A 144,179-nucleotide genomic window follows, 5' to 3' on the forward strand; every position below is an offset into this window, starting at 1 on the left:
GGTGAACCAGGCGAGGCAGTCATTTGAGAAACCAAGGCTATTGAGTCTGCCGATAAGAATGCGGTGATTGACAGAGTCGAAAGCCTTGGCCAGGTCGATGAAGACGGCTGCACAGTATTGTCTTTTATCGATGGCGGTTATGATATCGTTTAGGACTTTGAGCGTGGCTGAGGTGCACCCATGACCAGCTCGGAAACCAGATTGCATAGTGGAGAAGGTATGGTGGGATTCGAAATGGTCGGTGATATGTTTAACTTGTGTTTTCCTTCCAAACAACCCAACTGTAGTTTCATCTGTCCACAGAATATTTTGCCATCCKGAACATCCAGGTGCTCTTTTGCAGCAATGTTTTTTTTGGACAGCGGTGGCTTCTTCCGTGGTGTCCTCCCATGAACACTATTCTTGTTTAGTGTTTTACGTATCGTAGACTCGGCAACAGAGATGTTAGCATGTTCCCGAGATTTGTTAGTCTTTAGCTGACACTCTAGGATTCTTCTTAACCTCATTGAGCAWTCTGCTCTGTGCTCTTGCAGTCACCTTTGCAGGACAGCCACTCCCAGGGAGAGTAGCAACAGCGCTGAACTTTCACCATTTATGGAATGATGAACATCAAGGCTTTTAGATACTTTTGTAACCCTTTCCAGCTTTATGCAAGTCAACAATTCGTAACATTAGGTCTTCAGATCTCTTTTGTTCGAGGCATGGTTCACATCAGGCAATGCTTCTTGTGAATAGCAAACTCAAATTTTGTGCGTGTTTTTTATAGAGCAAGGCAGCTCTAACCAACATCTCCAATCTTGTCTCATTGATTGGACAATTTGCTTTTGGAGAAGTCATTAGCCTACGGGTTCCCATACTTTTTACAACCTACTCTGTGAATGTTTAAATATATTCAATATAGACAATAAAAATAKAATTTGTGTTAAACACTTTTCCTATTGTTGTGATGAAGAACAGATCAAATATTATGACCAATTTTATACCGAAATCCAGGTAATTCCAGAAGGTTCACATACTTTTTCTTGCCACTGTATATATTTAAAGACTATGTCCTTCTACTTTTCCCCTCCGTTAAGGTTATTTTGGAGAGCACCACCCTGACAGTCACCAATGGCAGTCGCAGTGCCCAAACTCTCCAGCGGTGCTGTTGTCAAAATCCGCTACAACAGCATAGATGTGGGCACCACTCGATGGAAAGAGGGGACTTTTGAGGTTCTTGAGAAGGATAACAAAGTCAACCTGTGGTTGAAGTTTAGTGCCGGGGGTGGAGCCAAAAGTTTCCAGGTATTGTATAATAGTGTTTTCCCCCATACGTGCTCATTTCACGTAACAAAATTGCATGCTTACATTGGACTTGAATAGCTGAGAAATTGTGTCTGTTAAGGCAGTCTGAATGTATATGTTCATTATATATGTCTATGCTTTCAGCTCAACCATAATGTGAATAATGTCGTGATGCAGCCCATACACACTATGAGACGAATTGTGGTGACTCTGAAGGATGACAGCATAGTCACCCTTGAGAGAGTTCCCCCGGTTGTGGCTGAGAAAATGAAAGAATACCTTGAAAAGCTGAAACATGGAAAATCAACCGGTAACATTCTATTGGAAATTGTAGATCATTAAGTCTTTAAAACATTTTTTTTGTTTAAGTTGCAGCATGATTTACTGTGGACCAGTCCCTCTGCTGGAAAGTAAGTGTTGTTTTCTGGTAGTTCTAAAGACCTCCCAGGGAAGTGCCAGCTTTGGTGTGCTCGGGAATCGATCCGTGAAGAATGAGACTAGTCCGCCTGGAGAACGACAGGTAAATAATTGCGTTTAGTATACACCTGTCATTTAAAACCACACTAAGTACCTCTGACAAGCTCATCTACTTAAACTCTGCCTCTGTATCAAGACAACACCCAGGCGACCCATTGTGGACAACCGGGAGGAGACGACGACCCGCAAGCACCTGGGTAGCCCCAGCAGAGTAACCTCCACACCTGCCCGCAGTGGGCTGTCTGAGAACAGGTAGTCATTCCCTCCTACAGACACACGCCCCCCCACCACCCAGGTAGATAAAGCACTCGGGCTCCGTCCTGATTCTCCAGACTTCTCCCGACGTGTGCTCTCGCGTTCTCCCCCCTCACAGATTTAAAATGGAGGGACTGGTCTAATGAATATGGTATATACACACACAGAGGGAGGACCAAAAGTATTTGGACAGCGACACCTTTTTTGTTGTTTTGGTTTTGTACTCCAGAACTGAAATMATACAATGACCGAGGTTAAAGTGCAGACTGTCAGCTTTAATTTGAGGGTATGTTCATCCATATCGGGTGAGCCGTTTAGAAAATACAGCAGTTTTTGTACATAATACTCTACAAATATGTCGGATGCATTTACAGTTTGTTCTGGTTGTTCCGAACCGGTTTGAACCAAAAAAAGTACTGGTTTATATAGTTCTTTCTGTTCCTTTTCAAACCTATTAAATCATATCATTTTTTTAGCTCCACATTAAATTACTTCACCAATCATGCGGTGTGGACAGAGCAGCGTGCTATGGAGTGGGCAAGCTATAGCTCAGTGAGTTGTTTACATACGTGATGGAAAGTGTAGGGCAACGAACATTTTGCAGGTGGGAGAGAGGGTGGAGGAGGTTTGGCTTGAAGCACTGGGCATCTTGTGATGACATATACATTATTTAAATTAGGCCCACAGAATTATTCCTACGGAGGAGTGGCTTCTATGGAGGCACTTTGAATGTTTTTGAACTTCAGAGTTGGCTTAGCGTTGGACCAGAGAAGCTAGCTAGCTGACAAGCTTGTGTGTGCAGAGTGGCACCAGAATTAAAAACGCATTTTACTTTTTTGTAGTTTAATGAATCCAACGTGAAAGGTGATAACTATAGTATCCCTAACTAGCATTAAAAAAAAGTTTATCCATTCTTCTCATGAAAGGGAGAGAGATTTATCTTCTGAATCACGCTTGTAATATCGGTAGGCTACAGATTGTCAGCTGGCTGGCAGACAATGGAAGAAGTTTCTGATTAACAGAGGGAGGGCTTTGTTGTGTTTTTTTGTGGGACTGGGGGAAAAATGATGTAACAGAATGTTATTAACTGGTTCCCATGCTTTTAAAATAACGTATAGATAAGTATAGATCACTTTCGTTCTTATTCTGTTCCTTAACAAATGTTATTTTCCGGTTGTCTGTTCAGCTCACTGAACCGGGTCCAACCCTTGATGAAAATACCCTCAAATTAAAGCTGACAGTCTAAACTTMAACCTCCATAGTCATTGCAACATTTCAAATCCAAAGTGCTGGAGTACAGAGCTAAAACAAGCCCCCCAGAAAATCACTGTTGGACCTCACTGCATGTCATTTAGCAGACGCTTTTATCCAATGCGACTTAGTAATGCGTGCATARATTTTACATGTGTGGCCCCAACGGGAATCGAACCCACAACTCTTGGCGTTGTAATCGCAATGCTCTACCAAATGAGTCACAGGACCACTTTGCAACACAACCTCTGTCCCAAATCTCCTCCCCTCTCACTAGCCTTTCCCCTGAGAGAACATTTCTTCACTTGACAGTGGCATTAGTCTTTTTGTATTTATTGGTCTCGTAACCACTCTTAATGCTGTGTTTTCCCCCTCAGGAATGAGAAGAGGAAGAGACTCCACATCTTTGACTGTGACCTGACTGAGGACTACCCCAAGGAGAATGACTCATCCAGGTATGACAAAGGCAATATGTTACTCTACCAAGCAAAGTTTTGGGTTGATTTTACATCCCTTCCTGTCAATTTAGGAATTGACATGCTGTCCTAAATGTCATGTCTGTAGTCCACTGACCGTTATTGACCAGGAATGCACRGAACACTGCTACCTTTACTGGGATATGAACACTATTATACCATGGGAAATAAATTAGGGGCAATGGTAGTGAAACCATTGTGCTCCACTTAATTTAAACTGTTTCTTTAATCTTTCTTTATATCAGCAACAACAAGGCCACGTCGGACCCCTCCAGGAAATTTCTGCTGAGCTGCAAAGACAAGCTGAAACAGGCGGAGGAGAACCGTAGCTCAGGTGAAGACCCTCAGTCAGTCTGGTACACATACAAAGTGGGATGTCCTTCTCCAGACTAGAACAGTGGCGTCTCTAGACGCCCTGTCTTTACTTGACTTTACTGACTTTATTGTCCCCGTATGAACATTTTGTTGCAGTGTCATGTACACGTCTGATAACTGTCTGGCTTTGCCAACAGTTTCACTGGTCCAGTCGCCATTTCAGCCCACGTCATTCTACGGCAGCCGATCGGCGACCAAAGACTACACGAGTCACTCCTTTCTAGACAGGTAAGTTTTTAAACGTTTTTAAAAAAAAAAAAACCTTTTATTTAACCAGGTTGTTCCATTGGTGTTCATGATTCATTAGAATGTATTCTTAAGATGCTGCCACACCTTCAGTTCCTCAACATTTGTTGTCCCCCCCACAGGCCATCCACTACATCCCAGACCCCCTCGGCTAAGAGAAGTCTCATGTTACCCAATCACTCAACCCCCTTAAAGAAAGTGCGCCCCACTCTGGACTACGGTGGCTGGAACAAGCCGAGACCGTCCACTCTGGCCCAGCCCCAGCCTCCACTGCAAGGGTAAGGAGATATCCCAGGGTTATAGTGGTGATTCTGAAGTTAACCTCCATAGTCAATGAGGGGCTGTTTTAGTGCTGCCTAACTACCAGAAGTTAGTAGTTTATAGTAACTGTTCATGCTTGTTATGAGTATGCCAGTACAGACACTTTCATGTCACAACATGTATTCTTACCACCAGTGGTTGTAGTGGTGGTACAGATATAGAGTAGAACTCAAATGTCCTCTTAACATCTTTGCTGCAGATTCTCCAACCTGGGCAACACGTGTTACATGAACGCCATCCTCCAGTCTCTTTTCAGCCTGCCATCATTCTCCAATGATTTGCTGAAGCAGGGAATCCCATGGAAGAAGATCCCAGCCAACGCCCTGCTCAGGTAGGCTGCTGTTAGTGCTTCAGCAGTCAGCCTCTTCAGCTAACCCCATAACTGAATACAGGAAACTGTCATTAGTTTGATCAGTTCTTCAAATGTCCTCACCTTGTTTCTTCTTAAACACAAAGTATTTCTACTTTTCCAAGGGATGCACCTTTTTAAAATCTGCTTTGGTGGCTTAGTCTTGTCATTTACCAAATGAACTGCTTAGCTGACTTGTGCAACTGCCCTGCGCCCTTATGGACCCCTAACCCCCCTCCCCCCCCCCCTCCCTTCCTCCCTGTGCATACAGACGCTTTGCCCACTTGCTGGCCAAGAAGGACATCTCGTGCCCCGAGGTGAAAAAAGACCTGCTGAGGAGAGTGAAGAGTGCCATCTCCTCCACCGCCGAGCGCTTCTCCGGATACATGCAGAACGTAAGACCTACAATATTAACACAACCACCACCATTTAGACTCTTAAGCGGCTCTGTATACTTGCTCACATGGTGGCTTCCTCATTCTCTCGCTCTCTCTTATCTATAGGATGCCCATGAGTTTCTGAGCCAGTGCCTGGACCAGCTGAAGGAGGACGTGGAGAAAGTGAACAAGAGCTGGAAAAGCGAGTCGCCAGCGGCCGCGTGGGATGAGCCTCCCCAGCAGGCGGCCGCAGCCCGGCCCGGGGAGGAAGTGGACACCTCGCGCATCTACACCTGCCCTGTGGTGGTTAACATGGAGTTCGAGGTGCAGCACACCATCACCTGCAAAGAGTAAGTGAGTTGCCCCCTTTTCAGACTGTGGATTCCTGGGTGGTAAGTCTCTTCCCTGATAGTAAATAAAATTATGGATCTCCGTTACACAAAAATACGTCAAAAGATTTTCTTGAGTCCATTCCTTTTAGTTTTTGTGATATTACCTCTACAAAGCATATGAAATTGTCCTAAAGACTCACTGGATGTCATGTTATTAATGACAAATCATAACAAAGGTTGTGCTGTTATGTGTGGTTTCAGCTGTGGCGAGGTGGTGAACAAGCGGGAGCAGTTCAACGACCTGTCCATTGACCTGCCTCGCAGGAAGAAGACCATCCCTCTCCGGTCCATCCAGGACTCTCTGGACCTCTTCTTCAGGGTGTGTGCCCACTGTCCCCACAAACCACCACCTGTCCAAATATATATATCTATATATCCACTAAAGGCAATGAAACAGTCCACATAGTATTCAAATCCTAATATGAAGTAGATGAGTTAAATTGTCTGTCTGTGTATTCCAGATCGAGGAAATCGAGTATTCCTGTGAGAAGTGCAGCGGGAAAGTGGCGACAGTGACTCATAAATTCAGCCGACTCCCCAGGTACTCTGTTACGGATACAGGTATCCTGTGTGTGTGTGTATCCTGTATGTGTGTGTATCCTGTGTGTGTATTTCTTTTCTCTCCTTCTCCCCTCACAGGTGGAAATAATCATTCCCCAATCAGTCACACCTACTGTTTCCATTACCCAATCACAACCCCTTTCCCTTGGTTTAAAAACCCATTCAGTTGTTCTCTCTGGAGCGCAATCTCTCTGTAGATCTCTTGTTTTTGCAACTACATGTCACTTTGTCCGTTACCCTGTGAGTATTGTTTTTGTTATGGTGTTTGACTCTTTGTTTGATGGTGGGAGAAGGGGGTACCAAGATAAGTCGCCCATGGGCATACACTACCCATAGGAATACTTTGTCTAAGAACACTAGTTAGAACTGGGCGGACCACCCCCTGTATTTTTGGTTAGTTAGTTAGTTAGTTAGCTTTATTGAAGTAGGCTAGTCTAGTTCAGGGGTGTTTTTGGATATTTGTTTCTTTCCTTGGGTCCAGCTCAGCACCTTTTCCTGCCCCCCCTTTTACCGTGTGTTTAGCAAATAAACCATGAGTGTTTGACGGTAATTTAGTTGTCTGTGGTTTTTCGTTCTCACTGTTACGTTTTCACTATTATACTTTGCATGAGTTATGTTACGGGTCTCGTTACCATCCCCCCTAGACTGCCGGGCCAAAGGGATTCGTAACATACTCCCATTTGTCGACAGCGGGGATCTTTAGCCCTGGTGTTAACACCAACTCCATACTAAGCTGATCATTCACCTGGGTTGTGTCTTAATTGACATTGCAGCCTATTCCCTATATAGTGCACGGGAATAGGGTGCCATTTGGGCCATTGCCATGACCAAAGTGAATAAGGAAGAGGTATGGGCTTCTTCAGATAACCCTACATCGCTTTCTATCCTTTCCCTCACGCAGAGTTCTGATTCTGCACCTGAAGCGCTACAGCTTCAACGCCCAGCTGTCACTGAACAGTAAGCTAGGCCAGCAGGTGATGATCCCCCGCTACCTCACGCTGCTGTCCCACTGCACGGACGCCACGCGCCCCCCCCTCAGTCTCGGCTGGAGCGCAAACGCCGCCATGTAAGAAACACCCCTCCCACAAGCACACTTGGAGACAGTGATCGTTGTCCCAACTATTTGACATTTTCTTTGGATGTCACCACACAGACGGGTCTTAAATGTCCAAATAACGTTGATCACAGCAGGTGAATATTATTATTTATTTTTTTACCTACCATGCTCTTTGGTTTTGTTTTACAGGCCACGAACACTGAAGGCCTCCCAGTCGGTGAACTCCTCCTCACTACTTCGGTAAGCCAGTCTCTAACAACATGGAATCACTAACACACACTTTTTACCTCCAACCCAGGAAGGCCAATCGTGTCCAGTGTTTCCTTGATGTGGCACAAAAGTGTGGATGTTTTGGTTCTTCTAACTACTGTTTTCATTTCCTTCCACCAGGAAAGTGTCTCTGAAGGCGGGGGGCAGCTCCAGCACTATGCTGGTGGACTCTGACAGCGAGGAGGAGCTGAGCCGGAAGGTGGTGAGCCGTAAGCGCCGCCTCAGCGACTGTCTGCCCGATGACAGAGCAGATGAGGTTAGGGCACCAGAGGGATCGGGGGGGATATACATTACTACACCCTAACCGCTGACACATGCGGGGCCAGGTTGAAAGAACACTGTGTTTAGTGTGTGACATGATGAGCTCTGGCTGTGTGTTTAGGTCCAGCGAGCTGTCCACCACCCAGATGCGTCAGACTTCAACAGCATCAGCGATGAGGAAATGCTGGCGGCGGTGCTGGAGATGAGTCGCCACGACGCTGGGTTCTCCTGCCATGCCCCTGAGGACGAGCCAACCAGCAGCCCTGACACGGGCTTCGTCGACGCCGACGCCCAGGAGATGAACTACCGCCCAGACCTGCTGGAGACGGACACTAAGCCGTCTGCAGGTAACCACCAATCTCAGAAACACAGACACACCAGCCAGGAGGGACAGGGAGGAGTAGGCTTAAACGGTTCACTAAAATTATTTTTTGAGACTACACACCAAAACAGCTCCCTGTAGTACCTTACTAGATGCCCATTCATTTCATTGAACTATGCTAGTTTAAGACGATAGACTTGAATTATACAAAACGCATGCAGAAGCCTCTGGTTTTTAAATGTGTTTTACCAACCCATGCTAAACGGAGTGTGTATCTGTGTGTGTGTGTAGACGTGCTGGACTCCCTGGACCTGACCATGGACGAAAACAAGGAGAACCAGACCCCCGAGGGGGTGCAGGGGGATCTGGACTGGGTGCAGCAGTATGGCCTGGAGCAGGAGAGGGAGGAGCAGGAGCTGCAGCTAGCCCTGGCCCAGAGCCTGCAGGAGCATGTAAGACTCCACACACACTAGGACATTAGAGAGAGACCCCCTATACAGCTCTACCATTGGACATTTTACTGTAGGGGAAACCTGATGTTGGTGGTTCACTGTTTTTGTAATGTAGGCTAATCCTCCTTCCGCTTCTGTAATGTTTTTGAGCTCCACAAGAAAACAAAAATCTGAGCTCAGACCCACCGTCACTAGCACGTGCTCCAGCAGGTATATCTCACTGGTCATCCCCAAAGCCTGTCCTTCCAGTTCTCTGCTGCCAGTGACGGGAACGAATTGCAAAAATCGCTGAAGCTGGAGACTTATATTTCCCTCACCAACTTTAAACATCAGCTATCTGAGCAGCTAACTGATTGCTGCAGCTGTACATAGTCCATCTATAAATAGCCAGCCCAATCTACCTACCTCATCCCCATGTTGTTTTTATTTACTTTTCTGCTCTTTTGCACACCAGTATCTCTATTTGCACATCATCATCTGCTCATTTATCACTCCATCTGCTCATTTATCACTCCAGTGTTAATCTGCTAAATTGAAATTACCTCGCTACTATGGCTTATTTATTGCCTTATCACCTCACGCCATTCGCACACACTGTATATAGACTTTCTTTTTTTATATTGTGATATTGACTGTACGCTTGTTTATTGCATGTGTAACTCTGTGTCGCACTGCTTTGCTTTATCTTGGGCAGGTCGCAGTTGTAAATGTGAACTTGTTCTCAACTAGCCTTCCTGGTTTAAAAAAAATAAAAATAAAAATATATATATATATATATATATATAGGGCCAATGTTACCTATGTGAACTTTTGATAGAGCCGGACAGGACAGCTGGTTATTGCATCACCACGATGAAAACCTGACCTTTGCAACATGTGGTTTCTCCTACAGGAAGCCCAAGAGATGAGGGAGGACGACGACCTGAAGAAAGCCACAGAGCTCAGCCTGCAAGGTATAGCATAGACACTGCTTCCCCTTTTTTATGCCAATACGCAGCTTCACTAAAGTAAAGAAGTGTGTGTGTGTGTCTTGTTTGCACGTTTTTACATGTCTTGATTCTCCCTCGTTTTTCTCCGCCCTCCCAGAGTTCAACAATTTGTTGCCGGAGCTGCTGTGTTCAGACGAGGACTCTGGGAACGAGGAGGTGCTGGATATGGAGTACAGCGAAGCAGAGACCGAGGATCTGAAGAGAAATGCTGAGGTACGAAGTCTCCCTCCTACTTTTCTCCCTCACACTAACCTTCACCAGGTTAGTGTCATTTATCAACTGCATAAATTGCACAAAATTTCACAATTCCAGTGGGTCATAAGTTTACATACACTAAGTTGACTGTGCCTTTAAACAGCTTGGAAAATACCAGAAACTGATGTCATGGCTTTAGAAGCTTCTGATAGGCTAATTGACATCATTTGAGTCAATTGGCGGTGTACCTGTGAATGTATTTCAAGGCCTACCTTCAAACTCAGTGCCTCTTTGCTTGACATCATGGGAAAATCGAAAGAAATCAGCCAAGACCTCAGAAAAAGAATTGACACCTTCACAAGTCTGTTTCATCCTTGGGAGCAATTTCCAAACGGCTGAAGGTACCACATTCATCTGTACAAACAATAGTACGCAAGTATAAACACCATGGGACCACGCAGCCGTCATACCGCTCAAGAACGAGACGCCTTGTGTCTCCTAGAGATGAATGTACTTTGGTGTGAAAAGTGCAAATCAATCCCAGAACAACAGCCAAGGACCTTGTGAAGATGCTGGAGGAAACGGGTACAAAAGTATCTATATCCACAGTAAAACGAGTCCTATATCGACATGACCTGAAAGGCCGCTCAGCAAGGAAGAAGCCACTGCTTCAAAATCGCCATAAAAAAGCCAGACTACGGTTTGCATGGGGACAAAGTTTGTACTTTTTGGAGAAATGTCTGATGAAACAAACATAGAACTGTTTGGCCATAATGGCCATCGTTATGTTTGGAGGAAAAAGGGGGAAGCTTGCAAGCTGAAGAACACCATCCCAACCGTGAAGCACGGGGTGGCAGCATCATGTTGGGATGCTTTGCTGCAGGGGGGACTGGTGCACTTCACAAAATAGATGCCATCATGAGGCATGAGAATTATGTGGAAGCAACATCTCAAGACATCAGTAAGGAAGTTAAAGCTTGGTTGCAAATGGGTCTTCCAAATGGACAATGACCCCAAGCATACTTCCAAAGTTGTGGCAAAATTGCTTAAGGACAACAAAGTCAAGGTATTGGAGTGGCCATCACAAACCCTGACCTCATTCCTATAGAAAATGTGTGGGCAGAACTGAAAAAGTGTGTGCGGGCAAGGAGGCCTACAAACCTGACTCATTTACACCAGCTCTGTCAGGAGGAATGGGGCAAAATTCACCCAACTTATTGTGGGAAGCTTGTGGGAGGCTACCGGAAACGTTTGACTCAAGTTAAACAATTTGAAGGCAATGCCAAATACTAATTGAGTGTATGTGTACTTCTGACCCACTGGGAATGTGATAAATAAAAGCAGAAAGAAATCATTCTCTCTACTATTATTCTGACGTTTCACATTCTTAAAATAAAGTGGTGGTCCTAACTGACGAAAGACGGGGAATTTTTACTAGGATTAAATGTCAGGGATTGTGAAACTGAGTTTAAATGTATTTGAATACGGTGTATGTAAACTTCCAACTTCAGCTGTATATGTAGAATGACACCTTTTCTGTGGATGTTCTTGTACCAGATTTTTCGTCACTGATCTTTTGAACAAATCACAATTTCGCAGGTGCACCACTTTTTTTGAATTTCGGAAGGAGAGGGGACATTTAGCCCATAGACTTGCCTGAAACTGGCTGAGAGTTTCCGTTTTAAGGGTCTGGAGAATGGGGTTGGGTCGTATCCAGATTTTCATACCTTAATACCATTCCTGTACCATACCAGGGTATGCGGTATTACGGCATGCAAGGGCCGATATTTATTTCCAAATATTTTGTACTTTTTTTTGCTAACAAAAGCATAGCAAATTCCATAGCAAATAATTGACACAAGCTAAATGCTAACAAGCACACGCGAACAAACTAAATGCAYGGACAGAGAACCCAGCTCATAAAGTTATACAACTATATCAAAAGGCTACTCACACTTGAACCAGGAGGGGATTGTGTCTGCTGTCACCAAGCAGCTTGATCTTGCAAGCTAGCCACCTATAGCTAGCGAACCAAATGTAAAGCTGGAGCCCTGAGCTGAAGAAAGTGTTTTTGAATGTATAGTTAGTTAGTAATAAGGTTATTTAGCTGGCAAAAACAACTCTTGTGATGGTCAACAGTGGATCTCACGTTTGCTCCATGTGCTCTTTGTAAATAAACATACCATGTGACTGGCTCAATTTAATTTTTGTGAATAATATCATTGTTATTAGTGTAAAACATTTTTGTGAAGGTATTTAAAATCATACCGTCGGTGTTTCAAAATACCCAGGTATACGGTATATCGCCCAAGATTAGTGGATGCTTTTCTAGTGTTGTTAGTGTCTTTTCTAGTCTTGTTAGTGTCTTTTCTAATATGTCCCCCAATAACTCAATAAAGCATCTGGCACAACTARGCACCATTTTTAGTTCTGGGTGTCTAAGATTAAGTAGGGAGAAACGGCCCAGCTGAACACCTTCCTTTCTTGTTCCCAGAGCGGAGACTTGGCCAACTCGTTTCGGCTGATCAGTGTAGTCAGTCACATCGGGAGCAGCTCCTCCTCTGGTAAGCACTGCCCTGCCTATAGACCACAGTCTGCTAAGATACAGTATATTGCCATGCTACGAGATACACCGTTATTTGTGGTTACCAGAAATGAGTGCAAGAGATGTGAATGTTATGATTTGTTTTTGGTAACGACTGATATCTGTACATCTCATAACACACTACTGTGTAGCAGGAGCCACAGATTATCAATCTGTTAAAAAAATMCAATGTAACGCATAAATGTAAAATGAGGACGATACCACGAGAAGCCAAGACACTGTATATTTGTTGTCTAATATTAACCTGTAATTCTATCTCTGGACCCTCAGGCCATTACATCAGCGACGTGTACGACATGAAGAAGCAGTCGTGGCTGACCTACAACGACCTGGATGTGTCGCGCACGCAWGAGGCCTCGGTGCAGAGAGACCGCGACTGCAGCGGATACATCTTTTTCTACATGCACAAGTTAGTCTCCCTCTAACAGCTTCAGTTGTGTGCTGGGTTATGTTCAGGGAAACAATGTGAAATTTGTCCAATAAGAAAGCAGATTTTCATTTTCAGTTGCAAAACGTTTTTCTACAGTGTCCCATACTGATCACAACCCTGTTCTCTTATGGTAAGGGAAAAACCACCCGCCTCCCGCTATATGCCCTATACCAGTCTGTGAGTGACTGAGTATAATGCAGTGGAGGCTGAGAGAGACCCAGCTCTAGTAAGCAGGGTTGTCCATACGATTGGCAACTCTGAGCAGAAGCTGGAACACAATRTCCCCTCTTTCATGCTATAAGAAAATATTATTTGTTGAAATTTCTTTCTATTTTGTCAGAAAYAAAGAAAGTAGCAAAGTGAAACTGTCTGGTAACTAGAAGTTTGCTGTGGGGTTTTAATATCAGGACATTAATAAAACTAAAGTTGTACATTCACCTATGGTGGGAGAGATTGTAGGGAACTTAATGTTATGTGTGTATCATATTATGCACTGGAACCCACTGTAAGGGGTGTGGATTTGTTTCAGTGAGCCGTGCCTTGACTGACTGCTGTGTGTGTACCCTCTCCTCAGGGATGTGTTTGAGGAGCTGTCTGAGTTGGAAAGGACAGGGGCCAGTGGAGGAGCCTCTGAGGCAGGGAGGACTGTCCTGCAGCCCCTCTGAGCCACCAGTCTGTCATCACAGTCACACACCAACCAACACGCACTGAGCTCTCCCCAACAGATGGGTCGGGGATGAAGGAGAACCTTTCTACAGTACTACTGATCACCGTCCACATTTTTGTCTTGAGGCGATTTGTCCTTTTTTAAAACAAAACAACAGGCCATGGTAGCTTCTGTCGTGAAGGCAGCCTCAGATGTCAGCACACACAGCCAACGTCCTTCTCTCCAGGTCTGTTCAGAAATGAGAGACAGCGCTCTCAAAAGAAAGAAAAGAGCTGACTGTTCTTTGTTTATTAAACCCTGAGAGATATTAGCCCTGAACTTTTCAGACTTCTTTATTTAATTTTCTATGATTTGTTGAATTTGTTGTTGTAATACAGTTTTTCTTGGCACACATGATATTAACTGTCATGCATTTAAGAAATTAAATAGTAAGTGTCAGATGCTTGATGCTGGTGCTCCTTTGATTGTATGGTTTTTACTTTTTATTTCCAATATAATTTAAAATGTATTCTAAAATATAGTTTAGGGTAAGGAGGGTGTACTTTTTTGTTCTATACAGTGCATTTGGAAAGTATTGACACCTTGACTTTTCCACATTTTGTTACAGCCTTATTCTAAAATGAATTCAATTGTCTTTTTCCCTCATCAATCTAAACACACAATAACCCATAATGACCAGCAAAATCAGGATTTTAGAAATGTAAAATCGGGTTCACGTCCGGGCTCTGGCTGGGAAGCATGGTGGCTTTTCGCAAGAGTGGCTTTGGGGAAAGTCTCTGAATGTCCTTGAGTGGTCAAGGACATTCAGAGACTTTCCCCAAAGCCACTCTTGCGTTGTCTTGGCTGTGTGCTTAGGGTCGTTTTCTTGTTGGAAGGTGAACCTTCGTCTGAGGTCCTGAGAGCTCTGGAGCAGGTTTTCATCAAGGATCTCTGTACTTTGCGCCGTTCATCTTTCCCTCGATCCTGACTAGTCTCACAGTCCCTGCAGCTGAAAAATATCCCCACAGCATGATGCCGCCACCACCATGCTTCACTGTAGGGATAGTTCCAAGTTTCCTCCAGATGTGAAGCTTGGCATTTAGGCCAAAGAGTTCAATCTTGGTTTCATCGGACCAGAGAATCTTGTTTCTCATGGTCTGAGAGTCCTTTAGATGCCCTTTGGCAAACTCCAAGCGGGCTGTCATATGCTTMTTTACTGAGGAGTGGCTTCCGTCTGGCCACTCTTKTCATAAAGGCCTGATTGGTATGCTGCAGAGATGGTTGTTCTTCTGGAAGGTTCTCCCATCCACAGAGGAACTCTAGAGCTCTGTCAGAGTGACCATCGGGTTCTTGATCACCTCTCTGACCAAGGCCCTTCTCCCGCAATTGCTCAGTTTGGCTGGGTGGCCAGCTCTAGGAAGAATCTTGGTGGTTGGTGGGGACCTTGAATGCTGCAGAAATGTTTTGGTACACTTCCCAGATCTGTGTCTCGACACAATCCTTCAACCTCATGGCTTGGTTTTTGCTCTGATATGCACTGTCAACTGTGGGACCTTATATAGACGTGTGCCTTTCCAAATCATGTCCAATCAATTGAATTTACCGTAGGTGGACTCCAACTAGTATAAACATCAAGGATGATCAGTGAAAACAGGATGTACCTGAGCTAAATTTTGGGTCTCATAGCAAAATCCCTATGGAAAATAAGGTATTTAATTTGCAAAAAATTCTAAACCTGTTTTTGCTTTGTCATTATGGGGTATTGTGTAGATTGAGGATTTGTATTTTTCATCCATTTTAGAATAAGGCTGTAACAAAATGTGGAAAAGGGGAAGAGGTCTGAATACTTTCCGAATGCACTGTAATGCCGCGAAACGTGGTGCAATATTTATTTATTTTGTGGCATGGATTTGCCAATTCTGCTTGTATTTGTTTCAAGTCTGTTCATTTGAGTTGGGTGTGATAAAGGAAGTTTCCAATTTCTTTCAATGATTTACTTATGGGCTGTTTTATTCATGTTTTATAAATCTTAACAAGCTAAACAAAGTCGCTTGTCTTTTATAAGCTTACAATCCTAGGGGTTTCCTAGTGTAGGGGTTTTCAAACTGGGGTCTGCACATTTTGTATATTTTTTGGGGGAGGAACAATATTTTGATTTTGTGGGGGGTGAATATTTTAAGAATATCGCTGGCTGCAACAGAATATCATAGTGGATACCATTTTTATGTCTGCGTCTAGTATGAAGGAAATTGGAGGTAGTTTCGTGAGCCAACGCTATCTAGCGTTAGCGAAATTACGACGTCTACAAAAATAGCTGTCGCTGTTCAGCCAACTCTGGGGAATGTAGACAAATGGCCTCATGCCAAAATCTCAAACTATCCCTGGAGGAAATTAGTAATTGGAGCTAATTACAGGGTTTTTTCTGTATAGAGCAATTCTTGGGCGGGCCATTTCAAGTGATAATTTTCGGGATGGAGAAGCACAATTTTTTTATTATTTTTTATTAAACAAACAAAACCAGATTGAAAGCGTGCAGAAAAGATATTGAACTCTATTTTTTTTAGAATGCTATCTTTTGGGAACTAACAATCAAATAAAAGTCAGAAAAAAACAACCGTTCAGGGCACATCCCTATTGCTTTTCAAAAGAATGTTTGGGCAAAGGAACACAGGATTAGCCATAGAATTACAGACAATTGGCTTTAAAACTGCAAAATTGTCTCTTCGCTCAATGCCAAACTAGCATTTCTGGAAATTTGCATCAAAACAGCAAAGCTTTCTCAGCTCAATGTAAAGATGTATAGAATTGCTGAAAATTTGCTTTACAGCAGCAACATTTTCTCAATTCCGCCAAGGTACACTACATTTTCTAGCTAATATACTAGAGTTTACACTTCCTCTTCCAATGAACTGTGTTTAGGTCAAAATAATAAATGTTTACCAAATCTCAACATTTAAAAAAAAAAGTTGATTACTTCTACTTGCCATTATCATTCAACTGATAAGATGTTACTTTTTTGGCAAACATGATGGGGTGGTCTCTGGGATGCTGGTCCCTGGGCAAGAAAAGTTTGAAATACCCGGCCCTAATGCCTCCCAATAAAGAACCAGTAGTTTATACAGTTGAAGTCGGAAGTTTACATACACCGTAGCCAAATAAATTTAAACACAGTTTTTCACAATTCCTGACATTTAATCCTAGTAAAAATTCCCTGGCTTAGGTCAGTCAGGATCACCACTTTATTTTAAGAATGTGAAATGTCAGAATAACAGTAGAGAATCTTTTATTTCTTTCATCATATTCCCAGTGGCTCAGAAGTTCACATACACGCAATTAGTATTTTTTAACATTGCCTTTCAATTGTTTAACTTGGGTCAAATGTTTCGGGTAGCCTTCCACAAGCTTCCCACAATAAGTTGGGTGAATATTGGCCCATTCCTCCTGACAGAGCTGGTGTCACTGAGTCAGGTTTGTAGGCCTCCTTGCTCACACACTGCACCTCAGATTGGAGCCCAAATAAATGCTTCACAGAATTCAAGTAACAGACACATCTCAACATCATCTGTTCAGAGACTGTATAGAGTCATAGTGTGCTGCATCAGATGACCTGGCCTCCACAATCACCTGATCTCATCCAATTGGGATGAGTTGGACCGCAGAGTGAAGGAAAAGCAGCCAACAAGTGCCTTGATGACAGCTTTGTTTTCAGGGCTGAAGTACAACACAGAGTTTATTCAAATTAAAGTACAATTTACTACATTCAAAAGTAATATGCAAATTAGGCAGTACAGAATAGATATTTAGAGTAAATTAAGCCAGTGTGGTCATATTATAAACAAATCTACATGCATTATGCAAAACAGAGTTTGTAACAATTTATGAAAATAGAATTTGAAAAAAATATATGTGAATGAGATACTTCATATGCCAATTAGTCTGTATGGAATGTAAAAAATAAACAGCATTTTAAACCCATTTATTTAAATTAATGTGGTCATATTGTTAACATATACTGATGAGTAAGGTGCCGCACATTTGTGCACACACACCAGGGGTGGTAACATAGTACATATAATTGGGATTACATAATAATGACCAAAAAGCAGTGTTACTATTTACCAATTAGTAACTTTTAGGCAGGTAACAGTGACTTCAGAAAGTATTCACACCCCTTGACTTTTTCCACATTTTGCTGTGTTACAGTCTGAATTTAAGAAGTATTAATGTGTCACTGGCCTACACATAATGTGAAAGTGGAATTATGTTATTTTATTTTTTTTACAAATTAATAGAAAATGAAAAGCTGAAATGTCTTGAGTCAATAAGTATTCAATCCCTTTGTTACGGCAAGCCTAAATAAGTTCAGGAATGACTACCTGTAACTTTGTGCATGGTGAAGTTACAGTACAGAATATATATTTAGAGTAATTTAAGCCAGTGTGGTCATATTATAAACAAATCTACATGCATTATGCAAAACAGAGTTTGTAACAATTTATGAAAATAGAATTTGAAAAATATATATGTGAATGAGCAACTGACACCCACGAAGCATCGTTACCCATCGCTCCACCAAGCTTTCCCGTGAAAAACATGTAAAACCCTRAGCAACAATGATTTATTTAATAACGACAATAATGCAAATTAATATTTACATTAATAACAATAAAACRCCACAACCAATAAGACTACTTATTTGTCTTGTTATAATTGCTTGTATCATTAATTACAGATGAATACTAAGATCTATTTTAGATGGAATACTGCCAATGACCACAGGGTGGCAACAAAGTCCATCTTGCAGAGCATGTACTGTGTGTTCAAATGAGGAAGCCTTTTGCATATTTTTCACCAGCTGGTTTCTCATGCTTTCCTAGAGCTTCTTACCTCTTTGATTTGCGTGTTGATGATGTGTGTTCTCTATGTTCTTATTGCAGGATCTTGACAGACTGGCTGGAGAGAGCTTGGCGGAGGTGAAAGTTCATAGTCACAGAAYAAGAGAAGGAGGGGACACTAAGGATTCTCTGCATCACTAATGGATTCAGGGATGCAGGAAACAAGACTCAAAGTACACGTCAGCATTAAGTTGGGAGCAAAAACGGCATTGCCAAAACATTTCCCCCAATGACTAGTGACTAGTTGAATAACTAATTTCTACACTGACGGATTATATCCTGATGCATACACCAATCCCATGTAAGCCCATTTTAGAGTGAAGATAGCCTGTCCAATATGGAGAAGACCCAGGAGCTCCAGGGCACGGGGGCCCTGCTGATGCTGCTGCTGCCTGCCCCCAGCCCAGGGAGCGAGGACCAGGATGTGCCCCTGCTCTCCGCTCTGCTCCAGCTCAAACAGCTCCAGCAGGCAAATATCTGGGACTGCCCGCTGCCCCTCGCCATATTGGTGCCCGGCTCGCACGACACACAGAAACTGGAGGAAGGTTAGGGGTACCCCAACCACACACACATGGCTGGACATCACCAGCATTCTCTTACAGGGATCGCTGACACAATGGCATATTGTGAATTAAGTCTAATTACCAAATCTGTAACTCTCTACACTCTGCCTGTCTTTTCTTCTCTTCTGGTTAGACCTGATGCTCAAGATGTTGGTTGAAGACGCTCTGATATCAGCACACACGTTCTTCCACATCACAGAGACCACCAGTGGACATAGAGTGCTCGGAGCAGGTGGGGAGAACTCTCTTGAATCAAAAGAAAACACTTTTAAATTGCTTCTGAGAGGATTAAATGAGTAGCGCTGAATTGGAAGTATTCTAATGTGCTGTTCTTTGGTGTTTGTTTACCCCCAGGTGAGAGGGGCGATGCGCTGGCTCTTTGCGCATGCCCCGGCACCCTCCCTCCTCTCCTCTCAGACCCTGGTGCACTTCGTGGAGGCCGGCCTGTGCCGCGAGATCAGCGCCTGCCTCTACAGCCACCGGCAGGACCGAGCTGGGGCAGGGCTGGCGTGCCAACACTCGGCGCCTGTCCTCACACTCTACAAAGCCGCGCTGGCCTTCCTGGCCGACCTGGTGTCCTCCCAGGAGCTCTCCAGCTTCTCRTGGACTCCGGGGGAGTTCGCCCTTCCAGAGACCCGGAACACGGTGCCTCACCTGGCCTGGTTCTGGGAGACAGTCGTCAGCCTGCAGATACCCAGCTGGGGCCCCTGCCCGCTGACACAGGTTGTTTGCTTMGGATGTGTGACTAAGGTTGTGCGCGCATGTGGTTGTGCGTGTGTGATTCTGTTGACTTGTGATTTTTATGCACTAAAACTGCTAAAATGACATCTGTTTACATCGTCCCCTCACCACCACCCCCAGCCTCCTGGCCGCTGRTCCTCCATCTTCCAGTAATCCGACCAGATCCCAACGTCGTGCCACAGCCAACCCCATCTCATGTCCCGCCAGGAGAACCTCCTAGAGAGGGTGCGCTGCTCCACAGCTGCAGCCCAGAACCACTGGGAAGAGAAAGAGGGCCCGTCCCGCCAGCAGGTCCCCTGGGATGAGGTAGTGGCCATCTGCATAAACCACAAGCTGAAGGACTGGCAGCCTCCGTATATCCCAGTTTGTGACAATGAGATGACCATTTGTTTATCTACTCTGTCTACGGTATGTCTACACTAGCTTTTTGGTTGACATTTTCCGCACCACAGACAAATTCAGCTCCTTATGCTAGACAGAATAAACTGAGCTTTCAGCTGGATTTGAGAGAAGAAACTCTTGTATGAGGAAAGCAAGGACATGAGTTAAAATGCCTTTATTGCTTTGGAATTTGTAAAGAGCTAAACCTAATCCCAAGACTCCGGTGCTGCTGTACCAGATGCCATTACGGAGGATGGAGAGGTCCTGGTCTACTTCCCCACGGAGGGACTGAAGAACWTCCAGCCCCCTGCAGAGTGGACGGAGGGGGTCAGACTCACACACCAGGAGAAGCAGCAGGAGACGCAGAGGTAAGGAGGAAACTGGTTGACTGCTCTTTCCTCTTTATCTCACATCTCTATCCCTCGCTCTCTGTCTCTCTGTATTTCTCACTCTAAAATCTACTCCTGTTTCTGTTGGATCATACACCCTTCTGTGAATTGATCAACAAAAATAGATAATTTCCTCCCCCTCCCCTGTTCCTCCCTCCCCTCTCCCCACGTCAGAGCCAGTTCAGAAAGACTTGCAGCTCTCCCTCACCCTGCCTCACCTTGGACATCACACAAGCCCCCCCCGCACCCCGCCCCGAGACCTGCTTCCKCAGAAGGTCCTCCACAGTCTCCAGGATGAGAGGGCCCACAGCCAGGGGTGTGAGGAGCAGCTGCAGCGCTGGCTAGAAGTGGCTAACTCTCCATGACTAACTGCATGGCCCCCATCGGTACTGCTGCTGCACAGGTACAATGTTAAGATGGCGCCAAAGGGGATGGCTGACGTTTTACATTCACCTAACCAACTGTGCTATTTTGTTAGTTTTTTTTGCGTTGTTTGTACATAATGTGGCTGCTACCGTCTCTTATGACCGAAAATAACTTCTGGACATCAGAACAGCGATTACTCACCACGCACTGGAAGAAGATTTTTCCTTTAACGAGTCCAACGAGAAGGATATACTGCTTTCCCGGGAACAGGCCCAAATCCCCGTCATTTGCGGGGGCGGCAGGTAGCCTAGTGGTTAGAGCGTTGGACCAGTAACTGAAAGGTTGCTAGATCGAATCGCCGAGCTGACAAGGTAAAAATCTGTCGTTCTGCCCCTGAACAAGGCAGATAAACCACTTTTCCTAGGCCGTCATTGTAAATAAGAATTTGTTCTTAACTGACTTGCCTTGTTAAATAAAAGGTTAAATAAGAAAGAAATAAAAAGATTTGCGTGAAGAAAAGACGGAGGAAAAGAGGGCGCGTATAGGGCTACCTTCTGAGAATCCGTAGGCGAATGAGTAAACTCCCACTGCCATCCGTTCATGTTGCTAACATGCAATCATTGGAAAATAAAATTGATGACCTAAGATTGGGCCATTGAGAGGCTTTGAAGCCACCGGTTGGCAATATTGGCACTCCCCAGTAGGAGCATACCTCCATAGTATTGACAATAACATTAGTAAGCTCCAAAAAATTAWACTTTAAGGAAAATGTTTTTAAATATACTTTCATTTTTTTAAATGTTTAGTTCACATAATCTAATTTAAAAGTATGCATTAAGGTGTCTGTAATAGAATAAATGTGGCAAAAACAAATGTAGACATTAATAAATGAATTCTCTACAATGGTGGGGGGAGTGCCAAGATGGAGGCACAGTGGCTTCAACACAGTGCCCCCTATTAATCATCTAGTGTATATAATCCCCTGCCCCCTTTCTGACTCTCTCTCTTGCGGCTCAGGGTGGTGTGTGGGGAGGTACAGAGGGCCTGGTGGCCCTCCAGATGAAGGACAGGGGGCTGGGGGTGAGGACTCCGAGTCCTGTGAGCAACGTCATTACGTCCAGAGCGCTAACTCCCAGATCCTCAACACCTGCTTGGCCTCATGGCTGCCAGGTAACAGCCTATGTAACTGCCTTGTAACGACCTATGTGACTGCATTGTAACCACCTTGTAACTACCCATGTGACTCCCTCTAAACCTCCTATAGCCGGGTTGGTTGTTTAGCAACAAAACTAACGCTGGCTCAACTATGGGGCAAAAGAGACAGGGCTGGCTTAGATTGTGAACAGCATGTATACTAAATGTTGTTTCCAATGTTTATTGAGAACATAAATAAATGTGTACAATGAGCACTTGTCTCTCAACTACATCGTTACATTTTGTAGGTTAGATAGCGAYCGAATTTTTGCCATATTAGCATATCAGTCAAAACACCTCAAAACAAGACATGGTATCAAGAACAAGATGCAAATAGCTGAAAAGACCCACCTATGATTCCCCAAATGGCAGCTTCTTGTCGTCAAGAATCACAACATCACACAGACTTCTTCCCCATTGAAACATGCACAAGGTTTTCGTGACGTTGTCAGCTAACTCGTCTATGTAACTATGTAAATACACCAGAACATTTAGACATGTCAGGAGTAAACCCACCACCTCTCCTGTTCTTTGGGAGATATCCAGATTCCAAGGTGATTGAGTGAGGAATACAGCTGTTGATTGACAAGCAGCTGCCCAATGGAGACTAACCACAGGTGAGTCGCGTCCTGTCACACTGTGCTCAGTGCTTTGCTCCACCCGAGCTTTAAATCAAATACAACAAGTGTAGACTTTACCTTGAAATACTTACTTTAGTATGAAGTTGTCACATTGTTCAGAATAATATATTGCCCTCTGTCTGTCTCATACATCTGTATTGAAGCAAATAGTTTCTGTGTTTGTTTTTTGAAGACCAGAACGCTGTGGGGAGAAATTCTAGTAGAGATGCATACTGCAATAAATAACCTGAAGCTTTATAGATGACCCAAAAAATATATTTTGTCCTCAGGGGAGCATCTCGGGGATGTTCAATAAGAGCTATGCCATCAGCTACACCTCCTACAGGAACGTATTCACAGTGTGGACGCTGTGCCGCCTTCTCCAACCTTTACCCCTCCAGCCCTCTGGCTGTGAAGGTCAAGCTGTGAGGTCAGGAGTCGGCAGGGGTGTGCTCAGTGTCATTTCTGAAATCTTTACATAAAGAACAGTCGTAAAAGTGGGACGCTAATGAATAGAAGGTGCTGGAACAGGAGTCCTGAAATGACCTCAACCCCGGGATTACTTGACCACGCCTGCTATTTAACATTCCTTTTGCCTTACGTTTACTGAACTCGTTGAAACAACCTTTTAGCTGAGGAATTGTGAGAAATAGTGTCATTTTGGCGCCTGTATTATGACATTAAATCGATACCCTTAAATCAGTCTGTAAATAGTGCTGAAATAGTTCCCTATTAATATTAACCTTAGTCTCTGAGAATGTATTGATCAGTGGCGGCCAGTGCCGTTTAAGATGAGGACAATTTGTTTTTCATGAGCATGGCCTTATTTCTATTACAGTATATTGGATGACTCTCATTCATATTCCATTCACCCAGTTCAATGTAACAGCGATAGGTTTAGGCTACTACATGATACTCAKATTTTCCCATTGTTCTACAATGTAGAAAATAGACAAAATAAAGAAAAACCCTTGAATGAGTAGGTGTGTCCAATCTTTTGACTGGTACTGTAGGGTGTAATCATTAGTCCAAGAGTTTCTTTTGGACAAAATCAGGTATGTTTATKCCCGTTTTGGCTAAGTGAAACTGWAATTGAACAAAAATGACTTTCTCTCTCTCTCTCGCTTCTCCTTCATTTTGGAAGAAATGAATTTGTTCAAAACTGTTCAACTATTGTCTTTCTCTCTTTGAATCAACTATTCACCACATTTTATACAATGCAGTGCTAGCTATCTATAGCTTATGCTATCAGTACTAGACTCATTCTCTGATCGTTTGATTGGGTGATTCACTGAGGAGTATGGTCCTCCCCTTCCTCCTCTGAGGAGCCTCCACTGGTATTGATGTAATTGGTTTGTAATTAGATCATATTTTCAAATGCAGAATAAAGTAACTCTGTATGCTTTCACTATTTCTTTCTTGCAACAGCTGATGTTTGAGTGGGAGAATAATGTGAGTCAAACCTACCAACCAGTAGCCCCTGACCTGTCCTGCCTGTCATAAGTACATCAATCCCACACACAATTCACCTCCCCATGTGACATGCCTTTTCCCCCTCAAGAGACTGAAAAGATTTGGCATGGGTCCTCCAAAAGTTCTACAGCTGCACCACCTGGTGTGGCAACTGTTCAGCACCCGACCGTAAGGGGCTACAAAGGGTAGTGCGTACAGCCCATTACATCACTGGGACCAAGCTTTCTGCCATCTAAGACCTACAGTGGGGAGAACAAGTATTTGATACACTGCCGATTTTGCAGGTTTTCCTACTTACAAAGCATGTAGAGGTCTGTAATTTTTATCATAGGTACACTTCAACTGTGAGAGACGGAATCTAAAACAAAAATCCTGAAAATCACATTGTATGATTTTTAAGTAATTAATTAGCATTTTATTGCATGACATAAGTATTTGATACATCAGAAAAGCAGAACTTAATATTTAGTACAGAAACTTTTGTTTGCAATTACAGAGATCATACATTTCCTGTAGTTCTTGACCAGGTTTGCACGCACTGCAGCAGGGATTTTGGCCCACTCCTCCATACAGACCTTCTTCAGATCCTTCACGTTTCGGGGCTGTCGCTGGGCAATACGGACTTTCAGCTCCCTCCAAAAATGTTCTATTTGGTTCAGGTCTGGAGACTGGCTAGGCCACTCCAGGACCTTGAGATGCTTCTTACGGAGCCACTCCTTAGTTGCCATGGCTGTGTGTTTCGGGTCGTTGTCATGCTGAAGAACGCCAGCCACGACGCCATCTTCAATGCTCTTACTGAGGGAAGGAGTTGTTGGTCAAGATCTCCGATACATGGCCCCATCCATCCTCCCTTCAATACGGTGCAGTCGTCCTGTCCCCTTTGCAGAAAAGCATCCCAAAGAATGATGTTTCCACCTCCTGCTTCACGGTTGGGATGGTGTTCTTGGGTTGTACTCATCCTTCTTTCCTCCAACACGGCGAGTGGAGTTTAGACAAAAAGCTCTATTTTTGTCTCATCAGAACACATGACCTTCTCCCATTCCTCCTCTGGATCATCCAGATGGTCATTGGCAACTTCAGACGGGCCTGGACATCGCGCTGGCTTGAGCAGGGGGACCTTGCATGCGCTGCAGGATTTTAATCCATGATGGCGTAGTGGTTACTAATGGTTTTCTTTGAGACTGTGGTCCCAGCTCTCTTCAGGTCATTGACCAGGTCCTGCCATGTAGTTCTGGGCTGATCCCTCACCTTCCTCATGATCATTGATGCCCACGAGGTGAGATCTTGCATGGAAGCCCCAGACCGAGGGTGATTGACCGTCATCTTGAACTTCTTCCATTTTCTAATAATTGCGCCAACAGTTGTTGCCTTCTCACCAAGCTGCTTGCCTATTGTCCTGTAGCCCTTCCCAGCCTTGTGCAGGTCTACAATTGTATCCTGATGTCCTTACACAGCTCTCTGGTCTTGGCATTGTGGAGAGGTTGGAGTCTGTTTGATTGAGTGTGTGGACAGGTGTCTTTTATACAGGTAACAAGTTCAAACAGGTGCAGTTAATACAGGTAATGAGTGGAGAACAGGAGGGCTTCTTAAAGAAAAACTAACAGGTCTGTGTGAGCCGGAATTCTTACTGGTTGGTAGGTGATCAAATACTTATGTCATGCAATAAAATGCTAATTAATTACTTAAAAATCATACAATGTGATATTCAGGATTTTTGTTTTAGATTCCGTCTCTCACAGTTGAAGTGTACCTATGATAAAAATTACAGACCTCTACATGCTTTGTAAGTAGGAAAACCTGCAAAATCGGCAGTGTATCAAATACTTGTTCTCCCCACTGTATATACTAGGCGGTGTCAGAGGAAGGCCCAGAAAATTGCCAAAGACTCCAGTCACCCAAGTCATAGACTGTTTTCTCTGCTACGGCACGGCAAGCAGTACCGGAGTGCCAAGTCTAGGTCCAAAAGGCTCCTTAAGGGGTGTGAATACTTTCTGAAGGCACTATGTACTGTATGTGCAATATATGTAATTCAGCAAATCTGTATATTCTCTTAGGTATTAATAATTTAGAACGCAGTATGTGAAATACAAGCAATAAGTATGATAATTAAAGACAGATGATAGGATATGAGTCATCTAACCAACCATCAAATGACTCACACTACACACCTTTCTAAAAAAAAAGTATGAGAAATTGGAAAATTAAGAGCATTGGGAAAGTTATGAGCATTGGGTAATACTGAGCACATTTTAAAGAGTTTCTTCTTATCAGTAGTCATGCTTCAGGAGCAAAATAAATATGATGTCACATGGGGAGGTAAAAACAGAACTATACCTATCAAGTACACCTTTCTTTGGAAGGACTATTGGGCAACACTTCTACTGTGTGTTATCCCCTTACTATTGCTGTGATTGACAGTGCCAGATACCTTTTCGTCCAGACACAGCTGGACCCCCACCCCATCACACACACACAATGTTGGAAGTTGCAAACATTCTCCAAAACCGCACCTTGAATTCCATTAGATACTTTGATTTGGCAACTTCTGTGAGAGAGAGCGTGTATGTCAAATAAAATGTATTTTGTTACATGCGCCGAATACAACAGGTGTAGACCTTACCATGAAATGCTTACTTACCAGCCCTAAACCAAAAATGCAGTTCAAGAAAGAGTTTACCAAATAATATTTACTAAATAAACGAAAGTAAAAAATAAAATAAAAAGTAACGAGGCTAAAAACAGGGGGTACATGTTAGTCGAGGTCATTTGTGCATGTAGGTAGGGGTAAAGTGACTATGCGTAGATAATAAACAGCGAGTAGCAGCAGTATAAAAACAATTAATTGTTCAGCAGTCTTATGGCTTGGGGGTAGAAGCTGTTAACTTAAAAAAAAAAAAAATTGAGTTACAGCCTATATTTAAAATGGATTAAATTGAGATGTGTTGTCACTGGCATACACACAATACCCCATAATGTCAAAGTGGACATTTTTACAAATGAATAAAAACTGAAATGTCTTGAGTCAATTATTATTCAAGCCCTTTGTTATGGCAAGCCTAAATAAGTTCAAGAATAAACATTTGCTTAACAAGTCACATAATAATTTGCATGGAATCACACTGTGGATACTTGGATTCAGAGCTATCTATCTAATAGAACTCAAAGGGTTTTCTTGGAAGCTTCTCTAATGTCAAACATGTAAAGTGTGGTGTATCGCAGGGCAGCTCACTAGGCCCTCTACTCTTTTCTATTTTTACCAATGACCTGCCACTGCATGTGTGTCCATGTATGCTGATGATTCAACCATATACGCATCAGCAACCACAGCTAATGAAGTCACTGAAACCCTTAACAANTGACCTGCCACTGCATGTGTGTCCATGTATGCTGATGATTCAACCATATACGCATCAGCAACCACAGCTAATGAAGTCACTGAAACCCTTAACAAAGAGTTGCTGTCTGTTTTGGAATGGGTGGCCAGTAATAAACTAGTCCTGAACATCTCTAAAACGAAGAGCATTGTATTTGCTACAAATCAATCCCTAAGCTCTAGACCTCAGCTGAATCTGGTAATGAATGGTGTGGCTGTTGAACAAGTTGAGGAGACTAAATTACTTGGGGTGACCTTAGATTGTAAACTGTCATGGTCAAAACATGTAGATTCAATGGTTGTAAAGATGGGGAGAGGTCTGTCAGTAATAAAGAGATGCTCTGCTTTTTTGACTAAACACTCCAAAAAGCAAGTTCTGCAGGCTCTAGTTTTGTCTTATCTTGATTTTTGTCCAGTCGTATGATCGAGTGCTGCAAGGAAAGACCTAGTTAAGCTGCAGCTGAGCCAGAACAGAGCAGTATGTCTTGCTCTTCATTGTAATCAGAGGGCTGATATAATTACTATGCATTCTGTACTGGTCTCTCTTGGCTATGAGTTGAGGAGAGACCGACTGCATCACTTCTTCTTTTTATAAGAAACAATATGTTGAAAATCCCAAATTGTTTGCATAATTAACTTACACACAGCTCTGACACGCACACTTACTCCACTTAACATGCCACCATGGGTCTTTCACAGTGCCCAAATCCAAAACAAATTCAAGAAAGCATACGGTATTATATAGAGCCATTATTGCATGGAACTTTGTTCCATCTCATATTTCTCAAATAAACAGGGAACCTGGTTTAAAAAAAGCAACACCTCATGGCACAACGCCTCTCCCCTATTTGACCTAGATAGTTTGTGTGTATGTATTGATATGTAGGCTACATGTGCCTAAAAAATAATGTATGTAGGTTTGTCCTTGAGGTTGTTCTTGTCTATTAATGTTCTGTATTATGTCATGTTTCATGTTTTGTGTGGACCCCAGGAAAAGTAGCTGCTGCTCTTACAACAGCTAATGGGGATCCTAATAAAATACCAAACCCCAAAATGGATCATATGAACTATTTAATTCCAAATTAATTCTTTGTCAAATGAAAGATCAATAAATATTGGCCGTTTTTTAAATTAGTTAATCAAATTGCATAAAATAGAAATGACTGCCACTCACATTCTTGTTCTGAAGCAATTTCAGCGTTGCTTTGGTTGTATGCTTGGGGTCTTTGTCCTGTTGGAACGTAAATCTTCACCCCAGTGTAATGTTGTTTGCACTATGAAGCAGGTTCTCATCAAGGCTTTGCCTGTATTTGGCTCCATTCATTGTCCCCTCTTTCCTTACCAGTCTCCCAGTCCCTGCTGCTGAAAAACATCCTCCATAGCATGATGCTGCCACCACCATTCACCTGTACTTATGTCAGTTGTCACGTCTGCTCCCGCTCCCCGTCCTGGCGCTCGAGGTCACCAGACTGCTCATCATTACGCACACCTGTACCCATCGTTACGCGCACCAGCGCTTTATCGGACCTGGACTCCATCACGTCATTGATTGCCTCCCCTATATCTGTCACTTCCTCAGTTTCATTTCCTTGTCTGCATTGATGTTGTTTTGTAGCTCTTGTCCAGATGCTGTTCTTGTTAAGTTTCATGTCAATTTACTTGCTGTACTTGCTTCCCTTCTCCCAGCGTCTGTAGTTACGAAATCGTTACATCAGTACAGGTGCATCAAAGCTGGGACCGAAAGACTGAAAAACATCTCAAGGCCATCACTAGCCGGCTACCACCCGATTACTAAACCCTGCACCTTAAAGGCTGCTGCCCCATATACATGGAATTACTGGTTACTTTAATAATGTTTACATACTGCTTTACTCATTTCATATGTATATACTGTATTATATTCTACTGTATTTTAGTCAGTGCCACTCCTAATATTTATATATTTCTTAATTCCTTTCTTTTAGATTTGTGTGAATTGTTAGATACTACTGCACTGTTGGAGATACGAACACAACTATTTCGCTAGACCTGCAATAAAGTCTGCTAAATGTGTTTGTGACCACTCAAATTTGATTTGAACATTTGATTTGATTTAGGGATGGTGTTAGACYGATGATGAGCTGTGACTGGTTTTCTCCAGACATGGTGCTTTGCATTCAAGCCAAAGTGTTATATTTTTGTCACATCAGACCACATCATTTTTTTGCTTTATGYTCTGTCTTTCACATGCCTTGTTGCAAACTCCATGTGCTGTCATGTGCCTTTTTCTCAGGAGTGGCTTCTGTCTAGCCGCTCTCCTGTAAAGCCCAGATTAGTGAAGTGCTGTAGAGACTGTTGTCCTTCTGGCAGGTTCTCCCATCTCCAAGGAACTGTGTAGTTCTGTCAGAGTGGCCATTGGTTTCTTGGTCACATCTTTGACCAAGGTCCTCCTTGCCCCGTTGCTCAGTTTGGTCGGACGGCCAGCTCTAGGCACAGTCTGGGTAGATCAATATTTTTTTTTCCATTTCCCAATYARGGAGARCACTGTGCTCTTGGAAACTTTCAACACTCTAGAAATTGTTTCATACCCTTCCCCAGATACATGCCTTTTCACTGTGTCATTATAGATTGTGTTTAGATGGGTGAGAAAAAAWTTMAATCCATTTTGAATTCAGGCTGTATCACAAGAAAATATGGGATCGGTCAAGGGGTATGAATACTTTGATGGCACAGTAAATTAGAAGGATTCCTCTGGGAAGCCAAGCAGACAACGCTTCCTGGAACTACGCTACTTCTAAATGCTATGCCTCATTTTGAAACTTCAATTTGAAAATACCATGTTTTAAAAGAGATCTGTTAAGACCTGATTTATGTAGTTTAACATGTATCACGTTGAGTACTTTTGTTTACAAAGTGTTACCGGACTTTWAAAAAGTATTATTGGCCCAAGGAAAACGCAGGCAAAAAGAGTGAATTTAAAATATTGTGTTTGTTCAAATTGTCTCATACAATGTATTCTGAAAGTATTCTGACCCCTTGACTATTTTGTTACAGTCTTAATTCTAAAATTGATTAAATTGTTTTTTTCCCTCATCTACACACAATATCCCATAAATGACAAAGCAAGAACAGGTTTTTAGAATTGTTTGCTAATATCATAAAAATATCAAATTTACATAAGTATTCAGACCTTTACTCTGTACTTTGTTGAACCACCTTTGGCAGCGAATACAGCATCAAGTCTTCTTGGGTTGGACGCTACAATCTTGGCACACCTGTATTTGGGGAGTTTCTCCCATTTTCCTCTGCAGATCCTCTCAAGCTCTGTCAGGTTGGATGTGGGAGCGATGCTGCACAGCTATTTTCAGGTCTCTCCAGAGATGTTCGATCAGGTACATGTCAGGGCTCTGTCTGCGCCACTCAAGGACATTCAGAGACTTGTCACGAAACCACCCCTGCGTTGTCTTGGCTGTGTGCTTAGGGTCGTTGTCCTGTTGGAAGGTGAACCTTCGCCCCGGTCTGAGGTCCTGAGCAGGTTTTCATAAAGGACTAGTCTCCCAGTCCCTTCTGCTGAAAAACATCCTCTGGTGCCAGGTTTCCTCCAGACGTGACGCTTGCCATTCAGGCCAAAAAGTTTAATCTTGGTTTCATCAGACCAGAGAATATTGTTTATCATGGTCTAAGAGTCTTTAAGTGCATTTTGGCAAACTCCAAACAGGCTGTCATATGSCTTTTACTGAGGAGTGGCTTCCATCTGGCCACTCAACCATAAAAGCCTAATTGGTGGAGTGCTGCAGAGATGGGAGAACCTTCCAGAAGGACAACCATCTCCACAGAGAAACTCTAGAGCACTGTCATAGTGACCATCGGGTTCTTGGTCACCTCCCTGACAATGGCCCTTTTCCCCAGATTGCTCAGTTTGGCGGGGTGGCCAGCTCTAGGAAGAGTCTTTGTGTTTCCAAACTTCTTCCATTTAAGAATGATGGAGGCCACTGTGTTCTTGGGGACCTTCAATGCTGCAGAAAGGTTCTGGTACCCTTCCCCAGATCTGTGCCTCAACACAATCCTGTCTCGGAGCTCTACGGACAATCCCTTTGACCTCATGGCTTGGTTTTTGCTCTGACATGCACTGTCAACTCTGGGACCTTATATAAACAGGTGTGTGCCTTTTCAAATCATGTCCAATCAATTGAATTGACCACAGGTGGACTCCAATCAAGTTGTAGAAACATCTCAAGGATGATCGATGGAGATTGCTGAGGATTTTTTAAATKAATTTTTTAATAWCGAAATGTAACAAAATGTGGAAAAAGTCAAGGGGTCTGAGTACTTCCCGAAGGCATTGTATGTGCTCTACAAAACCATGTCCCTCCTTGCTCATATGATTTTTTTTCTATCATAGTAATGTCAGCGAATAGTGAATATTGTCTGATTCAAATATTGTATCTGGTTTGTTTTATGTATAATAATTAAATGATTCCCATAGGAGAACATCTCATTTATTGTTGTATGCCAAAATTATTAAAATAGCTGTCCAATTATGTTTTTGATATTTCAGTTATTGTGGGCCTGGGGGAATGCTAATTTGTTTATGAGTATTTGTTTATCCAAGCCGGTTTATAATTTGAGCCCTGCCTAGTTTCCTCAAAGTCAAGCATGCCTAAACAGTGATTTGTAGTAACCTAAAATCCAATTTGGTGCCTGTATGTATATATTGTCCCAGTAGATGGCAGTGTAGTCAAACTCAACTGTTAAACGCATCGAGCGTTTATTTGATGGTGCATACGCCCCCAATGACGCTTACAAAAATAACCAATCGGGAATAGCCTGTTGCCTGCTATCCAGGAAGAACTGTTCGTAAACTTGAACCATTTCTTGAAGAAAGCTGTGTGCTTTTCAAGCTAATCAGAGAAGGAAAAACTCCACAATGTCAATAACTATTTTGAATTCTACGCACAGGTAGGCCTACGTCTGCAAAAGTTTATTTAAATGTATGCTTAGTCGACGAGGACTCCGTGCATGTAGCTAGAGATTAACGTTAGCTGGCTAGCTTTGTGAGGGGTTTTCGGAAGATACTGACAATACCGTTACGCTTGTTAACACTGAGCTGCACTGGGGTCTGAACGCAATCATGGTTACATTGAGACACCATATAACAATTATGTGTATACACCCTGGATGACTGACAGGGGGCTCTGTATTGAAGCTACCACACAGCCATCTTGGTACTCCTCCTCAATTGTAAAAAAATATTTTTGGATGTCATAGAAATGCATTTAATGTCTACATTCATTTTCTATTATATACCTTAATGCATACAATTAAATTATTATATAATTTAAAAATCTGTATATATATATTTTGTTAGGTTTACATAATTTATATTTTTATATATAATTGTTTTATATGTTTATATATACACTGCTCAAAAAAATAAAGGGAACACTAAAATAACACATCCTAGATCTGAATGAATTAAATATTCTTATTAAATACTTTTTTCTTTACATAGTTGAATGTGCTGACAACAAAATCACACAAATTATCAATGGAAATCAAATTTATCAACCCATGGAGGTCTGGATTTGGAGTCACACTCAAAATTAAAGTGGAAAACCACACTACAGGCTGATCCAACTTTGATGTAATGTCCTTAAAACAAGTCAAAATGAGGCTCAGTAGTGTGTGTGGCTCCACGTGCCTGTATTGACCTCTCCTAACGACGCTGGGCATGCTCTGATAAGGTGGTGGATGGTCTCCTGAGGGATCTCCTCCCAGACCTGGACTAAAGCATCCCCAACTCCTGGACAGTCTGTGTTGCAGACGTGGCGTTGGTGGATGGAGCGAGACATGATGTCCCAGATGTGCTCAATTGGATTCAGGTCTGGGAACGGGCGGGCCAGTCATAGCATCAATGCCTTCCTCTTGCAGGAACTGCTGACACCACTCCAGCACATGAGGTCTAGCATTGTCTTGCATTAGGAGGAACCAGGGGCCAACCGCACAGCACATATGGTCTCACAAGGGTCTGAGGATCTCATCTCGGTACCTAATGGCAGTCAGCTACCTTCTGGCGAGCACATGGAGGATGTGCGGCCCCCAAAGAAATGCCACCCACACAGCATGACTGACCCACCGCCAAACCGGTCATGCTGGAGGATGTTGCAGGCAGCAGAACGTCTCCACGGCGTCTCCAGTCTCTGTCACGTCTGTCACATGTGCTCATGTGCTCAGTGTGAACCTGCTTTCATCTGTGAGAGGCACAGGGCTCCAGTGGCAATTTGCAATCTTGGTGTTCCTGGGCAAAATGCACGTCCTGCACGGTGTTGGGCTGTAAGCACAACTCAATCAATCAAGTTTATTTTATATAGCCCTTCGTACATCAGCTTAAGTAATCTGAAGTGCTGTACAGAAACCCAGCCTAAAACCCCAAACAGCAAGCAATGCAGGTGGTAGAAGCACGGTGGCTAGGAAAAACTCCCTAGAAAGGCCAAAACCTAGGAAGAAACCTAGAGAGGAACCAGGCTATGAGGGGTGGCCAGTCCTCTTCTGGCTGTCTGCGGGGTGGAGATTATAACAGAACATGGCCAAGATGTTCAAAATGTTCATAAATGACAAGCATGGTCAAATAATAATCAGGAATAAATTGTCAGTTGGCTTTTCATAGCCGATAATTAAGAGTTGAAAACAGCAGGTCTGGGACAGGTAGGGGTTCCATAACCGCAGGCAGAACAGTTGAAACTGGGACAGCAGCAAGGCCAGGTGGACTGGGGAGCAAGGAGTCATCATGCCGCGTAGTCCTGACGTATGGTCCTAGGGCTCAGTTCCGAGAGAGAGAAAGAAAGAGAGAAGGAGAGAATTAGAAAGAGCCAAGATGTTCAAAATGTTCATAATGAACAAGCACATGGTCAAATAATAATCAGGATATAATGTCAGTGTGGCTTTTCCATAGCCGATCATTAAGAGTTGAAAACAGCAGGTCTGGGACAGGTAGGGGTTCCATAACCGCAGGCGAGAACAGTTGAAAACTGGGACAGCAGCAAGGCCAGGTGGACTGGGGACAGCAAGGAGTCATCATGCCCGGTAGTCCTGACGTATGGTCCTAGGGCTCAGGTCCTCCGAGAGAGAAAAAAGAAAGAGAGAAGGAGAGAATTAGGAGAGCATACTTAAATTCACACAGGACACTGATAAGACAGGAGAAGTACTCCAGATATATAACCAACGGCCTAGCCCCCCGACACAAACCTACTGCAGCATAAATACTGGAGGCTGAGACAGGAGGGGTCAGGAGACCTGTGGCCCATCCGATGATACCCCGGACAGGGCCAAACAGGAGGATATAACCCCACCACACTTTGCCAAAGCACAGCCCCCACACCATAGAGGGATATCTTCAACCACCAACTTACAATCCTGAGACAAGGCCGAGTATAGCCCACAAGGATTCTCCACAGCACAAACCAAGGCACAACAAACTTCCCACCTGTGGACGTCGGCCCTCATACCACCTTGGAGTCTGTTTCTGACCGTTTGAGCGACACATGCACATTTGTGACGTGCTGGAGGTCATTTTGCAGGCTCTGGCAGTGCTCTCTCCTTGCACAAAGGCGGAGGTAGCGGTCCTGCTGCTGGGTTGTTGCCCTCCTACGGCCTCCTCCAACGTCTCCTGATGTACTGGCCTGTCTCCTGGTAGCGCCTCCATTGTCTGGACACTCGCTGACAGAACACAGCGAAACCTCTCTGCCACGCTCGCATTGATGTGCCATCCTGGATGAGCTGCACTAGTGAGATACTTGTGTGGGTTGTAACTCCGTCTCATGCTACCACTAGAGTGAAAGCACCGCCAGCATCAAAAGTGACCAAAACACTCAGCCAGGAAGCATAGGAACTTGAGGAGTGTCTGTGGTCACCACTTGCAGAACCACTCCTTTTATTGGGGGTGTGTTGATAATTGCCTATAATTTCCACCTGTTGTCTATTCCATTTGCACAACAGCATGTGAAATGTATTGTCAATCAGTGTTGCTTCCTAAGTGGACAGTTTGATTTCACAGAAGTGTGATTGACTTGGAGTTACATTGTGTTGTTTAAGTGTTCCCTTTATTTTTTTGAGCAGTGTATATATAAAACATTTCCTTAAAGTATCTATTTTTTTAAGTACAAATGTTATGGCCCCACTGCAACAGAAAATACTCAAATACATGTATTTCTGTCCCTGAAACATTTAATTGCTGTAGAATTCCATTTATTCTAATGGAGGACTGTTTCTATTTGGGAGTGCCAATATGGTATGCCAGCAGCATACCACCCTGCATACCACTGCTGGCTTGCTTCTGAAGCTAAGCAGGGTTGGTCCTGGTCAGTCCCTGGATGGGAGACCAGATGCTGCTGGAAGTGGTGTTGGAGGGCCAGTAGGAGGCACTCTTTCCTCTGGTCTAAACAAAGATCCCAATGCCCCAGGGCAGTGATTGGGGACACTGCTCTGTGTAGGGTGCCGTCTTTCGGATGGGACGTTAAACGGGTGTCCTGACTCTCTGAGGTCATTAAAGATCCCATGGCACTTATCGTAAGAGTAGGGGTGTTAACCCCGGTGTCCTGGCTAAATTCCCAATCTGGCTCTCAACCATCACGGTCACCTAATAATCCCCAGTTTACAATTGGCTCATTCATCCTCCTCCTCTCCCCTGTAACTATTCCCCAGGTCGTTGCTGCAAATGAGAACGTGTTCTCAGTCAACTTACCTGGTAAAATAACGGATAAATAAAAATAAAAATGGTCGACCGGTGGCTTCAACGCCTCTCAATGGCCAATACATAGCATCCGCACTCCAGGGTTTAGATACATCATTGCCGTGGAGCCGGCGTGAGATGTAACCATGATTGCGTTCCGACCCCAGTGCAGCTCAGCTCAGTGTAAACAAACATAACATGGGGCGGTGCACAATTGGCCCAGTGTTGTCCGGGTTAGGGGAGGGTTTGGCCGACAGGGATGTCCTTGTCCCATCGCACACTAGCGACACCTGTGACGGGCCGGGCGCAGTGCAAGCTGACACGGTCACCAGGTGTACGGTGTTTCCTCCGACCCATTGGTGCGGCTGGCTTCCGGGTTAAGTGGGCATTGTGTCAAGAAGCACTGCGGTTGGGTTGTGTTTCGGAGGACGCACGGCTCTCGACCTTCGCRTCTCCCGAGTCCGTACGGGAGTTGCAGCGACGAGACAAGATTGTAATGCCAATTGGATACCATGAAATTGGGGAGAAAAAGGGGTACTTACACAAACAATTTTTTATTTTTTTATTTTTTTTGAGTAGACTGTGTTGTGTCGCTGCCCAATGGTGCTTCAACTCTCCATGCATGATTACAGTAGCTAATATCTTGACATTGCATTCGTCAACCCATTAAGCCTTGTTCACATTGGAGTGACTCAAATTAKATTTTTTGCTTATCTGATTTGAATCTGTTATTTTTCCTGCTGTGTTAACAGCCAAAAAGCACATGGAATCATATTTCAAGCCACATTTCAAACCACCTTCATAGGTTTGAAATCCGATACAAATCTGATTCCTGGCCGTGCGAAAATCTGATTTTATTTTGCCCACAAGTGGTTTTTAGACTTATTGGCATATCCTGTTACTTGCTAGCTACTCTGACAGTTTTGAAAAAACATGTGGTAGCTAACTAGCTTAATTGTTTACAGACACATTAGTGAATGGGCTAAACTGCTACCTAGCTAGCTAATTGACTGCTGTGGCTAGCCAAAAAATGACTTGTTTTGAAAGTTCAATAATCTTATCCTGTGAGGCTTTAAAAGTGTCTTACACTATGCTTTTTTATCATTCAAATGAACTGGGAAACGTTCATGGGAGGCATTGTTGTCACCTTGGCTTGCTACATAACTTGTGAGTGATAGGAAGCAAGAGCACCACCACCAATCAGCGTACACCACTGCACGCACACCCGTTTTTACTATGACAACTAGCGTAGACATGCCAGCAAATGACTGCTGTCTGAACACACACACACACACATCCTATTTGGTCAAAAGTAACTTTCTGTTTGGACCAATAATGTATATCTGCTGACTGCGGTTACTAGATGCTACACCTACTATGCTGCGCACACTACCATTGAGGCTGCTGTCGCTCTCTGGCTCATACTCCAGCAAAGTCGGTGGCGGAAATGCACCAACTTTGGATGCCAACCAGGACTCGACATTAAGGCTGGTCCGGAGCAAGTTAAAAAAAAATGTCGGACAACTAGAATCTAGATTTCAGTTGTCCGAATGGACAAGTAAAAAAAAAAAAAAAAAAAATATGAATCACAATATAAAACAATTACTCTGATCAGGCAGCTGTGCTGCCGCAGGGCAGTGCATGGTTGACATTCGGAGTAAATTGCCTATATTCCTATTTGCTATAACCTATTTCAATAAATATTTAATATTTACACAAAGCAAGAGAACAAAGACAGAGCTAAGAGTCTCACCAAAGCAGCGCAAAATATCCGGTCAGAATTGTTATTTTTTTCTTCTCCCTCTCGAATGTTGGATGATCTGGGCCAATAGCCAAAGTCTATTTTTATAGCAGACACTCCGGTGTCTTATTTTTGTAAAAGCCCAAATGTTCTATTTTCTCTCAATTTGAAATGAATATGACTTYGCCTATTAAGAAACTCTTTCAGTTTAATTGCATGCTAGATTTCTCCTGCCATGCTGTTTCATGATCAAACAATTAATTAATCAAACGGAGTCCTAGTTCTATCTCAAAGTTTTAAGTGCTTTTTTAATAACCCCAAAACATGGGAGGCCTAAGGTAATAACGAGAGATTAAAAAAAACTATAGCAAGATATAAAAATCGAATGAGAAATTTCAGAAAACCTTAAGACTAAAATTATGCATGCGTGGCATAAATCCGTCCTTGTTATTCCAAACCAAACGACCAAAAGCCTAATCCTACTAACTGAAATATCATTAAAGCATTAAGAGAAATGAAAGTTATGAAGAGGAATTTCCAAACTATACTAATAGTGTTTAATTACCTAAAGTTGAAGCTTTTGAAGGGAATAATTAGTCGAAGTATATGCTATTCTCATTCACATATTTATTTTGAATTACAAATATTTTAGGCCACAAGAAGTGAAATTGAGAAAACAATGCCAAGATGGAAAAATCAAATGAGGAGTCAAAAGAACTTAGGTTACAGCTGAGGAATGCTTATGAAAGAAATGCATAGTTAGGATAGGCCAATTTCCATATTATTTTAGCAATGTGCAACCTACCTACAACGCATATAGTAGCCTAGGCCTAATATGAGAGGAGGATGAGGGAAAGATGTGAATCAGTTTATAATTATCCAGCTCTGAGGACAGCAGAGTTGCTCTGCAGCCCATGATGATTTACAGCCCATCACAAGATGCACAGCCAGCGAGGCTCTTTTGACTATGTCACTGGCTCCATCTGCGTGCTTCTGCACACACAGGTAGCCAGATAGGCATAGCCGCGGGAAATAGGGGTGCTGTGGGTGCTGCAGCACCCTCTGAAAAATCGGAATATTATTTTTAAATTATTAATAAAAAAGTTTATTTTTTATTTTTTCTTACAAGTACTGCATTGGGGCTTTACTAGTCCTGTATTAGTGACCAATATTGCCGTCTGTAGTGTGTAAAAAAAAGAAGAAAAATAATCTTTATTTTGGATGGCTGCTAGGGGCGATAACATCTTCTATGGCTGGGTTGTCAAACTCATTCCATAGAGGGCCTAGTGTCTGCTGGGTTTTCTGTTTCCCTTTCAATTAAGACCTAGACAACCAGGTGAGGGGAGTTCCTTACTAATTAGTGACCTTAATTCATCAAGTACAAGGGAGGAGCGAAAACCCGCAAATACTTAGCCCTCTGTGGAACAAGTTTGACAAGTGGACTATGGGTCTGTAGGCCGTCATTGTAAAACCTGTTAGATAAACCCAATGTATATGTAAGGGGCTTAATACAGTTGTATTCCAGCCACTAGGGGGTACTCTGGTGAAGCCCATGGGAAATATAGTTTAWGTGAATTGGGAAGAGTAAGAATGAAAACTAAAGAAAGACTAAATGGCTGTTACCTGTGCTGACATGATTAAAAGTGAAGTAAACCGTACTTTTCGCGTTGTAGTTTATATGATAAGCTCATTGGAAGGGTAACATATAGGTTATTCCACATTTCCATGTGACCTTTGTATAATGTACGTTTAAACAGAACATACAACCAACAAATGTTGCCCTCGTTCTATTGATTTCAATATGTAAAGATATGAGTGATTAACACACAAGTGTTGCGTTACTCTTACCGCGTTGGCGACCCACCTCAATCAAAATGCAACACTTCAAAGTGTGGCTGGTTGTCTTCTACAAGTTGTCCACTGCCAGTGATATAAAATTCCCAGATTCCGTGTGGTTTTTGAGCTGTGCTAGTTTTAACAGGATGTCCATTGTGATTTTCCGCCTTCTCTCTCTATTGATATCAATGTGAAATTGATATGAGTAATTGACAAAACAGCGCTGCGTTTCCCTTTCTGTTTTGGCGACGCCGTATCAAAATCTAACACTCTGAAATATAGCTGACTGTCTTCTGCCGGTTGTCCTCTCACCTGTGAGAAGAGAAAACATCTCCTGTTTCCATGTTTTTTTGTTGTTGTTAGTTTCAACAGCGTATACAACCAGATTTCCACCTAATCAATTCGTGATTCATTGCCACTTGTCAAAACAATAGGGCTTTTGGTGCTTGTACAGTTTTATAAGATGCTTTAAAAAAAAAAAAATACAAGTAATGATGGCTGCATTCTACCTTCAACATAACTTTCCAATGGGATTGTACTTACTCAGGTAAAAACTGCTGAATGAGTCCAAAAAACGTGTTGCAATTGATTTATTTTGACGATGTACCAGAAATCACCAAATCAGGTTTGCACTGCCTAATAAGAGGTCAGTATGTCCAAGTTTAGTGTTCATAGGGTTTAATCACGTTTATTCTCTTGTCACCATTTTCACATCTTTCTTGTATTGTCTTTAGATTTAGGTCCCTCTGCAGATTGCAACGAATTCGAGGGCAAATGGTAAGCACTTAAAATTCTTCTGTAAGACAGTTAGCTAGCAATGCAGCTATATGTGTGGTAATACTCCCTCCACAGAAGTGAAGGGGAGAGAGATGGACACACACGTTAAGCTATAGCTACGGTAGGTAACAGCACCACTTTATTGTATAGAATAGAAATCCTCTTCCTTTCGTTCAGGAGTTTAAGTCAAACCTGTCATGCTCGTCCTACTGCTATACCTACATGTGTTTGCTCGTGTTACATTGCCTTTTTTCTCTGTGTGTGTGTGTGTGTGTGTGTGTGTGTGTTTGGTGGCAGATGACGAGCCAGGCGGGAGCCGAGATACTGGTGGAGAAAGTGGGAAATGCTGGGGTGATCACCCTGAACCGCCCCAAAGCCCTGAACGCCCTCAACATGAACATGATACGACTCATGTACCCCCAGCTCAAGGTGAGCGATTTAGTTAGTTAACACTGACTAGGCTACCTGTCACTGGGACAGGGGGCAAGGACAGGCAAACATATCAGTCCTGCTGCAAACAACAGCAGCGATCTGTAGGAGTAGTTCATTAAATGTGGCAAATTGTTAAATGTGGCTTACTGTTAAGGCCTCTAGCCACAGAAGGTAAATGGGAGTTAAGGTTGCATTCAGCAAATTCAAATGTTTCAAAACCCTGTTTTTAACCCTTTACACTTGTGGGAATTGGCCTATATGGATAAGGATACATTGAAGAGTTTCTTACAGAAGAAGTTTCTTACAGAAGACATATACTATTGTAAAGTGGTTGTTCCACTGGATATCATAAGGTGAATGCACCAATTTGTAAGTCGCTCTGGATAAGAGCGTCTGCTAAATGACTTAAATGTAAATGTAAATGTAAATGAAAAGCATATGCATAACCATGGTAGCAATTGAAAGGGAACAGTCTGGAGATAATGCGAAAATTATTAGGCCAACGGTGAGTACACAACAGTTCACAAGACTGAATCCAAACATTATACTGTTGATTTTATGTGCATTTTACATTTACTGTACTTTTCGCTGCATTTGTTGATAACGAAATCTGAAAATACTCTGGATACATTCAGTAACATGATAATACATTCAGTAACATGATAATACATTCAGTAACATGATAAGACTATTCCTGAAAAATGTGGGGTAGGTGCAATGGTATTTATTATAATCCTCAATGTTTCATATTTGAAAATTAAATAGTCATCTGAATTTACAGCGTTTTCCTCACTTAGGAAACAAAAAAATTGCAAAAGTTGCCCGATTCCCGGAAGGGATGGGTGCTCAAGGTCAGATCGGCTGTCAGTCAAAACCCAGAGCTTTGACGTCATGTATAGCATGTTACTGTACCGCCGCTACGTTCCAAATTTAATTTAGGTGTTTTTCAGTACCCAAATCTGCCAATTCTAACCCGTATACGGGTATGAGTGTAAAGGGCTAATGGCAATGGAAAGTGGAACTTGGAAGTGCTTCAATGTCTAAACACAAAAACATAGCTTGAATGCGATCAGGGTTACATGGGCATTGCAATGGGCAATGTAATATCTTGTAATGTACCACGTGTAAACTTGGATAGCAGTCAGAATTGACTTGATCCACCTAATGTACTCAAACTGTTTTGAATCTATTGCACGTTCCATTGTAGAAATGGGAGACGGACAAGGAGACTGATATTGTTATTGTCAAAGGAGCCGGTGGGAAAGCCTTCTGTGCTGGTGGAGACATCAGAGGTAAATAAGACTGTCGAGAGTACACACGCACACGCATACTCACACAGTATCTTGATTTGTACTGAAAATGTCGTCATCTTCGTTTTCAAAAGTGTTTCATCTCTGTGCTTTACTGAGTGCATTTTGTAATCACATTTCCTCCTAGCTGTGACTGAAGCAGGGAAGATAGGAGATGCCCTTGCTAAAAACTTCTTCCGTGAAGAATACATCCTGAACAATGCTATTGGTATGTGTCCCAATCTGGCCTCTTCCATGATTCTGCTAGAGGGGAAACATTTTTAGGACAAACAATATGCCTGTGTATTACAAAACGTTTGATTTTCATTATGAATCTACAAGGACAGACCATTCTCTGATGAGACCAGTTATGTTTAGTATCTTGGGAGCACCAGTTTCCCTCCTTTGGCTCTCTGTTCTGTTTTGACTTATATTTTATTTGATCTTTTAAGGAACATATCAGAAACCATATGTGGCCCTTATTGATGGGATAACAATGGGAGGGGTGAGTATCTTTAAAAAAGAAAATTCGTTAAAATTTGACCCAGATCACCAAGCATACAGATAGATGACATTGCATGTTATTGCTGTTGTCGTGTTTTTGGCTATGCCGGATTAAGTTATATGACATGCTATTCTATATAATCCTTTCTCTGTAATTAATATTACCTGATTGAGCTAATCATGTAAATGTAATTAACTKGAAAGTCGGGGTACCACAAAATAATATTTATAGAGCAGTTATCTTCCGAATAAACTCTTAACTTCTCTCAGCTACGGATCCCTTTTATGGGATCACTTTCCTAAACAWCCGCTAGAATTGCAGGGCGCCAAATGCAAAAAATATTACAAAAAATATTTATAATCATGCAATCACAAGTGAAATATACCAAAACACAGCTTAGCTTGTTGTTAATCCACCTATCGTGTCAGATTTTGAAAATATATTTTACAGCGAAAGAAATCCAAGCTTTTGTGAGTGTAGCTTTCAATTCTACAACAGCTAGCCCCAAATTAGCATGGTCACGAAAGTCAGAAAAGCAATGAAATTAATCGCTTAACCTTTGATAATCTTCGGATGTTTCCACTCACGAGACTCCCAGTTACACAACAAATGTTATTTCTGTTCGATAAATATTACTTTTATCACAAAAAAACGCGATTTGGGTTGTGCATTATGTTGAGAACCAAAGCCGTATTCCGTTCGACAAATTCCAAAAAGTATCCGTAATGGTCATAGAAACATGTCAAATGTTTTTTATAATCAACCCTCAGGTTGTTTTTAACAAACATAATCGATAATATTTCACCTGGACCATAACCTATTCATTAAGAGACAAAAGGAAAATGGTGAGCCCCTCTGTCGCGGGCAGGAAATATTCCTTGACTACTTTTGAAAAATGTTGCTAATTTTTCTAAATAAAACCCTGAAACGATGTCTAAAGCCTGGTCACAGCCTGAGGAAGCCATTGGAAAAGGAATCTGGTTGATACCCCTTTAAATGGAGGTTAGACGGGCCAGGAAACACAGTTTTAAAAAAACATATCCCTTCCGGGTTACATTTTCTCAGGGTTTCGCTTGCAGAATAAGTATTGTTATACTCACAGACAATATTTTGACAGTTTTGGAAACTTTGGAGTGTTTTCTATCCTAATCTGTAAATTATATGCATATTCTACGATCTGGGCCAGAGAAAATGTCAGTTTACGTTAGGCACGTTATTTAAAAAATAATWWAAAAAATCTGACCCCTAGCGCTAAGAAGTTAAAGACCTAGTAATATTTTACATCAAAAGCAGTCAATATTAATCGTCACCTTATTTCAGTCTCATATTTGTATATCAGTTGTAAATTCTTGGTTATCTTCACGAACCCTGGCTAACAAGTTGAATCAGCAATACAAAATTGGATTTAATTATTTATTTACTAAATACCTAACTAATCACACAGAATTACATTTACATTTTTACATTTAAGTCATTTAGCTGACGCTCTTATCCAGAGCGACTTACAATTTGGAAAGTTCATACATATTCATCCTGGTCCCCCCGTGGGGAATGAACCCACAACCCTGGCGTTGCAAGCGCCATGCTCTACCAACTGAGCCACACGGGACCTATACATATACACAGAATGAATCATACCTTGATTATAAATTATGTCATAAAGGAAAATGTCCCTAGCGGACGGAACAGATATGACAGCTGGTTACACAAAGAAAAGGGGGCTGGGTTTGAGTGAAAGAGCGGGAAGACTGAAGAACAAAGGGAGAAGCAATGTCTCTATCGGGCCGTAGGCAGCTACTCTATCGTAAATACAGAATCGTATGCATTCTAAATTACCGCCCATTTGGAAAAGGAAAATGCAATAAATATTTACTCTGAGCTGCGCTTCAATAGGTTGGTGGTAGATGGAAGGCCGTGTTGCCCAACAGAGTCCTTTGTCCTTTGAAGAGTGTCTCTGGTGGTGAACTGGAAACGTTGTAGTGTTGTCGTTGTGTGGTAGACGGGATACTCTGTCCGTCCTTTCCTAGCCCAGGTTTACAGCGGCCGCTGCTAACTCAACGGCTAGGAGGTATCACTTCTGTAGTGAATAAGAGTTCAAAGTTCATACCATTAGCAACCAAAGCTCACGCTGAGGTTGGCTTCGTTCTGTAGTTATTATCTGAATCCTTCTGACATCGGACCGTCGTCCTAATGTACCCGGAACAGGAGGTTACATTTTCGTCAAGGGCTTATATAGTGGAGGGAGAAGGGTGTGTTTCATAGTTTATAACCCATGTCTCTTCACAGGGGCGGGCCACTGATTGAGCAGAGCCCTAACCTTATGAAAACCCAAATCTCTCATTTGGAAGCTAAAATTACATTTATTATTTTCACAAATAATTAAATTTTTATACATTTGTATTGCACAACAATTCCATGTTAATCTGATAACTATAATGTGTAGACTTTCCCAGATACAGTTTAGGTCGTCCTGTCATCAGTCATAATGTCTCAGATGACAACCGAACTGACATCATATTCATTAAGTACCAACGCATATTTTCAACTGGTTCTATTACCGAAATATGGTTCCTTTCCCTCCACTTGTTTGATGTTCCCAGACTCTCTATGTTTAACAAAGGCTATTCAAGAGTCCCTCTGTAGAGTCAAGAGAGAGGGAAGGGAGAAAGGTATTTATGGGGGGGTCATAAACCTTACCCACAGGCCAACGTCATGACACTGTGGTGCYCGTTTTCACCACAAGATGGCGACATGAGGGCATGATTAACATGATTTCTTGGGATCAGAGGGGCAGGGATGTATTGTGGTCCTGGTGGTCATTCTGTCAAGGCAGCTTGTCTCTGTAATCTCTCTTGGAGGGAGAAAATGATGGAACAAAATAAAAACATAGGGGTAGGAGGGGAGGGCCTCTCAACCCAAACGTGGTTGGGTTGAGAACCCAACAAAATGGCAAATGGGTAACCGGTTGGTTCCCAAACTAGAATGAGTATTTGAATATGTTGTCATTTCGTGAATATCATGTCCCTTTTATCTGTGCAGAAATAAAGTGAGAATGCTAAGCCTTTGAGCCATCGCCAGTGACCCAGTTTCAGGTTTATTTGAAATGACAATGTACCACAAACAAGGACAGATTTTTCCTTTGGTGGAAAACACTTGTACTGTGCATGCGTTAGACTACCGTCCACAGCAGTATTAAATTGCTTTAATTTGCTAAGTTATGGGACWGAGGTGGAAGAAATAGGGATGGATTTTTGTTGTGTTGATTCAGCGGCCCTCAATCTGTCAAGGGACTACTCGTGTATTTCACAAGTGCTTGTATTTCATTCACTTCAAATGTACTCTCAGGTTTGATCATAGCTAAACCATATACAGCTCATTTACATGAAGCCCTCTAGAGCAGGGATCATAAACTAGATTCAGCCGCGGGACGATTTTCTTTTTAGCGCACAATTACAAATCAGACTGCAAATTGACCGCAAGAAGACCAAACCAATATAATATTTGACTAAAACATAATAATTTCAAACCTTGCTTACGTTTGTATATTATCACATACGTCTCTCTATTATGCGTGGGAATAATTTAGAACCGATTTTCACTTTGAGCTGGTTTGCTGGTGTTTGTACAGTATTTTATTTCCCCCCAAAATAATAGATTTTGTATACATTTGTATATTGTATACTGTATAACATTGTATACATTTTTTTGTATACATTTTTTTGCTCAGAAAACTTGGGAGGCCAAATGAAGTCCCTATAAATTTACATCACCCTTGTGTGTTTGCAAACATTGCTGCACGAGGGCGACGTGAGCCATATTGGTTGCAGAACGTGGGGGAGTTCTCATAGACGGGCAACAAAAAAGCCTCTCTTTACATGTAGCTTATGAGTGCATTTCACACTACTTTGGGATTATAATTGAATATTAAGGCTCGTATGAATGTTGTACTTAATATAAGCTTTGTGTCATCATCGCAAATGAACTGCATTATACTTTAAGTTCAACCAGTAAAATGGCTCTTTGGCTAGCTTTGCTACAGCCTAGGTCAATGAGCGTCAGCATTCTAGCTAACTGCTGCTGCATGCAAAATAGGTATTTTGCAATGATCACAACCAAATATAATCTTAGCGACTGTTCAAGCAGTAAGCGTATGAGAAGTAATACCTACGTAAATCTAGGCTATGTTGAATGGGCACAGATAGCGATGGGGGTCTTTCAGCATCCAAAAATTGAGAGCATCAGTGCCTGAGGTCAGTGTGTCTGGACTGAAAAGGGGCCTATGGCCGAAGATTAATCTTTCATTGCGAGTGGTAATACACCGACCACCCTGCAGGTGTCAGTCATATGCTTTACATCCTGTAGTCCTGACCAGCTCCTTTTATTGTGAATTGATACCTAGCTGGGCTCTCATTGGTTAGGATGAGAAGTGGCGTAGACCAGAGCATATTGCTGCCACTTGTTTTTTTTCTTTCATCCTCCTGTTAGACTCGCTTGGAATGGGAATGAATACCTTGTTGTCCTGCAGTTTGCTAGAGYAGGAGAGACACTAGCTAGAATTACACAGATGGTAGTCATATCCTGAGTTGATGCCGAAGGCAGTCAATACAGACATGAAAGCATACCGTTATCGGTCTTTCTGATATTAGAGTACAAGCCACCCCGTTTTTTTTTTAATATGAGTAGATCGTTTTGGAATATAGGACTGTAGAATGTCTCACTTATACGTACCTTGTTGTTAACAACACATTTCGATTCACACAGCTCCTTGTGAAGTCACGTCTGTAATTCTACAGTAGTAGTTCATTCATTTGCCCAGCCTGTCACTAGAAGTGATGTATGATGGACGAGACACTGTGACAATAGTCCCACCCGGCTGTCAGACTGTCAGCTGTGTGTCGCTTCCTTTTCCTCCCTGGTCCCTGCCCATCCTCTGWGTCCTGCATGTTCACGGCTGCCCACCAAGGTCTCTGAGCACAGACGAGATGCGTGTGTCCATCGGGTTCAATGGCGTCGTGTTTGTTCTCGGTATCCCTCTGGCAGGGTGGAGTCACAGAAAGCTGTGAGAAATCTCTCTCACACACACAGATATGTCAATGTTCTTGTGGAATATGAAAGGGTTGGACTCAGGCAGGCTACATTCAGATAACTCTCCTTGTGCAGGGACAGACATAAATCAAATCAAACTATTTGTCACATGTGCCGAATACATGTGTAGACCTTACTGTGAAATGCTTAGTCACAAGTCCTTAACCAACAGTGCAGTTCAAGAAAGAGTTTAGAAAATATTTACCAAATAAACGAAAGTAAAAAAATATATAAAAAGTAACACAATAAAATGACAATAATGAGGCTATATACAGGGGGGTACCGGTTCCCGAGTCAATCTCGTGGGTAAGGTTAGTCAAGGTCATTTGTACATGTAGGTAGTGGTGAAGTGACTATGCATAGATACACAGCGAGTAGCAGCAGTGTAAAAAACAAATGGAGGGGGGTGGTCAATGTAAATAATCCGGTGGCCATTTTGATGAATTGTTCAGCAGTCTTATGGCTTGGGAGATAGAAGCTGTTGAGCCTTTTGGTCCTAGACTTGGCGCTCCGGTACCGCTTGCCGTGCGGTAGCAGAGAGAACAGTCTGACTTACTCACCTGTAAGGGGCGCTCCTTGGAATCTCCTGTGGATTGAGAAGTCCTCTAAAGTATGTTTTACCCTCAACATCTTTATCACTATTGTTTATACTTTAGGGCTTCACTTTTGTTCTCTGCATATTTCCATGGGGGTGAAGGTGTGGATGTCTAGCGATAGACGACTAGGAAAAGGCATAAATTCAGTGGTTGGATGGTGGAAAGCAGTAGTTTAATGGAAGTTTTTAGCCCTGTCCGATCAGAACCATCTGTCCTGAATGAGGGCTTGATTTATTGCCCTTTCAGATTTTTAAGGGTGTTCCCACATCCCGGTCTAACGCAGCAAACAAGGACTACCTGTTGGCCTAATCAAACACAACAGAGCCACTGGGCTAGGCTATACTGACACAATTTATTAGCACTGTTAACCGATGACACTCCATCCTCACACCTCTTTTCACTAAACATTGCCTGCCTATCACAAAACACACTTTCAAATAGTGTTTTCACAATTTCACCCGATCCCTGCATTTGAAAGACAGTATCGGTCTTACATTGTAGAGTGATTCCTCACTTTTCCACAAAATGCAATCCATTGAATGGTCTTTTTGGAGGCAGGATTGTTGACATATATTTGTGTCTAAAAGCATAATGGAAAAATAATTAATAAAAGTTAGTATATTTGTGACATTTTGGCCTTACCCAGGCCTCCTTTAAGACGCCATAATGTTTCATCTGTAAGTGCTATGAAGTAGAAATTGGTGTCGTATGAAGCTTAACTGCTTGCTCTTCAATATGAGTAGTATTTTTTTCCGTTTGTTTTCCGTTAATTTATGAATATAGAAAAATATAAACATGAATATTGGAAAAACAGACTGTTTTGACAAATTATTCTATATATTATTGAACATAATATACTCTACGGGCGTATCAAAGTTCCAGAGTGTTAGTTTTAAAGTTATGGCCCATTGTATACATAAAAATTGGAATAGTAAGCAGCCCTCCTTTTTACTTGTATCATTGCAAATTCTTTAAATCACCAGCAGAGGGTGACCATTTTTTTAATACATTTTCACATTCACTCTGTTGGCAATGCTTACAAATTGGATCATAACTGTAAAAGTAGCAGAAATCCCACTCTAGAACTTTGATATGCCCGTACAGTATTTTATGTTCAACAATATATTGAAACATTAGCCAAATCAAAAATGTAATTTTTTTCAATGTTTATGAATCAATGTAAAAAAAATATTAAAAAAATACAAAAGAAAAGGTAATGGAATCAAAACACTACTCATATTACAGAGCAAGTGGATAAGCTTCATGTGACACCAATGTCTGCTTTGTAGCACTAACAGATGAAACATTATGGAGTCTTAAAGCTGCACTATTATTTTGGGGCTCCCGAGTGGCGCAAGGCACTGCATCTCAGTGCTATAGGCGGCACTACAGACCCTGGTTTGATTCCAGGCTGTATCACAACCGGCCATGATTGGGAGTCCGCACAATTGGGCGGCGCACAATTGGCCCAACATCGTCCTGGTTTAGGGTTTGGCCGGGGTAGGCCGTCATTGTAAATAAGAATTTGTTCTTGCCTGGTTAAATAAAAACATAAAAAATATTTAACTTTTTGGGTGAGCTGACCAAATTGACATATAAATGGACTTATAGATTTCTCATTGAAAGCAAGTTTAAGAACATGTAGATCTGTTCTATGTGCGCTATTTCTATGCTTCCGGTTCTTATGTTTGGTTTTTGCGTCTTTTACTTATTTTGTACACCAGCTGAAAATACATGTTTTTGAAAATATTTCTCAGTGGTGTAGATGGTACAATGATTCTCTCCACTATACTTGCTTGTTTTGACACTTAAACTGGAATTAGGCGAACTATTCGAATTTTTGCAACCGGGAAATGACGGAGCGATTTCTGCATATTGCACCTTTTAAAGAAGGCCTGGGTAACACCAACTTCACAGCTTGAATTTAAAAGGGGGAAATTTTGGTATTTTGTCACACACACAATACCCCATAATGTGAGTGGAATTATGTTTTTAGAATTGTTTACAAATCAATTAAAAATGCAAAGCTGAAATGTCTTGAGTCAATAAATATTCAACCCCTTTGTTATGGCAAGCCTAAATAAGTTCAGGAGTAAAAATGTGCAAGTTGCACTCTGTGTGCAATAATAGTGTTTAACATGATTTTTGAGTCACTACCTCATCTCTGTACCCCCACACAAACAATTATATGAAAGGTCCCTCAGTTGAGCAGTGAATTTCAAGCATGGATTCAACCACAAAGACCAGGAGGTTTTCCAATGCCTCACAAAGAAGGGCACCTATTGGTAGACATTTTTTTTTTAAAGCAAACATTAAGATCCCATTGAGCATGGTGAAGTTATTAAGTACACTTTGGGTGGTGTATCAATACACCCAGTCACTACAAATTTACAGGGGTCCTTCCTAACTCAGTTGCTGGAGAGGAAGAAAACCGCTCAGGGATTTCACCATGAAGCCAGAAAGTAAGTTTAATGGCTGTGATGGGGGGAAAAACTGAGGATGCATAAACAACATTGTAGGCCTACTCCACAATACTAACCTAATTGACAGAGTGAAAAGAAGGACGCCTGTACACAATAAAAGTATTCCAAAACATGTATCCTGTTTGCAACAGGGCACTAAAGTAATACTGCAAAAAATGTTGCAAAGTAATTAACCCTTTGTATTCAGGACAAAAAGTTATGTTTGGGGTAAATCCAATACAACAACCATTACAGAGTACCACTCTGCATATTTTCAAGCATATTGGTGGCTGCATCATGTTAAGGGTATGCATGCTTGCAATCGTTAAGGCCTGGGGAGCACAGGTAAAATCGCAGAGGAAAACCTGGTTTGTTCTGCTTTCCACCAGACACTGAGATGAATTCACCTTTCTGTAGGACAATAACCCGAAACACACGCCCAAATATGCACTCAAGTTGTTTACCAAGACAACATTGAATGTTCCTGAGTGGCCTAGTTATAGTTTTGACTTAAATCGGCTTGAAAATCTATAGCAAGGCTTGAAAATGGCTGTCTAGCAATGATCAACAAGCAACTTGACAGAGCTTGAAGAATTTAAAATAGAATAATGTGCAAATATTGTACAATCCAGGTGTGCAAAGCTCTTACAGACTTACCCAGAAAGACTCAGCTGACAAAGGTGATTCTAACGTATTGACTGGTGGGTTTGAATATTAATGAATATTCAGATTACTAATGTATTTTCAATACATTTGCAAGAACTTCTAAAAACATGTTTTCACAGTCATGATGGGGTATTGTATATACATGGGTGAGGGAAAAAATGATGTGAATCCATTTTGAATTCAGGCTGTTACAATTTTGAGGGGAATAAGTCAAGGGGTATGAATACTTTAATACTTTCTGAAGGCACCGAATGCCAACTTTGAAATTATTTCTCAATGATGCTTTTACATACAAATGTCAAATACATGTCAACAATCCATCTACAAAATCATGGTCGTCTTTTGTCCTGGTTTTGTGAGGAATCACTCTGTAGGTGTATTCTTATTGTTACATTTCATGCCCTTAACCCTTGCTTTTACCCCTTGTTTGATGTGCTTGCCTTCAATGTTCACCCAGCAATATCTACATAGGTTTTTTTCTCATTTGGATTTGTTCAACTCCTGTGGCCTCTCTCGCCTACTTTTCAAAGGTTATCGAGAAGAGGCAGAGAAGGACGTGGATGGGAAAAATGCGCTTGAAATGAGTATGAAATTAGATTCCCCTTCTCCACTCGCTTGTCATCAGGCAAATGACATTTACAGGGGCGTATCCCAAAAATAAATTGAGTTTGTTGTTCAAGACACTTTATAGATAAAATGATAAGTAGCATTTWAAAAAAAACACACTTCCATTTGCATTTACATCTCCTCAACCACCTATCTGTTTCCGGGTCACAGAGGAGAGAGGGGCTGGAGGACAGACTATTGGCCAAATGAAAAGGCCATATAGGCAAAACAGTAGAGGAAGCAAACCATTTAAATGGGATTGAGCCTTTGTTGCAGCAACATGCATTGTCTTCTGTTGATGATGATAATGTTCTGATGTAGTGTCAGGTTGATTCTCTACTGCATGTGACAACTGATCTTAGCTGACGCTCGGTATTGCATCGATAAAGCGTGATATTTTTGGCTTTGAACTGCTTGTTTTACTAAGTCTGCATGATTTTTCAGCAGTTCTCTGGACATTTGTTCGTTCAAATTTTTATTAGGATGTGGAGGGGCTGCTGGTGGCTGCCAGACGTTGTAGTCTATCAAATCAGGCATCATAGACGGTGTTCTTCCCAAACCTCCAGATGCTTTTTCTGGAACGGTTCGCTTCCGGATGTTTGATTAATCTGTTAGTGAGGTCAAAAACAGTTCCCAATACTGGGTCATAGTCATTAGGGCACGCAACGGAAAATGTACAGTTGAAGTCAGAAGTTTACATACACTTATGTTGGAGTCATTAAAACTCGTTTTTCAACCACTCCACAAATTTCTTGTTAACAAACTATAGTTTTGGCAAGTCGGTTAGGACATCTACTTTGTGCATGACACAAGTCATTTTTCTAACAATTGTTTACAGACAGATTATTTCACTTATAATTCACTATCACAATTCCAGTGGGTCAAAAATGTACATACACTAAGTTGACTGTGCCTTTTAAACAGCTTGAAAAATTCCAGAAACTGATGTCATGGCTTTAGAAGCTTCTGATAGGCTAATTGATGTCATTTGAGTCAATTGGCGGTTTACCTGTATTTCAAGGCCTACCTTCAAACTCCGTGTCTCTTTGCTTGACATCATGGGAAAATCAGCCAAGACCTCAGGGGGAAAAAATAGTGGACCTCCACAAGTCTGGTTCATCCTTGTGAGCAATTTCCAAATGCCTGAAGGTACCACGTTCATCTGTACAAACAATAGTATGCAAGTATAAACACCATGGGACCACGCAGCCGTCATACCGCTCAGGAAGGAGACGCATTCTGTCTCCTAGAGATGAACGTACTTTGGTGCGAAAAGTGCAAATCAATCCCAGAACAACAGCAAAGAACCTTGTGGAGGAAACCGGTACAAAAGTATCTATATCCACAGTAAAACGAGTCCTATATTGACATAACCTGAAAGGCCGCTCAGCTACGAAGAAGCCACTGCTCCAAAACCGCCATAAAAAGCCAGACTACGGTTTGCAACTGCACATGGGGACAAAGATCGTACTTTTTGGAGAAATGTCCTCTGGTCTGATGGAACAAAAATAGAACTGTTTGGCCATACTGACCATCGTTATGTTTGGAGGACAAAGGGGGAGGCTTGCAAGCCGAAGAACACCATCCCAACCGTGAAGCACGGGGGTGGCAGCATCATGTTGTGGGGGTGCTTTGCTGCAGGAGGGACTGGTGCACTTCACAAAATAGATGGCATCATGAGGGAGGAAAATGATGTGGATATATTGAAGCAACATCTCAAGACATCAGTCAGGAAGTTAAAGCTTGGTTCCAAATGGGTCTTCCAAATGGACAATGTCCCCAAGCATACTTCCAAAGTTGTGGCAAAATGGCTTAAGGACAACAAAGTCAAGGTATTGGGAGTGGCCATCACAAGCCCTGACCTCAATCCTATAGAAAATGTGTGGGCAGAACTGAAAAAGCGTGTGTGAGCATGGAGGCCTACAGACTTGACACAGTTACACCAGCTCTGTCTGGAGGAATGGGCCAAAATTCACCCAACTTATTGTGGGAAGCTTGTGGAAGGCTACCCGAAACGTTTGACCCAAGTTAAACAATTTAAAGGCAATGCTACCAAATACTAATTGACTGTATGTAAACTTCTGACCCACTGGGAATGTGATGAAAGAAATAAAAGCTGAAATAAATCATTCTCTCTATTATTCTGTCATTTCACATTCTTAAAATAAAGTGGTGATCCTAACTGACCTTAAACAGGGAATTTTTACTAGGATTAAATGTCAAGAATTGTGAAAAACTGAGTTTAAATGTATTTGGCTAAGGTGTATGTAAACTTCCAACTTCAACTGTAAATGAGAAGTTCTTATTGGACAAGTCCATGTAGTCCCTCCGTGTTTCATAATGAATGCCACCCACTTGTAGTGACATGTCTGATTAGGGTGAGGCTGCAGAATGAGGACTACACCTCAGCCCTTCTATTGGGACTAAATAAAGCTCCATGCTAACTGACCCCCTGATCCATGCTAACTGATGTTCTAGCTAGATCATCCCAGTTCCTTATCCTGTGTCTCCTATCTATTATGTAAACAGGATGTACAGCTACAGGAAAGACGACGTCAGGTTGACGTTTTAGTCATTTAGCAGACGCTCTTATCCAGAGCGACTTAGTGCGTTCATCTTAAGACGGCTAGGTGGGAAAATCACGTCATAGTAAGTACATTTTCCTCAAAGTAGATATCAGCAAAGTCTGAGCTAGTAAGAAAAAAGCTGATGATGTCATGATGACGCATCACGTAACGGTACTCAAATGCCTACCTTGAATAGAATATTACAGGTAAATACTGATGCAATACGATGCTTCACTAACGATTTGAAATGCTCTGCACAATCAGGCGCAGATCTTTTGATAATCTTATCAACAAACCTCTGCCAAGCATGACTTTATAGTCTGAAGGGTGAAATGGGGGATTGAATCATCCTGATAGGTCAGACGAGAACACGCTCACACCCCACACACAAACTCTGAATCCAAAACCGGTCACACTATGAAAGCCACTATTAAATCTATGCCTTACATTGAAACAGCAAGACAGTGGTTGTGTGAGAAGTGCTTACACCACAATAATGGCTGGTAGAGTGCACTCAGCTCCTTCTCKAGAGTGCGGTACATTTCCATATTTATTGAAAGGCTCTAATATTGTGGGAAGACCAGAGAGGACTGTTCTGTGGCAAAGGCTTGGGAGTAATGGCTGCTCATTGATTGAGATTTGGCCCTGGTTAGTTGTGTGTATGCAATCTTTACCTACCTCCCGGAGAAAAGCCTTCTTGTTCGTTAATGTCTCTGTAATACTATCTGTGTGTTTCATTTAGGGAGAGTCGYCTCTAACAGAGACCCTTAGTTTCTCCTCAGGGTATTTCCTTCCATTTTCATTTAGACTCCTGTTGAAAAGACAAGGAAATCCCGTAACCTTGTTTCAGTCATAGTTAGATTAGCCTGCCCCTCTCTCCTGCATTCATCAGATAATGGGGATGTTATTCCACACAAAGACCAGAGGATTGTAATGAACTATTGTCAAATCCTGCAGCTCTTTTTGTTGACTTCAAAAGGAATACTTAGCCATTGTCTTTGCCTCTGATGCCATTCTAGTGAGCAGTAGCCTACTACAACTTAACTACTAAAGTAAAGATGCAAAGTTGAGTGAAAGTGGAATAAAGAGTCAGAAGCCCCCCCCCAAAATCACTATTACCCACATGGATATTTCATTGTTTTATGGAGAAGTTTTTTGTGGAAAAAAAATCTTCTGCAGTGTATTAATAGCTATATACTGTAGATGAGAATACCCAAGTGACTCCTGATGAAGCCATAGAATGTGAAGAACGAAATGTGCTAGGCCTGGGCTACACTGTATATTTGACAAGTCCTATGTTCCCAGGAATCCGAGTACCCTGGACGTGTAATTTGGCGCTACCGATAGATCATGTTGTTCCTTTTACTTTTATGGGTATGATTTTCATTTTATGGAATGTTAAATGAGGCGCTTCCCTTTCATGCTTCTTCATTCCGACCAGCAGTTCCCATCGTTATAAAAAGGCGAGAGATATACAGCCTCAGATTCCATCCTGTTAAGGATTCTTCTTGAACCTTGGTGGGGGGAAATCTGCTTTTCCACTCCCGTCTCCAGACTCTGCACAGCCATGTCAATGGGTGGTATTTTCCACTTCGGAGGAAAGCCTGGTTAGAGCTGGCTAGACAGACAACTCATATTCCATCCATTTGTTACTGGCTTCTCCATCTCTGGTGTCCTGATTCGATGGGAATGACTCAGAGAACCAAACAAGAAGAGAATGTCCTTCAACGGCCATTTACACGCACAACACTTCCTTACCCTGCACATTCTATAACAAAATGTAATCAGAACTTCATGAAATATAGATTCATACACAATTTCATGCTAGTTAGAGAGGTCAAATATGTTGTAGAAGTCCCTAACTACAAGTTAATTTGGGCCTTGCATATAAATCATCCTTCAGTGCGACAGAAATCACTTGACGCTTTAGGCCTTCAGCAAAATGTGATTGATTTGAATTGCTGCAAACGGAGGTATTGATACACTAACCGGGACACTGACTGCTCTACAGACCTACGGTAAAAGATGTCCATCCTCCGGGGACCATTGACTCTGTCAGGGCAGTTCAATCAACTAGTAAAGTTRTGTTTTCCTTACCAAGGTCTCCTCCCATCCTCTCGTCATTTCCTCAATGTCATTCTATGCTTTTATTTCCTTTTAAGGTCTCCTGTACTGCATATCCTCATTTTCTTTCAAAAATGAGTGGGCTGCTGCCCACTCGTGTCCCCCAAGCAGAGTTGACTCAGCTCAAGGGTCGTTGTCTGTTGTAGGTCATGCCTGTCAATTGGGGGCTCTCACGTCACGTCAGAGCTACATATCTCCCGGTCAACACCAGAGAGGCGTCTGTTCAGTTTCTGTTCATAAGATGTTGTTTAATCTGCACGGCCATTTGTCACACAACCCCTAGATTTACCCGGGGTGGTCGGGGTCGTCTATGTGTTTGTTTTGGCTCACTGTTTATTGTTAKTGTTAGCCAGCTGCCTGCCTGTCTGTAGTCACGGACTCACTGCAGACTAGACGCTACGTGCTCCTTCACATTCAATGCAGAGCAGGTGCTGATGTGCTCTGTGCACATGTACCAAAGTTTTAAATCACCTATATCGCCAAATAGAACAACTAAAGATTAGATAAGGCTATCCACATCATGTTAAGATTAAGGGAGCTGTGCAGCTGGTCTTAACCAATGGCCATGTATTGTGAACAATGTGCTGCTCTTTTACACTGATCTTTTACTGAGAGGAACCTTATATAAAATGAGCTTGGGCTGACGGCAGTCTCTCTTACCATATAGTACCAGTCAAAAGTTTGGACACACCTACTCATTCAAAGGTTTTTATTTATTTTTACTATTTTCTACATTGTAGAATAATAGAGAAGACATCAAACTATAAAATAACACATGGAATCATGTAGGAACCAAAAAAAGTGTTAAACAAATCAAAATATATTAGATTCTTCAAAGTATCCACCCTTTGCCTTGATGACAGCTTTGCACACTCTTAGCATTTTCTCAACCAGCTTCACCTGGAATGCTTTTCTAACAGTCTTGGAGTTCCCACATATGCTGAGCACTTGTTGGCTGCTTTTCCTTCACTTTGCATTCCAACTCATCCCAAACCATCTCAATTGGGTTGAGGTCAGGTGATTGTAAAGGCCAAGTCATCTAATGCGGCACTATATCACTCTCCTTCTTGGTCAAATAGCCRTTTACACAGCCTGGAGGTGTGTTGGGTCATTGTCCTGCTTAAAAACAATTAGCCCCACTAAGCGCAAACCAGATGGGATGGTGTATCGCTGTAGAATGCTGTGGTAGCTGTTACGTTCCCCAGTTTCTGTTTTAGTTTGTATTTGAGTGTGTGTTTCAGGATGATGGCTTCCTGAAATTCTCCCCAAGCAGCTGATTGGTCGGCCCCAATTGATGATTGGAGAGCTGACCCCGCCCCCTCGTCAAGACACAGCTGTCTCTAATTACCAATGCCTTCTGAAGCTATAAAAGCCAGTGTTCTGTTGTTCAGAAGAGAGAGATTTTTGCTGAGAGATTGCAGAAAGATTGAATGTGATATAGATCATTGCTGAGAGAGGAGGTTGATGGCTGAGGGTTATAGCATGTTGGTCGTTGGTATGTACTGTATTAGTTGTTGCTGGGAGCAGTTGGTATGTTCTGTGTGAGATTGTTGCTCAGTTAGAGCTTATTTGATGTCCTTTGTTTCTTAGTTTGTTTGAGAGATTGTTCGATATTCTGTTTCATTTGTTCCCGAAGGGGAAGGCACCTAGGGAGTGCTTAGGCAAGAGGCCCGCGGGCATACATATACCCGTAGTATATTCACTGTCTAGGCACACTAGGTAAGACCTGGGCGGACCACCCCCTGTATTTTGGTTAGCGCACCAGGCGGTGCTAAGTTAGGTAAGTAGTGGGTAGGCAGGTTAGATAGGAGAGGGGGGGGGGGCTTTGACATTTACTTTCTTTGCTTTGGTTCCATCCAGCCCCTTTTCCCCATATTACCGTGTAAAGGAATAAAATCCTAGTAAACGGTCTATTCTGCCTTTTGTCGTCCTTTCTCACACCTACAGTCCCATACCTCTTTCACAGCACGGGGAGTTGAGTTGTAGCAGGGTGTTGCGTTCCCTCTTCCTAGAGGCGTGCGTAACAGTAGCCATGCTGGTTAAGTGTGCCTTGAATTCTAAATATATCACAGACAGTGTCACCAACCAAGCACCATCACACCACCACCTCTATGCTTCATGGTGGGAACCACACATGCAGAGATCATCCGTTCACCMACTCTGCGTCTCACAAAGACAKAGCGGTTAGAGCCAAAKATTTCAAATTTTGGCATTTAACCCGGTCTAATGCCCATTGCTCGTGTTTCTTGACCCAAGCAAGTCTTTTCTTCTTATTGGTGTCCTTTTAGTAGTGGTTTCTTTGCAGCAATAAGACCATGAAACCCTGTTCTGGATTGACTGACCTTCATGTCTTGAAGTAATGATAAACTGTTGTTTCTCTTTGCTTATTTGAGCTGTTTTGCCATTTGCRAAGACTTGGTCTTTTACCAAATAGGCCTATCTTCTGTATACCACCCCTACCTTGTCATGACACAACTGATTGGCTCAAATGCAGTTTAACACTTTTTTTGAGTTCCTACATGAGTCCATATGTATTATTTCATAGTTTTGATGTCTTTGCTATTTTTCTTATATAAGTCCTGGATGGCAGGAAGCTTGGCCCCAGTGATGTACTGGGCCGTACGCACACCATATGTAGTGCCGAGCAGTTGTCATACCAGGCGGTGATGCTCTCGATGGTGCAGCTGTAGAACTTTTTGAGGACCCATGCCAAATCTTTTCAGTCTCCTGAGGGGGAAAAGGTGTTGTGGCCTCTTCATGACTGTCTTGGTGTGTTTACCATGATAGTTTGTTGGTGATGTGGACACCAAGGAACTTGAAACTCTCCGCCCGCTCCACTGCCACCACGTTGATGTGAATGGGGGGMGTGTTCAGCCCTCCTTTTCCTGTAGTCCACGATAATCTCCTTTGTCTTGCTCACGTTGAGGGAGAGGTTGTTGTCCTGGCACCACACTGCCAGCTCTCTGACCTCCTCCCAAAAGGCTGTCTCATCGTTGTCGGTGATCATGCCTACCACTGTTGCGTCATCAGCAAACTTAATGATGGTGTTGGAGTTGTGCTTGACCACGCAGTCATGGGTGAACAGGGAGTACAGGAGGGGACTAAGCACGCACCCCTGAGGCCCCATGTTGAGGATCAATGTGGCAGATGTGTTGTTGTCTAACCTTACCACCTGGGGGCGGCCCGTCAGGAAGTCCAGGATCCAGTTGCAGAGGGAGGTGTTTAGTCCCAGGGTCCTTAGCTTAGTGATGAGGTGTTCCTTTTGTCCAGGTGGGAAAGGCCAGTGTGGAGTGCGATTGAGATTGCGTCATCTTTGGATTTGTTGGGGCAGTATGCGAATTGGAGTGGGTCTAGGGTTTCCAGGATGAAGGTGTTGATCTGAGCCATGACCAGCCTTTCAAACAACTTTATGGCTACCGACGTGAGTGCTACGGGGCGGTAGTCATTTAGGCAGGTTACCTTTCTTGGGCACAGGGACTAGGATGGTCTACTTGAAATGTGTGTATTACAGACTCGGTCAGGGAGAGGTTGGAAATGTCAGTGAAGACTCTTGCCAGTTGCTCCGTGCATGCTCTGAGTACACGTCCTGGTAATCCGTCTGGCCCCGCGGCCTTGTAATTGATGACCTGGTTAAAGGTCTTGCTCACATCGGTTACGGAGAGCGTGATCACACAGTCGTCCGGAACAGCTGGGGCTCTCATACATGCTTCAGTGTTGCTTGCCTCGAAGCGAGCATTAAAGGCATTTAGCTCGACTGGTAGGCTCACTGGGCAGCTCGCGTCATGGTTTCCCTTTGTAATCTGTAATAGTTTGCAAGCCCTGCCACATCTGACAAGCATCAGAGCCGGTGTAGTAGAATTCAATCTTAGTCCTGTTTTTTTTTTTGCCTGTTTGATGGTTCGTCTGAGGACATAGCAGGATTTCTTATAAGCTTTTCTATTAGTGTCCTGCTCCTTGAAAGCGGCAGCTCTAGCCTTTAGCTATGCCTGTAATCCATGGCTTCTGGTTGGGATATGAACGTACGGTCACTGTGGGGACGACATCGTCGATGCACTTATTGATGAAGTCGATGACTGAGATGGTATACTCCTCAATGCCATTGGATGAATCCCGGAACATATTCCAGTCTGTGCTAGCAAAACAGTCCTTTGGCATAGCATCCGCCAAAGTTTGCCTACATTTTGCCTGCATTAAATTCCCCGGCCACTAGGAGCACCACTTCTGGATGATCATTTTCTTGTTTGCTTATGGCCTAATACTGCTCGTTGAGTGCGGTCTTAGTGCCAGCATCGTTTGTGGAGGTAAATAGGCGTCTACGAAAAATATAGGTAYTGTGGTCTACAGCGTATCATGAGTTACTCTACCTCAGATGAGCAATACCTTGAGACTTCCTTAATATTAGAGCTTGCGCACCAGCTCTTATTGACAAATAGACACACGCCCCCACCCCTCGTCTTACCAGACGTAGCTGTTCTGTCCTGCCGATGCACGGAAAACCCAGCCAACTGTATATTTTCCGTGTCGTCGTTCAGCCATGACTCGGTGAAACATAAGATATTACAGTTTTTAATGTTCCGTTGGTAGGATAGTCTCGAATGGAGATCATCCAGTTTATTCTCCAGTGATTGCACATTGGCCAATAGAACTGATGGTAGGGGCGGGTTACCCATTCGCCAACGAGTTCTCACAAGGCATCCCAATCTCCGCCCCCCCTGTATTTTCGTCTTAACGCGAATGACGGGGATTTGGGCCTGGTCTCAGAGAAGCAGTATATCCTTCGCGTCAAACTCATTAAAGAAAAACATCGTTGTCCAGTTCGAGCAACAATATGTACAAAATAAGTTACAAACACAAAAAATAACACAGTTGGTTTGGAGCCCGTTAAACTGTAGCCATCCCCTCCAGCGCCATTCTATTCATTGGTGCCCTAGGAGGCTCATTACACACACACAGAAGGTCAAAGGGCATAGCCTGGCCTCTACCTCATTCTACATTTCCAATCTGTTACCTACCTCTCCGTCAATCACATCACTCATATCCATTGATGGATTGTTGGATGTCCCTCACTTAACCTTTCTTTCTCTTGCTCTCATCTTCTCTCTTTGTCTCTCATCTATTCGCTTTCCCTCTTTCTTGCCTCACTCTCTGTCTCTAGTCCTCTAATTAATTTGCCCTCTCTCATTATCTTCCCCTCTCTTTCTCACACTCTAACACTCTCTGCTTTTCAGGGTGTGGGCCTCTCGGTCCATGGGCGGTTTCGGGTGGCCACTGAGAAGACGATGTTCGCCATGCCAGAGACGGCAATCGGTAAGACGATGCACTGGCATCCGCCCCTTTCTTCCCCCGAGGTCCGTGTTTGGCTCATGTTGTTGCGAGTGTGTTGCCTTGCTTTGCACGGTCGCTCCAGTGCATTAATAATAAATGGGCCGTGCGGACTTGAGCATCATCATCATCATCATCATCATCAGCCAGATATGAACAGGCCAACAGGCTGTTCTGTAGCTGTTTCTCTGCAGTTATGTAAACATGAGAAAATGATTTGACCATCTCATACCACCAAGCAGCATATTTCCTCAGTTATATGGTCACACTTCAGGTGACAAAGTAATTAGTTGGTTATTAAGTTATACAATTATTGCATCTGAGCTCCTAGTGTGTGCGGCTTTTCTTTTTCAAGTGACAAAGTAATTGGTAGCAAAAAAATCTTAACACCTAGCAAATTATGCAATAGCTTCTTACCTGTTTAACTCTGAGGTCAAAATCTGTCTTATTTTCTCAAACTACAGTAAGTATCCGTATCTAAAGTCTGAATATAAATCTAAGTGCACAAATTGATTTGGCTATATCAGTCTTATTATTTTAAGTGTTTATGGGGATCTTGGGAACTATAGGAAAATACTGTTTTATGTGGAAACTGACAATATAAAGTTATGCCGTGTGATAGAGGGTATGCAGATTATCACCTAGTGGGTACTACTTGCGATGGAAGGAAGGAATGCTCGCCACGTGGCCAACCGCAAATCAAACGGTCGTTAAAATGCTTGAGGCCAGTCTCACACAGAGCCTCAGTGTCGATCATTGGTCTCGGACAGTCACTCATACCCGCTTGCACTTTGTGCCATGTTGCCAGGTGTGAGGTTGCCCAGAAACTGTTCCACTAGGCATAATGGACACCTTACACTCTACCTTACCGTCTCGATTGTCGAAGATGGGCCACTTTTCCTGAGACGATCGATTGTAAATGCACAATAGAAAGCTTTCATGGCACCACATGTGATAATGTGTCCCAGATCATTTCGGGAGTTTCATTTCTTCTCTGTTATGTTTTGATGATTTTATCGCACCATACTGATGCCATAGTGGCTCTCTTATACTGTACAAAGATGAATAGCACAGTCATCGACGGAGGACGTTCTGAATCGATCCAGATGCTTTGCTGTGTGGCAGGTTTTGTACTAGCCTGTAATTATCGGTGTGGTTTGCTGTGAAAGGGGTCATCTTGTATATCGACGCAGTAGTAATGGGCCATAGAGATGCTTAATGTCTGAAATGGTACTCTTCTTCTATGGTTAATGAGCCTCCACTCTTACGTTTGCTCGTCTTATCTCAGGGTTTCAGTTCTGGTGGTTGTCCACTCCATGCAAGCAAGTTGGAATTTGTTTKTTTTTGTAACCCTCACCGTCTGTACACATGCTATAGGGCATTTGTCCCAAAATCTCTAAATAATCTTCTCAAACTTTTTGAGGGCCATATATTGAACCCAGCGCATGTTCCTGAATCAAATTGAAATGTCTTTGTTTTGGACTGTGACCGTTTTGTATATTGTCAATTATTCTGAAGGATGGTGTGTGCTAGGTCTTTATCAATCACCTCAAAGGTCGGGCGATATTACAATAGCATTGTCTGTTGACGATGATTGACAGCCATCGTCGATGGTGACAACATCTTGATGTTGCAAGACGATGGCTTAGCCTATTTGAACTCGAGTCTCGCAGCGCACGGCAGAACAGCACACAAGTGACTTTCCGAGTAATTTGCCTATTCCTATTTACTAGAGCCTATTTCAATAAATATGTCATATAGCCTACAGAGCGCAAGAGGGGAATGTAGGCCAGACCGAGTGGAGAATTCTACCAAAGCAGCGCAAAATGTCCAGTCAGAAAATATTGTTTTTCTCTTTCTGTCAGTGCATGGGCATTTGGCTATAATCTAAATTTATATATATATATATATAATGGACACCAATGCAGCCGTTTTTATCTCAATATCAAATCATTTCTGGGTAACAGTTAAGTACCTTAATGTGATTGTTTTCAATTAAAATTGTCTAAAAGAGCAATTTCTCWAGCAAGAACTTTGCTTGGACTGTCTGAGTGGGGAGGGGAAAATGGAAAATMAGCTATTATAGACCCCTTTTTGTGTTTACAACCGTTGTCGCACAAGGACGATGCGTGCAAGTTGGTTGCAGAACAAGGTGGAGTTCTTTAAAGAACGGCAGCAAAAAAAGCCTTGATTTACATTTTGCTTAGGAGTGCATATCACATTCCTTTTGGATCATATAATGTTTGTGTCATTATCTAAAATCAACTGTGTTATACTTAGAGCACTTTACACCAGTAAAATGGCTCTTTGGCTAGCTTTTGCTATAGGCAAAAAACTTTTTCTTTGCTAAGATCACAACCAATATATCTCAGCGACTGTTGAAGCAAYAATCAGAACATCATTGTAAGTGTATGAGGACCCCAAAAAAAGTGATTTAGTTTAATGTAATAAAAACGTACATGTTGAATGGGCTTCAGATGGCAATGGATTTCTTACTGTCGTGGGTGTCAGTGTTTTCTTACTGCCGCCAAGAGTCGCATGCACCTATACGTGATGTCAATGTGTCGTTTATTGCCAGAGGTTTACTTTCTTATTGTTCTATTAATTATTTTCAAACCGCTGTTACCCTAAAGGGTCATTATCATTTTCAAATTGTCATAGTATTATTCCAACCTCATAGTGTATAAAAATATATAAAACATCGGGAAATCGTGTTTTTGACTGCACTTATTCCCTTCTCTCCATGCGATAGGCTACAGTATGAATATGACTTAAGGATACACTTTATTGATGGCTTTCTCCAGATCAAACAATGAATGTCATTTTTTATTTGAGTAGCCTAGAAACGTAAGGTAGCCAGAGGACTAATTAATGAGAAAGAACAGACGATGTCAATAGCCTATAGAAAAATCAAATGACACGTTTTTAATCAACAAATGATCCATGCGCGCCGGGAAAATCCCTCCATGCAAGGTTGAAACCAAATGGCCAATAACCTTTGTGATTACTTTTTGTGCAAAGGAAGGAAGCGAGGTCTCCTCCTTCACCTATGTTTATCATGGCCAAAAAGCAACAACAAAAAAATCTGGAATTTTAGATACAGACTGTTTAGATTTTGTGGCTGTGGAATGTAGTGGAAACTGCTTATCCTTCACACACAAGCTTCAAAATCACTGCACCATTTTTAGCATTGCCTTCACCCAATCCCGATTCCTCCAAATAATCAACGCCGAAAACCCAAAACCAGAAACTACTGCTGCTCGTAACCTATTATAGCTCAGTGACTCGTAATCACATAATTCTACTTGAGCCTTGACAGATTCTCAACGTTTCATCTGTCCATGAGAATCAGTCCACGAGAGATTAGAAGACTGTCCAACCCATAATGCAGGCCTATCATCTAGCTCACTATGGTAACACAGCCCGTTACTCATCAGTCACTMCTCCAGAAAGGAATATTAGAAAAGATTTGCCATTGCCTGCACTTAGCCTCTGCCCAGGCTTTCAACAACATTATCTTTTGTCATGATTCATTCAGTTGCATTCAATTTCGTTTTATAGCCCAACTGTCGTTTTAGCGGAGGACAAAGGWTGACATCGCCCAACCCTACTACACCCAAACACATCCTCTTTTTCAAGGACACTTGCATACAAAATACACATCCTGAGATGCACATATAGTCTCTCTCTCTCACACTCGCACTCTCACTCTCACACAGTTAACAGTCTCTCTCTTGCGAACACACACAAAAGGACACGTCCGTGTGCTGGTTGAGCTGTCTCAATGATTACTTTCCTGACTGCTCCACCTGAGCGGTGTGGTGTCCTTCACTGCAGAGAGGCTGTCTCCCACTGGAGATGGGACTGTCTCTGGAAGTTCTCTGATCTCTCGCTGTGTGTGCATCAAGGTCGATCAGTTCGTCTATCTTTTTCTGAGAGATGGAGCAGTCATTGTCAGTTATGACTCTGAAAGTGATGGATTGTTTCCAAGGGTCTCATTGTTTTCCGGATAGGCTACCCCTGAAGTAAAGCCTTAAGTTTTTCATAGACGAAAAACACTACATATTTTGTCGTTTTTGAACACATGGCATGTGCCCTGGGACTGGCAAGACCGCAGAGGAAAAATAACAATCAGGATAATCATTAAATTGCGCATACTGAGACCTGTGCGTGCGTGACTGGACAGTACAGACCAGCTATTAGCAGAGACAGCTTCTCGGGCGGCGTTAGACTTTATCTAGAACCGAGGGACTAATCCTCTTTTGGGCTGCCTGGCTTTCTACCCTGCTGCTTGGTCACACTTCTCTGGTTCAGATTCACAAGCTGCAATGCATTTCTCTTCACTTCAGCCTCTACCTCTACAGTGGAAGGGCCAAAGTTTAAAGCTACAGCTCAAGTTTAAATTCTCAGAACTGAATTCAGTTTTTTTGGACACTTTCTCTTTCATTTGAATGCTAAAGCCAATGGTAGGCCAACACTGCTTCCATCCGCTTGGAAAGTTTTTCTTTGATGTTATAGTGAAAGGAACTTTAAGAACAGGGCCTTCAGGGATTTCCCTGAAGGAATAATTTCCCCTTACCTAAGGGCGTTGCATAGAGCCCCTCAAACGTTTTCCTTAGGTYAAGGCACAGAGTTTCTAAACCCAGAGACGCAACATTGTGAGACTTCTTGGAACGTTCCGGTGTTTTCTATTTTGTGCCACACTCTGCAGCATCTGCTGAAAAACTTTGGAAAGCAAAACAAATGATTTGGGGTGTTGGTATTTTGGTTTCTGCTGTTTTTTTGCTTGTTCGTACTGCTTGTTTGAGGCTCGTCTGTTGCTACATCGGCGCATTTTTTTGTCCGGATTTTGTCTAAGAAATCTGCCTAGCAACAACTAGTGGCGGGCTTGCAGGAAGATTTTCATGTGAGCATTGAAGTAACTTCCTGTTGCCCAATGGTCGGATTGACCAGATGATTGCTTGCATAATTGTAACAGGCTCTCAATGACTTTTTGTGATCACCCACTGATATTTGTGTAGTTTTAACCCCTTTTTCTCCCCAATTGGTAGTTACATTCTTGTCCCATCGCTGCAACTCGCATCGCTCCAACTATTGACTCGGGAGAGGTGAAGGTCGAGAACCATGCATCCCCCAAAACACGACCCTGCCAAGCCGCACTGCTTCTTGACAAACTGCTCGCTTAATCCGGAAGGCAGCCGCACCAATGTGTCGGAGGAAAGACTGTACAACTGCCAACCGAAGTCAGCGTGCATGCGCCCGGCTCGCTAGAGCGCGATGGGACAAGGACATCTCGGCCGGCCAAACCCTTGCCTAACCCGGACGATGCTTGGCCAATTGTGTGCCGCCTCATGGTTCTCCTAGTTGCGGTCGGCTGCGACACAGCCCGGGATTGGACCCGGGTCTGCCTTAGACCGCTGCGCCACTTGGGAGGCCCTATTTGTGTAGGTTTTTTATTGCAGAGTGAAAACTAAATGGACACTTGTCAGAACCTGGGAATGGGATGGAGGGGGGAAATGGGAGGGTAGAGCGAGATGACAAATTCAGACATGCTACTTTTCTACACTAAATGGGAGAGAGACCAATAGCTAGACTGTTATTTTACTTTTTAACTCAATACTATTGTTTTAAATTTTGAAAAGCAGTTTGTTTCTTTACCGGGCAAAGCAAAAATAGTTGGCTGGTGACTAGTGATTACGGGGAAGGAAGAGAGTTGCTTGTGCAATGTGTAGCCTCATGGTTTGGAGCTGCTTTGCTGCCTCAGCAAGATGGACAGCTTGAATTACCAAGTTTATCAAGACATTTTGCAGGAGAATGTAAAGCTATCTGTCCACCAATTGAAGTTCAACAGAAGTTGGGTGATGCAACAGGACAACGACCAAAAACACAGAAGTAAAWCAACAACAGAATGGCTTSAACAGAAGAAAATAKGCCTTCTGGAGTGGCCCAGTCAGTCCTGACCTCAACCCGATTGAGATGCTYRGGCATGACCTCAAGAGYGCYGTTCACACCAGACATCCCAAGAATATTGCTGAATTGAAACAGTTTTGTAAAGAGGAATGGTCCAAAATTCCTCCTGACCGTTGTGCAGGTCTGATCCGCAACTACAGAAAACGTTTGGTTGAGGTTATTCCTGCCAAAGGAGGGTCAACCAGTTACTAAATCCAAGGGTTCACATACTTTTCCCACCCTGCACTGTGAATGTTTACATGGTGTGTTCAATAAAGACATGAAAACGTATAATTGTTTGTGTGTTACTAGTTTAAGCAGACTGTGTTTGTCTATTGTTGTGATGAAGATCAGATAGAATTTTATGCAGAAGTCCAGGTAATTCCAAAGGYTTCACATACTTTTTCTTGCCACTGTATATGTTCGGCGTGGAGCCTGTCTTTCCACACTCATCACTTGCTTCGCCGCAGCTCACCAACTAATGTAGGCTGTCTGCCGGTGGAGCGCATCCTTCTCACTGCTATAGAACAGAACCCTCGCCACTCTGTGCACCCAATGCTGCTAATATTCGACTTATCATAGTAGCCTATTCAGTCCAAATGKAAATACAAGTCACAGAAAGGTGAGTCCCGGTCACCAATGGTCGAGTCCAAGTCATGAAAATCGGGACTCTAGTCTGAGTGCGGGACTGGAGTACTACAACACTGCTTTCGAGCACGTCAAGCTAACTTACAGCGTAATTAGCCAGCTAGCTTTGTAGCCATGGATTGTGCACCTTCCATCATTTAGCGAATTAGCTAGACAGCTATAGATCTAGCTAGCTGGTTGATGTTTTCCTTTTGCAACCAGGGCAGAGGAAAGCAACATTCACCTCCTAAAATGCTGTTTACATTCATATCAATACTGAATGAAGCACTTAATAAGGGACCTCATGGGCACCCTTAACTTTTTAGCTTAATTTAAGGGGGTAAAATCACCTTCATTTTTTGTGCAACTGACCTAAAGTTAAGGAAACTTTAAGGAAACTTTTGGACTGCAATGGTGGGATAAGGGGCAGGGGGTGGTGGTGGTGGTGGTGGTGGTGAGAGAAGAGGATATTACTAGGCCAATCATCTCAACTGAGTCATTGATTGAAAGGGTGGCTGGTGTCTTCGTAATCACTCTGCCCTGGTTGCAAAAGGTAAACATCAACCAGCTAGCTAGATCTATAGCTATCTAGCTACTTAGCTAAAAGTTAAGGAGACTTTAAGCGAACGGATGAGGGGGAAAATGTCACTTAAGATGTTTTAGGCAACCACGCCCAGGCCCTTATCCCACCATTGCAGTCCACTTGGCTGGTGTCTTCGTAATCACTTGTCCAATTATCCCGAAAGCAGTGACAAGGAAAGACTAACGATTTATCTCAGACACCCTCCAACACCCCCTCACACAATGCTTGCACCCACAAAGAAAGTGTCTTTCAAACATGGTTTAAGTGTGATCGGGYCTTGACGAAATGGCGCATCGTGAAGCATTTCAAACTTCATTTCTTCCTCCGTCTGAGACGTTCCGTAGAAAAGTTCAGATCCAATGTCCACTAGTGCTTCTCTGAATGCGTCATGCAGAGTGGGTGCTATAGAGCAAGTAGTCTCACTAGTCTTTCTGCACGTTGACCAGAAATTGAGAAGCACAAATGAATCAGTGATTTTGTTTTAACCTGTGAGAAACATTTATAATGGAACAGTCTTAATCCATTTTGACCAGAAATAAGAGCGAAACGGAAGCCAATTTTTAACACGGGTCTARACTTGCCCAGCTCAATTAAAATCTCATCACTTTGTGCCGTCGATCTGGGATTTCARTTGGACGTCCCCTCCCCCATCATCCACCGCCAGTACCTTAACCCCCTCCGCTATAGGATTAAGAGATTGTGTTTGTCTTTAACCCTCCCTGCCTTAGGCTTCAACAGGATTTATAATCTGGCATTTATGATATTACATGTTCAGTCCAGAATCAGGTCAGAGATTCTAATCCCTGACCCTACTCTCTTTCTCTCGCTCTCTTCCTCTCCCACTAGTGTCATCATGCCATGGAGAAACCAAGCTCGCTTTATATCTGCTCTGCTGTCGAACACGATTGCCGCGTTGCATAATTTAAMACGGGAATACTCAAATCCTTTACAATTTGAGACGTCCTTGAAATGTTTCCTAAATAACATGCAGATTACGGCAAGGATCTGAACAGTGACGGTTCCCCATCACCCGCTTTACCCCTCACCACAATTGAGCCTCCATTAGAGGTTTCTGGAAAGCAGTCTAATAAAGGGCCTGTTTGAGTCTCTTGTTCTGGTGGCRAACTAGCACCAGCTTGATTTCAGGTGCCTGTCCATGTATTGAAGTGGCTCAACTGAGAGKCGCTATTGTAGACACCATCTGTATCAAGGGAGGTTTGTCTGCTAGCGTTTTCATTACTGGGCGGTTGTCTTTCTGGGCCTCACAGCAACGACCCAGGACCTCGCTGAGAAGAATCTCTGGCCCTTTTGTCACTTGTGGGTGTAGGATCTGTGACTAGATTGACAGGTTCCACACTGCCCTTTCAACTTATTGTATTTACCAGAAATTGGGACAGAGCTTCCAATGTTGTGTACCAATGACATTTAATTTTTATTGCAACATATTTGCACCTGCTATTTGTACTGGGTTAATCAATAATTGACTGAAACATGTTTCCAACCACTCTCCCAACTAGATATGTTTCACTGCTTTGTTGTTTWWWWAAAATCTAATTTACAGCACCYTGACTTGATTTGTCTTGATTTGCCAGGACTGTTCCCTGATGTGGGCGGKGGCTACTTCCTGCCAAGGCTACAGGGGCAGCTGGGCCTCTTCCTGGCCCTGACGGGATTCCGCCTCAAAGGACGCGATGTTCAGAGAGCAGGAGTTGCCAGTCACTTTGTGGAGTCTCAAAAGGTACTGCTGGGCTAAGGGCTGYGGCTGGGAGGAGGGCGGGAGGTCAGGGCTTTAGTGGGGAACCGGGTGCTGAGTCAGTGGGTCCYTGGCCAACGTCTGCAGGTGCCAACAAACTCCTGGCACAAAATGGCTGCTCCTTTTTATAGCTGCCATGACACTGTTGGTGTGAGGCTATTATCAGTAGGGACTAGAGTTCATGTAGGACTACAACCTTGAACGGATGCAGGAGAGCAGCAGGGGWCAGATTTCCTGAATATAAAAACAARATTTTACCTGTGTGTAATACAAATAGCTGTAGCCCACACTGGGAAAATCATCTTGACCTGAGAGGGTTCCATTTTGGAGAGGTGAAAGTCTTGAATCATGAGTCAAAGTAAAGTCTTGTGGTCAAGATCAAGATGGATCATTCTCTTCCCTCTTTTTCCRCAGATTGCAGCCCTTGAGAAGGAGCTGGTGGACCTGAAAACTCCCTCCATTGAAGARGTCTCCAGAGTGTTGGACTCCTATCAGAAACGGGTAGGTTGCCTGGTTCCTGGCTCCTAACCAACTTTGTAGTATATTGTTTATCCTGAGGCTGCATTTATTTTAGCTGGGGATTATAATAAAGCAAATCTAAGGAAAACACTACCAAAGTTTACCAACACATTGCCTGCGATACATTGCCTGCATCAAAAACTCTCAAACATTTCTACTCTCCTTTCCGGGACAACTACAAGGCCCTCCCTTCAGCAGATCAGATCACATCTCCATTCTGCTCTTCCCTTCCTAAAGGCAGAAACTCAAACAGGAAGTACCCGTGGTAAGGTCTGTTCAACGCTGGTCTGACCAATCGGAATCCATGCTTCAAGATTTTTTGACTACGTAGACTGGGATATGTTCCGAGTTGCCTCTGAGAATAACATTGACGTATACACTGACACGGTGACYGAGTTCATCAGGAAGTGTATAGGAGATSTTGTTTCCACCTTGYCGATTTAAAACCTATCCAAACCAAAAACCGTGGATAGATTGCAGCATTCGCACAAACTGAAAGTGTAAACCACRSKATTWAACCACGGCAACTGGTCCCACGGTGACTGGGAATACGGTTTAGTACAAACAGTCCAGTTATTTCATCCGTAACATTAAACAAAACGTTAGTACAGAGACAAAGTGGAGTCGCAATTCAACGGCTCAGACACGAGACGTATGTGGCAGGGTCGACGGAGCATGCGCAGACCAGCTGGCTGGAGTGTTTACGGACATATTCAATCTCTCCCTATCCCAGTCTGCTGTCCCCACTTGRTTCAAGATGTACACCATTGTTCCTGTACCCAAGAAAGCGAAGGTAACTGAGCTAAATGACTATTGCGCTGTAGCACTCATGTCTGTCATCATGAAGTGCTTTGAGAGGCTAGTTAAGGATCATATCACCTCCACCTTACCCTCTTCCCTATACCCACTGCAATTTGCATACCACCCCTATAGAGCCATGGATGACGCAATCACTATCACACTGCACACTGCCCTATCCCATCTGAACAAGAGGAATACCTATGCTAGAATGCTGTTCATAGACCACAGCTCAGACTTCAACACCATAGTAACCTCCAAGCTCACCATAGTAACCATCCACATTAATGGTGCCACAGTGGACAAGATGAAAAGCTTCAAGTTCCTCTGCGTACCCATCACTGACAATCTGAAATGGTCCACCCACACAGACCGTGTGGTGAAGAAGGTGCAACAGCACCTCTTCAACCTCAGGCGGCTAAAGAAAATGTGACCCTCACWAATTTTTACAGATGCACCATTGAGAGAATCCTGTCGGGCTGTATCACCGCCTGGTACGGCAACTGCACCGTCAGCAATCGCACCGCACTCCACTGGAACACTGGTCACTTTAATAATGTTTACATACTGTTTTACCCACTTCATATGTATTCTAGTCATAGCCTATCCTACTTAACTAATGCTGTACATATACTATTCTATCCTACGTATTCTTCAGATATACTACATATTCTACATCTGTATACCGTCCATAATTTCTATACATTCCATATATACTGAATACATACATACGCACTCACTCTGACATTGCTTGTCCTTTTACTTCTTTCGATTCGTGTTTATTGTTAGATATTACTGCACTGTTGGAGCCAAGCACACAAGCATTTTGCGACCATTCAATTTGATTTGATTGCTTTTTTCCGTTTTGTGTAAATGTTCTGCTTCATACTAATTGGGTTGTTAGTCATATCTATGTAGGATCTACTGTGTGTGTGTGTGTGTGTGTGTGTGTGTGTGTGTGTATTATAAACTTGGACCTGCATTAAGCTGGTGGAGTTGAACACAACAATATGTGGGGCGTAGTGTTGTGCCAACTGGCCTGAGATTTCCCAAAGTGTAAATGGAATTAATTGGAAACGCCAACAATATCTGCATTGCCAGTCCTTAACATTGTAATACACTCCCAAGAGGAAGAATGTGAAAACGAGAAAGTGTGTGTGTATGTATGTGTTTAACTAGTATCCATGAATTCTGTCCACAGAGCAGTCTGGATGCAGAGAAGCCATTTGTCCTTGAGCAGCACATAGACTTGATTGATAAGTAAGTTCTCTGAATACCACAGCCTCCATTTTTTTCCCCCTAGGTGGTCTAACTGATGAAGCCATGAGCCACACAATTTAGAAACGAGTTGGGTGAGGGTCAGAGAAGTGTATACAGCTTTTAACTTGCTAGCTATAATACAGTATATTGGAGAACAAAGTCCCTTTGTAAACCTTTGTGAGCAGACTCCAGGAACAGATTGTATTAAAAACGAGTGCGGTGTCTCTAGTGTCTTCACGCTGATTAATGATTCCTGCCAACGCTGTCCTTGTTTTACCYCTGGCTTATGCACCTCTGCTTGTGTGCTCACACACACACATACACCCCGAGATGAAACCCAGCTCTTCGAAAGCATGGCTCCGTTACAGAGCGTAGCCATATTTATTGTAATAACACACTGGCAAGCCAGGTTGCGTTCCCTCCCATACCAAACAGATACAGAACATTTCCTTCGCACTAATTACTTTTCTCTGTGGTTTGCYATATGTGTCCATGTGTGACAGAGGCACACTCTGGCCTAGAGGACGTTGGGCCGTGGTGTAACCACAGCCCTTGGAGCAGTACATAAGCCTGAGTCATAGTAGGCCAACTGTTATTAGCATTAAACGCTTCTCTCTGTTAGTTGTCCTGTGGTAGCTTGACGCCAGTGTTCTTTAATCCTGGTTCTAGGTACCCGCAGGGTGTGCAGGCTTTTGTTCCAGCCCAGCTCTAAATGATGTTACACATGATTCATCTAATCAAGGGCTCGATAATTACCGGTGTCAGATGTTTTAGTACTGGGCTAGAACAAAAACCAGCACACCATGTGTGTTTCCAGGAACAGCATTGAAGCACACTGCAAAACAAACTGTTCTGTTACATTGAGCATTGGTGCCAATGATTTATATATACACTAGATGACTGATGGGGGGGGGGGGCTGTTTTGAAGCCACAGCACCTCCATCTTGGCACTCCTCCACCGTTGTAAAAAAAATATATATATTTCGGAAGCTAGAGAAATGCATTTATAGATGTAAAAAAAAAAATGTTACCAAATGTATTCTATTACAGACCCCTTAATGCATGCTTTTAAATTGTGAGCTAAACGTCAAAATATAAAATGAAACAATATAACATTTTCTTAAAGCATATATTTTTTTAAAGTACTAATGTTACTTTCCCCACATCAACAACAAATGCTTAAATACTGTAGAATTCCATTAATTCCTATGGAGGACTGTTTCATCTGAGGAGTGCCAGTATAGCTGACCGGTGGCTTCAAAGCCTCTCATTGGCCAATACATAGCATCAGCAATCCAGGGTTTATAACATCATTGATTGGTGCACTGCTAACAGTTGGGCGCCTGCAGCACAGAGAGAGAGAGAGAGCGCTTCCTTTTGAGCTGAGAAAGAGATCGCCCCTAGTCGCTATTTATATGCCCTCTTATCGAGTACACCCTTCATTTTCACTTATCATCATCACTGGCCCTGTCTACCGTATGTGTTTGTTATGAAACGCTGTTGTGTAATGTAGGCTATTTTTGACACTTGTCCTTGGCTGTTTGCTGTTTTACTGACACACATACTCCTTCTGTCTCTCAGAGGATGATTGATGTGATGTGTAACTAGACAATTAAGGCCCTGGTGGATGTCAATCCCACCTGCACACTAGGTATTATAACATTGGTCTCGTGCCAAGAAAGTGCATATTTCATTAAAAMAGTTTTTTCAGTGAGTAGTTGCATTGCTTTAAACATTTTGCACATAATGAAATTAAAGAGTGACCCCAACACATTCAGGTGCCCGACATACGCTAGGTTAGTGTTTTCCCAACTTTAGTCCTCGAGTACCCCCAACAGCAAACCTTTTAGTTATAGCCCTGGACAACACACACCTGATTTAACTTGTTAGCAATTGAGGTTATTCTTTAATAACACAGACCCCAAAGCAAATCAGGGGGAGAAAATAGATTTATTTGAGCAGGACAAATCATAGGTGCTATGCTGAAAATTAGATGTTCGGTCTTCCCTGTCCTTCAGTTTTTTCTCCACAGAACAAAGGACAGGATGTCACTTATAACCCCCCCCACCATAGCCTGGGTTTAACAAATCAGAAGTCCTTGCAGGACAACTTGGCCAATGGTCAAATAACAAGTATCCCATTGATCGTTWATCCTAGTCCTCTCATCCCCTGCGTTGTGTATTTATCTTCCAAATATTATTACAAACTTGTCATCTAATCAGGTGAGTTTGTCAGGGGCAACAACAAAAATCTATCAAATTGTATTTGTCACAAGCTTTGTAAACAACAGGCGTYGACTAACAGTGAAATTATTACATACAGGTCCTTTTCCAACAATGCAGAGTTGAAGATAAAATATAAGTAGTGACACGAGGAATAAATACACAGTGAATAACAAAAACAAGTAAAATAACGTGGCTATATACAAGTAGTACCAGTACTGAGTCTATGTGCAGGGATACGAGGTAATTGAGGTAGCCATGTACATGTACACTACATGACCAAAAGTATGTGGACACCTGCTCMTCGAACGTCTCATTACAAAATCATTGGCATTAAACTAGATGCTGGAACATTGCTGCGGGGACTTGCTTCCATTCAGCCACGATTATTAGTGATGTCGGGTACTGATGTTMGSCGATTTAGGCTTGGCTCGCAGTCAGCGTTATAATTCATCCCAAAGGTGTTTGATAGGGTTGAGGTCAGGGCTCTGTGCTGTCCAGTCAAGTTCTTCCGCACCAATCTCGATAAACCATTTGTGACCCGTTTCAGGAAACTAGGCGTATGTCGCGGGTCACTACCTCACAGGAGAGCCGTTTGCAGGTGAACTTTTTTATTTTTTATCAAAATGATTTTTTTTGCAGAAGTGCCTTCTCAAACATGTGAACTTTCATGTGCCTTAATAACAAACTTGTATGCCATCTGTAAATACGAATACAATTGTTAAATTACAAGCCTAGTTGGTTTAGCCACAGAAAAAGTCTGCAACCTTCCCACTAGCCATGATTAGCTGCGATAATGAGTGGGCTGGACATGCCGAGAGATGAGTTTGGATTCGTCTGCCGTATAACAAGCTTCTGTCCATTTGAGCTGGTCAGTATGTGTAGGTAATCCTGTCTAATGCGGGTTTACATTATTATTTTTTATTCTGTAGTAAAACTGCAGAAGTGTTTCTCTCCAKTTTCTGGAGGACCGAATTTTGAAATCAGTGGAATTCGAGTATGATCGCTAAGTAGATGGGAGGCAAACATGGCATCCGACAGGAGACGCGTCCATCCATGAATGATGTATACGGGTACATTTTCAGATATTACACATTTCTAATTTTGACAAAGTGGTTTCATTTCAAGTTAGTGTACTGTTAGCTAGCTAGCTAACRTTAGCTGGCTGGCTCGCTAGCTAACGTTACGTGTATGATCTTTTTATATGTATCTCAGAGCRATTTACTTGGCTAGCTATAGCCTAATGTTAGCTAGCTAACATAGAACCTGGTTGGTTAGCTGCCTGCAGATTCATGCAGGGTAGTAACGTAATGAGTTGGGATTATGATTCATTGTTTACCTAGCTAGATAGATAATGTTACGTGTATGATCTTATTATTCATATTTGAGCTATTTGCTTGGCTAGCTAAAGCCTAATGTTAGCTAGCTAACATTGAACCTGGTTGGTTAGCTAACTGCAGATTCATGCAGGGTAGTAACGTAATGAGTTGGGATTCTGGTTCATTATTTACCTAGCTAGCTAGCTACATGTCTTAACAAAAGACTCCACTATGCAAGTAACCATTTTGGGTGCGTTCGTAATTTCAGTCTGGCAATCTACTCAAATTTCAGAGCACTCTCGTCTGAGTGTACCAGACCACAGAATAACTGATACATTTACGAACGCTCAACACCCGTTAAATATAATCGGTGTCAGTAAACGTCATCAAAAAAAGTGTAATTAAATTGTTGCCAGCAGTACAGTTAGTCACCAATGATCTGGATAACATGAAAACAGCCTAACCAGCTCTGGTAGGGTGAGTCAAATGGTCAGAGTGGGGTGTTCTCTCATTGTGTCTGGAAGTAGCTAGCAAGCTAGCCAATGTTAGCCAGTTAGCTTGGGTGCTTGACTGCCGTTGTGAGGTCAGACCGTTCGGATCAACCCTACTCATCGGCCAGAGCGCTCTGCACGCTCCGAGAGCGAAACGCTCTGAATTTACGAATGGACAATCTGACAGTACAGTTGCAGTCCCTAACGCTCTGGAAAACATGAAAACAGCCTAACCAGCTCTGCTAGGGCAAGTAATGTTCAGTGAGCTATTCTCTCATTTGTGTCTGGAAGTAGCTAGCATGTTAGCTTGGGTGCTTGACTGCTGCTGTTAGTACAGAACGCTCYGATCAACCCTTAAAGAGATGGGTGGGGCTAAAGCTTAAGAGGMTGTGAACGATGCTGAATGGGTGCAGGAGGGCTCTCCAGTAGTGGTACCAAAACATTCAAAGGCCATTTTCTCAAAAGTAGGTTTACAAGTTTATCAAATTTCAACGCAAAATTACTTTCCCATTGTTCCTCAACTGTAGTGTATGATATACCTTTTGTAGCTCTGAGTCTCTACTTTTATCCAATATTAAAAAAAAAATTTTTAAACACAATTTCAAATGTTGCTACATAAGACCAGTTTGACCCAGTCAGTCACATTTCTGTATGGACCTTGCTTTGTGCATGGGGGCATTGTCATGCTGAAACAGAAAAGGGCCTTCCCCAAACTGTTTCCACAAAGTTGGAAGCACAGAATCGTCTAGYATATCATTGTATGCTGTAGCGTTAAGATRTCCCTTCACTGGAACGAAGGGGCCTAGCACAAACCATGAAAAACAGCCCCAGACCCTTATTCCTGTTCCACCAAACTTTACAGTTGGCGCTATGCATTGAGGCAGGTAGCGTTCTCCTGGCATCCGCCAAACCCATATTCGTCTGTCGGACTGCCAGATGGTGAAACGTGATTCATCACTCCAGAGAACTGTTGCTCCAGAGTTCAATGGCGGAGAGCTTTACACCACTCCAGCCGATGCTTGGCATTGCGCATGGTGATCTTAGGCTTGTGTGCGGGTGCTCAGCCATGGAAACCCATTTCATCAAGCTCCCGACAAAAAGGGTTTGTAACGACGTTGCTTCCAGAGGCCGTTTGGAACCCGGTAATGAGTGTTGCAACCGAGGACAGACGATTTTTACWTCCTGGCTGAGCCGTTCTTGCTCCTAGACTTTTCCACTTCACAATTTCAGCACTAACAGTTGACCGGGGAAGCTCTAGCGGGGCAGACAWTTGACAAACTGACTTGTTGGAAAGGTGGCATCCTATGACAGTGCCACGTTGAAAGTCACTGAGCTCTTCAGTAAAGCCGTTATACTGCCAATGTTTGTCGATGGAGATTGCATGGCTGTGTGCTTGATTTTATACACCTGTCAGCAACGGGTGTTGCTGAAATGGCCGAATCCACTAATTTCAAGGGGTGTCCATATACTTTTGTATATATAGTGTAGGTAGGGGTAAAGTGACTAGGCAACAGGATAGATAATCGACAGTAGCAGCAGCGTGTGTGTGTGTGTGTGTGTGTGTGGTGTGTGTGTGTGTGTGTGTGTGTGTGTGTTTGGGTACAGTCCAGTATGTGTGCAAGTGTTAGAGCAGAAAAGGGTCAATGCAGGTAATCCGTGTAGCCATTTGATTAGCTATTTAGCAGTCTTGTTTAGCAGTCTTATGGCTTGTGGATAGAAGCTGTTCAGGCCAGGGTCCTGTTGGTTCCAGGTTCACTGGTACTGCTTGCTGTGTGGTAGCATAGAGTACAGTCCAGCTTGGRTTGCTGGAGTCTTTGACAATTTTGGGGGACTTCTTCTGACACCACCTGGTATAGAGATCCTGGATGCAGACAGTCAAGATGCTCTCAATGGTGCAGCTGTAGAACTCGACTTGGGCTCCCGAGTGGCGCAGCGGTCTAAGGCACTGCATCTCAGTGCTTGAAGTGTCACTACAGACACCCTGGTTAGAATCCAGGCTGTATCACAACCGGKCGTGATTGGGAGTCCCATAGGGCGGTGCACAATTGGCCCAGCGTCGTCCGGGTTTGGCCGGTGTAGGCCGTCATTGCAAATAAGAATGTGTTAACTGACTTGCCTAGTTAAATAAAGGTAAACATTTTTTTAATATAATAAATACAACGTTTTGAGGATCTGAGGGCCCATGCCAAATCTGTTCAGCCTCCTGAGGGGGAAGAGATGCTGTCATTCCCTCTWCACAACCTGTGTGGCTGTGTGTGGACCATGTTAGTTCCTTAGTGATGCGGACACCCAGGAACTTGAAGCTTTCGACTCYCTGCACTACAGCACCATCGARGTGGATGGGGGCGTGCTCATCCCTCCGTTTCCTGTAGTCCACGATCAGCTCCTTTGTCTTGCTGACGTTGAGGGAGAGGTTGTTGTCCTGGCACCACACTGCAAGGTCTCTGACCTCCTTATAGGCTGCCTCATCGTCGTCAGTCCTACCACCGTCGTGTTGTCAGCAAACTTGATGATGGTGTTGGAGTCGTGTGAGGCCACACAGTCGTGGGTGAACAGGGAGTACAGGAGGGGACTACACACACCACCTCCGACGGGCCCCCGTGTTGATAATCTGTTTTCGGTCATAGGAAATGATGGCGGAGACATTATGTACAAAAAAGTTTAGATCAGCGTAAAAGAACACACAAAATAGCAGAATTGGTCAGGAGCCTGTAAGACTGCTGCTATCCACTGCAGCGCCATCTTATATGATGGTTGGGGYTACTCGAGGACTGGAGTCACAAACACGGCACTAGGTGATGAGTTCAGATGGTGGAGTGAGTGAAGTTAGGGAAAGGGCATTTGGGAGCTGTAGATAGAGGGGTAGGGCTGTGAATTCCATGTGCAGCCCCTCACAACACCAAATGAGTGAGTGCTGCATTGTGTGTGCTTGTGTGTGTGTCTATCTGGGTGTGCATGTGTGTATTCAGCCATATGTACTTCAACTGACCATGTCTCATCCCTGTATTCCTGCGGCCCTTAGGTTATTCCAGTCCAACAGCGTGGAGGGGATTGTACACAACCTAAAGACAGACGGCTCTCCATTCGCCCAGAAACAAGCTGAGGTGGGTCCAGCCTCAAGCTAGTTAGACTCACCGCGACCTCCATCCCCATCTCCCACACATACGCTAACTGGAGGTAAGGTAGGAGCTTTGGCTAGCAGAGAGAGGGGCTATAGAGGAACTAAATCTGTCGCTATGTAGAAATGTCTTTGGACTAGGTTCTAAATTTAGAGCGTTGGGCCAGTAACCGAAAGGTTGCTGGATCGAATCCCCGATCTGTCGTTGTGRCCCTGAGCAAGGCAGTTAACCCCCTGTTCCCRGTGCGCRGAAGACGTGGATGTCGATTTAAGGCAGCCCCCCACACCTCTCTGATTCAGAGGGGTTGGGTTAAATGCGGAAGACGCATTTCAGTTAAAGGCATTGAGTTGTACGACTGACTAGGGATCTCCCTTTCCTAAATGACTTCCTCTCATCTTCTCAATGTGAATGAAACCCAGCCAGTCTGACGTCATCTGAGAGTATGAGAACATAAGGCCGTTAGTTCAGCATTCAGGGCTCTGCTAACAGTAGTAATTGCCACTCTGTAAGCCCTTTAATATGGTTAAGCTTATCACAGTGGCTCAATGAAAGGCTCTAAAAAAAAACACCCTTAATAAGGATGATCACTTAACCGAACAGTCCCATCGGCAGTGTGACATTGGGTCAGAAATGCCCGATCTCTTCCAACTGTCCAAAGTCCCGTGTTGGGCAAACACTTGCCGTGGCACAACCTTATCCTGAATGATACATACCTCCTTTTAATAGTGCCAAAAGCCAAGCTGTCCTTGTTTGATTGGAAGCTAATGCTCTGTAAACCTGGATGCCATGTGAGAGAGATGTGCACATGGATTGCGACGCATTTCCATGTTGCCTGGAATGACATTGTACGGTGTTGCCATCCCTGTTGCCGTGTGATCATAAGTGCAGATTCAGTGTGGAGAAAACGGATACGATTGCCTCATAATGCGCAGTGTCTACACACGTTTTTATCACAGATGGTGTCGTTAATGAGATGGGATGTGCTTGATCGTAAACATGCCTGAATCCAGCTGGTGTATGAGTTGGGAGGAAGACACTGGTTATGTAAAACAGGAAATGGGCCCGCTCTTCTTGAAAGAGAGCGATGATAATGAAGCAACTCTTCTTATGAAGCTGGAMGTTGTAACTGCTGAGTGGAAAGTGCAGCAATTGGTGTAGTCCTGTCCATAAGCACAAACGTTTCCCTGTTGGTTCAAGGGCACTAATAAGAGAGAAATTGTTCAAGTATCTATGCAGGCTTTGGAGGGAAAACCTGAAATGCCCTTATTTTGTCACTGCCAATTATGGTACGAGAGTTACACTAATCAATGCAATGGCAGTAATTGTGGGTGATGATATAGGCTACTCACAATATCACATGAAAGAATTGCTAGTGTATTGAACATTAGGTTCTGCTGGCTAATAATCACCTGGGCTACAGCTAAGATTTTTTTTTTTTTTGTATTTGTGAATTTCACAGACCCTCGCCAAGATGTCTCCCACATCGCTGAAGATAACCTTCAAGCAGCTTCAGGCGGGACGCACCATGAGTTTGCAGGAGGTTCTGGTGATGGAGTACAGACTCAGTCAGGCCTGTATGGTGGTACGTACCGAAAGGCCCCAGGCCTTTAATACTACCTCCTCTTCCCCGTCACATTTGATTTACTTTATCTTACAGCTTAAACGTTTTTCCATCTGAAGGTAATGCAATTGACTAATTTACTGGATTTTGAATAGGATAGACCCTCAACAGCTATGTACCCGTCTCCTGGTATTATTAGTTTAAAGCATGTATGTGTGTCAGGATTTTTGATTCTTGTTGTTTTGCAGAAGGGCAGTGACTTCTACGAGGGTGTGAGGGCAGGTAAGGTGTTTGACTCTTGCAAAACACATAAATAAATCCCTTTTGAGATTTTACAGATTGACCTCTTATTTCTGTACAATGATATTGAGTACTAATTGGCAAAAACTGCTCCACGTCCCTTTTGAATTTCTGTGTTATTAGGACGTTTCTGTCAGTATGCAATTCGTTTTTTTTTTGCTTTGTGTGCCTAGTGCTGGTTGACAAGGACCACAGCCCCAAGTGGAGTCCATCCACACTGAAGGAGGTCTCCGAACAGAGTGTGGAGGACTGCTTCTCGTCTCTGGGGGACCGTGACCTCAAGCTGTAAGGACAGAACAAGGGGTCAAAGGACACCACTTCCCGCTCGTGAGGCCTTCTCATAGGAAGCTTCCTAGTTGCCTAAATTTGTTTCCTTCCCTTGTATCCTTTCCTTCATGGCCACTCATCAGAATCCATGTTCTCACTGAGAGCTTTATCGTTGAAATAAGCCACCACTTTCACCCATCAGTGGTCATACAGTTGGAGAGGAGACAAAGAAAGGAAGCTACTCTAGAGTAGTCGGTCACAGCCATCAGACATGGTACGCCAGTCACTGTGGCCTATCACAACAGCAGGACTTTGGCAAGATCACACCCCAGTGCTGCGCCCATTTTGCAATGCATGTTTAAACAAATTGAATGGACTCTTCAAGTATGATTTCTCAAAAGCTAGCATCAGGCTAAAAGGCTAAAGTTGGATGGATACCAGACCAGTTATATAGACATTGAGTCAGACAATATGTACAGTATCTCCGCTGTGCTGATGTGCAGTATTATTTGCAAAGACCAATATTCCTCGGTACAGTTGGTGCCAAGAAACAAATGTTTGTTTCGGTGAGTAGCTGGGTAAGGAAGAGGTTCTGTCCTGTTTGAAGTGTCATATAACTTGGTAGAGTACTGTCAGGTGGTTGTTATGGCCCTTGTTGAGTGTCATAATGTCCTGTTTATGACTGTCTTTCAGTCAGTCTGTCTCTCCAATACATTTCCTAGGGATTCAATCAAATACACATTGCTGGAAGCCTGGACTGGGAAATCACCATGTTAAAATGTACAGACTAATTTCTACCTAATTTGGAWTTTTATGAAAGGGGGGATTTTGCAGTGCTTAGTCATTTTTCTGCAGTGTCTTCGACTGAATCTGGCCTTTTGCGTTTCTCTACCCAGCTCAAATCATTGATTATATGAAATCCCATTTGCAGCWCTCAAACCCTCAGCACACAGTTAAGATCTCTTACAGGCTCCCAGAGCGAAATTAGGTCAGTAGCTAAAAGACCCACCACAAAGTTTGCTAAGTAAACAATGAACACTCTCCTGGAGAACACAGGCTCAGTAATTATCTTGGCTTCAGAGATAAGCTTTTATGGTTTAGGATTTYCCCTTCAAAAGTCACCAGCCAGGTGTCATTCTTAATGCCTTTTAGCTTTGTCKTGTAGCTGGAGTGATCACTCGGCGTTGCATTTTTCATTGCATTACTYTATGGCAAAGGCCAGAAGTTCTCAATTCATTGTGCGCTCTTCAGTGTCCAATTCAATGGATACAATTTCCCAACTAATAGCTGTAAAAAATCTCTTGTATARGAAATATGTTGATAAAGATGTGTATGAAAACCTGATTGTAAAAATTGTCATTTGATTTAATTGTTTTAAGTCATCGTTGATAAAAGCATAATTACGTTGTGCCTGCCTATGTAACTACACTGAACAAAAATATAAACGTAAAATGCTGGTCCCATGTTTCGTGAGCTGAAATAAAAGATCACAAATGTTCCATGTTCACAAAAAGCTTATTTCTCTAAAATGTTGTGTACAAATTTGTTTACATCCATGTCAGTGAGCATTGTGTCCTTTGTCAAGATAATCCATCTACCTGACAGGTGTGGCATATCAAGAAGCTGATCATTACACAGATGCACCTTGTGCCGTGGACAATAAAAGGCCACTCTAAAATGTGCGCTTTTGTCATGCAACACAATGCCACAGGTGTCTCAAGTTTTGAGGGAACATGCAATTGGCATGCTGACTGCAGGAATGTCCAACGGAAGGGCCTCCCAAGTGGCGCAGCGGTCTAAGGCACTGCATCGAGGTGCTAGAGGCGTCACTACAGACCAGTGTTCGATCCCAGGCTGTGTCGCAGCCGGCCACGACCGGGAGACCCATGAGGCGGCGCACAATTGGCCCAGCGTCATCCGGGTTAGGGGAGGGTTTGGCCGGCCAAGATGTCCTTGTCCCATCGTGCTCTAGTGACTCCTTGTGGCGGGCCGGGCGCATGCACACTGACTTCGGTCGCCAGCTATACGTTTTTTCGGAGAACGCATGGCTCTCGACCTTCGCCTCTCTCGAGTCCGTATGGGAGTTGAAGCGATGGGAGAAGACTGTAACTACCAATTTGGATATCACGAAAAAGGTGTAAAAAGTACCCCAAAAAAGTATTAACAGGAATGTTCACCGGAGCTGTTTCCAGAGAATTMTATCGTTTTAGAGAATTTGGCAATGCATCCAACRGGCCTCACCCACCGACCACTTGTAACCAATCCAGCCCAGGACCTCCACATCCGGCTTCTTCACCTGTGGGATCATCAAAGGGGGGAGAGCTGGATGATGAGGAGTATTTCTGTCTGTAATTAAGCACGTTTGTGGGGGAAAACACTTTCTGATTGGCTGGGCCTGGCTCCCCAATGGGTGGGCCTAGAAAATACTGTCAGCATGAGACCTAAAATAGCCATGGATAAGCACTAACAATAATAATAATCACAATAATGTTAGTAGCCTATATGACTATTAAGTACTAAGTTACTTACTGTTTTCTTCTGAGCATGCTACCCGAAACACACACAAGGACTCGGCACTCCGAGCGCATCCGATTTGTCTCGACGTCTGGAATTCAATCAACTCAGTTTGGATTGCGGCCTCATCCAGCGAGGGTATCGTTTTCTTAGCAAGGGAGGAGAATTCTCCACCTGGGCGAACTGTGAAAGGATACACATACATACAAACGCAATGATATCCTTGGGCATGCTGTTGTAATTCATCTCGTGGAGAAGTTGTCCCTCAGGTGCTTGATGAAATCTTCCATCACCTCAAATGCTGCGGCCTGGTCCCTCTGCCTGTCGTTTCTTCAGTGTGATGAAGTGCAGTAGCCTTCCAGATGAACTCGAGCTTCCTAGTAAAGGCCTCAAGTTTTTCCACCATGTCCACGACTGTTGTCCCTCTTCCTTGTAATTGCAGATTTTAACCCGTTTAAGTGACAGTATGTCAGCCAAAAAAAGCAACATTAGAGAGGGATTCCTTTAATTTCCAGAATACGATGGTGGTCACGGCCCTCATTTAGCTTTTTCTGAGAAAATCCACAACCTGGTCATGCAGATCACAGAATCGTTCTAGAGATTTTCCTTTACTCAGCCAGCGCACGTCGTTGTAAAGCAGGAGATGCATAGTCACTTCGCCCCCACCTACATGTACAGATTACCTCAACTAGCCTGTACCCCTGCACACTGACTCGGTACCGATGCCCTCTGTATATAGCCTCGTTATTCTTATTGTGTTACTTTTTATAATTACTTTTTATTTTAGTCTACTTAGTAAATATTTTCTTCTTCTTGAACTGCACTGTTGGTTAAGGGCTTGTAAGTAAGCATTTCACGGTAAAGTCCCCACTTGTATTAGGCGCATGTGGCAAATAAAGTTTGATTTGATCATCATGGGTGGCCTCTGATTCTGTCACAAGCTTGTGGAAAAGACAGTGTTAGGTGCTTGATGTCCCCCTGATAAAGTTGATTATGCGTATGACTTTATCCATCACATATTTTAGCTCAGCGTTTAGTCTGGCACACAGCACACTCTGATGGATGAGACAATGCAAGCCATTCATTTTTGGGGCGATTTCCTTCAACCTGCTGACCAGGCCCCTGTGTCTGACCACCATAGCAGGAGCCCCATCAGTGAACACAAAGTTGACTGTTTCGAAATGACAGGCCATGCTGCGTAAACAATTCTTCCAGCTTTGTGAATAGGATGTCCCTGGTGGTGTGTCCGTCGAGGGGAATCAGTGCCAGTAGCTCTTCTTTGAAGTTATTTCCAAGAAAATAAGAGACATACAGTGGCAAGAAAAAGTATGTGAACCCTTTGGAATTACCTGGATTTATGTGTAAATTGGTCATCAAATTTGATCTGGTCTTCATTTAAGTCACAACAATAGACCGTGTGCTTAAACTAATAACACATTGTATTTTTCTTGTCTATATTGAATACATAATTTAAACATTCACAGTGTAGGTTGGAAAAAGTTTGTGAACCTCTAGGCTAGTGACTTCTCCAAAAGCTAATTGGGGTCAGGAGTCAGCTAACCTGGAGTACAATCATTGTGACGAGATTGGAGATGTTGGTTAGAGCTGCCTTGCCCTATAAAAAAACACTCACGAAATGTGAGTTTGCTATTCACAAGAAGCATTGCCTGATGTGATCTCAGAATACCTAATATTAAGAATTGTTGACTTGCATAAAGCTGGAAAGGGTTACAAAYGTATCTCTAAAAGCCTTGATGTTCATCAGTCCATGGTAAAACAAATAGTAAATGGATAAAGTTCAGCACTGTTGCTAGAGTGGCTGTCCAGCGCAGAATGCTCAATGAGGTTAAAAATGTTGACATAAAAAAAAGTAGTGGACTACATTAGGCTATGTACAGTAGACCTGTTTTTCCCCACCAATCAACGCACAGAGAAATGGACTAAAAATAATAATTTAATAGAGACATTGGTGATTTTATGAGCTTAATCAGATCTAAATTATTGTTATTGTCACTGAATTAATTATGTACTAATCCAACGTGTTAATGTTGTTCTTTTCAATTGGTAGTGTAAGCCTATTAATTGTGCTAATATTATATGTTAATTATGTTCTGGCTTGCCGACTATTAGCTCAGGAAAAATTTGTCCCGAGGCCAAACCTAGTTGACGAACCCTGTCCTAAAGCTTCTGAGCCACAATATCAAAGCTAGTTGGCGTGATCCATTAATTCCATTAAGTAATTTAGACATCTCCTGGACCTGACCGTCTATCAGCTAATCTAATGATTAAATAAATGTTACAGGGACATAATACAGGTACAGAGGGAGCTGTTGGATCTGGATAGGCAAGGGTTGACCACATGATGAAATCTCAGTTTAAACCGTAAGTAGTGGATATTCAGACAGCAGATCCAAAGGTTAAGGTTAGCCAATAGCTATATGGAAATTGAAGTTGGTGTAAAGGTAGCCTTGATTCCAGCCGTCCTAAGTGTGTCAAGCCATTCTCAAATGCGAATACAGTGTTGCAGAGTAGGCTGGTGGGAGAAGCTAAAAGAGGACGAGCTCATTTGTAATGGAATGAGCCCATCCTCCTATAGCTCCTCCCACTGCCTCCTCAGTGTAGAGATCTGATAAAACGAGACTAGGGTAAGGGTTAGGATCATTATTGGATATATCCTGATGCTCAGGATCAATGGCCCCATTTATACAGGGTGCTAGCTGGCATCCTGTGTCCTGATCTTGTCCACATTCTGATTGTGCCCACATCTTTAAAAAGGTGTAGACGATTAAAATAACTGATTGTGATCAGAACTTCCCGACCATTTCGGAAGTAGTCGGGATGAATTGATTGGATTAAATATAATTGTTTCTCTCACCCATCTACACATAATACCCCATAATGACAGTGAAATTGTGTTTAGACATTTTAGATTTTTTTGGGAAAATGAAATACAGAAATATCTAATTTGCATAAGTATTCTCAACCCTGAGTCAATACATGTTAGAATTAGCATTGGCGGCGATTACAGCTGTGAGTCTTTCTGGGTAAGTCTCTAAGAGCTTTGCACACATGTATTGTACAATATTTGCCCATTATTTTCAAAAAAATTCTAACTCTGTCAAATTTTCAAGTCTTGCCATATATTTTTAAGCAGATTTAAGTCAAAACTGTAACTTAGCCCCTCATTAACTGTCTTCTTGGTAAGCAACTCCAGGTTTTAGGTTATTGTCCTGCTGAAAGGTGAATTCATCTCCCACTGTCTGGCGGAACACAGACTGAACCAGGTTTTCCTCTAGGATTTTGCCTGTGCTTAGATCCATTCCGTTTCTGTTTTATCCTGAAAACCTCCCCAGTCCTTATTGATTACAAGCATAACCATAACATGATGCAGCTACCACTATGCTTGAATATATGGAGAGTGGTACTCAGTAATGTGTTGTATTGGATTTGCCCCAAACATAACACTTTGTATTCAGGACAAAAAAGTTAATTGCTTTGCCACATTTTTTGCAGTTTTACTATAGTGCCTTGTTGCAAACATGATGCATGTTATGGAATATTTGTATTCTGTACACGCTTCCTTCTTTTCACTCTGTCAATTAGGTTTGTATTGTGCAGTAACTATAGTGTTGTTGATCCTTCCTCAGTTTTTTCCTATCACAGCCATTAAACTCTAACTGTTTTAAAGTCACCATTGGCCTCATTGTGAAATCCCTGAGTGGTTTCCTTCCTCTCCGGSAACTGAATTAAGGACGTCTGTATCTTTGTAGTGACTGGGTGTATCAGTCACCATTGGCCTCATGGTGAAATCCCTGAGTGGTTTTCTTCCTCTCCGGCAACTCAATTAAGGACGTCTGGATCTTTGTAGTGACTGGGTGTATTGATACACCATCCAAAGTGTAATTAATAACTTGCTCAAAGGGATATTTAAAGTCAGTTTTTTTTTTTTTTTTAAACCTCCCTGGTCTTTGTGGTTGAATCTGTGTTTGAAATTCACTGCTCGACTGAGAGACCTTACAATTATCTGTATGTGTGGGGTACAGAGATGAGGTAGTCATTCAAAAATCATGTTAAACACTATTATTGCACACAGTGAGTATACGCAACTTATTATGGAACTTGTTCAGCACATTTTTACTCCTAAACGTATTTAGGTTTGCCATAACAAAGGGGTTGAATACTTATTGACAAGACATTTTCGTTAATTTAGCTAAACATGATTCCACTTTGATATTATGGGGTACTGTGTGTAGGCCAGTAACACAAAATCTCAATTTAATCAATTTTAAATTCAAGCTGTAACACAAAAATGTTGAAAAAGTCAAGGGGTGTGGTGAATACTTTCTGAAGGCACTGTATAATATATTAAAGGCACAGTGCAATCAAAATGAGGTTTTCCTGTGTTTTATATCATATTGTACAACAGCTAATGAAGCTAATGTTGTAAAAGTGTGATTCTTTTTTCATCAGTGTTATTTCCTGATAGTTGCTAGTTGAAAATATAATCTACACAGGACCTTCTAAATCAGCAGATTTGCATGGGTGGGAGTTTCGGCTTTCCATGGTGACATCACCATGCGGTAAATTGGTTAATAAATTGGTCCAAACCTCTCTGCCCATAACAGCTAGTTATCAGTTTCCCCTCCCCACTCAGACCACTCCCAGACAGTCCTAGTAACATTCTCGCTTTTATTTTATCAGGTAAGTTGACTGAKCACATGCTCATTTACAGCAACGACCTGGAGAATTGTTACACGGGGGATGATTGGGAAAGAATGAGCCAATAGGAAGCTGGGGATGATTAGTWGGCGATGATGGTATGAGGGCCAGATTGGAAATTRAGCAAGGACACCGGGGTTAACACACCTACTCTTACGATAACTCTCATCCAAAAGACGGCACCCTACACAGGGCAATGTCCCCTATCACTGCCCTGGGGCATTGGGATCTCCTTACACCAGAGGAAAGAGTACCTCCTACTGGCCCTCCTACGCCATTTCCAGCAGCATCTGGTCTCCCATCCAAGGACAGACTTTGCTTAGCTTCAGAGGCAAGCCAACAGTGGGATGCATGGTGCTTGAGAAATGTCATTTTTATGGAAATCTATTACAGTAAGGTYCTTAAATTGTTACCCAGAAATGACCCCCCCCTTCGCCAATGCCCTTTCTCAAAAAAGAGATGAAGTCACTTTAATAATGGTAGAAGGCATAGATTTCAGCTTTATTGTCGTCACATTTGTCATTGATTTATTTACAGACCTGTACAYTGCTGCAGGTTAAATGTATATGATATAAATATAGATGAGACCTTAGARGCTGGGGAAAAAGAAGCATTAGGATCTCCCAACATACTTTTTTCCCCAGTCAAACTAAAGGCTTGACTGGAAGACTGATGTTACAAGATGTTACTGTTCCCGATATTGAAATATTTAGAAGGAAGGAATCCAGGTCCAACTAGTTTGTACATGCGTTGGTATACCTTGTGTTTCTTTCAAGCTGTAAGCATTGTGAACTGCAACATTGACCGTATTGTACAAAGCATTTGAAATCTGTGTTCGACATAGCTTCAAAGGCAGAGATAACGCCTCTACCATAGAAGGCTATCACAGTTTTATTACGATGATGAGGGCTTGATATATGGCATGCARTGCTAGCTGTCTCCTGCATAGTAGAACATAACTTGTATCAACCAATTCATCCGAGTGAAAATCAAGCTTGATGGATTTTTTTTTAAATTCATGATGTTTTTTGCAGCGTTACCTGTAAATTGTGTAAAACATTAGCTGAAGCAGTGATAACAGTGTTCTGTTTCTAAGCCACGTGTCAAACTCATTCCCTGCAGGTTTTCGCTCCTCCCTTGTACTTGATTGATGAATTKATTTCACTAATTAGTAAAGAACTCCCGTCACCTGGTTGTCTGGGTCTTAACTGAAAGGGYAAAAAACTAKAACCAGCAGACACTCGGCCCTCCATGGAATGAYTTTGACACCCCAGGTCTAAACTCTCCACCGTCCAGTTCTTAGATTTAGGAATACAGTATGGGAAAGAAAATTGTCACCGCTAAGCTTTTCAATTTGTTTACATAATTGAATGGGTTCAAGAGATTCATCTTTCAAACCAGATTAGTGCAAATGTCGTTATACATTTGTTGCTTTTAACTGTAACGGATTTTCGGGTGTAGCATTTGAAGCACACCACTACCATTTRCTTTACTGAGCATACCTAATGGCTTAGCAGCCGAATCCTACTTGAGATACACACGTCAAACCTCCTTTTCCAGTGAAATAATGTCTACTTGTTCTTTGTGGTGTATACACAAAAGCACCCTGATTTAATGCTCTGTGAAATGTACKTGTTGCCCAGCCTTGACTAATCCGCCAGCTTCTTGAACATCAGTTGTGGTATGGTAGGAACTGACCTGCCATGACTGACTAAAACCCACTGATATGACCTATCTTATAAACGCCATAAGAAAGCCTATAAAATGTTTTGTGCTTGTATTACCATTCATTAAGGACTTTCACAGTTGTTCTCCTTTTCCAAACAACTCAACTCTCCATTATGCGTATGTGTGTCTATGGCCTGTTAAAATAGCATCATACTATTTTAAGAAGCCATTTGCTCTCAATAAAAACACCATGGCCTTTGAGAGTTGCATATTTGTGCTGTAAATTCTATGGGGCGGATGGCAGTAGTTCCTCATTATGTAGAATACAGTATGTTTAAAACCAGGGTGCTTGGCCCAAGACATTTTGGCAAAAGCAAAATGTATTTGTGAACCCAGAACTCGTTTTGTGTACAAAAGCCAAGTCCCAGTAAAAGTGTGTCAATCCATCCTAGTGTCCTGATTTCCTCAAGGCATGGGGGACTTAGCCAGCCCTCAGGGATGTCCTATTGTCAATGGCATTCAAATTCATAGAATGGGAGGATGCTGAACCTCTGTAAAACATTCCTAAACATAGCCGCAGGAAGTAGGGGTGCTGAGGGTGCTGCAGCACCCCCTGATAAATCGAGAACTTTGAACTTTGCCTTTATTACTCCTGTATGAGTGGAGAAAAATACTCATCAGCACCRCCAACCCAAAACATCTTCCCACGGCCATGTTCGTAGAGCATCATTTCGTCAAAGTGACCGTTGTCAGGTCCTAGGTTGCTGCAGCTCGTCGTCGGACATGCTTAATGGGTAGGTGGGCAGGATGAATAATGAGCTCTCCTTTGTTGGTCGACCACAGGCCCRCTGGGATGCCATTATCCAAGAACCCTGAACTGGGAGCTTCTGTCTGGGCAGACAGATGGAGAGGGAGGCATGTACCTGCTGACTCCAGCAAAAAATCTCAAGTGAAAAACATTGGCCATTTGAGYTGCTAATGAATAACTTCCTACATCGGACCTGCTATTTGGCCGCAGGATGGCATGCGTCAAGCGGAAACGATAGATATTCACCGAAAGGCAGAACCGGTCATTTTCAAAGCAGGATTCAATGATACTCTTCTGCTTTATCCGCTCCCAACACAAAGATATCACACACACCAGCTCGGAACTCTCATCATCTAGCTAACGATGGAGACAAGCACATGGTCTGGATTGAAAATGAGAGGATTAACCAAGGTCTTTGTCCAAGTATGAAYTAAACAGAAAAATGGCMTTGGACCATAGAATGGCATCAACATCTTGCATCAGCTAGTAGATCTTCGTAGTGTAMTGTTTCAACCTGAATGAGAGTGATGTCTGTCTMMRRTGTCTGTCTGTTGGGCATCCAGTAGTCCTTTTTRCCCCAGAGGTTCAAGGTGAATCACATAACAGAAATAGCACTCTCTGGCAATGCCTCTCCAGTTGGCCGATGCCGCCCCCCCCTCTCCCCCTCATGGCACATCACACTCAATGTAGGGGATGTCAATGTAGCGGCTGTCCACCTCCAACCACTGCTGCACGGCCCGGGCCACTATCTCCTCCGACAGCCTCTGTGCATACTCCAGCAGAATGGGGTCCACCCGGGCAGAGTRGTCCGCGGACCCCGTCTCATAGTGMACCAYCAGCGCGTTCTCGCCCRGCCACTTCCCAGGATTGCCGTCCGTCTTCKCCGAGTTGGCGTACTGGATCGGATCGCTCTTCTTGGATTTGACGCATCCCATTATATAAATAATGGAGCATTGATCTCAGAGAGGAGGGGAGAGAGAAGGTGGTGAAGGAGGAATGTGTCGGAGGGGGGCTTGGCCCCTGGTTAAGAAGCGACGGCTAGGAAGCCGATTCTTGTCTGAACTGAGCTGCGCTGAAATAGTCCAGACAGTCAGCCATGCTCTTATGCTGCCCTACTTATATCTTCCCCTGTGCTGTAGGGAGAGAGAAGAGGGAAAGGATTTCAGTGATTTATTTTCCATCAGAATCTGCCTAAAATGACCAAATGGCAGAGGAAAGAATTGAGAGGCCTACTATTTAGACCYTGACTTAGCATCATTACCCCTGTTACCACACWGCAGCAGTAGCTACAYGTAACTGCCAAAATAAAGGAAAACACTAACATAAAGTTGCTCCGACTCGTGGTGGCTTTAATGCACCTTGGCTAACATAGATTTTATGCTCATCAAACCATTCAGTGACCACTCGTGCCCTGTGGATGGGGYCATTGTCATCCTATGGGGGSATAYCCARYGTAGCCAAAATAATGGCCTGCCTAGAATTGGTATACATGACCCTAAGCATTATGGGATGTGAATGTCTTAATTAACTCAGGAACCACACCTMTGTGGCAGCACTTGCTTTCAATGCACTTTGTATCCCTAATTGACTTAAGTGTTTCCATGGCAGTCACCTGTATCTACTAGCACACAAAGCCTAGACTAAGCAGTTGTAGTGACCTTTGGGGAAAAGGTGAGTCTATGACAGCTGCTATTTGGGCTTACAGTAGTTATTTTGAACATCATTTGTATGTATTACCCATGACCTTGTTGTTTGTATCCTCAGTCTTTTAAATAGACCATGTGACTCTAGGTTGAACAGCACAAAGCACTGATGTTATTTGGTGTAGTCTCCATCTGTCCTGGTGTGTGTTGCCTCAGTCCCTGCCTGATCCAGACTCACAGCGGCGGGCGTGTGATTATTTATACTAGACAGAGCAGCACACTATTATATCATCCTGTTCATCTCTCACATAGGAGCTTGTTACTGAAGCTGCAAAATGATGCCATTGTAGCTTYTGCTTTTTGACAGAGGCTACTGTTAGATATAACTACAGTGCTGAGCCATCAAACGTCAACCAGATTTTTGTMACATATACACATCATTTCACATTGTGGGAAAATAGGATATTGTCMGTTACATATATCTCAAGCATGTCACTCTAGCCCTGATATCATGGGAAGCGACCCTTGAAACCCCCCCACCCACCTTTAACTATAACCCACCTTTGTTGAATTAATAAAGGCATATATGGAAGAATGTCACTATTCAAATGTGAACATAAAAGGTCCAGGAGAAATACTAGCCCGGGTGGAGGAAGGGCGAAATGGTTGTCAAGCGTTGGAAATAGGCTTCTGAGAATTCCTACATGAGCGTATTTCTGTTCAATATACKATATGTTTAGAGGTAGCGTCTAGTCCATTTCATACACAGTTACCAGAAAAATAGGTACATAGAATATTGCTGAAGCGTTGGATAGGTAGCCTACCTTCAAGAAGACTCTTGGAAAAGTAGGASTGGATGTGTTTCCGTCCATGAATATCAAATTCATCCAGTAGGAAAACACATKGTTTTCTCTTGAACGACACGTTTCAATAAAGAAGTCTCATACATCCACACGAMTTGTGAACCGAAATCACCAAACGTGCCGCCTCTCGGACTGAGTCTACTCCGTCTCCTTCTCAAACCGCCGAATATGCGTCCAAGGTTTGAACATGAAACTTGGAAGGCAGCGAACACATTGGTCAGGTATCTCTCTCAGCACGAAATGTCCACGAAGTTACCAAACTGGGCATTCAATGTTCCACCATACKACATTGTGCAGTAAWCSCACTAAATACAAACATCGATTTAATTAAACTCTCAAATCCTGGAATAGTCGGACATGYAGGACTATACCTTCTTCTTGCCATRYTTCTACTGGAGATTTTACATAAATCATCGTTGAAAGTGTTGCCTGTTTGACTCAACGTTCTGAAGGCAGTTMTAGGACATWTTTTTTTTATATGTATTTAACAGCAGTTAGTAAACTGCAGAASGGGTTGTGGAGATAAATTGTGCGCGTTCACACAGGCTACTGTTACTTGTAGAACATCACCCTCTTGTGGCGCATGGTGGCTCCATGCGTCACTCCTCAGTGACTATTGAAATGTTTAAAGTAAGGAATATAGTCGGTTGTTTCTATAATGCTATCTATCTATAGATTATATTCCTGTCTCTTGCCTTTGATGGAAGTGTACCCACGTTTAGCTTCCTTGTATCAAAGTTTTCTAAGGCTACTAATGCGTCTGCCGAGAGGTCTGGATCATTATGGCACGAGGTATATTAGCGAGCTTTCCCAATAGCCACTGCAGTCGCACTTTCAGATTTTCAGTTATGAATTATCGAATATGTTCAAAACCAATTGGTGTCATTTAAAAATATATATATATGACGAATTCGTAAAACTGTAAAACTCATTGGACGAGRGTGCGTAAAACGGTATAATGTACATTAGTTAAATTCGTTTATGTTTTTGTAAATACAGTATGGTATATTTTCTTTCACATAAGGGTTCCAGTCTCAAATTCGATAACGATAATAGGCTATAATTAAACCATTCATTGACCTAACATAGTGCCATGCCATTCATATTGCTGCGTAAAATGTGCATAACGTGGGCAATTTGATTGACTCTTGTGAGCCATACACATCTTCTAAATGTCGGTTGCATTGATCTAAATTAGAATCCATATTTTACTGTTTATTTGTGAAGGAAAGTAATATCTCATAACTTGTGCGGAATTTTGCAACTGTTGTTGATAAACCGCACGATGGCACTAAATGTCTGGACTAAAAAGTTCTCGTAATAGTAAGCGCAAACACCTCACTACAACAATATCCAGTAGCCTATAGTTTAATACACTATCGTAGGCCTACAGAYGAGCCCATTTCGCCATAAATGTTCAATGCAATAGTATCTATCCTATAGCCTATTGATAAAATAATMTAGCATTTGGAAACAAGTTTAGAAAGAAGTAGGTCTACTCCATGTAGCCTATATCAATGTAGGCTAAAGAGTGGTTCCGGTCATATTTGTAAATTAATAGACKTTACATTTTCGAGAGAAACAGATTTAGAGAGTTAGGCAAACTGGTCATATAACTAACTGATCGTAATGAAGGGAAGTCATAACACGTTGATGAGAAGAGCGGAATAAACGCTTTTTCTCAGTGGCGTTCCTATGGTGACAGGCTGCGGATTTAATGCAATTAATCAATATAACCGCATCCGTCATTTTATTTGACCATTTGCAGAACCGTCTTGACTTTGATTGATAGTGTAGTTGTATCAAAACTATGCCATACCTCTTTTAAGGTTTGACAGAAAAATACAGTTCATGTCTGTCCGTTGAATTCATTGTTGCCAGCCCAACCAATCATCGATTTTGACGACACAAAAGAGAGGCCAAAGTTGCAGTATAAAAAGGGCTGACGAATTAAAGTATGCCACCTATCAGTGTAGAGCCTGCTTTTAAACACAGGCAACTCTGTAGTCCGCCTTCACGCAAATACATATTCACTTTGGGATTTATTTTTTTTATAGCAAACTCCGCACCTTAGATAATGCATCTGATGCAGGTTCTAATTTATCTGAGTTTTATGGTTGCTTTCGGTCCATTGGGTCTTGGTGATCAAACGGCGCACCACCAATCCCCGGCCACGGATGACGGTGAGCAGTGCTCAACATGCGAGGTCCGACAGCAGATCAAAAACATGAGATTACACGCCATCAAGTCACAAATTCTTAGCAAACTGCGACTCAAGCACGCGCCCAATATTAGCCGAGACGTTGTCAAGCAGCTCTTGCCTAAGGCACCACCTTTGCAGAAGCTTCTTGACCAGTATGATGTTCTTGGAGATGACAATAAGGATGGAGTTATGGAAGAAGATGATGAACATGCCACCACAGAAACAATCATGACAATGGCCACTGAACGTTAAAGTTTATATGCTATTATTCAATGCAACACTAATATGTCTCAATATAATAACTTTGAAAAGCACCAGAGCTCAGCCGTTTTTTACGCATGGGGCACAGAGCGCACCTTCATGTCTGATCCCGTATTACTACTTGTACCACTATGTTGGAAATAGGTTGACACTTCGTAGGAATTATAATGATTCGTTTATCTGTCCTTTCAGTTGACTTGAAACAAATATATAACTTTACGTACGAGCCGATTCCATCTGTGCTAGTGGCTCTGGTGTTGAGTGCGGCGGTTCTAAAACTATATAGGCTATATTGGAGGATACCCTGGAGATGACACATTGCTGAGTTTCATTTAATTTATTTAGAAATGTAGTTTAATTGAGAAAATAAGATCAGACATTTGCATATTATAATTCAATTCTAACTTCTCTCCTTCAGCCGAATCCATCGTCCAAATCGATGGGAAACCCAAGTGTTGCTTTTTCTCCTTCAATGCAAGATTCAGGCGAACCGCATAGTTCGGGCACAGCTATGGGTGCACCTTCAGCCAGCTGACGAAGTCACCACCGTGTTCCTGCAAATCTCCCGCCTGATCCCTGTCACGGACGGGGGCAGGAACATACAGATCCGGTCTCTAAAGATCGACGTGAATGCAGAGTCAGCTCTTGGCAGAGTATCGACGTGAAACAAGTGTTGTCGTGTGTGCTGCGGCAACCGGACACGAATTGGGGGATCGAGATTAATGCGTTGGACGCAAAGGAAATGATCTGGCCTTACCTCAACTGAAGCCGGAGAAGGATTGGTGAGTTTAGATTTATCTCCCATCGAAGCAATTTACAAATATGTTTGTAGTTTATCCTCGTGGATCTATGGAAGTAATCCATAACCAATTTATTAATGCATAATAATGCGATATCAACATTTAACACCATTGAAAGAGGGCAAATTCATGTTTGTGTCAAATTGTGAAACAGACTAATTTAGAACCGGATCTTCAAATACCAGTTGTTTATCGATACCTGCTGATCAGAGGTTTTGGCACTCTGTGGATTTGCTCTCATGTGTTCATATTAAAAATATCTTAGAAGCTTTAATATAAACACACATACCTAATTTAAGGAGTTCATCTGTGACAAATATTTGCCCTTGCCACCAATAATCTCATGTCCTATCACCTGATACAGAAAAATTCACATTGGTCACATGGCCAGAACTTCCAGAAGTCTTCTGTGTGACTGTGCTAATCAGAGTAATTGCCTACAGCCTCTGTTACACACACACACCACACACACACACACACACACACACACACACACACACACACACACACACACACACACACACACACACACACACACACACACACACACACACACACAGTCTTCTACAACTAACCGTGTGGGACACAATTCAGTCCATTAAAAATCCTATTTCCCTAACCTTAAACCTAACCCTAACCTAAGCCTAACCCTGACCTTAACCTGAAAACCAAACCTTAAGCATAACCCTAAACCTACCAGCCTCCTAACCCTTAAACTAACCCTAGCCCCAACCTAATTCTAACCCTAACACTAATTCTAATGTTAACCCTAAACCCCCTACAAATAGCATTTGACCTTGTGGAACCAACAAAATGTCCCCAGTTGGTCAAATATTTGTTTATTTACTATTCTTGTGGGACTTCTGGACCCCACAAGTATAGTTAAACACATGTTTAAGTTTAAGTCATTTAGCAGACGCTCTTATCCAGAGCGACTTACAAATTGGAAAGTTCATACATATTCATCCTGGTCCCCCCGTGGGGAATGAACCCACAACCCTGGCGTTGCAAGCGCCATGCTCTACCAACTGAGCCACACGGGACATGCACACATGTATAACACACCACACACACACACACACACACACACCCACACACAACACACACACACACAACACACACACACACACACACACACACACACACACAACACACACACACAACACACACCACAACACACACTTCTCCTCTCCTCTCTCTCTCTCTCTCTCTCTTCTCTCTCTCTCTCTCTCTCCTCTCCTCTCCTCTCTCTCTCTCTCTCTCTCTCTCTCTCTCTCTCTCTCTCTCTCTCTCTCTCTCTCCCTCTCTTCCTCTCTCCTCTCTCTCTCTCTCTCTCCTCTCTCTCTCTCCTCTCTCTCTCTCTCTCTTCTCTCCTCCTCTCTCTCTCTCTCTCTCTCTCTCTCTCTTCTCTCTCTCTCTCTCTCGGTGCAATTAGAATACTTTTTTCCAAACCAAGCATTTAATAGTGGTTTAAAAACGCAATCATTTCAGTGGCACAAAGTATCACAACACCAAGTTAAACCTTGATGTAAAGGATCAGCAATATTAGATTGGAGTAACAACCCAATAAGTTTCCAATGTCATGTTTCTGTATTGTGCCCTCACAGCAACCCTTCATGGAGGTGAAGATTTCGGAGGGCCCGAAGCGCTCCAGGAGAGATTCGGGCCCGGACTGTGATGAGAACTCCCCGAGTCCCGCTGCTGCGGTACCCCTCACTGTGACTTTTTGAAGACTTTGGCTGGGACTGGATTATTGCCCCCAAGCGCTACAAGGCCAACTACTGCTCTGGTGAGTGCGAGTACATGCACCTGCAGAAGTACCCCCACACCCACCTGGTGAACAAGGCTAACCCCCGGGGCACCGCCGGGCCCTGCTGCACCCCCACCAAGATGTCCCCCATCAACATGCTCTACTTCAACCGCAAAGAGCAGATKATCTARGGCAAGATCCCCTCCATGGTGGTGGACCGCTGCGGCTGCTCGTGAGCGAGAGTTCTGCTGGGGAAGGGGAGGGGCTTAGCCAGGGTCTCCACCCTGGACTTTGGGACAGATCCATCCATCACTACCAGTGCTTTCTGCAGAACACAGTGCAATAGAGCCACAATAGCGGCTAAAGAAAKGCCTGTCCATTCGCTGAGCAGGTTTCAACCACGGACATGTCTCGTTAGTTTTTTTCATTTTCATTTTCTTCTCTCCTCCAATCACATGTTCGCGCCACAATGGCCTAAAGTCACAAGGATGTAGGAACACAATGCCTGTTGGACTTGACATGGACACACACCAGACCTAGGTTCAAATAGTATTTGTTTTTTTTCTTCAAATACTTTAACGTTTAATGGAGAAGGGTGGGGTTTGCACTTTGGGGAATAATCCATTGGTTCCATTGAACCAGGCAAGCTCAATCATGTGCAGCTTATGTATTGGAAATAAAACGAATCATTTTTAAACCCAGGTCTGACACACATAGATMAACCCCCCCCACCCCAAGTTTTTACAGCGTATGCTTAACTATCGGTGTGATAATCATATAAGCAATGTTTGAGAGTGAAACCGGGAATCCTCAAGGACTTTTGAAAGGGCTTGGAAAACTATAGCTGAGGACTCAGTCTGAACTGGCCTTCATGCATAATGCCATAAACACCATGTACACACACAGCAACAGTGCATTCTTATTCAACTTTTAATCATAGCTTTACCACCATTCAACTGCCTGTACTGCCCTACTCACTTGAATTATTCTTATTGTAAATCAACAATACTGGACAGGAGGACTTGAACCGGAAGCACAATGAATGCAGTCGACACATTGAGATGTGTTTAAGACAGAGAAATATATTTTGAATGTTAAAACCACGTTTAAACTCTGTCTTACAAATAACACAGTTTGCACTATGGCAAACCAATAGAAAGAATTGGTTGCTACAAAAGTTGTAAAAACTGATTTTGATACGTTTGCTAATTTGTATTGTATATGCCATTGTTTCCATTAGCAGTTGCCTTTCTAAACCACTGTTAGTAAATGTATAAGACCCCAAACTAGCAAGAAAACTTTACAATAGCGACTGTATACCTGTTAAACAAATAAAGGTGCTTGCTTATATGTTAAGTTCAGTTATTTCATACAATAGCTTGGTAATGGTGTTTCAATGCACAAGGAATACTAGGGGTGTGAATGCATTCTAAACAATGGTGTCTTTCAGCAATGTGTTCTGACTGACACAAGTGACATGTGGAATCATATAGAGGTCATTTATAACATTCCTGTTCATGTGCATTTGGTCACAAGCCTCAGTCAAGTAAATCTAATCATAAGATGAAGGTTCTCGTGATAAATACATGAAGACTAATTTATCCATACGCTTCCAATTCACATACAATAAACATGGTACATTATAGACGGCAACATAGTTCATTATTCTCTGCCCCAAATAGGGCTCGAACTTACAATGTTCTGCACAGGACAACTTATAGCCAACTGTCTTAGCCATCAGAACAAGAGACAGGTCTGTCATTCCATGAGTGACAATTGGCTTTAGATCTCATGGATGGAGACATCACCGATACGCTCTGGCCAACATGCTACCGGCCAGTTTCTCATCCACTACACAGACAATTTAGTCAAAGAGCACAAGCCCCAAAACCATCCCATCCATGGTCCCAATGAGTGTGRCCAGGCTAAGGAACAGCATGGCTCTTACCATACCCTTTCAAATGATTGGAACAACATGGTGCCTTTCAGCTGACCGATCACACAGACCCAGCCACACCTGGTGTTACCATTTCGTTTCATCATCAAAACAACATAAAATAACCCGAGTAGTCTGGATAACGTACAGTGGGATCCGAAATTATTGACAGCCTTGATAAAGATGAGCAAAAATTACCATATAAAATAAGTAGTTAAAAGATTGAGCTATATTGTAGGCTCCCCAAAAATATTTTATACTAGTACAATTTTATACTAGAAACTTGGTCTCAGGTGGATCTTCCAGCACAATAACCACAAGCACACACCAAAATCCACAAATAAATGCTTAATTGACCACAAAATCAACATTTTGTGATGGCCATCTCAGTCTCTGGATTTGAAACACATTGAAAACGTGGTTTGAATTGAAGGGGGAAGTCCAGAAGCGAAGACAAAGGATATCAAGGATCTGGAAGTATTCTGTTTGGAGGAATGGTCTAAGATCCCTCCCAACGTGTTCTCCAATCTCATAAAACATTTGAGAAAAAGGCTGTGTGCCGATATTCTCGCAAGGTGAGGTATTGAAAACGGTGTCAATCATTTTGAAGAAGAATTATTACTTGATATTTTTACTATTTTTCTGAACAATTGTATTAGAATAAAATATAATTTCTCCAATGTTTAGCATAAAATATAGCTCAGTATTTGAATAATTTATTTTATACAGAAATGTTCGTTAATTCTATCAAGCGTGTCAATCATTTCAGACCCCACTGGATGTCTCATTCACTTGAGTTTATCCACCCTTATTCTTTCAACAGATGTCTTCTATTGATGGATAAGCAACAGGAGGTGTGTGAGTTTGTGTGTTCTTGAGTTTGTGGTCAGAAGGCATTGCGGTCTAATGAGAGGATGTGAACTCTTGCATTCTGTCAGCATGACTTATTGGACTGATGGCTTCATGGAGGCTTCACTTCCGCCCAGCAGAGGGCGAACTGAGCAATGGCCCAGAGTGACTTCCTTTCCTGCTGTGAGTTGGAGGCCTGCCACGACAGTCAGGTGGGACTCTAACAGAAGGGTGCAGTGGATTCASAGAACAGCTTTCCTTGAGAGTCAARCTGTTTTTCAAAAGCTTTCCCTTGCCCACTGCAACGGACACGTAACAGGTGCATTTTCAGGAAGGAAAGCTCTAAAGAAGCAAGTTCTACACATTACATGGGCCCTATACTGTAATAGTGTGCATATAGGCTACATAGCAATGGAAGGAAGTTCTAGAAAAGACCACAAATAGTAGTAGGAAGGTAGAATATTTAAGAAATCATGCCACATCCAAATCATTCTCAGAGGTAGATGTGATCAATTCAATTAAAACATGTAATAAAATGACATTCACACAAATAACACCACATTGAACGTTATGAATAAAATGTCGACATTACATATGGCAATTTTCCTAAATGTTTACGAATGTTGAAAAATGACATCTGTAGTTCAATGTAATACCTGATGTAACACTTTACAATATAGACTAACAGATTCATGAACACTAATGAATGCAGTAGTTAGCACAAATACATTAGTAATTATGTTACAAAGCATTGAGTATTCTTTATGTCAACATCACATATTTTCCAGCAGGTTCATCTATTTCATTCTACCGAGATTGAGCTTTCAGAATTTGTAAAGGAACTCAAATCTATTGATATTAAGAAAGCGGCTGGCCCGGATTAATTAAACCCTTATTTAAAAAGAAATTGGTGCAGAGATCATTGCTGCCCCTCTCACTCATATATTAAATCTTTCATTGGCGAGTAATACCATTCCAAAAGTCGGGAAAACAGCCTATGTCATGTCTTTACATAAAGGTGAAGATCCGTCCCAGTTGGATAACTATCGTCCCATATCTAAACTGTCTGCACTGGCAAAAGTTTTGGAAAACCTGGTGAACTCACAGTTGAAATACTTTCTTTATAATAACTCAGCGTTATCTCAGTTTTAGAGCCAAGCATAGTACAGTTACCGCTGTAAGTAAGGTTGTAGGTGATATTCTAGATACTCAGGATGAGAAAAATCCCTGTTTCACTTTTTATTGACTTATCGAAGGCCTTCGACAATGTTGACCATGCCCTGCTGTTGTATAGACTAAAAAAGGTTGGTTTAAGTGTTGATGCATTGGATTGGTTTCAAAACTACCTTTCTGACAGAACACAGTGTGTAGCTCAGGAGGGTATGAAATCTGAGTTTCAAAGGCTTACAAAAGGAGTTCCCCAGGGCTCAATTTTAGGTCCGATCCTTTTTACACTCTATATAAATGATATTGGGAAGATTGTTGATTCTGCAAATCTCCATCTGTATGCTGATGACACAATTATTTATTCTTGTGCATCTAATATTGAGAAGGCTTTTCAGGACTTACAGTTGGTTTTTGATGTTATTCAGAAGCAGCTTTTCCAATTGAAACTTGTGCTTAATGCAAGGAAAACAAAGTTTATGGTTTTCTCTGCCCTGAAAGTAAACAGATGGAGTCACGTGCAGCTTTTAACTATAAAAGGCCAGCAAATTGACAGGGTCACCTCCTATAAGTATCTTGGGATTTGGTTAGATGAAAAGCTGAATTTTAAACAGCACATTGATAACTTGACCAAGAATTTGAAGTTGAAATTGGGTTTCTATTACAGGAACAAATCTTGCTTTTCAATGTTAGTCAGAAAAGATCTTGTTCAAAGCACTTTTTTATCAGCGCTGGATTATGGTGATATATGTTTATATGCAGGTCTCCGCAAGTAACTTGAAAACTCTGGACACAATGTATCATGGTGCTTTAAGATTCATTATAAATGCTAGATCACTGACCCATCACTGTGATTTGTATGCCATGGTGCATTGGACCTCTCTCCACCAGGAGGTTAAAGCACTGGTACACTTTTGTGTACAAAGCATTGATGGGACAACTCCCTTTGTATCTCTGTTCTTTACTGACCAGATACAGTAAAGAACAGTCTTCAATACAGTCTTCGTTCACAGTCGCATAATGCCCCTTCATCCTGGACATGCTTCAAAAGGTTTTAAAGTCAGGGGAGTTAATGTCCTTCTCTGTTTTGTAAAAACTCGGATTGACAACACTGTTTGTGATCACTGCAGTTGTTGCTAATCTTCAATTGTGTCTGTAACTTGTGACACTTTGTCTTTTGTGTGAATTTTGTATTTTTCTGTAATATTTTATGGATACGCTGCTATTTCCCTGTTTTGCATTCTTGCCAGGTCGCCCTCGCAAAAGAGGTAAACCTCAATGGGTTTACCTGGTTAAATAAAGGTWAAAAAAAWAAATCTAGTTCAATGTTGATCTAATACCTAATCGCAAAACATAGCCTCATTTTGCGGGCCCTATACTAAACTTGTAACTTTTCTCCCTTTACTTTACGGCTTATTATTGTTTATTCCCTAAGAGTCTATTGACGGCCCCGTGCGTAATTCTACGTAACATAATAACAAAAAAAATGATAATCTGAGTGGAAAATCTGCCTCTACTCTCCATTCTACTGTCGAACGTGTCAATCACTGGAGAATTAACTAGATGAGCTCTGTTCGAGACTATCCTGTCAACAGGACATTAAAAACTGTAATAGCGTGGCTGAACAAGGACATGGATAATATTAAGTTTACTTGGTTTTACATTCATCGGCAAGACAGAACCGCAGCCTCCGGTAAGATCAGGGGGGGGATGTGTGTATCTTTGTCAACAACAGCTGGTGCACATCTCTATTATTAAGGAAGTCTTGAGATTTTGCTAGCCTGAGTTAGAGTACCTCATGATAAGCTGTAGACCACACTATTTATCAAGAGATTTTTCATCTAGATTCTTCGGAGCTGTCTATTTATCACCACAAACCAATGTTGGTTCCAGAGGCGGTGCTCCCAGTGGCCGGGGACTTTAATGCAGGAAAACTGAAACCGTTTTACCTAATATCTACTAGCATGTCACATGTGCAACTAGAGGGATAAAAACTCTAGATCACCTTTACTCCACACACAGAGACATGTACAAAGCTCGCTCTTCATTTGGCAAATAATTATATCCTCCTGATCCCTGCTTACAAGCAAAAACTCAAACGGAAGTACCATTGACGGTCAATACGGAAGTGGTCCGATGAAGCGGATGCTAAGCTACAGGACTGTTTCGCTAGCACAGACTGGAATATGTTCCGGGAATTCATTAAAAAGTGCATCGAAGACGTCATCCTGCAGTGACCGTACGTACATATCCCAACCAGAAGCCATGGATTACAGGCTAAAGGCTAGAGCTGCTGCTTATAAGAAATCCCGCTACGCCCTCCATCAAACAGGCAAAGCATCAATACAGGACTAAGATCGAATCCAATTACACCGGCTCTGATGGATTGGCAGGGCTTGCAAACTATTACGGATATACAAAGGGAAACCCAGACGTGAGCTGCCCAGTGACGCGAGCCTCCCAGACAAGCTAAATGCCTTCTATACTCGCTTCGAGGCAGCAGTGTAAAAAGTATCCAATTGCCATACTTGAGTAAAAACAAAGACTCTTCATAGCAAATGAAAAATGTAAAAGTGAGTCACCCAGTAAAATCCCATTTGAGTAAAAGTCTATAAGTATTTGGTTTTAAATATACTTAAGTATTGAGAGTAAATGTATTTGCTAAAATATACTTAAGTACCAAAAGTAAAAATCATTTAAAATTCCTTATATTAAGCAAACCAGATGGCACGATTTTCTTGTTTTTTTACAAGAAAAAAGGGGCACACTCCAACACTTTTGATAAGTGTGTGAATTGGTCAATTTTCCTGCCCTGCTAAGCATTCAAATTGAAAAAAGTACTTTTGGGTGTCAGGGAAAATGTATGGAGTAAAAAGTACAGTATTTTTTTGAGGAATGTAGTGGAGTAAAAGTAAACATTATCTAAAATATAAATAGTAAACTAAAGTACAGATACCCCAAAAACGACTTAAGTAGTACTTTAAAGTATTTTTACTGAAGTACTTTACACCGCAGCTTCGAGGCAAGCAACACTGAACCATGCATGTTCCGGATAACTGTGTGATCGCGCTCTCCGTAGCCGATGTAAGACCTTAAAACAGGTTAACATTCACAAGGCCGCAGGGCTAGACGGATTACCAGGACGCCCACTCTGAGCATGCGCTGACCAGCTGGCAAGTGTCTTCACTGACATCTTCAACCTCTCCCTGACCGAGTCTGTAATACCTACATGTTTCAAGCAGACCACCATAGTCTCTGTGTCCAAGAGTACCTGCCTAAATGACTAACGCCCTGTAGCACTCACAACTGTAGCTTTGAAAGGCTGGTCATGGCTCACATCAAACCGCCATCCCAGAKACCCTGGACCCACTCCAATTAGCATACCGCCCCAACAGATCCACAGATGACGCAAWCTCTARTGCACTCCACACTGCCCTTTCCCACCTGGACAAAAGGAACACCTATTCGAGAATGCTGTTCATTCACTAAGCTAAGGACCCTGGGACTGAGCACCACCCCCTGTAACTGGATCCTGGACTTCCTGATGGGCCGCCCCCCAGATGGTGAGGGTAGGCAACAACACGTCCACCACGCTGACACTCAACAAGGCTGAAAAGATTTGGCATGGGACCTCAGATCCTCAAAAAGTTCTACAGCTAAAATTCTAAATCAAATAGCTCATTGATCCATGGGATGACCATCTTAAAACAATTACATATGTTAGCTTACTAGACCCCCCCCCCCCCCCCCCCCCCCCCCCCCCCTAGCGCCTGTAATGCATTACTTACTTAAGAAACCTTGTGGGTCCTATTGTAAAGTGGCACTATTCATGCTTTATACAATTATTATACCTAATAACCATGGCATTTTTACTTAATTAAATTGATATATTTGAGGACTTATTGAATACCTCTTCTATACGTTTTTAGGATTATAAATGTAATCATCAGGTAGGCGTGCTTAGGTGATAAACCTCCAAAACAGCGCCCTTCTATAGAATCTCCAAAAACGCTTTGCTCTGTCGCAGTGGTGGAAAAAGTACTCAATTGTCATACTTGAGTAAAAGTAAAGATAACTTAATAGAAAATGACTCCAGTAAAAGTGAAAAGTCACCCAGTAAAATACTACTTGAGTAAAAGTCTGAATCATTTCACATTCCTTATATTAAGCAAACCAGACGCCACGATTTTCTATTTTTTTTAATTTACGGATAACCAGGGTCACACTCTAACACTCAGACACWATTTACAAACGAAGCATTTGTGTTTTTTGAGTTGCCTGATCACAGGCAACAGACCAGGGATGTTCTCTTGATATGTGTATGAATTGGACCATTTTTCTATCCTGCTAAGCATTTGGGGCTCCCGAGTGGCGCAGCGGTCTAAGGCATTGCATCTCAGTGCTAGAGGCGTCACTACAGACCCTGGTTCGATTCCAGGCTGTATCAGAACCGGCCATGATTGGGAGTCCCATAGGGTGGCGCACAATTGTCCCAGCGTCGTCCGTGTTTGGCCGGGGTAGGCCGTCGTAAATAGGAATTTGTTCTTAACTGACCTAGTTAAATAAAAATATATAAAAAACATTGAAATGTAACACTTTTGGGTTTCAGGAAAAAGTACATTACTTTCTTTAGGACTGTAGTGAAGTAAAAGTAAAAGTTGTCAAAAATATAAAAAAGTAAAGTACACATACCCCAAGGAACAACTTAAGTAGTACTTTAAAAGTATTTTTACTTAAGTACTCCCAAGTACTGTCACGCCCTGGCCATAGAGAGGCTTTTATTCTCTATTTTGGTTAGGCCAGGGTGTGACTAGGGTGGGCATTCTAGTTTCTTTATTTCTATGTTTTCTATTTCTTTGTTTTTGGCCGAGTGTGGTTCCCAATCAGAGGCAGCTGTCTATCGTTTTCTCTGATTGGGAATCATACTTAGGCAGCCTTTTCCCCACCTGGTTTTTGTGGGTAGTTATTTTCTGTTTAGTCTCTGTTACCTGACAGAACTGGTCGCTTTCGTTTTGTTACTTTGTTCGAGTGTTTTTTGATAATAAATATAATCATGAACACTTTTCACGCTGCGCTTTGGTCCACTCCTTCCGACGACAGGCGTTACAAGTACTTTACACAACTGCTCTGTCGCGGTAGCAATAATACTGTACGTGTTGGATTGTTTTCCTGGTCTGCTGCTTAATCAGGGGTGTCAAACTCATTTTGCTCTGGGGGCTGCATTCGGTCTTCACTAATTTTTACATTTTTATTTCCTCGCTATCAGAATGTTTTTTTTTCTCTATCCATCGTTTTAGGATTTTTTAATGCTCCCTGARTGTCTAGCTTTCATTTGAGTGATTATTAGCGGTGTCAAACAGGGGTGAACAGCAGCTGTGAAAAGTTTTGACTAATCATTCCTACATCTGTCACTGCTAGTTTTTCCAGAGAAGTGATGCTGTCAACAACATGCCGTGCTTGACAGGTGAGGAAGTGACAGTGAGAAAAGTGGAAGGAAGGGAGGTGGGGGGAACCCCAGAGGTGGCTAGGGAGACAGCTCAGGATTCCCCTTCGTCTGGTCCACCCCCTACCAGTCCCAGATGGGGCAGAGGGCCACGAACAATCCAACATCTGGAGCCTTCGGCAGACATGCAAGACATACGGCATCTGTGGAACACTCTGGCAGGCACCTCTGTGGGACGGAAGGACACCCTTGGAAGGTACATAGGTTGATCGGGAGGATGAAGCTGTCGCACTTGACAAAACCCTTCCGTGTTGCGTGTCTTCGCATGTGTTCTCTAACTGATTGGGGAATGTCTAATGGCTGAGTTGTCGTCAATGGCTAATCACTACTATTTCAGGTGTGAAGGAGACTTTTGGGCAGCCATATTAGGGACAAACACTTTGTTCTGGCTCTTTGGTAACTGGTGTGGATTTTATCCTCTGTGTGCTCAAGCCCTATCTATTTATCTAGTGACTATGTATGGGAAATCTTGACTGCCCATTGTCTAATTCCTAAGTGGCACATGAGATGGTTTAAAACAGGGGCGTCAGCTCCAGTTCTCAGGGGCCAAAGTGTCAACTTTGCACTTCATTGATCAGAAACTAATTCAAAYGAGCTCAGACCTGTGCTAATGCGACCCGGGGAGTTAATGCAAGTCCTCAGGTCTCAGGAAGGTTACCCATCACACAAGTGAACCACTCAACCACCTATTTCATGCAGACCCATCCAGGTCACAGCACCAATGTGACAGAGTGGGGTTTAAACCTGGGTCAGCAAGTATTCAGGTCTCAAGAAGGTTACACATTAGGCAAGTGTGAGTAATGAATTTAATCAACGTGGATAGGTTAGACACTGGCATAAAATTGCAGCAAGAGATGGGCCAATCAACCACAGAGAATACTGGGAAAGCTTCTTAATCCTGGAAAGCCTCTCAATCCTCACACTGCTTGGAATCCAGATACGTAGTAATCACTAAAATAAGCAGTAGAGGACGAGAATCAGGGGCCCAAGTCTCTCTGGGTCCAAAGAAAACAATGAAATGCAATAAAAGGAGCCAGTCTGGAACAAGGGGAGCCAAATGTGAAGCTGCCTGTCATCAGGCCGCAATGATTTATCCTTCCCGTCCATACTGCTGCTTGCTTTTTCACTTAGCGGAGGAATCAGCGCTCCCATACCAAAATATACTGACCTCTGTGAAACCATCACATGATTAATGGCATTGTAAAGCTACTGGAAGTTGGCAGATGGGATATTTTTGATATCACAGAGTTCCATCATCTGAAACAATCGTGTTCACGAAACGTCTAAATATCTATCTTGGTTTATGAAGGTGACAGTGACTAACATAAATGCATCTTAAAGACAGCCAAAGTCCAAGGCAATTAAGCATTTGTTCTCAGGGGGCTGTGGACTGACAATGATGAAGGATAGATGTTCCTCTAAGGTGACAGGGAAAAGTCTGGCTCACGGAAACTGAATGTCTCCCACAGTCATTCCTATGGATGAAGAGGAATGTRACCTACAGTGCTTTCAGAAAGTATTCACACCCCTTGACTTTGTCAACATTTTTACAGCTTGAATTTAAAATGGATTAAATTTAGATTTTGTGTCACTGGCTTACACAGTCAATAAGTATTCAACCCCTTTGTTATTGCAAGAATAAATAAGTTCAGGAGTAAATATTTGCTTGGACTCCCTCTGTGTGCAATAATTGTGTTTAACCGGATTTTGCAAAGAATACCTCATCTCTGTACCACACACACACAATTATCTGTAATGTCCCTCAGTCGTGCAGTGAATTTCAAACACAGATTCAACCACAAAGACCAGGGAGGTTTTCCAATCCCTCGCAAAGAAGTGCACCCATTGGTAGATGGGTAAAAATAAAAATAAAACAGACATTGAATATCCCTTTCAGCACATATCAAAGCTGCAGGCTAAAGTTAAATCTAGACTTGGTTTCATCTATCTTAATCACTCCTCTTTCACCCCAGCTGCCAAACTAACCCTGATTCAGATGACCATCCRACCCATGCTAGATTACGGCGATGTAATTTATAGATCGGCAGGTAAGGGTGCTCTCGAGTGGCTAGATGTTCTTTACCATTCGGCCATCAGATTTGCCACCAATGCTCCTTATAGGTCACATCACTGCATTCTATACTCTTCTGTAAACTGGTCATCTCCGTATACCTGTCGCAAGACCCACTGGTTGATGATTATTTATAAAACTCTCTTAGGCCTCACTCCCCCCTATCTGAGATATCTACTGCAGCCCTCATCCTACACCCGTTCTGCCAGTCACATTCTGTTAAAGGTCCCCAAAGCACACACATCCCTGGGTCACTCGTCTTTTCAGTTCGCTGCAGTTAGCGACTGGAACGAGCTGCAACAAAAACCTTACAGTTTTATCTGAATCTCTTCATTCAAAGACTCAATCATGGACACTCTTACTGACAGTTGTGGCTGCTTTGCGTGATGTATTGTTGTCTCAACCTTCTTGCCCTTTGTGCTGTTGTCTGTGCCCAAGAATGTTTGTACCCGGTTTTGTGCTGCTGCCGTGTTGTGTTGCTACCATGCTGTGTTGTCATGTGTTGCTGCCATGCTATTTTGTTGTCGTAGGTCTCTCTTTATGTAGTATTGTGTTGTCTCTCTTGTCCTGATGTGTGTTTTGTACTAATTTTGTATTTAATTTATTTTTATTTTTAATCCCAGCCCCCGTCCCCGCAGGAGGCTTTTTGGTAGGCCGTCATTGTAAATAAGAATTTGTTCTTAACTGACTTGCTTAGTTAAATAAATAAATAAAATAAAAATGGTGAAGTTATTAATTACACTTTAGATGGTGTATCGATACACCCAGTCACTACAAACATACAGGCATCCTTCCTAACTCAGTTGCCGGAGAGGAAGGAAACTACTCTTTCACCATGAGGTCAATGGTGAATTTAAAACAGTTACAAAGTTGAATGGCTGTGATAAGAGAAAACGTAGGATTCATCAACAACATTGTAGTTATTCCACAATACTAACCTAATTGAGTGAAAAGAAGGAAGCCTGTTGTAATGTATACGCTGGGAGTCAGAAAGCAAGTGCAGGTGGTGAGTTTAATAATAAACGGAACATCAAACAATATAACAAACACGAGTAGAGTATAGACATGAAACACAAACAATGATGACTGGGAAAGAACCTAAGAGAGTGCCAGATATAGGGAAGGTAATAATGAGGTAATGGAGTCCAGGTGTGCTTGATGATGACGTGCAGGTGCGCGTAATGATTGATGCCAGGTGTGCGTAATGATGGATCCCAGGACCGGTGGATAGTATACCGGTGACGTCGAATACCGGAGGGGAGGAGCGGAAGTAGACGTGACAATACAACCAACCCCACCCCCCCCCCCCTCCCCCCCGAAGCGCGGCACTTGCCGCAGGACGACGCCAACCAGAGGAGCGGACCGAGCTGGGGGCGGGGCCCGCAGCACAACCGGGAGGGAAAAGAAAACGAAAAAAACACCCCACCCCCCCCCCCCCCCCCCTCCCCCCCGAAGCGCGGCACTTGCCGCAGGACGACGCCAACCAGAGGAGCGGACCGAGCTGGACGGCGAAGGTGGAAATCACGGATGATGTTGGGATCCAGAATGTCCTCCACCGGAACCCAACACCGCTCCTCTGCGCCATTCACCTCCCAGTCCACCAGATACTGGAGCCGACCCCCACGACGTCGGGAGTACAGTAGAGATCTGACGGCATAGGCTGGACCCCCCTCGATGTCCAGGGGGGTGGAGGGGTGTCATGGGGGACAGAATCAGCTAGGGGGCCAGGAACCACCTGCCTGAGAAGGGAGACATGAAAAGAAGGTGAGATACGGTAGTCACTGGGAAGCTGTAACCTATGTCACCTCATTGACACTCCGGAGAACCTTCAAAGGCCCCACAAACCGGGGGCTCAGCAGGACAGATGGCGTGGGAGTTTCCTGGTAGAAAGCCACACACAATACCTTGGGTGGTACACTGGGTGGCGGTCTGCCTGCTCCTTTTGACGGTGAACGGCGCGCTGGAGTCTCACGTGAGCATCGCTCCACACTTCTTCTGTGTGCCTGAACCACTCATGAACCGCAGGCACTTCGGTCTGGCCAGGGSTCCACTGAGCCAGGGCCGGCTGAAAACCCAGAACACACTGGAAGGGAGTCAACCCAGTGGGGGAGTGACGTAGCGAGTTCTGGGCGTACTCTCCCTGCCGGTCCTGACAGTGACTCCTCAGGAACCTCCCCAGCTCCTGGTTCATCCTCTCCACCTGCCCMTTGGACTGAGGCTGACCGTGACCCCGAGCTTTTCCATAAAGGCTCTCCATACCCGTGATGTGAATTGGGGGTCACGGTTGGAGACGATGTCCTCCGGAAGGCCATAATGCCGGAAGACCTGCTGGAATAGTGCCTCAGCGACCTGGAGAGCAGTAGGGAGACCAGAAATATGGATTAAACGACAGTTTTTTAAATCTATCCACAACCACCAAATGGTAGTGGAACCGTCAGAGGAGGGAGATCAGTAACAAAGTCAATGATAGATGGGACCAGGGACACTGAGCATGGGAAGGGGTCTCCCTGCTGGAGCTTTCCGGGGGGGTTGGTTTGGACACATATGGAACAGGAGTTGACTAACAAGATGTTACTTTCAGAGATGGATTGGTAGTGCGAGAAAACCTGGATGACCAGCGACGACAGCTGTGTTGCCCAACCACCATAAAGGGGTTAAATCTATGGCAAGACCTGAAAAGGGTGTTAATGATCAACAACCAACTTGTGTGTAGGCCAGGAAGACAAATAGGTATATATATAACATTTATTTAGGATTCAAAATGAAGCAGTTGTCTACCTCTGATCTATAAATTATGTACACACAATTGATATCTGCAATGCTGAAGTGAGGGCCATAAGACTGACAGACTCCTTCCTACAGGAAGACCATCTATCCATCACATGGGGCGGCAGGTAGCCTAGTGGTTAGGAGCGCTTGGACAGACGAATTGCAAGAACGGTTAGAGGTTGCAAGATCAAATCCCCGAGCTGACAAGGTAAAAATCTGTCGTTCTGCCCCTGAACAAGGCAGTTAACCCACTGTTCCTAGGCCATCATTGAAAATAAYAATMTGTTCTTAACTGACTTGCCTAGGTAAATAAATMTAAAATAACATTTAGCTCCTTCCCTCCAGTGGCCAAGAGGGTGTTTGAACAGAACCTCTCAAGAGCTGAGCTGTCAGGTTCTGCAGTAGTTACATTCAATATGTTTCATTTATTGTGCTTGGGAAAAGATGACCGTTGTCCTAACACATACATTTTAGGCTAATGAAGTTAATGAAGAAAGTGTGAGGGCCAAAYTAAATGTATATGTAGGGGAAGCTGCCAGGTTCCACAGGCCCCACATACGGAGCCTAAGGGTGAGGGTCAAATTCAGCGAGTTGGACACAAGTCAAAGTTGCTYAGGAGTGCATATGGAGGAGTTCACTTTGGCTCTGTCTCCACTTTATTACAMCTGCCGGGGGGCACTGCTGACCCTACTTTCTAGGATGATACACACCCCTCTGATTGTACTTGGAACAACGGAGCGTTTTCCAAAAAAMATATGTTAAATGAATGAGGCCCTGATAAGTCAGCTATGTTCAGTAATGGATACAACCCCTTCATTTATTCGCCTGTATTGTATCCCCWTTGGAGAACATTTGGACAAGCTTAAGGGTTTAGTCTGAGCCACTGGATCTCCTTTGGGGAGATTTGCCATGCATCTTATCATACTACTATAGCAAGCAATAGATGAATAAAAACACAGGGCATTGGTAATCTGCTCGGGTTATTTAATACTGGTGGAGACAAATAACCTCTGAGTTGATGTGGCTCTGAATCTATCTGGGTCTGGAAATTATACACTATTTTTTTTAATAAGCAAAATAAAAATGTATCCCATAGCCAAACTAAATCATTAAATATGGGCCTGTTTTCCACAGGTGGTCTCTGATATTGTCAATGTATTTCTTAAAATGTAATCTTTAACGGTCCCTGCGCCTACCTATGTTAAATGTTAGGAAGTCATTTGAGTACACTGAACATAATTGGATTGTTCCACCAATGCTGTTGCGTCTCTGAGTAACAGAGAGCAACATCTGACACAGAGTCTGACTCCCGACACATCCGAAGCTCCAGAAGCTTGCCACCCCTGAGCCTCATTGTGGCACTGTTGGAATGGGTCTTATTTGGCAAGCTCCTCCACTCGGACGTGCAGCGGCCCACTGGATGCCAGCTGCTCCCACAATCCTCTTCCCTCAATTAGTGACAGCTGCTGGMATCTTTATTAATGACAGATAGTTGTGTATAGTCCCTGGATGCACAAGATGGCTCAGAGATTTGCACACTGTGATTGTGACCGCAAAGTTAAGTTTAGCAAAGCCTTGACACTTCTGGTGTTGCTACCTTCTGTGGACACAGAATAGCTAAGCACTTTTACCACTACAATWCAACATATAGTTACAATTAGTTAAAGTAGGAACTAGGCTATTTATATTAACAGTATGACCTGCTTGGTAAAACTGATTTTATAGGAAAGAACCAACACCACAAATTAGTGCTGGCTAAAATGACAGTACAGTATTAACACCTTTTGCATCCATGAGTCGGACAGGAGGGAAATAATACAGACACCCAACCAGGCCCAGATCCCCGTCATTCGCTGGAGAAGGAAACGGAGATTTCGCGAAAAAAGATCAGGGTGCCTTGTGAGGATCAGGCGACGAGCGGCTAATCTGCCTTTGCCTTCCATCCTGCTAGCTAACGTTCAATCGCTGGAAAATAAATGGGACGAACTGAAAGCCCGTATATCCTACCAATGGGACATTAAAAATTGTAATTTTTAAACTTATTTAAAATTACTCATGTAACTTATGTTTCACGAGTCGTGGCTGAACAAAGATATTAAGAACATACAGCTGGCAGGTTATACACTATCGGCAGGACGAACAGCAGCCTCTGGTAAGACAGGGGGCGGGGGCCTATGCATATATGTAAGCAACAGCTGGTGCATTATATCTAAGGAAGTCTCAAAGTTTTGCTAGCCTGAGGTAGAGTATCTTATGATAAGCTGTAGACCACACTACCTACCTAGAGAGTTTTCATCTGTATTTTTCGTAGCTGTCTACATATCACCAAAGAGCCATAAGCAAACAGGAAAACGTTCATCCAGAGGCGGCGCTCCTAGTGGCCAGGGACTTTAATACAGGGAAACTTAAATCAGTTTGACCAAATTTTTATCAGCATATTCAAATGTGCAACCAGAGGGGGAAAAATGCTAGACCACCTTTACCCCACACACAGAGACGCGTACAAAGCTCTCCCTCACCCTCCATTTGGCAAATCTGACCATAATTCTATCCTCCTGATTCCTGCTTACAAGCAAAAACTAAAGCAGGAAGCACCAGTGACTCGGTCTATAAAAAAGTGGTCAGATGAAGCAAATGCTGAACTACAGGACTGTTTTGCTAGCATTGACTGGAATATGTCCCGGGATTCTTCCGATGGCATTGAGGAGTTCACCACATCAGTCACTGGCTTTATCAATAAGTGCATTGAGGACGCCATCCCCACATTGACTGTACGTACATATCCCAACCAGAAGCCATGGATTACAGGCAACATTCGCACTGAGCTAAAGGGTAGAGCTGTCGCTTTCGAYGAGTGGGACTCTAACCCGGAAGCTTATAAGAAATCCGGCAATGCCTCCGACGAACCATCAAACATGCAAAGCGTCAATACAAGGCTAAGATCAAATCATACTATACCGGCTCCGACSCTCGTCGGATGTGGCTGGACTTGCAAACTATTACAGACTTCAAGGGAAGCACAGCCGAGAGCTGCTCAGTAACACAAGCCTACCAGAGGAGCTAAATAACTTCTATGCTCGCTTCGAGGCAAGTAACACTGAAAAATGCATGAGAGCATCAGCTGTTCCGGARGACTGTGTGATCACGCTCTCCGCAGCCGTTGTGAGTAAGACCTTTAAACAGGTCAACATTCACAAGGTCGCAGGGCCAGACGGATTACCAGGACGTGTACTCCGAGCATGCACTGACCAACTGGCAAGTGTCTTCACTGACATTTTCAACCTCTCCCTGTCTYYGTCTATAATACCAACATGTTTCAATCAGACCACCATAGTCCTGTTGCCCAAGAACAGTAAGGTAACATGCCTAAATGACTACCGACTCGTAGCACTCACGTCTGTAGCCATGAAATGCTTTGAAAGGCTGGTCATGGCTCACAACAACATTATCCTAGAAACCCTAGATCCACTCCAATTTGAATACAGCATCAACAGATCCACAGATGATGCAATCTCTACTGCACTCCACACTGCCCTTTCACACCTGGACAAAAGGAACACAMATGTGGGAATGCTGTTCATTGACTACAMTTCAGCGTTCAACACCATATTGCCCTCAAAGCTCATCACTAAGCTAAGGACSCTGGGGCTAAACACCTCCCTCTGCAACTGGATCCTGAACTTCCTGACGGGCCGCCCCCAGGTGGCAAGGGTAGGTAACAAAACATCCGCCATGCCGATCCTCAACACGGGGGCCCCTCAGGGGTGCGTGCTCAGTCCCCTCCTGTACTCCCTGTTCACTCATGACTGCATGGCCAGGCACGACTCCAACAACATCATTAGGTTGGTGATGACACAACAGTGGTAGGCCTGATCACCGACAATGATGAGACAGCCTATAGGGAGGAGGTCAGAGACCTGACCGTGTGGTGCAAGGACAACAACCTCTCCCTCAACGTGACCAAGACAAAAGGAGATGATTGTGGACTACAGGAAAAGGAGGACCAAGTGCCCCCCCCCCCCATTCTCATCGACGGGGCTGTAGTGGAGCAGGTTGAGAGCTTCAAGTTCCTTGGCYTCCACATCACCAACAAACTAACATGGTCCAAGCACACCAAGACAGTCGTGAAGAGGGCACAACAAAACCTATTCCCCCTCAGGAGACTGAAAAGATTTGGCATTGGTCCTCAGATCCTCAAAATGATTTACAGCTGCACCATCGAGAGCAACCTGACGGGTTGCATCACTGCCTGGTATGGCAACTGCTCGACCTCCGACCGTAAMGCACTACAGAGGMTCGTGGGTACGGCCCAGTACATCACCGGGGCCAAGCTTCCTGCCATCCAGGACCTCTATACCAGGCGGTGTCAGAGGAAGGCCCTAACAATTGTCAATGACTCTAGCCACCCTAGTCATAGACTGTTCTCTCTGCTACCGCATGGCAAGCGGTACCGGAGTGCCAAGTCTAGGTCCAAGATGCTTCTAACCAGCTTCTACCCCCAAGCAATACGACTCCTGAACAGCTAATCAAATGGCTACTCAGACTATTTGCATTGCCCCCCCCCTCTATGGTGATGCTACTCTCTGTTGTTATTATCTATACATAGTCACTTTAATAACCCTACCTACATGTACAGTTGAAGTCAGAAGTTTATATACACTTAGGTTGGAGTCATTAAAACTAGTTTTTCAACCACTCCACAAATGTCTTGTTAACAAACTAGTTTTAGCAGGTCAGTTAGGACATCTATATTGTYCATGAAAAAGTCAATTGGAGGTGTACCTGTGGATGTATTTCAAYGCCTACCTTCAAACTCAGTGCCTCTTRGCTTGACATCATGGGAAAATCAAAAGAAATCACCCAAGACCTCAGAAACAAAATTGTAGACCTCCACAACTCTAGTTCATCCTTGGGAGCAATTTCCAAACGCCTGAAGGTACCACGTTCATCTGTACAAACAATAGAGCGCAAGTAATACAAAACCAATGGGTTCCATGCACCCGTCATACCACTCAGAAGAAGACGCGTTCTGTCTCCAAGAGATGAACGTACTTTAGTGCGAAAAGTGCAATCAATCCCAGAACAACAGCAAAGACCTGTGAAGATGCTGGAGGAAACAGGTAGAAAAGTATCTATATCCACAGCAAAATGAGTCCTATATCGACATAACCTGAAAGCCCGCTCAGCAAGGAAGAAGCCACGGTTCCAAAACCGCCATAAAAAAAGCCAGACTATGGTTTGCAACTGCACATGGGGACAAAGATCGTACTTTTTGGAGAAATGTCCTCTGGTCTGATGAAACAAAAATAGAAGGTTTAGCCATAATGACCATCGTTATGTTTGGAGGACAAGGGGGACGCTTACAAGCCGAAGAGACACCATCCCAACCGTGAAGCACGGGGGTGGCAGCATCATGTTGTGGGGTGCTTTGCTGCAGGAGGGACTGGTGCACTTCACAAAATAGATGGCATCATGAGGGGGGAAAAGTATGTAGATATATTGAAGCAACATCTCAGACATCAGTCAGGAAGTTAAGCTTTGTCGCAAATGGTCTTCAAATGGACAATGACCAAGCATACTTCCAAAGTTGTGGCAAAATGGCCACACAAATGCCCTGACGACAATCCATAGAAAACTTGTGGGCAGAACTTGAAAAGGCGTGTGCGAGCAAGGTGGCTACAAACCTGACTCAGTTACACCAGGTGTCCGGATGAATGGGCAAAAATTCACCCAACGTATTGTGGGAAGCTTGTGGAAGGCTACCGAAACCTTTGACCCAAGTTAAACAATTTAAAGGCAATGCTACAAAATACTATTGAGTGTACAGTGGGGCAAAAAAGTATTTAGTCAGCCACCAATTGTGCAAGTTCCCCAACTTAAAAAGATGAGAGGCCTGTAATTTTCATCATAGGTAGACAAAATGAGGGAAAAAATCCAGAAAATCACATTTGTAGGATTTTTAATGGATTTTATTTGCAAATTTGGTGGAAAAATAAGTATTTGGTCAATAACAAAAGTTTATCTCAAATATTGTTATATACCCTTTGTTGGCAATGATGTTTTGGGGCTGTTGCTGGGAGACTGGCTAGGCCACTCCAGGACCTTGAATGCTTCTTACGAAGCCACTCCTTCGTTGCCCGGGCGGTGTGTTTGGGATTATTGTCATGCTGAAAGACCCACCACGTTTCATCCTCAATGCCCTTGCTGATGGAAGGAGGTTTTCACTCAAAATCTCACGATACATGGCCCCTTCATTCTTTCCTTTACACGGATCAGTCATCCTGGTCCCTTTGCAGAAAAACAGCCCCAAAGCATGATGTTTCCACCCCCATGCTTCACAGAAGGTATGGTGTTCTTTGGATGCAACTCAGCATTCTTTGTCCTCCAACACAGACGAGTTGAGTTTTTACCAAAAAGTTATATTTTGGTTTCATCTGACCATATGACATTCTCCCAATCTTCTTCTGGATCATCCAAATGCTCTCTAGCAAACTTCAGACGGGCCTGGACATGTACTGGCTTAGAGGCGGACACGTCTGGCACTGCAGGATTTGAGTCCCTGGCGGCGTAGTGTGTTACTGATGGTAGGCTTTGTTACTTTTGGTCCCAGCTCTCATTCACTAGGTCCCCTGTGGTTCTGGGATTTTTGCTCCACGTTCTTGTGATCATTTTGACCCCACGGGGTGAGATCTTGCGTGGAGGCCCAGATCGAGGGAGATTATCAGTGGTCTTGTATGTCTTCCATTTCCTAAAATTGCTCACAGTTGATTTCTTCAAACCAAGCTGCTTACCTATTGCAGATTCAAGTCTTCCCAGCCTGGTGCAGGTCTACAATTTTGTTTCTGGTGTCCTTTGACAGCTCTTTGGTCTTGGCCAAGTGGAGTTTGGAGTGTGACTGTTTGAGGTTGTGACAGGTGTCTTTTATACTGATAATAAGTTCAAACAGGTGCCATTAATACAGGTAACGAGTGGAGGACAGAGAGCCTCTTAAAGAAGTTACAAGTCTGTGGAGGCCAGAAATCTTGCTTGTTTGTAGGTGACCAAATACTTATTTTCCACCATAATTTGCAAATAAATTCATTAAAAATCCTACAATGTGATTTTCTGGATTTTTTTTCTCATTTTGTCTGTCATAGTTGAAGTGTACCTATGATGAAAATTACAGGCTCTCTCATCTTTTTAAGTGGTAGAACTTGCACAATTGGTGGCTGACTAAATACTTTTTTGCCCCACTGTATGTAAACTTCTGACCCACTGGGGAATATGAAAGAAAATAAACCTGAATAAAAATCATTCTCTCTACTATTATTCTGTCATTTCACATTCTTAAAATAAAGTGGTGATCCTAACTGACCGAAGACAGTGAATTTTTACTAGGATTAAATGTCAGGAATTGTGAAAAACTGAGTTTAAATGTATTGTGCTAAGGTGGGTAATGTAAACTTCCGACTTCAACTGTACATATTACCTTAATTACCTCGACACCGGTACCCCCTGTATATAGCCCCGCTATTGTTATTTACTGCTGCTCTTTAATTATTTGTTATTCTTYTCTCTTACTTTTTTMMGMMGGTATTTTCTTAAAACTGCATTGTTGGTTAAGGGCTTGTAAGTAAGCATTTCACTGTAAGGTGTACCTGTTGTACTCGGCGCATGTGACAAATAACATTTGATTTGATACTACGCACAACTACAGGTAACTTCCAAAATAAAGGAAAATTAGGGATACAAAGTATATTGAAAAAAAGGTGCTTCCACACAGGTGGAGTTCCTGASTTCATTAAGCAATTAACTTTCTATCATGCTTAGGGTTGTGTATAAAAATACCCAGTTGGCCATTATTTTGGCTACCATGGCTAGAAGAGATCTCAGTGACTTTGAAAAAGAGGTCTCAAAAGGAGCATAGGGGGTTTAAAAGGTGTGTTTGTCTCAGTCCCCAGATCTCAACCCAACTGAACTCTTATGGGAGATTCTGGAGCGGTGGCTGTGAGCGTTTTCCTACACCAAACACCAAATGATGGAATTTCTTGTGGAAGAATGGTGTCACATCCCTCCAATAGAGTMCCAAACCACTGTAGAATCTATGCCATTGAGAATCTATGCCAGGGCACAGTGAAGGTGTTCTGGCTCATGGTGCCCCGAACCCCTATTAAGACACTATGTTGGTGMTTCCTTTATTTTTGCAGTTACCMATCTGTCATTGATCGGCCCCAATGCTGGGACCATCATTTATAATATATTGATTACTACTAATATGGCTGTCTAGTACTACTTCCAGATATGCTTACAAATATCCCAGGATGCACCAGTGAAATAGTTGTGTAAGCATGTGCCACACTACAATGTGCTAAATCTGACACTGCATCCCTGCTCTCATGCTCGCTTARCTGAGTCTGAATCAATAATAAAAAATGTAAATAAGGAACCGGATTACACTAAACTAAGAAACATGCTTATGGACACATGAATGTCTGGGGGAAGGGGGGAGACACCCCRATTCATATCTATTTTTCATACTTGAATTTTTAGGGAAGGGAAGACTCGTAAGCAAGCATGTGATTTATAAAATTAGATTTTGATTTGATGCTCAATAAAAACACGGGGGGGGGGGAGTGCCACCCAATAGCTCATCCTATGATAATATTATTGTTGCCACAGGGAAAGGTCAAACCGCAGCACACATGTTAGTTTTCATGGCCTCCGCTGTGACTCCACAGATGGCTTCAGCATTGCTGCAGGGAAAAGATTCTCTTAAGAGCCTATGGGGGTGCAGGAGGAGGGCTGGCAGCCATCATCTTGGCTCTGGACCCTGCCTTACCCTTGTTTGAAACTTCGATTAGAGCGTGGGTATGCTGAGGCGCTCGTGTCCAGAACTGCTGCAGCAGCAGAATCTGCCCCATATGTGCTGCCTTTGGCACATGGGGGGCATATCAGGCTGATTAGTGGGGATTAACTGATGATCATCTTTTGAACCTGACCAGTCAGTTAAAAAGGTCAGTCATGATTTATTTTACCAGCTGTCATTCAACCCACCTGACATGTTGTTGCATGTGGTTTTCCTGAGCCTATAATTTCTTACTAATAGTTAGTGCAGTAATCATCATAGCCCAGTCACAGACAGCCAATAATGCATTATACTAAACAAAAKTATAAACGCAACAAGAAACAATTTCAAAGATTGAAATAAATCAAATTGATATTGGCGGGAACTGGAACAGGGCTGTCGTACACGTCGATCCAGAACATCCCAAACATGCTCAATGTCTGGTGAGTATGCAGGCCATGTAAGAACTGGGACATTTTCAGCTTACAGGAATTGTGTACAGATCCTTGCGACATGGGGCCATGCATTATAATGCTGAAGAATGAGGTGATGGCGGCGGATGAATGGCACGACAATGGGCCTCTCGTCACGGTATCTCTGTGCATTCACAGTGCCATCGACGCAATTGTGTTCGTTGTCAAAAGCTTATGCCTGCCTATACCATAACCCCACCGCCATAACGGCGCACTCTGTTCACAAAATGGACATCAGCAAACCGCTCGCCCACACAACGCCATACATGTGGTCTGRGGTTGTGAGGCCGGTTGGATGTACTGCCAAATTCTCTAAAATGACGTWAGAGGCGGCTTACGGTAGAAGAATGTACATTCAATTATCTGGCAACAGCTCTGGTGGACATTCCTGTAGTCAGCATGCCAATTGCACGCTCCCTCAAAACTTGAGACGTCGCTGGCACTGTGTTGTGTGACAAAACTGCACATTTAAGAGTGGCCTTTTATTGTGAACCTGTGTAATGATCATGCTGTTTAATCAGCTTCTTGTTGTGCCACACCTGTCTGGTGGATGGATTGTCTTGGCAAAGGAGAAATGCTCACTAACAAGGATGTAAACAAATTTGTGCACAAAATTTGAGAAATATGTAATTTCTTTTGTGTATATGGAACATTTCGGGGATCTTTGATTTCAGCTCATTAAACATGGGACAAACACTTTACATGTTGRGTTTATATTTTTGTTCAGTGTACATACAGCAAACTAGCTCCTCATTATACACAGTGGACTGTCCAGATGGAACATTATCACAAGTTATATAATCTCACATCACTGTGCCAATGTGCGAGGCCTCTACTTCTCAGGTTGTATTTGGAAACTGGGGCAACTGTACACCTATTTTGCAGCATGGTAACCTAACTCCTTTAACAAAGTCATCCAATCCAAAATAAATGATGTGCTATATTTAACCACCTTCCCACTCTATGATTAGAATGGCAATGAGAAATCCATACATAGCAGCAAGATTGTTTTGATCACGCGGACTGGAACATGTTCCGGGTAGCCTCTGAGAATAAATATCGATTTAAACACTGATTCGGTGAGTGAGTTTATAAGGAAGTGCATAGGAGATGTTGTACCAATTGTGACTATTAAAACCTACCCGAACCAGAAACCGTGGATAGAAGGCGGRATTCGRGCAAAACTGAAYMCGCGAKCCACCGCATTTAACCATGGAAAGGTGACTGGGAATATGGAYGAATACAAACAGTGTAGTTATTCCCTCCARAAGGCAATCAAACAAGCAAAACGTCACTATAGAGATAAAGTGGAGTCYCAATTCAACGMCTCAMACACGAGACGTATGTGGCAGGGTCTACAGACAATCCCGGACTACAAAAAGAAAACCAGCCACGTCGCGGACACCCACATCTTGCTTCCATACAAACTTAACACCTTCTTTGCACACTTTGAGGAAAATACAGTGCCACCGACGCTGCCCGCTAACAAAGACTGTGGGCTCTCTTTCTCCGTGGCCGAAGTGAGTAAGACATTTAAACGTGTTAGCCCTCGCAAGGCTGCCGGCCCAGATGGCATCCCTAGCCGCGTCCTCAGAGCATGCGCAGACCAGCTGGCTGGTGTGTTCCCGGACATATTCAATCTCTCCCTATCCCAGTCTGCTGTCCCCACATGCTTCTAGATGGCCACCATTGTCCCTGTACCCAAGGCGGCAAAGGTAACTGAACTAAATGACTATCGCCCCGTAGCACGCACTTCTGTCAAGTGCTTTGAGAGACTAGTCAAGGATCATATCACCTCCACCTTACCTGTCACCCTAGATCCACTTCAATTTGCGTACCGCCCCAATAGTCCACAGACGATGCAATCGCCATCACACTGCACACTGCTTCTCCCATCTGGGCAAGAGGAATACCTATGTAAGAATGCTGTTCATGGACTACAGCTAATGATTCATCACCATAGTACCCTCCAAGCTCATCATTAAGCTTGAGGCCCTGGGTCTCAACCCTGCCCTGTGCATTTGGGTCCTGGACTTTGATGGGCCGCCCCCAGGTGGTGAAGGTAGGAAACAACATCTCCACTTCGCTGATCCTCAACACTGGGGCCCCACAAGGGTGCGTGCTCAGCATACTCCTGTACTCCCTTGTTCACCCATGACAGCGTGGCCATGCACGCCTCCAACTCAATCATCAAGTTTGCAGACGACACAACTGTAGTAGGCTTGATTACCAACAACGACGAGACAGCCTACAGGGAGGAGGTAAGGGCACTCGGAGTGTGGTGTCAGGAAAACAACCTCTCACTCAACGTCAACAAAACAAAGGAGATGATVGTGGACTTCAGGAAACAGAAGAGGGAGCACCCCCCCTATCCACATCAACGGGACAGCAGTGGAAAAGGTGGAAAGTTCTAAGTTCCTTGGTGTACACATCACGGACAAACTGAAATGGTCCACCCACACAGACAGTGTGATGAAGAAGGCGCAACAGCGCCTCTTCAACCTCAGGAGGCTAAAGAAATTTGGCTTGTTACCTAAAACCCTAACAAACTTTTTCAGATGCACAATCGAGAGCATCCTGTCGGGCTGTATCACCGCCTGGTACGGCAACTGCACTGCCCGCAACCGCAGGGCTCTCCAGAGGGTGGCATTTCTAACAGGGACGTAAAGAAATATGTGCACAAAATTTGAGAGAAATAAGCTTTTAGTGCATATGTAGCATTTCTGTGATCTTTTATTTCAGCTCATGAAACATGCGACCAATACCTTACATGTTGCATTGATATTTTTGTTCAGTATAGTTGAAAATGCTCTTAAATGCTCATGAGACAACTGCCAACAAGTGCCAAGTCCTTTGCCATCCTCAAGATACATTTTCTTTATTTTGCCAAATCAACAAGTTAACCCTCAATTTGCTGTGGTTTTGGAGAGCCACATTTGAGAGGCTTTCCGCAATACTACACGTAGAAAAATGTAATGCTCTCAAAACAAGGCTTTCAGCTACTCAACACCCCATTCAATTTCCTTTCACGAAAGAAGATTGACTTTAGAAGCTTCAAAAAGCTAAATGAAATAAAGGTCAAGTATGTTTTCACACCAATGACAATAAACAAAGAGCACATGTCTTTGGGGCATCAAAGTGTAGCGGTGAGGATCCATCAGGATTTAGTCTACTTGGAAATATTGCATTAGAGGGCTACATTTACTCCACTGTGGATCTGTCAGTTACTTCTTGCTCCACTTCTCTCATAAACTCACCACTTGGCGCCATGACTGATGGGTATCAGGCCTATTAAATAGTATCCCCAAGAAAATAATCATCTATTGAAAAGTACTGCAGGAATACAAATATTAAGCATTGCTGCACATAAGACGTGGGTAAATTGTTGTAAATGGAAAGAGTAACACAATGTTCTATATTAAGTAAGTGTGGAGAGATAACCCTAAGMTTTCCGGTGCTAAACCCCATGATAACCACCACCGCCTTGCTCATGTGGAGTTGATCAAAACATTTTAAAGCCACGAACCATATGTCCACAGGGCACCAACTGTTAAATCCTTACTGCATCTGAGCTTTATTTTCAGCAAGGTAATTGGAGGTGTCTCGCTGTGACTGCACTTTTGGGCCAACCACAGAGAAGCAACTACTTTCATTTTATGGGCATCAAGTGCACACTGTGATGGCATTAAAAGGCACTAGTTTGCAGGAGTGGGAGAATTTTTACAGACACACCACATTCAATTTCATGGGTCAATGGCATCTTCAGTGGGGTCATTGATTCTTCTGTTTTTGATTTTTAAATTATATATGTCAACAAGGCCCATAGTAAAAACGGTATTTAACTCAGTGAGTATCTCTGAATAGTGAGCATCTCACTAATAGTAAGCTCTTTTACAGCCCATTGTTTAATGAGTTCAGAAATACCATCACAACTAAAATACTGGATGATCACATCCCATGTTTACCAGTAATTGACACTCACTGTAAGAAACAAATAGAGAAATACATTACAAAATATAACAAATATGCTGAGGTCCATTTTAGAARACATTATTTTCAGCACAATAAATTAAGTATTTTCTACAGAGCTAAGACTAATATGTTCCTGAGTATTGTCGCGAACATAGTACAACACCTAACGATCTCTTGTGGGCTCCCMAGTGGCACAGCGGTCTAAGACACTGCATCTCAGTGCTAYAAGCGTCACTACAGACCCTGGTTAGATTCCAGGGTGTATCACAACCGGTGGTGATTGGGAGTCCCATAGGGCGGTGCACATTTGGCCCAGAGTCGTCAGGGTAAGGGTTTAACCGGGGTAAGCTGTCATTGTAATTAAGAATTTGTTCTTAACTGGCTTGCCTAGTTAAAAGGTAAAAAGAGAAAAAAAAGAATCACAAATAAAATCAAGAGGTTTGGACTAACGATGCACGATTCATCCTTAGTCGCCTGATAAGAACGGAAAAATATTATATCGGCATCAGTCCGATGTGGAGACAAAAGCTGATGTTGGGAACTGAAATATATCTGCTATAAGCAGCGGAGACAAACTGAGTGTTCTGTAGTCAACTGATTGTACTGCTTAGCTCATAGAACCATAGTTACGTGAGTACGCTTTGATATCTACAAACAGCAGTTTGGACAAACCGAGTGGTTTCTGTTTTTCTGTTTCCTTCCTACGGTTTTGTCTCGAGCTAAATAACCTCCTTCCTTGAAGCTAAGACTCCCAGGAACATGTATGTGTATTTTGTTTCCCTACAAGCCATGTTAGAAGAGGGACTGTGACAAAACTGCAGTTGAAAGCAATGCAGATATTTTTTCTACACACACAATTATTGCCTGATGGTCTTCCCTTATGTTTTCCTGAACTTTCCAATACCTTTCTTATGTAGTATTTCAGCCACTTTTTGTGATGCAAATAAAATATATATTACAGCTTTCCCATGGAAACTTGGATGCAGTTTGCATATGTGCTAGAATGGTTATAAAGGTCATATACATTGCATTCAGAAAGTATTTAGACCCCTTCCCTTTGTCCACATTTTGTTACATTACAGCCTTATTCTACAATGGATTAAATACAAAAATGTCCTCATCAATCTACACACAATACCCCATAATTACAAAGTGAACACTTAAAAAAWATATATATATTAATAAAAATAAAATAGAAATCCCTTTTTCACAAAAGTATTCAGCCCCTTTGCTATGAGACTCTAAATTMAGCTCAGATGCATCGTGTTTCCATTGACCATCCTTGAGATGTTTCTACAATTTGATTGAAGTCCACCTGTGGTAAATTCAATTGATTGGACATGTTTTAGAAAGGCACACACCTGTTGATTTAAGGTCCTACAGCTGACAGCGCATGTCGGAGCAAACATTTTTCTTTTGCAGCATTGAAGGTCCCCAAGAACACAGTGGCCTCCATCATTCTTAAATGGAAGAAGTTTGGAACCACCAAGACTCTTCCTAGAGCTGGCTGCCCGGCTGAGGTGAACAAGAACCGGTTGGTCACTCCGACAGAACTCCACAGTTCCTATATGGAGATTGGAGAACCTTCCAGAAGGACAACCATCTCTGCAGCACTCCACCAATCAGGCCTTTATGGTAGGGTGGCCAGACGGAAGCTACTGCTCAGTAAAAGACATATGACAGTCTGCTTAGAGATTGCCAAAAGGCACCTAAAGACTCTCAGACCATGAGAAACAAGATTCTCTGGTCTGATGAAAACAAGATTGAACTCTTTGGCCTGAATGCCAAGCATCACATCTGGAGGAAACCTGGCACCATCCCTATGGTGACGCATGGTGGTGGGGATGTTTTTCAGCAGCAGGGACTGGGAGACTAGTCAGGATCGAGGGAAATCTGAACGGAGCAAAGTACAGAGAGATCCTTGATGAAAACCTGCTCCAGAGTGTTCAGGACCTCAGACTGGGGTGAAGGTTCACCTTCAACAGCACAACAACCCTAAGCACACAGCTAAGACAACGCAGGAATGGCTTCGGGACAATTCTCTGAATGTCCTTGAGTGGCGCAGCCAGAGCCCTGACTTAAACCTGATCGAACCTCTGGAGAGACCTGAAAACAGCTGTGCAGCGACACTCCCCATCCAACCTGACAGAGCTTGAGAGGATCTGCAGAGAGGAATYGGAGAACCTCCCCAAATACAGTGCTTTGCAAAAGTATTCATCACCCATGGTGTTTTTCCTATTTTGCTGAAATATCACCTGTAATTTAAAATGATTTGTATTTGTATTTCATGTAATGGACATGCAACAAAATAGTCCAAATTGGTGAAGTGAAATGAAGAAAATTACTTGTTTCAAAAAATAATAATAAAATGTAAAACAGAAAAGTGGTGCGTGCATATGTATTCACCTCCTTTGCTATGAAGCCCCTAAATAAGATCTGGGGCAACCAATTGCCTTCAATATACAGTGGGGAGAACAAGTATTTGATACACTGCCGATTTTGCAGGTTTTCCTACTTACAAAGCATGTAGAGGTCTGTCATTTTTATCATAGGTACACTTCAACTGTGAGAGACGGGAATCTAAAACAAAAATCCAGAAAATCACATTGTATGATTTTTAAGTAATTAATTTGCATTTTATTGGCATGACATAAGTATTTTGATCACCTACCAACCAGTAAGAATTCCGGCTCTCACAGACCTGTTTGTTTCTGTTTTTTTCTTGTAAGAAGCCCTCCTGTTCTCCACTCATTACCTGTATTAACTGCACCTGTTTGAAACTCGTTACCTGTTATTAAAAGACACCCTCCACACACTCAATCAAACAGACTCCAACCTCTCCACAATGGCCAATAGCCAGAGAGCTGTGTAAGGACATCAGGGATAAATTGTAGACCTGTACAAGGCTGGGATGGGCTACAGGACAATAGCCAAGCAGCTTGGTGAGAAGCAACAACTGTTGGCACAATTATTAGAAAATGGAAGAAGTTCAAGGATGACGGTCAATCACCCCTCGGTCTGGGGCTCATGCAAGATCTCACCTCGTGGGGCATCAATGATCATGAGGAATGTGAGGGACGACCTTGAAGAGAGCTGATTTGGACCACAGTCTCAAAGAAAACCATTAGTAACACACTACGCCGTCATGGATTGAAATCCTGCAGCGCACGCAATCCCCCTGCTCAAGCCAGCGCATGTCCAGGCCCGTCTGAAGTTTGCCAATGACCATCTGGATGATCCAGAGGAGGAATGGGAGAAGGTCATGTGGTCTGATGAGACAAAAATAGAGCTTTTTGCTCTAAACTCACTCGCCGTGTTTGGAGGATAGAAGGATGAGGACAACCCCAAGAACACCATCCCAACCGTGAAGCATGGAGGTGGAAACATCATTCTTTGGGGATGCTTTTCTGCAAAGGGACAGGCGACTGCACGTATTGAGGGGAGGATGGATGGGGCCATGTATCGCGAGATCTTGACCAACAACCTCCTTCCCTCAGTAAGAGCATTGAAGATGGGTCGTGGCTGGTCTCCAGCATACAACGACCGAAAACACACAGCCAGGGCAACTAAGGAGTGGCTCCGTAAGAAGCATCTCAAGGTCCTGAGTGGCCTAGCCAGTCTCCAGACCTGAACCCAATAAAAATCTTTGGAGGGAGCCGAAAGTCCGTATTGCCCAGCGACAGCCCCGAAACCTGAAGGATCTGGAGAAGGTCTGTATGGAGGAGTGGGCCAAAAATCCCTTCTGCAAGTGTGTGCAAACCTGGTCAAGAACTACAGGAAACGTATGATCTCTGTAATTGCAAACTAAGGTTTCTGTACCAAATATTCAGTTCTGCTTTTCTGATGTATCAAATACTATGTCATGCAATAAAATGCAATATTAATTACTTAAAAATCATACAATGTGATTTTCGCTGATTTTTGTTTTAGATTCCTTCTCTCACAGTTGAAGTGTACCTATGATAAAAATTACAGACCTCTACATGCTTTGTAAGTAGGAAAACCTTCAAAATTGTCAGTGTATCAAATACTTTTTCTCCCCACTGTATATATATATATACACCACACACACCACACACACACACACACACACACACACACACAACACACACACACACAACACACACACCTGTTCTGAAAAGCCCCAGAGTCTGCAACACCACTAAGCAAGGGCACCACCAAGCAAGCAGAACCATGAAGACCAAGGAGCTCTCCAAACAGGTCAGGGACAAAGTTGTGGAGAAGTACAGACCAGGGTTGGGTTATAAAAAACTTACTGAAACTTTAAACATCCCACAAAATTGAAAGAATATGGCACCACAACAAACCTGGCCCAGACCTGCCCACCAAAACTCACAGACCAGGCAAGGAGGGCATTAAATCAGAGAGGCAACCAAGAGACCAAAATAAACCCTGAAGGAGCTGCAAAGCTCCACAGCGGAGATTGGAGTATCTGTCCATAGGACCACTTAAGCCGTACACTCCACAGAGCTGGGCTTTACGGAAGAGTGGCCAGAAAACCGCCATTGCTTAAAGAAAAAAAATAAGCAAACACGTTTGATGTTCATCAAAAGCATGTGGGAGACTCCCCAAACATATGGAAGAAGGTACTCTCGTCAGATGAGACTAAATGTTGCTTTTTGGCCATCAAGGAAAACATTATGTCTGGCGCAACCCAACACCTCTCATCACCCCGAGAACCCCATCCCCAAAGTGAAGCATGGTGGTGCAGCATCATGCTGTGGGGGATTTTTCCATCGGCAGGGACTGGAAACTGGTCAGAATTGAAGGAATAGGATGCCGCTAAATACTGGGAAATCTTGAGGGAAACATGTTTCAGTCTTCCAGAGACTTGAGATGGGACAGAGGTTCACCTTCCAGCAGGACAATGACCCTAAGCATACTTCTAAAAGCAACACTTGAGTAGTAATTCCTGCAAAAGTATTGACTTTGGGGGGTGAATTGTTATGCACGCTCAAGTTGTTTTTTTGTCTTATTTGTTTGTTTCGTAAGAAAAAATATTTGCATCTTCAAAGTGGTAGGCATGTTGTGTAAATCAAATGATACAACCCCCCCCCCCCAAAAAAAAAATATATATTTTAATTCCAGGTTGTAAGGCAACAAAATAGTAAAAATGCCACTGTACAGTTGTGCCAAGCTTGTAGCGTCATAGACAAGAAGACACAAGGTGGTAATCGCTGCTAAAGGTGCTTCAATAAAGTACTGAGTAAAGGGTCTGAATACTTATGTAAATGTGATAGTTTCTATTTTCAATACATTTGCATAAATTTCAAAAAACCTGTTTTTGCTTTGTCATTATGGGGTATTGTGTGTTGATTGATGAGGGAGAAAAAACGACTGAATCAATTTTAGAATAAGGCTGTAACGTAAAATGTGGAAAAAGTCAAGGGCACTGAATACATTCCGAATGCACTGTATATATCATTTTATTTATTGTTCAGTGTAGTTTCAGGTTTCATGTTTTATTAGTCGGATTTGCGGATAAACACYGTATACACCGTCCAATGAAATGCTTACTTGCAGGTTCCTTCTCGACAATGCAACCACAATAAGACAATAAAATAGAAGAACAAACATAAAGTACATGTCTCATTAGAATAGAATAAACATTTTAGCAGAAGTATAATACAGGAAGGCACAATTTATAGTCCCAATATTGCAACGTGTTTTGGGGAAGGGGGGGATTGACAAGTGTTTGACAATTTTGCAGTATTTAGCAATCATAATAAGAGTCTGGTAGCAGTGTGTGTGTAGCATGAATGTGTATGTCTGTGTGTCTGCCTGCGTGAGTGAATACATCTGTGCTACGGTGCGAAGAATCAGAGCAGGTGGTCAGTCCAGTTCCAACTGTTCAGAAGTCTGATGGCTTGTAGATAGAAACTCTCTCTGATCCTGTTGGTATCAGACCTCATGCTCCAATGTGGTCTGCCCAATAATAAGGGAGTGAACAGCTTGAGGCTGGGGTTTGTGGGGTCCTTGATGATTCTGAGGGTCTTTCCTCAGGCACCGTTTCGAGGAGATGTCCTGGATGGGTGGTAGCACGGTCCCAGTGATGTACTGGACCATCTTCACTTCCCGCTGGATGGCCTTGCGGTCGTGGATGGAGCAAATCCCACACCAGGCCATGATGCAACAAGTCAGGACGCCCTCAATGGTGCAGCGGTAGTATTTGGAGTCCAAATTTGAAATTTTGGGCTCCAACCGCCATGTCTTTGTGAGATGCAGAGTAGGTGAACGGATGATCTCCGCATGTGTGGTTCCCACRGTGAAGCATGGAGGTGGTGTGATGGTGCTTTGCTGGTGACACTGTCAGTGATTTATTTAGAATTCAAGGCACACTTAACCAGCATGGGTACCACAGCATTCTGCAGCGATGCACCATCACATCTGGTTTGCGCTTAGCGGGACTATCATTTGTTTTTCAACAGGACAATGACCCAACACACCTCCAGGCTACGTAATGGCTACTTGATCAAGAAGGAGAGTGATGGAGTGCTGCATCAGATGACCTGGCCTCCACAATCACCCGACCTCAACCCAATCGAGATGGTTTGGGATGAGTTGGGGATGTGTRATTTCATAGTTTTGATGTGTCCACTATTATTCTACAATGTAGAAAATAGTAAAAATAAAGAAAAACACTTGAATGAGTAGGTGTCCAAACTTTTGACTGGTACTGTTGTAAATGTGATAGTTCTGTTTTTGTTGTGAAATCGTTTTTTCCCCTTCTCATCAATCTATAAACAAAACTCCATAATGATGAAGCAAAAACAGGTTTTTATAAATGTTATAAAAATCTGTTTTTACTTCGTCATTATTGAAAAAGCTGTTTTTGTTTTGTCATTATGTTTTTTAAATGTTTTTATTGAATATTCGAAACATACAATATACTGGCAGCAAACAACTACATCATACCAGTCATCCAACAGATTCCCATTCAGAGCGACACACAGATGCATCCAGGGTCAATGCCCTGCTCAAGGGCATGTTGACCAATCTACCACCAGGCCAAAAAATGTGAACCCGAACCCTCCAAGAACCCCCCCCCACAGTTCCCCAATAGCTGTCCCTCAACCATTCAAGACCCCTCCCACAGTCCCCCCCAGGAAGAAAAATTAAAAATACAATTCATTCCAATCCCCACCCCAAGAACCCCCAATGCACCAACAACATTATGAGTTTTTCTTTTATAGATTGATGAGAAGGGGGAAAAAACGATTTCATCAATTTTAGAATAAGGATGTATCGTAACAAAATGTGGAAAAAGTGAAGGGGTCTGAATACTTTTAGAACGCACTGTAACAAAGATCRACCACTATATTTTACAGTAGGTATGTTTTTTCCCTTCTGCTTATGCATCCTTACTTCGACAAAAACACCACTGGTGTGCGTGGCCAAAGAACTATATTTTCATATCATCTGACCATTGCATCGGTTCCAATCCAAGTGCCAATTATGTTTAGCAAACTCCAGGCGTTTACAATCGTTGGATGACATGACAATAGGGCTCTTTGGCCATTTTCTTCCATTTTGTGCACCTGCCCCCTGAAAGGTCTGTGCGCTGCATGATTTTAAGTGTTAATCACTCAACAATGAGGAAAAACATGGCCAAAGGAAAGCAAATGTAATAGGGYCCGGACTGGCAAGAGATCAAATTTGGGTCAACAAGCAACAAGTCACCACTCAACAATTTTGTAAGATGGAACATGGTCATGGTCACTATGGTCATTATAAAACCAGTTTTCATCTTTTTCTATGGCCAAACATGCAAGTAATATTACATTACACTTTCCAGAATATATCTATCTGATATAGCTACCGTTGGCACTCTACACCCTGGCTACCTCAAGTAACATTCACACCCACCTGCTGGTATTGGCAGAAATTCTTCCCTCTCTAAAGGGCAGCCATTCTGTTCACCTGCACACTGTGGTACAAACCCACTGTGAGGGCACAGTGCCTGGCATAATGCCAACATCAACTGAGGTGACCCATACAGGCACCAACACAACCAGGATTTTGAATTTGGAGAAGGCCTTGTGTGCACTTTTCAATCGCAAGGAGAAATAAGGTCACACAAGGACAAGGGGAGGGGAGTAGGCTGAGATTTCGCAGGCATTCATGGTATTTGAGACTATTCTATACAAACACAAAACACAATTTTGCAAATATACACATTATAGTACAGATAAAATGTGCAGACGTCATATGAAAAACACTAAAACCAGTGGTTTATTTGAGTTGGAATCTGCTGGAACAGGATCTGGCACGTCTCAGATTTGACCTCTCATAGCTTGATTTACACTGAACAGAAATATATAGAGGCAACATGTAAAGTTGGTCCCATGTTTCATGAGCTGAAATAAAAATCCCTGAAATGTCCCGTGTGTACAAAAAGCTTCTCAAATGCACAAATTTGTTTACATCCCTGTTAGTGAGCATTTCTCCTTTGCCAAGATAATCCATCCACTTAACAGGTGTGGCATATCAAAAAGATGATTAAAGCCCTAGTGAAGAGGTCCTTACGTAATCACGTCATGTAGCCTAGGCTAGCTAGCAGTCTCCCTAGTCTACTGTTAATTCTGAATTTGAAAGGTGAGATAGCCTCCTTAAAAAAAAAATTATATGAAAAGGCAATGTAGTTTAATGACCTTTTTCAAGTCCAAAAATCCACAGAAAGATGAAACATTAACCCGAAACAAGCCAAAGAATTGCCAGATCCAGAGGAGAGGAGTGAGAGGCAAGCTGCTCCTGATGGAGATGCCTTAGCTAACAGCGCTTCTAATGCTGCCAGTTCAGTATCACCATGGCACCTCCACTTGCTATTAGGCCTACTAGCGAGTCAGACTTGGCGGGAACAGGAGACAGGAATGATAGTGCATCCACCAATGAAGTCCCCGGACCCGGTGCAATTTGGACGGAGGCTCAGTTCGAGAACAAGCAAAACTATAACCCTTGGCCTGTCATGCAAAATTCGAGGCTGGGCTGTACAACACGCAAAAAGCTTGGGTCCGGAAAAGACTGGAGGGATGAGAGTGGATGGAACAGAGTGGGTGGAATGAACAGTAACCTCCAATATTACAAGAAAACAAAGACCACTCAGAAAGAAAGTTGAACATGCCCGAACCAAGGCCCATTTAGTGGCGGCAAGCATTGTACAAGGCTAAAGAGGACACCTTAAAAAGGGCAATTCACCTTCTTTTCAACCTCATATTCATTATCTCCAGCACCAAAGCAGGGTCTACAAATGTGATCGACCGGCTCAAATTGGTCTTAAATCAAATTTGAAAGTGTTTTTATTTTACATTGGATAAAAGCATAGACGCAGAGCTACAAAATTGTATATCATACACTACAGTTGAGGAACAAAGGGAAAGTAATGTTGCTTTGAAAGTTGAGAAACTTTTGAGAAAATGGCCTTTGAATGTTTTGGTACTACTACTGGAGAGCAGTTCTTTGTCTACACCCATTCAGCATCGTTCACACCCTCTTAAGCTTTAGCCCCACCCATCTCTTTAAGGGTTGATCCGAGCGTTCTGTACTAACAGCAGCAGTCAAGCACCCAAGCTAACAACTTCCAGACACAAATGAGAGAACGGCTCACTGAACATTACTCGTCCAAGCAGAGCTGGTTAGGCTGTTATGTTATCCAGAGCGTTGGTGACTACAACTGTGCTGTCAGATTGTCCATTCGTAAATTCAGAGCGTTTCGCCAGAGCCTACACTGGCCGATGAGTAGGGTTGATCCGAACGTTCTGACCTCACAACGGCAGTCAAGCATCCAAGCTAACTGGCTAACATTGGCTAGCTTGCTAGCTACTTCCAGACAAAAATGAGAGAACACCCCACTCTGACCATTTTCCTCACCCTAGCAGAGCTGGTTAGGCTGTTTTAATGTTATCCAGAGTGTTGGTGACTGTAACTGTGTTGCTGGCAACAATTGAATAACGCTTTTTTGCCGACGCTTACTGACACTGCAATATTCAATGGGTGTTGAGCGTTCGTATATTCATCAGTTATTCTGCGCTCTGGCGCACTCAAACAAGAGAGTCTTTTGATTAGACATGTAGCTAGCTAGCTAGGTAAACAATGAACCATAATCCCAACTCATAACGTTACTACCCTGCATGAATCTGCAGGTAGCTAACCAACCAGGTTCAATGTTAGCTAGCTAACATTAGGCTATAACTAGTCAAGCAAATGGCTCTGAAATACGAATAATAAGATCATACACGTAACGTTAGCTAGCGAGCCAGCCAGCTTACATTAGCTAGCTAGCTAACAGTACACTAACTTGAAATGAAAAGACTACGTCAAAATTAGAAACGTGTAATATCTGAAAACGTAGCTAGCTAGACTATCTTACCCGTGGTCTGCAATCGAAGTAGATAGCCAGAACAAATTTACCAGCTAGTACGCCTATCAACAGTTGTTGGTGGCATTCTATTGAAATGGATACTTGCATAGTGGAGTCCTTTGTTAAGACATGTCATACACGTAACTTTAGCAAGCGAGCCAGCCAGCTAATGTTAGCTAGCTAACAGAACACTTTAACTTGAAATAAAACCACTTTCTGTCAAAATTAGAAACGTGTAATATCTGAAAATGTAGCTAGCTGGACTATCTTACCCGTATACATCATGGATGGACGGGTCTCCTGTCAGATGCCATGGTTGCCCTTAGTTTGAAGATATAATCCGGAGACAGGTGTTTTCTCCATCTCCTTAGCTATCATACTCYAATTCCACTGATTTCAAAACTCTGGTCTCCAGAAAGTGGAGAGCATACACGTAACGTTAGCTAGCAAACAGTACACTTTAACTTGACATTAGGCTTATGCAGTTATACTACGCGATACATTTTTAAAAAGCCACGTTAGACAGGTTTACCTAGACATACAGACCAGCTCAAATAGACAGAAGCGAGATATATGGCAGACCAATCCAAACTCATCTCTCGGCATGTCCAGCCCACTCATTATCTCAGCCAATCATGGCCAGTGGGAAGGTTGCTTACTTTTTCTGTGGCTAAACCAACTAGGCTCGTAATTTAACAATTTTATTCGTATTTACAGATGGCATACAAGTTTGTTATTAAGACACATGAAAGTTCACATGTTRGAGAAGGCATTTCTGCCAAAAACACATTTTGATTTAAAAAAAGTTTAATGTTCAAACGGCTCTCCTGTGAAGTAGTGACCCGTGACATATGCCTAGTTTCCTGAAACGGGTCACAAATGTGAAAACTAAGCATTTCTTTGACTTGTGGTTAAAAGGGTCCTAAAAAACGCTTCTCTGTGACATCACAGGGTAGGATTAAAAGTAAGAAAAAGCTGTGATTTTCAAAACCTGCAATGAGTTTCTAGCCAGAGGGAGGGTATTTTCTTGCTCCCCACATCACTGCGAATCTCACAATGTTTGAATATTACTGTTTTTAAAATGTTTAAACTTTTGATGATCTCGTCAGGTATAATCAATCAATCCAATTTATTTATAAAGCCCTTTTCTACATCAGCCGATGTCACAAAGTGCTGTACAGTAACCCAGCATAAAACCCCAAACAGCAAGCAATGGCTAGGAAAAACTCCCTAGAAAGGCCGGAACCTAGGAAGAAACCTAAAGATCGAACCAGGCTCTGAGGGGTGGGCCAGTCCTCTTCTGGCTGTGCCGGGTGGAGATTATAACAGTACATGGCCAAGTTATTTAAACGTTCAAAGATGACCAGCAGGGTCAAATAATAATAATCACAGTGGTTGTAGAGGGTGCAACAGGTCAGCACCTCAGGAGAAAATGTCAGTTGGCTTTTCATAMCCGAGCATTCAGAGGTTGAGACAGCAGGTGTGATAAAGAGAGAGAGAGAGAGAGTGCCAAAAATAGCAGGTCCGGGACAAGGTAGCCGTCACATTTTATCTTACTATTTATTTTCTACAAAACGCAGAAATGCATGCAGACACTGGTATTGTGCTGGAGATAATTAAAATGAGGTTGAAAAGTGGTGGTGTTGCCCTTTAACAGAGGTCATACTTAAACCTCAAAATAAAAAAAATTGGCACTACAGCCAGAGTTTTCCGAACAGCTTACAAAGGAGGCTAAACGTCACAGGCCCGCTCATGGCTTTAAGCAAGAAATCAACTGTCAGGAATTAAATGGACTTGACATGGGGAGAATTCTCCATTCCAACAATGCTGGCTGCAACACACAGCAACATATTTAATCCGAAATGAAGCGAAAACTATTTGAAAGAATAGTACAGGGCGCTCCCAAAATCAGCTTAATGCTGGATGAGGCTACTAGTTTGAATAAGAAAAGTGCCTTGATTGTATATATTAGACTTCAGCTGGCAAATACGGACATACCTGCAAAAAATGTTTTGAGCTTGTAGAACTGGATGATTTATCTGAAGAGGGATTAGTCCGTAATCTGTTATCTGCATTAGAGGGTGTGAAGTTGACTTTCGATCCAAAACGCTCATTGGAATAATGTATGATGGCGTGCCTGTCATGCTGAGACGCAAGAGTGAAGTAGCAATCAGGCTCCAGGCAATGTGGTAAAAGAGATGGGAGCTATCAATCATTTTAAAATAGTGATGGACAAACTATATGCACTTTATAGCGTATCTAACAAAAACCAAATGTAGCTGAGGAAGTGCGTAGATAGTTTAGACATTCAGCTGTGCAACTTGGCAGGATCTTGGACACTAGATGGGTGGCATCCAGTTTTAGAACTGTAGATACTGTTTGGAAGCATTTCAACACAGCAGCTGAGGATGCCTCCCGCGACAGCGTGACTCGTCAGAGCTATAGTGGCCTTGCTATGCTCATATCCTTGCATGCGTTTGTTAACAATCTAGGCCTTGTGTAATGTACTTCAAGGACTGAGTTGTCACTCGAGCTGCAAAAGAGAAACTGCACAATTATTAATACACACAAGGGTGTCTTCAGAGAAACAAGGGTGGTCAGTGCAATGGCACAGCAACCAGGCTGACACACAACTCAGCCAGACAGGGACTCGGGAGAACTCTTTCCAAGGCGTCAAACTGAATGGCGGAAGACCCAGCAAAAGATTCCTTAATCAAAGGGAGTTTTTTTGAGAGCTTGGCGAGGAACTTGGAGGCTAGAATTTTCTCTCAAGGACAGACAGTGGACAATACAGGACATAGCCAGTTCATCGAGGAGCTGAAGGTACTTTGTACAGGGAAACAGAGATGGAATCTCTCTGCCAGCGGTTTGATGCGGGCCTACAGACAGTACAGGGACACCAAAGGTAAAGGAGGTAAAGGAGCAATCCAGATGGATTGAAAGAGCGGTTTGTGACAGTTAGCACCATCCCCAGTACAGAATGCGAGCTGGGATTTTCTCGAATTAACCTGATATGCACCTCACTGCACACCACCAGAAACCGTGGATAGATAGGAGCATTCGCGCAAAACTGAAAATGCGAACCACCGCATTTAACCAGGGCAAGAAGACTGGGAATATGMAAGAATACAAACAGTGTAGTTATTTCCACCGCAAAGCAATCAAGCAGGTTAAACGTCGGTATAGGGACAAAGTTGCGTCCCAGTTCAACGGCTCAGACACCAGACGTATGTAGCAGGGTCTACAGAKAATCACGGATTATAAAAGGAAAACCAGCCACGTCATGGACACCGACATCTTGCTTCAGGACAGGCAGAACACCTTTTCTCGCTTTGAGGATAACACAGTGCCACCGACGRGGCCCGCTATCAAGGACTGTAGGCTCTCCTTCTCCATGGCCGACGTGAGTAAGACATTTAAGCGTGTTAGCCCTTGCAAGGCTGCTGGCCCAGATGGCATCCCTAGCCGCATCCTCAGAGCCTGTGCAGACCAGCTGGCTGGTGTGTTTACAGACATATTCAATCTCTCCCTATTACAGTCTGCTGTCCCCACATGCTTCAAGATGGCCACCATTGTCCCTGTACCTAAGAAAGCAAAGGTAATTGAACTAAATGACTATCGTCACGTAGCACTCACTTCTGTCATCATGAAGTGAGAGACAAGTCAAGGATCATATCACCTCCACCTTACCTGTCACCCTAGACCCACTTCAATTTTCTTTCCGCCCCAATAGATCAAAAATCCAGAAAATCACATTGTATGATTTTTAAGTAATTAATTTGCATTTTGTTGCATGACATAAGTATTTGATACATCAGAAAAGCAAAACTTAATATTTGGTACAGAAACCTTTGTTTAAAATTACAGAGATCATATGTTTCCWGTAGTTCTTGACCAGGTTTGCACACACTGCAGCAGGGATTTTGGCCCACTCCTCCATACAGACCTCTCCGATCCTTCAGGTTTCAGGGCTGTCGCTGGGCAAATGTCTTTACTTCAGCTCCCTCCAAAGATTTTCTATTGGGTCAGGTCTGGAAGACTGGCTAGCCACTCCAGGACCTTGAGATGCTTCTTACGGAGCCACTCCTTAGTTCCCTGGCTGGTGGTTTCGGTCGTGTCATGCTGGAAGACCAGCCATGACCCATCTTCAATGCTCTACTGAGGAAGAGGTTGTTGGCCAAGATCTCGCGATACATGGCCCATCCATCCTCCCCTCAAATACGGTGCAGTCATCCTGTCCCTTTGCAGAAAAAGCTCCCAAAGAATGATGTTTCCACTCCATGCTTCACGGTTGGGATGGGTGTTCTTGGGTTGTACTTCATCCTTCTTCTTCCTCCAAACACGGCGAGTGGAGTTTAGACCATAAAAGCTCTTTTTGTCTCATCAGACCACATGACCTTCTCCCATTCCTCCTCTGGATCATCCCAGATGGTCATTGGAAACTTCAGACGGGCCTGGACATGCGCTGGCTTGAGCAGGGGGACCTTGCGTGCGCTGCAGGATTTTAATCCATGACGGGTAGTGTGTTACTAATGTTTTCTTTGAGACGTGGTCCCACTCTCTTCAGGTCATTTGACCAGGTCCTGCCGTGATGTCTGGGCTGATCCCTCAACTTCCTCGATGATCATTGATGCGCCCCACGAGGTGAGATCTTGCATGGAGCCCCAGCCGAGGTGATATTGACCGTCATCTTGAACTCTCTTCCATTTTCTGAATTAATTGCACCCAACCAGTGTGTGCCTTCTCACCAAGGCTGCTTGCCTATTGTCCTGTATAGCCCTATCCCAGCCTTGTGCAGGTCTACAATTTTATCCTTGATGTCCTTTAACCACAGGCTCTCGCGTCTTGGCATTGTGGAGAGTGTTGGAGTCGCGTTTTGATTTGAGTGTGTGGACAGGTGTCTTATTATACAAGGTAACGAGTTCAAAGAGTGCAGTTAATACAGTAATGAGTGCGGAGACACAGGAGAGCTTCTTAAAGAAAAACTAAACAGGTCTGTGAGAGCCGAATTCTGTACTGGTGTTTGGAGGGTGATCAAATACTTTATTTGTCATGCATAAAATGCAAATTAATTACTTACAAAATCCATACAATGTGATTTTCTGAAGGTATTTTTGTTTTAGATTCCGTCTCTCACAGTTGAAGTGTACCTATGATAAAAATTACAGACCTCTACATGCTTTGTAAGTAGGAAAACCTGCAAAATCGGCAGTGTATCAAATACTTGTTCTCCCCACTCTATGTAAGAATGCTGTTCATTGACTATAGCTCAGCATTCAACACCACAGTACCCTCCAAGCTCATCATCAAGCTCGAGGCCCTGGGTCTGAACCCCGCCCTGTGCAACTGGGTCCTGGACTTCCTGACGGGTTGCGTGGTGAAGGTAGGAAACAACACCTCTTTGCTGATCCTCAACACTGGGGCCCCACAAGGGTGCGTGCTCAGCCCCCTCCTGTACTCCCTGTTCACCCATGACTGCGTGGCCAAGCACTCCTCCAACTCAATTATAACGTTTGCAGACGACACAACAGTAGTGGGTTTGATTAGCAACAACGATGAGACAGCCTACAGGGAGGAGGTGAGGGCTCTGGGAGTGTCGTGTCAGAAAAACAACCTCTCCCCCCCCCCATCCACACTGATGGGACCGCAGTGGAGAAGATGGAAAGCTTCAAGTTCCTCGGCGTACACATCACCGACAAACTGAAGTGGTCCACCCACATAGACAGTGTAGTGAAGGCGCAACAGCGCCTCTTCAACCTCAGGAGGCAAAAAAAAATTGGCTTAACACCTAAAACCCTCACAAACTTTTACAGATGCACAATTGAGAGTATCCTGTCGGGCTGTATCACAGCCTGGTACGGCAACTGCACCGCCCACAACCGCAAAGCTCTCCAGAAGGTGGTGCAGTCTGCCCAGCGCATTACCGGGGGCAAACTTCCCGC

The 144,179-nt window shown here is 43.0% G+C and overlaps 4 protein-coding genes across 7 annotated transcripts in view; 3 read left to right on the forward strand and 1 right to left on the reverse strand.

Moving 5' to 3' along the window:
- The window catches only part of LOC111973833 (ubiquitin carboxyl-terminal hydrolase 37), a 31,463-nt gene extending 15,883 nt beyond the window's left edge, over window positions 1-15,580 (forward strand). For all 3 annotated transcript variants that reach the window (XM_070446905.1, XM_024001264.3, XM_024001256.2), the window contains exons 2-24: window positions 1,077-1,284; window positions 1,429-1,594; window positions 1,716-1,804; window positions 1,898-2,013; window positions 3,645-3,722; window positions 3,989-4,077; window positions 4,256-4,346; window positions 4,487-4,642; window positions 4,885-5,016; window positions 5,306-5,429; window positions 5,538-5,761; window positions 6,005-6,122; window positions 6,265-6,344; window positions 7,266-7,430; window positions 7,611-7,661; window positions 7,812-7,947; window positions 8,074-8,299; window positions 8,566-8,726; window positions 9,619-9,679; window positions 9,813-9,928; window positions 12,405-12,474; window positions 12,786-12,924; window positions 13,520-15,580. In XM_070446905.1, coding sequence (XP_070303006.1) covers window positions 1,111-1,284; window positions 1,429-1,594; window positions 1,716-1,804; window positions 1,898-2,013; window positions 3,645-3,722; window positions 3,989-4,077; window positions 4,256-4,346; window positions 4,487-4,642; window positions 4,885-5,016; window positions 5,306-5,429; window positions 5,538-5,761; window positions 6,005-6,122; window positions 6,265-6,344; window positions 7,266-7,430; window positions 7,611-7,661; window positions 7,812-7,947; window positions 8,074-8,299; window positions 8,566-8,726; window positions 9,619-9,679; window positions 9,813-9,928; window positions 12,405-12,474; window positions 12,786-12,924; window positions 13,520-13,610 — 2,853 coding nt within the window. In that variant the 5' untranslated portion in view covers window positions 1,077-1,110 and the 3' untranslated portion in view covers window positions 13,611-15,580. The remainder of the gene's footprint in view (window positions 1-1,076; window positions 1,285-1,428; window positions 1,595-1,715; window positions 1,805-1,897; window positions 2,014-3,644; window positions 3,723-3,988; window positions 4,078-4,255; window positions 4,347-4,486; window positions 4,643-4,884; window positions 5,017-5,305; window positions 5,430-5,537; window positions 5,762-6,004; window positions 6,123-6,264; window positions 6,345-7,265; window positions 7,431-7,610; window positions 7,662-7,811; window positions 7,948-8,073; window positions 8,300-8,565; window positions 8,727-9,618; window positions 9,680-9,812; window positions 9,929-12,404; window positions 12,475-12,785; window positions 12,925-13,519) is intronic.
- Window positions 15,581-32,390: 16,810 nt separating this feature from the next.
- Window positions 32,391-84,568, forward strand: hibch (3-hydroxyisobutyryl-CoA hydrolase). Of its 2 annotated transcripts, none has more exons than XM_024001274.2 (14): window positions 32,391-32,524; window positions 40,605-40,647; window positions 40,945-41,076; window positions 42,287-42,371; window positions 42,517-42,597; window positions 42,821-42,873; window positions 62,208-62,286; window positions 71,053-71,198; window positions 71,628-71,714; window positions 73,732-73,790; window positions 80,845-80,926; window positions 82,401-82,523; window positions 82,751-82,784; window positions 82,976-84,568. In XM_024001274.2, exons 1-14 carry the CDS (start codon window positions 32,493-32,495, stop codon window positions 83,089-83,091), a joined length of 1,152 nt encoding a protein of 383 aa, XP_023857042.1. In that variant the 5' UTR covers window positions 32,391-32,492; the 3' UTR covers window positions 83,092-84,568. The 2 variants fall into 2 exon arrangements, with proteins under 2 accessions (XP_023857042.1, XP_023857052.1); XM_024001284.2 differs by having other exon boundaries at window positions 40,611-40,647.
- An 8,788-nt stretch (window positions 84,569-93,356) lies between these two features.
- Window positions 93,357-95,573, reverse strand: LOC139028783 (small membrane A-kinase anchor protein-like). Its single transcript, XM_070446910.1, has 2 exons — window positions 95,246-95,573; window positions 93,357-93,911 (listed from the first exon to the last, which is right to left on the reverse strand). The coding sequence occupies exon 2, from the start codon at window positions 93,711-93,713 to the stop codon at window positions 93,444-93,446; it is 270 nt and encodes an 89-aa protein (XP_070303011.1). The 5' UTR covers window positions 93,714-93,911; window positions 95,246-95,573; the 3' UTR covers window positions 93,357-93,443.
- Window positions 95,574-97,264: 1,691 nt separating this feature from the next.
- On the forward strand, window positions 97,265-101,648 carry LOC111973857 (growth/differentiation factor 8). Its single transcript, XM_024001297.1, is given in 8 exon segments — window positions 97,265-97,734; window positions 98,167-98,220; window positions 98,223-98,378; window positions 98,381-98,482; window positions 98,485-98,499; window positions 98,502-98,530; window positions 100,156-100,272; window positions 100,274-101,648. Coding segments are annotated over 8 exon segments (1,107 nt in total). The 5' UTR covers window positions 97,265-97,361; the 3' UTR covers window positions 100,535-101,648.
- The last annotated feature ends 42,531 nt before the right edge of the window (window positions 101,649-144,179 follow it).

Source organism: Salvelinus sp. IW2-2015, linkage group LG2 (assembly GCF_002910315.2).
Source record: "Salvelinus sp. IW2-2015 linkage group LG2, ASM291031v2, whole genome shotgun sequence".
In the NCBI taxonomy this organism is placed as follows: domain Eukaryota; kingdom Metazoa; phylum Chordata; class Actinopteri; order Salmoniformes; family Salmonidae; genus Salvelinus; species Salvelinus sp. IW2-2015.